The 109303-nt window shown below is 58.4% G+C and overlaps 2 protein-coding genes and 1 long non-coding RNA gene across 5 annotated transcripts in view; 2 read left to right on the top strand and 1 right to left on the bottom strand.

Moving 5' to 3' along the window:
- HDAC11 (histone deacetylase 11) overlaps positions 1-4272 on the top strand; it is an 18700-nt gene extending 14428 nt beyond the window's left edge. Inside the window, exon 11 of the transcript XR_014064398.1 lies at positions 3162-4272. The gene's annotated coding sequence lies outside the window, so the exon portion shown is untranslated. The remainder of the gene's footprint in view (positions 1-3161) is intronic.
- A 23821-nt stretch (positions 4273-28093) lies between these two features.
- On the top strand, positions 28094-94607 carry FBLN2 (fibulin 2). Of its 2 annotated transcripts, XM_081526478.1 has the most exons (18): positions 28094-28205; positions 48216-49519; positions 72156-72267; positions 73644-73773; positions 75074-75254; positions 75967-76176; positions 76753-76866; positions 77570-77671; positions 79749-79889; positions 84151-84285; positions 86494-86631; positions 87096-87239; positions 87349-87477; positions 87807-87932; positions 89723-89839; positions 90510-90638; positions 91436-91559; positions 93772-94607. In XM_081526478.1, the coding sequence occupies exons 2-18, from the start codon at positions 48271-48273 to the stop codon at positions 94127-94129; spliced, it is 3639 nt and encodes a 1212-aa protein (XP_081382604.1). In that variant the 5' UTR covers positions 28094-28205; positions 48216-48270; the 3' UTR covers positions 94130-94607. The 2 variants fall into 2 exon arrangements, with proteins under 2 accessions (XP_081382604.1, XP_081382606.1); XM_081526480.1 differs by lacking the exon at positions 79749-79889.
- LOC145520300 (uncharacterized) lies at positions 88697-93767 on the bottom strand. 2 transcript variants are annotated; one of them, XR_014064395.1, is made up of 9 exons: positions 93558-93767; positions 92581-92737; positions 91438-92116; positions 90260-91016; positions 89880-90033; positions 89569-89716; positions 89148-89251; positions 88845-88920; positions 88697-88774 (listed from the first exon to the last, which is right to left on the bottom strand). It is a non-coding gene; the product is annotated as an uncharacterized LOC145520300 (long non-coding RNA). The 2 variants fall into 2 exon arrangements; XR_014064394.1 differs by lacking the exons at positions 88697-88774; positions 88845-88920; positions 89148-89251; ... (1 more) ...; positions 89880-90033; positions 90260-91016 and having other exon boundaries at positions 91830-92116; positions 92581-92798.
- Positions 94608-109303: the final 14696 nt, after the last annotated feature.

Below are 109303 nucleotides of genomic sequence, written 5' to 3'. Positions count from 1 at the left end.
GGAGTGGGACCTTGTCCTTAGCCTGGCAGAGCGGACAGGGCACCCCCAGCATTAGGGGCACAGCCTGGGCGGGGAGTGGGTGGTCCCTGGAGGGTCAGTGCCGGGGCAAGGACAAGAGATAAAGACATCGGGGTGGTGGCTGGGGTCCAGGTCTGCCCTGTGCTAGATGTGAGGTGGGTGAAGGCTGGCAAGGCCGTCATCTCTGTTGACAGATGTAGATGCTGAGGCATGGCATTGGCAGGGGAGGGGTTACTTGCTCAGAGCGCACACTGGGAGCTGGAGGAGCAGGATTCTCACCAGGGCCTTGGCTCCGGAATCTGCAACTCTTTCCTCATCTGTGAGACGGGCCTCGAAGGACACGCTACTCACCTGGAGGGTAGGCCCAGGGCTAAACCCCTGGGGGAGGTTCGGGACCGTTCACGACCATGGTGATGACTCTGCTGAAGGAGGAGAGTCCAGGCTGTTTCCCGTGAGGTGTTCAGGGTCTGTTCTCAGGATGTGTGCTCTTTGCAAATGATCCCCCAAGTTATGAAACCCCAAGGGGAACGTGCTAAGCCCTGGCCAACCGGGTGGGCCAGAATGGGGCCAGGCTGGGAGGTCTGGGGTCAGACACGTGCTTGGGGGAGAACCTGGGGGACTGGCAAGCTTGGCCAAGCTCCTACAAAAAGGAGCCCACGTGGGCCAGCGTGATGCCCGGCAGTGGTGGGAATTTCTGCAGCGGGCAGCTCCGGAGCGTCCTGAAGATCTGACCTAGGAGGACCCCCCCCCCCCCGCCCCTACCACGCCCAGCGCTGGGGAGTGGGCAGACCCCTGGGCCCCATGCCCACCAGGTAGGGAGCGCCCTGGGGCCTCTCCGAGCCTCCGTCCTCAGCCCTCCTGGAGGCTCATGTCCTGAACTTGTGAGGCTGGGCGGGGTGTCTGGGGTGACACTGCAGCCAGCTCAGAGCCTGGCCCCACGTAGCTGCTGCGTGATCGCATCCCCCAGTCGTCCCCGAGACCCCAGCGCCAGGCCCGGCTAGAGGCCCGCAAGTCCCGGGAGATCCTCTTGAGAGAGTTCAGAGCCCCAATCTCGGCTAGCGGCCAGTGCGGGTTCTCAGGCAGCACTGCCCGCCCAGGGGACCACGCCTGAGGCTGGAGGGGGCAGAGGCAGGAAGGGACGTGCCCAGCCTGCTGCCTGGGGCATAAACACAGGCGGGGGCACTGGCGGGGCCCCCCAGCTTCGCAGGACTCCCGGGCAGATCTGAAGGAGACATGATGCCACCCCGGCTCCTCCAGGGCCGCCTACCCTCGAGCTGGTTTCATTTAGCCCAGCCAGCCCCGGCTGGGGACGCCCTGCCCCGAGCCCAGGGCCACTGCGGGGAGGCTTGGTGCCACCTCGGGAGTGGTGCCTTCCCGGGGCTGTCAGCCAGGCTTCGGGGGGCAGCGGTTAAGCCGTGAGTGCCCGCCCCTCACTGGCCGGGCCTCGAGTCCCAACCCTCCACCCCTGGCTAGCTGGGTGCTTTACCTCTCTGCTTCAGTATACTCATCTGCCAAGTGGGAATGATACTCCACATGGGGGCGGTTGTCACGAGAGAACTCAAGGAGCCAATGTTTGTCGAGTGCTTATAGCGGTGTCAAGCCTGGAGCAGGCACTCCGTACTAGTTACCCATCAGCAGCTGCGTCACTGCCTTAGGGTCGAGGAGGTGGAGACTCAGAGAGGTCAAGTGACTTGTCCAAGGTCACACAGGCAACAGAAAAGCCAGGGAATGGACCCGAGGCTGCCTGACTCTAGAATGAGCGCCCTTGTCCCCACCCCCTGACAAGCAGACCATCTGGCAAAGGTTTGGAATGACCAGGGCACAGGAGAGGTGGAGCTGTCCTTTGTGGAGAGCCCGCTGGGACACCAGCTTGAGCCCGGGGGTGCTGTTAAGGAGCCTGGTGGCCAGCTGGGGACCAGAGCCTGGCCGCCTGGCTTCCTCCCACAGCAGCTTTCTGATGGGGAGTCGGGGGGTCCCAAGCGTCACCCCTGCCACCCCCCTGGGCATTCTCCTCTGCACACCTTGTTGCCACCAGGCTCAAGGCACAGTTGTCAGGGCAAGAGGGAGCCCTGAGCTCTGCTGGCAGGGGCACGGTCTCTGGAAGAAGGGCATGGGCTCTGCAGTTCGCCAGCCTCAGTCTGAACCTGCTTCGCCACTGGCCTGAGAGGGACCCTGGGTGGGTGGGTCCCCGCAGGCTGGCCCTCCCTCCACAGAGGCCTGTGTGAGGGGACAGAAGTGGCCTGGCCTGCATGCTCGGGTCACTTAAGGGCGGACTTAGGGTCCAGCGGGAGAGTGTGGGCTGCCCTCCTGGCCTGCTCCCCTGTCTCTTGCTGCACAGACGGGGCCTCACTGCACATGGGAGCTGACTCATCGGGAAGTGGTGGACACGTTGGTTGGAGCTGGACTTTTTTGCCAGCTATGTGGCCTTGAGTAAGGCCGTCAGCATCCTGAGCCCCAATCTCCTCCCCCCGTAAGACGCCCTGGTGTCGGCACGTTCTCAGTTAACATTGGCATCGTTCAGGAGGGCACCTGGTGGGATGTTCTCGGGGCCGGAGCATCCGAGATCATCGCATGGCCTCAGTGCAGCTTCTGGGTTCACGATGCGGGTCCTGCACAGGCGTGTGTTCACTGGCTTCATTCTCAGCACAGCTGTGTCCACAGAGGAGGACAGGGTGCAGAGAGGGTGGGTCTCCGGACATGCCCCCCATCCCCCAGAGCCTGCACCCCGTGTGCTGGAAGTGCCCACCTTTGGGTGCCCCATGCCCATGGCCTCCCCTCCCAGGTGGTGTGCTAACGAGGGGGCCTCAGGCATCCAGCTCTGTGGCTGAGGGACATCCCACCCCTTTTTGAGATTCCCGTTGGGTGCCCTGGCCTTGGATCTCTGAGGAGGGGTCACACATGAGGGGTGCCTCCGAGAGGCCAGGAGGAGGGGGCGGTGGCCCAACCAGAGACCCCCTTCCCTGCTGGGACCCCCAAGCCGGCGCTCACAACCCGCCGGTCGTTGCGGTAACCGATACCCGGGCGGCCAGACGGAGTTATGGTGTGCGGCTGGGAGGCTATTTTGTCTAATACGCTGAGAGGCCTTTGGAAATTCCTGGAGCCCATCTGGTCCTAGTTACACCACAATATTGCTGTCTCTTCAGCTCGCAGACAAGGGAACACTTTTATTTCTCCTCTCGGAGCTCAGGAATGTGCCGAAAACACAGGCCGGCGGACGCCCATCTGGTTCCTGAGGTCTTCAGTCACGTGAGGACCCGTCGTCGTTTTAAAGGCTGTGGCTCCGTCCCCAGGAATCCTGAGATGCCGCGGGGGGCTGAGGCCTGGGACAGGGTGCCAGCTGTGTGATGTGTTCCCAGACCCCAGGCTCTCGTCCACGTGGCTGGGATGGGAGCGCCTGGTGGTGGGGCTGGGGGGCATACTAGCCTGGCACGTGGGGGCATCTAGCAGTGCCAGCTTCCCCAAGAGCTCCTCGAACCTGAGACAGTTCCTTGACCAATCCGAGCGCCAGTAGCCTCCATCCAGCGGAACCGTCAGCTCTAACGGATGAGTCATTCCTGACACCCCGGCCTGCCCATAGCCAACCCCAGAACCAGAGGGGAAGCAAATGAAGAGGGTCCCTGTCTAACCCATCCCGGTGGAGTCCAGGCCAGACCACTCCTGCTCTCTCATCTGGGCGAGAGCCTGACTCTTTATTCCCAGAGAGATGGTCCCTGGGGGTCCCTTGGGGTGTCCGCTGCGGCAGCACCCGGAGCCTGGTGCTGCTGCTCCGTGCCCCTGCCTACACACCCTTGCCTGGTCCAGCTCCCTCTTGGCTGTGGCCCTGGATGAGTGTTTAGAACTGCTAGCACCCTCTTCCCCTTCCTGGAGGAGCTCCCACCCCTCCAGCCCAGGCTGTAATAGTCACGGTCCCCTGCCCGCTCCCCAGCCTAGACCCCCCTGCCCCAAGAGTACAGCATGATCCAAGGTCAGATCCTCCTAGAGGGCACACCTCTCCACCCCTGAACTTGGACATGCCCGCGGACGTGCTTCATGAACCGTGAGCTCAGTGCCTTGCGTGTCTCCCCGGGGACGCTTTCCCAGCCAGTGGGTGATGCTCCAAGTGCCTCCCCCTCGCTGCAGCGATGGCAGGAACACATTTTGAGCTGTGGCATCTGTCAGTCTGGGTCCTTGAAAGCCCCAGGTGAGCAGAGCCCCTGGGGCAGACAGGAGTGGATGTTCAGAGTGAGGAAGAAATAAACCACCGCTGAGGTTCTACATGGCCCGTTGCATGGCACGACCTTGCCCATCCTGACACCCATCCCCTGCCTCTGACCACGGAGAAGGTTCAGTGATGCAATGTGACTCAGGCTAGACCAGAGTCCTCACCTAGACTTTTATATTTGGGGGCGGGAGGGGAAGGGGCTTAGTCTCGTGAGTCACAGGGCAGCCTGACTTCAACCACAGAGATAAAGCCTGTCTGAGGTACTAGAGAATGAAGTGAGGGAGAAAAGGATAAAACATGGTGGAGAAACAAGGAAGCCTGGCGGCAGCGAGATGGGGTTACCATGGACAGCTGCACAAGTTGCGCACTGCACAACCCTGATGTGTGCTGTTCACAGGGGCATCAGGGTAGATGTATTTGCTAGGATACTTTTCCAGCAGGTGGCAGGAAAGCATCTCAAGGAAGTGGAGCCTTGCTGCACTTGGCACAAAACTTCATCCAGGCTGGCAGCCTTGCGGTATCAGATCCCTGAGTTCCATCCTGGGGCCCCCAGAGCGTCCAGAGCTCGAGTAGGACTCGATGGCACTTGTTCTCGCCATGAATTCCCCTTGTTGTTAAGCTCTGCTCACAGCAGAGTCATCGATGGTCCATTCACTGGCAGGAGGCATCAAGCTTGTTAGCCGCTTTCCAAGCAGAGCCTGGGTGCTTCTAGAAGTGACTGACCAACGACAGGAGAGGAGACAGAATAACCACTAAAAGCAAACATAAGAACAGAGACAACCAAGTGCCAGTTTGGGGCCGTTTGTGTAGACGTGAGTAACCCTCGCTCTCTCCAAAGGCACCAGATGCTCTGTTGTGTTGTAGCCTGAACTCGGCTGGCTGGCCTGGTCGGTTTTCTTTAGGATCACAGAGGCGACATTGTGTGGGCTTCACTTCCTCTTGAATGGTTAAGTATAACTGTGTTGTTGCTTAAAAAGGACACACCAAAATTATCCGCAGAGGGCACATGTGTGTGTGGCTTGAGCTAGGTAAATAATGTATCATTGTAAAAGGATGCTGTTGGCCGAGGCCCAGACCCCAGCTGTCCCCAGCACAGGAGGGGGCTGCCCGCTGGCCGGGGCCCTAACCCCACTCTGCCTGGCTCATGAGGACTCCCTCCTATGACTCGAAATGCGGGGAGTTTCAGGGAAAGGTTTGGGAGAGACAGTGGGTCTTTTCCTGATGGCTCAGCGGGTGAGGAATCCATCTGCCATGCCGGGGACGCAGGAGACATGGGTTCCATCCCTGGGTCGGGAAGATCCCCTAGAGGAGGAAATGGCAACCCACTCCAGTATTCTGGCCTGAAAAATCCCATGAACAGAGGAGCCTGGCGGGCTACCGTCCAACAGTTCGCAGAGTCGGACATGACTGAGCGACTGAGCACGCAAGCTTGTGGGCTCTGATGTCGGAACGTCAGGGCGCCGGGGGTGGGCGGTCTTGATGTTGCCTTTCGCGGCGAGATGACTCCAGACAAGCCCCTGCCCCTGCCCATTCGGAGCTGTGGCGGCCAAGAGTGGGAAAGCTGACACCCACCTGCGGGGTCCTCGGGAGGGTCCGGTGGGTGTGCTCAGCGCACCAAGGGGCACAGGGCGTGGCTGGCGGGTGCAAGGCCCAGGGCCCCTGACCTGGGTCCCCGAGGGCCCGCGGCAAGTCGCTTCGCCTCTGGGAGCCTGGGTTTCCTCGTCCGTCAAGTGGTGACTTCCCAGGGTGTGAGGAACAACCAGGCTCTTTCTGCTTCCCTGCTGGGCAGCAAGGGGGCAGGGGTGGGGGTCTGCGCCCCCAGCATCAGCCCCAGAACAGGGCCTGCGAGCAGGCAGTAGGTCCTCCGGAAGCACCCTGTTTGTGTTCTGGTCTACGCCTGCAGGCTGCAGGAGACAGGCTGGGAGCGGTCTTTGCTGGGCCAGCCTAGAGACCCCTTCCCCACCCCACATCCGGGAGGGGGCCCCCCGGCCCCCCTGAATCCTGAGCAAGTGCCCCATCCCCCAGCCCCGGCCAGGCCCTCCCCAGGGCTCCCCGGCAGGCTGCTTGGCACCTCTGGAGCAGGGAGGGGGAGCCCCGAGCCCCGCCAGCAGCCCTGGGCCAACACCACAATTGTTTTTCCACCTGGAGCTTCCAAGGGGCGGCTGGCAGCCAAGCTGGGGGGCTCGGGTGAGCCGCCGGCGGGGGAGGGAGGAGCCCGAGCTTCACCCACTCCGTCCACGGCGGCGCGGGTCGGCGCCCACTGTCGTTTGACCCCGGGTGCGTGACCGAACCACCCTCGGCCCTTCGTTTTGTTCATGAAATGGGGACGACATCTCAGCCTGGCTGGGGGGCCCCGTGCAAAGGCCTTAGAACGGCGCCTGGCCCTGGACGAAGGCTCCAGAAATGCGTTGCTGTGATCCTTAGGATTATCAGGCATCGTTCCTGCAGGTTGCCGTCTTGACGCTGACACCGCGTCCGCGGTGAAGCTGGTCGGTCCCGTCCCCGAGCCGCTGTGTGTGTGTAGGGAAGCCGTGAGCCCACAGACACCCCCGCCCTCCCACCGGTCCCTGTGCCCTCTTCCTGCCTTTAGCCTGGCGGCTGCCCCCAAAGGTATAAGGGACAGGCCACCTGCCGGCCCCCTCCGCTGCAGACGCGGTGGACCTATGGACATCGCCACGTCCCAGCAGCCTCTGCGTGGATTTCGACATCCAGGCCGGGGCTGGGGGCAGGGCGGCCCCGCAGCTGTGAGGTCCAGCGGGGCTGAGGGGCGGCCACTCAGGTCCCCGCGGCCCGGCTGTGAGAACAAGCTGTCCCCACCCGCCTGGCCACCGTCCCTCACTGTTGTTTGGAGGAGACACAGGTCATCACAAGCCGGCGGCCCCCCCGGCCTGCCCCTTGGCTCCCCTAGCTCCTTGGCCTGGGACAGCCCCTGGCTGACCGAGTAGGACCCTGGTGGCCAGTGTTGCAGGCCCTCCACCCCTGGCCTCCGCGTGAAAACCAAGGGGGTGGAGCTGCCGGTCTCCACGTGCCCTCCCCGCTCCAGGCCTGGGAGACGAGGATGGGGTGTGGGGGTGGGGGACAGGGCTGGCGGGTGGGCTACTCAGGACATTATACTCCCGGTGGCATTTGAGAGGCCCTTTGAGGGAAGAAGGTGCCCAGGTGGGTGTGCACATCCGTCAGTGGGATGTGCCCCACCCCTCATCCCTCCTGACCCGGCTGGGCCTAGGCAGCTGCTGGGCTGTGGAAGGACCACGCACCCCAGAATGAGACGAGGCCTCAGGAAGGGGAGGGGAGAGTCATAACGCTGGCCGAGGGAGTTTGTCCCTGGCCAGTTGGATCCCGGGGAGGACCCTGCCGGGGGAGGCAGGGGGATCTACAGGAGCCCAGCTGCAGGGCTTGATGATGGACACGACCAGCAGGGAGATGGTAGCTGCGTGGGCACTGGTGCCCCAGGGTCACTGGCACTGCAGGGCCTGCCTGCCTATGGGAGGAGGTGCAGGGCCCAGGCAGGGAGAGGCTGACTTGAGGGGCATTGCAGAGACCAGGCCCTGGTTCCATTGCTGCCTGGACCTCGTCCCTGCTGTGTGACCATGAGCAGGGCCCTTCTCCTCTCTGATCCCCAGCTCCTCGTCCACAAAGCCAAGGAGGAATGCCCTCAGCGTGCAACTGGGCCCTGGCGTACCCCAGCGGCCGGCAGGCAGGCAGGCAGGTGGGCGGGGCTCTATGCATCTGGCCGCCTCGGTCCTTGTCCAGGGGGCCGGAAGATGCGGCTGTGGGCAGTGAGCGCACTGGCTCCAGCTCCCAAGGCCCTGGAAGCCGCCAGATCGGTCCCAGAACGGGTGCTCTGCCCATGGGAACTTGGGTCCATCCCAGGAACGGAAGGGCAGCGCTCTGCCAAGCTCTCTCTGACCCGGGACAGACAGTGGGCACTGCCCGCCAGTCCAGCGCCAGCGGCTGCCAGCCAGGGTCTACAGCAAACAGCGGTCCTCCTGCCGAGGGTAGGAAAGGGGAGCCCGGGGCAGCCTGCAGGCTGTGAGCAAATGTCTCCCCAAAAGACACCTGGAACTGAGCTGAATCGGGAGCTCCCCGTGGTGGCTGTACGTGTGCACCGGGAGGGAGGGGGGCACCAGCTGGGAGTGAGGAGAGGGCATCCAGCCAGGCTTGGCATTCAGGTGCAGAGCCAGGGGGCCAGGGCAAGGGGGCCAGGGCTGGGGCCATGGCTCCAGGGGCCAGCCTGTGGCCCCTCAGAGCCGTCTGAGACACCCACTGGAAAAGGGGGCCCCCCCCACAGACACAGCAGGCAGACTCAGGATTGGTGGGGGACATGGCCTCCCGCACCCTTGTAGATGCAGCAACCCTGGCCGTCCTCAGAGCTGGTGCCTCCTGGGGGTCCGGGCGGGCAGCCCCCTTGGGGGGAGGCTGGCTCCCAGGACGGCCCTTGAACTTGACCTTGAGTCCCTCCCCCCTCACCGATGATTCCAGCCTTTCTCCGACACCCTGGCTCCAGAGTGCCGGGCTCTGCAGCCCCAGGGCTGGATGGTTTAGGACATTGTGTGTACACGAAAGTGCCACCCGAGGGGAGTGTCCCCCGGAGTGAGATCGGGCGGGGTCCCGTGGGCAACCAAGGGGACCGCTGGCTGCCCCCACACACAACCGCGGGCTCAGGCCAGGAGGCCTGCCTCCTGCAGCCTCCTTCCCCTCCCCGGGGTGCTGGGGAAGCCCGGCCCCCTGACACTCCAGCTCCCCTCCTCCACCCGGGCAGTGCCAGGCTGAGACGGGCTGGCCCTCCCTCCATGGCCACTGAAGAGCCCCCCCCTTCGCAGCCCAAGCATCAGAGATGTGGGGGAGCCCTCCACTCTCCTGCGCCTCTGTTTCCCCAACGCGAGCTCCGGCCAGGCCATCCCGGCCGGATGGAGGGGGGTCCAAGGTCGCCAGCTGGAGGAAAGGTGGCCAGCTGCCCAGGTAGGGACAGGGCTGTGCCCCCCTCGGGGAGGCACCTCCCCGCCCCCGAGGATAGCTTCCTGCGCAGCTGGCTCCACAGGGAGGGCACCATCCGGAAGATGACACCATGGAACCCAGGTCAAAATCTCTAACGGGGAAGCTGGCAGTGCAGCCAGGGGCACCCAAGCAGCTGTCCAACGGGGTGATCCCCCAGCGGTCCTGGTGCCAGCGCCTCTTGCTGATGTGGGATCCTGGGCTCGGGGGTCTCAGGCGAGGACAGACTCTTCCTGGGGTTGGGAACGCAGGGAACCTCGCAGTGGGCACGTGTGCGCAGTCATTGTGCGCTGCTTTCCACTGATACTAAACTTGGCGACCCTCGTTAAGGGTCCTGAGAGGAAACTGAGGCCCGCTGGGTGATACACCTGTCAGTGTCACACCAGGTAAGGACGCAGAGAGCCAGGGAGGACGCTGCTGGCTCCGTGTGCCCAGGGACGTGGTGACATGGGGCTCAGACAGAGATTCTGCAAGCACCAGGGCACGGGGTCCAGGCTAGGGGGTTGGAGACACAGCAGGAGGCACATGGGGACAAGGGGGGCCCCCATTGCCCCAGATCTGTCCTGGGGGTTAGAACGTCTCTTTGTCCAGGAAGTGGGGTTCAGAGAGTGTTAGTCACTCCATCGTGTCGGACTCTTTGCAACCCCATGGACTGTATCCCGCCAGGCTCCTCTGTCCATGGGATTCTCCAGGCAAGAATACTGGAGTGGGTAGCCATGTCCTCCTCCAGGGGATCTTCCCGGCCCAGGGATGGAACCTGGGTCTCCCGCATTGCGAGTAGATTCTTTACCGTCTGAGCCACCAGCAGGGCTCAGAGTGGTCAGGAACAAACCCAGACTTGTGTGGCTGGTGTGCGGTCGTGAGGAGCAGCCCCCCTTGGGTGTGACACCAAAGCCCACGTTCGTGACCTCTCCAGCATTTTCCATAGCTTAGCACGAGGGCCGGCCGGCACAGGGCCTGGCAGGGGTTGACAGACGCTGGGCAGCAGCCTGCTTCCTCCCCGGTCGTGGGGAAGGCCGAGACGGGGGGCTGAGATGAAGGCAGCCCAACAAAGGCCTTTTATGTGCAGGAGGGTTTCTGGCCGGCCTGTCTGCTTGCAGGATTGGGGTCATCAGTCTGGCAGAGCAGGCACAGGTTGGTCCAGGCTTCCTGCTGGGTACAGCATCCCGGCTGGCGCGGGGGCTTGTCTGCCGGGTCATGTCTTCTCAGCGGTGTGCTCGAGGCCATAGGGGCTGGGGAAGTCAGAGAGAAACGGAGAGAGCCTGACAAGCATCTTTCTGGGGTACGGGGCAGAGCCAGAAAAGGCTCCCCCTCCGAGGGTCCCCCTCGATCCAGCCCTGCTATGCCACAACTCGGAGCGGGGGCCCGGCGGTTGCCCCAGGTAGGACACAAGGTGAAGATCCTGCTGATCCATGACCTACCAGGGTCACCGAGCAAACAAGAGAAAGCCTACAGCCACAGGGCCTGAGCGGTGGTCCCGGGGCTAGGCCTGGCAAGCAGGACTCTTTTTCCAGAGCTAGTGGCTTGCCAGAGCCAGGCAGAACCCGGCGGGATGGTAGGAACAGCAGCCCCCACCCCCACCCTGGCACAGCCAACACGGGGGCCTTGCCTGTGCATGAGTTGAATCAGTCATAAAGGCAGTTTGCTTTTTATGATCACCATGCTCCGGAAATTTTGCAGAGAGTTCAGGCTAAAGTTCTTGTCTGTGTTAAACCATCGCCGTGGATACGGTCGCTTTCATAACGTAGACAGGTGCTTCGGATGTGCGTATTTTCACGACGCACCTTTTCGTCATCCGTGGAATTGAACTGAACTCCCTGCAATCCGGCTGCCCCAGCACCTGAGGACTCAACTCCAAGCACGTGTTTGGAGGGTTAAGTCGGTGACGGCTCAGCACCCTCAGGCCACATAAGCTGCATTTGGGGTCTCTGCTGTCCGCCATGCCACCTACTCCTGTGTTTGGTTGGTGGATTGGAAATAATCAGTTCCTGCACCGTGATTATAGAGCTGGGAAAGATAGAAGCTGACTCACTTCCATTCTGCATGACCGCATGCAGCTTTTATCTGGATTTAAGATCTCAAACCGTGGGATGAAAAACGCAAATTTTGAGAGAAATGTTTGCACTTGGTGGGTGCACATTTTTGTTCAGACATAAAATATATCCATTTTATGATTAAAAGTGAGGTGTTCAATGGATATCTACACACCCATGTCTACAGTGGTATTCTTCACAGCGTGTTGTTTTCAGTCGCTCAGGCGTGTCCAACTCTTTGCGACCCCTGGACTGCAGCACCCCTGGCTTCCCTGTCCATCACCATCTCCCAGAATTTGCTCAAAATCATGTCCATTGAGTCAGGGAGGCCATCCCACCATCTCATCCTCTGTCATCCGCTACTCATGACTCCACATATATGAGGTCCCTAGGAGAGTCGAATCCATAGACACAGGAAGTAGGACTATGAGGGGAGGTGTTGCCAAGGGCTGGGGAAAGGGGCTGGGGAGTTAGAGTTTAACGGGCACAGGGCTTCAGTTTGGGAAGATGAGAAAGTTCTGGAGATGATGGTGGGGGTGTTTGCACAACAGTGTAAATGGACTTTATGCCACCGCACTGTGCACATAACAACAGTCCAGACGGTAAATTCTGTGTTATGTGTCAGTTCAGTTCAGTCGCTCAGTTGTGTCCGACTCTGCGAGCCCATGGACTGCAGCACGCCGGGCCTCCTTGTCCATCACCAACTCCTGGAGCCTACCCAAACTCATGTCCATTGAGTCAGTGATGCCATCCAACCATCTCATCCTCTGTCATCCCCTTCTCCTCCCACATTCAATTTTTCCCAGCATCAGGGTCTTTTCCAATGAGTCAGTTCTTCACGTCAGGTGGCCAAAGAGTATTGGAGTTTCAGCTTCAACATCAGTCCTTCCAGTGAACACCCAGGACTGATCTCCTTTAGGATGGACTGGTTGGATCTCCTTGCAGTCCAAGGGACTCTCAGGAGTCTTCTCCACCACCACAGTTCAAAAGCATCAATTCTCTGGTGCTCAGCTTTCTTTATAGTCCAACTCTCATATTCATACATGACTACTGGGAAAACCATAGCCTTGACTAGACGGATCTTTTTTAATGTGTATTTTACTACAATTATATGTTATGTGTAAAATGACTACCATTTAAAGGCAGTGGCCATGAAGTTCCCATGGGAAGGGGAGAGGCGGGCTGGGGAGGCTGGCGTGGAAGTGCCGGGGCCAGTGCTGCCCACTCCCAAAGCCCCAGGGTGCCCAGCGAGCACTGCAGTGGGACACAGGCTCTGCACTCACGGCCCACCGGCCGGGGACTCAGCGCTGCTCTGGGAGGTCAGTACAGTGATGGACCTGGCCAGGAGGTGCCCAGTGACCTGCTGTCTGGGAGGGCGGTCGGTGATGGGGTGACACTGGATGCTGGCGTGGGCTTGTCCAGCCAGCTCTGCCTCCAACCTCCGGCAGTGGAATTGACACATTCCCGCAGTTTGTCAGGTTACTCTCCACGCCAGTCTGCGCGAGGACATTGACTGCATTAAGCACTGTTCTCCGCACCCACTGAGACGACCGCGTGGCCTTCCACGTCTCTTTCTCCGCGGTGACCAGTCCTCCTGCCCTCCAGGCTCGCCGTCCATGCTCACATGTGATGCTTCTCTCTGCGGAGGCGGCTGGACTTGCTTTGTTCGCCTTTGTTCGGGACTTTCGCGTCTGTGTCTCTGGATGAGACTGGCCTGTGCTTGTCCTTCCTCCTAATTGGGGGGGTCTTCCATTTCTCAGCCCCCCTCCCCTGCCCCGTCCCCGACCATGCTCTCACAGCTCAGCCGTCTAAGCTCGTCAGGGCTCCAGGACCAAGGTGCAGGCCACTGCTGGAGGTGCCGCTCCCGGGGTCTGGGGGGGCCTGAGCCCATCTGTGTAGCCTGGGGGTCTACAGGGGTGGTGGTCCTGTTGTCTGAGGATGGTGCCCACTGGCAAAGTCACCAAGCGGGCAGAGGCCTCCTCAGTTTGCCTGGCATGTGGGGGTTTAATGGGGGGGCTCCTGCAGCTGAGCCGCAGCCTGGTGCCCCACGAAGCCCCGGTCTCTTCCTTCTCGAGGCCCAGCTTCCTAATTCACCGCCACTGGCTCAACGAGCAGCCTGCACTCCTGGGCAGACAAGGCAGAAAGTTCTTTTCCTTCCATCCTAGCTCGCTGGTCACTGTTCCCTGATCCCCACCTCCGGCAGAACCCAGAGGGGTCAGCTGGGGAAGGCGGGTTCAGGACTCTGCGAATCTCCTCCACCGTGTCCCCTCTCGGGTGGGACGTGGCTTGTGGCCTGGGATAGGGTGGGGCGGGCGTGGCGGCCTCCCCCCGCCCCCACCCTCCTCTGTGTCCAGCCCATGGAGGCCAGAGGTTGCAGAGAGGAGGCCGGCGCCCGCCTCTGCTGCCTGCTCACTGCCGGTCTCCGCAGCCCCCTGGGCTGCCCTGAGCGGCCGTCAGGGTCCCTGGGGTGGCCTCTGTCCCCACCATCGCATTCGTGGGCACATGAGAACCTTCCAGAAGCACTGTTAGGGAGAGGCCCCATCTGCGGAGAGCGCTGGCCCCAGGACACCTTCCCCATCTGCTCAGGTCCTGCCCCAGCAGGGTCCCCCAGGCCAGGCGTCCCTCCGGGGTGGGGAGCTGAGCATCGGTGCGCACCAGTGACTGCCCTCTGCCCTCCCCTCCCTGGACACAGGGCTGCCGGACCCAGCCCAGAGTGACAGGCCTGCCTCCTTGCAGGCGCACACGGTCTAGAGATCCGGCTTTGAGGGGCAGGCTTGGGGATTACCTTGGCTTCTTGGGGAGGGGAAGCGTGGCTTATGTCCCAATAGTGCAGAGCCCTCCCTGGTTGTTGAGCCCCCACCCTCGCACCCCAGCCCCCCAGCCCCCCATCCTCCCTCTCCACTACAGATTCAGATGCGTGGTGGGTGCTCCTGTGCGGATGATGGAGCTGCGGCTTTCTGGCTCTCTTTAGAAGGTGGGGTTTGGAACTTCCCTGGGGGTCCAGTGGCTAGGATTCTGCACTCTCTCAGCCAAGGGCTTGAGTTCAATCCCCGGTCGGGGAACGAAGACCCCACATGCCAAGGAGCACGGCCAGTATAAAAAGAAAGAAAAATATGTAAGAAATTCACAATCTGAATTTATCGTAGAACGTGGGCTTCAGCGGGCTTCTTTGACCTTCGCTCTGGGTCCTGGTCACTATTTTCTGCAATAGCAAAAGCCGCTGTCAAGACACTGGGCTGCTGAGCGGCTCAGATAAGGCGGTGACTCAGCCCCGGGCACACGCGGTCTCCTGATTAGATCTGAGGCGCCGCCTGCCTCCAGATTCCCAGATAGGGGTAATCCCTCCAGCCGCCCTTTTGTTCCTTCCATATCTAAGGACACAAAAGATGACTTGGAGCAAGGATTCAGGCACCAAGGGTGACCCAGAAAGCTCAGTGAGGGAGGGAGGGGAGGGGGAAAGTCACCAGCAGGGGGGTGAGTCACCACTGGGGTAACTGGGGCACAGCCAGCCAGGGCCCCCAAAGTAACTGTGCAGGACACTACTGAGAACTGCCCCGGTGGGGGCTGAGGAAGCTGGGTGTTTGCCCAGCCATCCTGCCCCTTGCTGGCTGAGGTTAGCTCCACAGCACTGGGCTGGCCCTGCACACACGAGCCAGGTGCACCCCTGAAGCCAGAAGCCACACACGTGTGCAAGGCTGACCACGGGGCTGCAGTGACCTCCTGCTCAGGGCGGCAGGCAGGGTGTTGTCTGCCATTGGGCCACTCTGCTACCTCTGGAGACCTCATCAAAACTCACATAAACAGAGCTGGGCGGACATCCCAGCTCCCACGCGATCCTGTCTTCGGGTAACTTCCTGTGCCCCCAGCATCAGGGTGTGCATGCTGGATTTTCATGAATCACACAGACTCATGAAACTGCCCCCCAGTTTAAGATTCAGAACCCAGGGACTTCCCTGGCGGTCCAGTGGTTATGACTCTGCACCTCCAACACAGGGGACACGGGTTCGATTCCTGGTCGGGGAACTAAGATCCCACGTGCCAGGCACGTGACAAAAAAAAAAAAAAATCCAGAACCCAAGACCCCTTCAAAAGTCCCCTCTGCGCCACCTCCCAGTCCTAACTAACCTGAGGGTCCCTGCTCCCAACTTCTAGTTGTACAGATTAGTTTTGCCTGTTCCCGAACTTCATAAAAAGGGGCCTCCTCTGCGTGGTGTTTGCGCCTGACTTCTTGGGCTGTGTTACTGAGCGATGTCCATGTTGTCCCACATGGCTGGGAACTGTTTGTTTTCACCGTGATACCATCTGCAGCTGTGTGGACGCACCCTGACCCCCGTATCCATCCCTCTGCGGTGGGCATGCGAGTGACTTCCAGTTTGGGGAACAAAGGGCGGCGCTGGTGGGGACTGTCTTGTCCGGCCGCTGGCGGACACACGCTCACCTCCTCTGCAGGGGAGTTTCGGGTCTTCCAAGTTCAAGTGCTCAGCTGTAGTCAATTGTACCAAATGGCTTTCTGAGATGACCGTACCGTGTGAAGCTCCCACCCGCGGTGGACAAGGATTCCAGCTGTGGCTCCTCCTGCCCACACTGCACACTTGCATCCTCTTCCTTCTACCAGCCTAGCGGGCGTGGGGCTCGTCCGCAGGCACCAAGTCCTTCTGACCCCCCGCTGGCCTCCTCCATGTTTCAGAGACAGAACAGAGGCCCAGAGAGGGAGTCCCTGGCCCCACGTCACACAGCGTGCGGGCGGCTGGCCAGGGCTTGAGCCAGGCTCTCTGCGGGAGGCCTTCTGCCAGCTGGCAGGAGGCGGGTGGAGGGGACGTGGGTGGAGTGGACGTGGGTGGATGGCGCGGCAGATTTCTGGACGCGAGGTGGTGATTGGGACTGAGGCCCGCTCCTCCCCTGGAAGCCGTGCAGCTGGCTGGGTGATAACAGCTGCCCCTGCCGATCCTCTGATCAGCCGACAGGAGGGCATCGTGCCCCATCTTTCCAGGGTAGGATCGGGGGAGGTTGAGTGGATGACACCCCTGCCCTGGCTGCTGAGACCTCGGCAGGGAGGCTCCGGGCAGTGCAGCGGAGTGTGGTCCAGCCTCTGCCCCTCCTAGCAGTGTCCCAGGAACCCTGACCATGACCTCCAAGCCTCTCTAGTTCCCCATCTGCTCAACAGGCCATGGGCATGAGCCCTGCATGGGCCAAGGTGGAGAGCACGTTCCCTCCAGCGCCCCCGGGCCCACGGGAAACTCGGACAGCGGCGTCTGGAGGCTGAGGAGGGGTTGGTGCGCTGCCTGCCACCAGCCCCTCCTACCACGTATTGGCACGTGGCTTTGTTCAGCTGCAGCCAAGCTGTTGAAAGAGCCCAGAACACGGCCTCTTTGTCTGACCCCAGGTCTGTGTGCTCCCAGAGACTGACTGGGCCCAACCTCAGGCTGGTCACCCACGGCATGACCTGTGATGAGACGAGAGCCAGGACACCCCCCTGTGAGACGGGGAGACACAGAAGATAGGAGAGGTGCCTGGAGAGCTCAGTCTGGCAGGACTGGAACCCGCTCCAGGACTCCCAGTCCAGTGCCCGCTCCTCTTCCACCCTGGTGGTCCCTGGGTCTCTCCCAGGGTCTCTGTCAGTGCAGCCGCCTTTCTTAAACGTCCCCAAGCTGCCCCTGTCCATCTGTGTCTTCATGGAGTTTTGCTGATCTGCTTCTGTGTAGCTACCTTCCCACTTACGAGGCATAAACTTCTGAGCAAAAACGGTCATGCTCTTGACCCTCAGGGAGTGTGCTGTTCAGTGGCAAAGGCTCATGAGCCTGTTGACAGTTATGGCACAAGAACAGTGCCTGGAGACGGAGTGCACAGGCCCTGTGGCCACACTGTCTGGGTAGGGGTGGACGGAAGCCAGGAGGGCTCCCTGGAGGAAGTGATGTTTCAGCTGAGAGGCGAAGGCTGAGAAAGGAGCAAGCAGACAATGATATGGGGCCGGTGGGGAGAGGGAGGGTATTTCTGGCAGGTGTCAGAGCACAGGCAAGAGCTGGGAGGTTGCAGAGAGCAGGGTGTGGACAAGTAAGTGGATACAGCCCTGCAGGCGCAGAGAGGAGGGGAGACTGTGAGAGGAGAGTGACAAACACTAGGCTCCTACCGAGGGTAGATGCTGATCAGAGCCCAACCACTCGAGGGCCTTGCCGGCCTGGCCTCGGGGCGTGGGCTTTGCTCCAGGGCCCCCAGGGAGCCACATGGCCAGACTGCGCTTTACAAATCAGTGATTGCTGAGAAGAAAACAATATTTTCGGGGGCGAAAGGCCTGAGCGGAAACTTCACTAAAGAGAAGATGCAGATGCCTGGCAAACACGTCAGAATCCTCATCCTCATTAGTGATCAGGGACATGTAAATTAGAACCATGCTGAGACACCATTTCACACCTACTACATGGGCCAACGTTAACAGGGGTTGGCGAGGAGGTGCAGCCCCCCGTTGCCGGCAGCAGTTGGCGGGAGCCTGTGTTGGTGCAAACACTTGGAAACAGCAGTTTGGCTTGAGCTGGTGGACTTGAAAACGTGCACACCCGTGACCCAGGCTGGACGCCAGCCCTGGAGGACTAGTACAGATGTCACTGGAGCAGCCAGAGCTGTGTCACGTGTAACAGGGAAACCAGACCACAGCCTGGAACATCCAGACAGGAGATTCACCCGGTGCTCACCCAGGGGCAGTGGAATATTACACAGCACCGAAAGGAAATGAAGACTGGCTGCGGACTGATGCGCGCGCGCTAATTGATGCAAATAGGAAGGTGTTTGTTTGGGTCCAGTTCAAAAACAACCCAAACAACATAACGATTTAGGGATGTACCCAGAGCTGGCCACTGCTTTTAAGGAAACCTGGGGAGATGCTGCCCCTGGGGAGGGGCCTGGGAGAGGCTTTCTGGATCTGGTAGACCCCGTCGTCCACAATCCCCCACTTCTGGTATTTTCACAAAGTGGGAATCAGCCACTGGGCTCATGTCACATTCTCTCCTGCCGGCTTCACATTTTTGCAATGGGTGTAACCTGCTTGTTTTATTATTAGTCACCAGCCGCAGGCGATGGCATTCCTATCAGGCCCACGTTGTTTCCACGGTGCTGCCGGGGTTCCTGGTACCCAGTCCAGCAGCAGTCAGCGACCATGTGAGATGCAGGAATCTCTGGGCTCTCATTGGTTGGTGGCTCAGGGCTTCGTTGGCTGAGAGCCAATCACTGATGAGCTTGATGAAGTCCCCAAAGTGTCTGTTGGGGATTTTACAGAGAACACACTTCAGAAATGTGTGCTATTGGGGATTTTACAGAGAACACACTTCGGAAATGTGTGCTATTATCTGACAGCATCTGAATTGAATGCAGAAGAAATCAAGTTCAAATCCAAGAACGCAAATGCAGTCACCCTGTCAGGGTCATTCACGGATTCCTCTCCAGGATCTGGCAACGGCCCCCAGTTTCCATTGAGAGGTTCACTCCCACACCCAGGCTTTTGGGAGAGCGTATGATCCGGGCTGAGCCAATCAACACAGCCTGCTCCTCTGGCTGCAGTGATTGGTCCAGGGCTGAGCATCTGACTTAAGCCCCTCCATTGGGAGAAAACCTTAAGGCCAGTGGAGTATTGCTACATTTCGTCTAGACGTAGAGGGTTGTGGGCTGGAACTTCTGGGAATTTTGGTCACCAGGAGAGATGCTTTGGGTGGAAAGTGGAGGAGAGGAGAGGAGAACTGAGAGACAAGGGGGGAAAACTTGTTCCTGGAGACATTTGGGCACCTGGATCCAGCTATGCCTGAAGTCCTCCTCTCTATATTGTTCCATTATGGAATTCGTTACCTCCCTTTTTTTTTGGCTTTAGGCCCCTGTGAGTCAAGTGTTCTGTGACTTGCAGCAGAAAGTGCAGACCAGTACCCTTCCCAGCTCATCAGTGACACCTCTGGAGCCAGAAACCCAGGAGTTGCCCCACCCCTCCCTCTCCCCGGCTCCCAGCATCACACTAGCCTGGGTGGTGTCTCTCCTCAGTGTCTCTCCAGTCCTACCACGTCCTCACACCACAACCCTTATCCGAGCTGTATCATCTCCCACCTGAACTCCAGCACCCAGCTTCTCAGTGTGTGCGTGTCGCTGCAGTCGTGTCTGACTCTGTGCGACCCCATGGCTTGTAGCCTCCCAGGCACCTCTGTCCATGGGATTCTCCTGGCAAGGATACTGGAATGGGCTGCCATGCCCTCCTCCAGGGGATCTTCCCAACCCAGGGATCAAACCGACATCTCCTGCATCCCCTGAATTGGAAGAGGATTCTTTTAACTGCTGAGCCACCAGGGAAGCCCCAGCCTTCTCAGTATTTCCCACTAAAATCCTCTAGCAGTTCCTCATAGCTCTCCGAATAAACACCAAATTCTTCTGACAGCCCACTGGGCCTGGCCAAGTCCTCTCCTCTCACCACCCTTCCTTCAAAGGACTCCTCAGCTTTGTGTGGTCAGCTGGGCAGCTAATGGACACTGTGGTCAGTGTGTTGGCGCTTCAATATGGCTACTCTAAATAACTACCTCCAGCGTGGGTCACATCACATGAGGTCTAAAGGTTGGAATGTGGAAGGTGAAAATTCTCTGTGGACCATGTAGACAACCTCTGGCCCAGCCCTGGGAGAGGGCCAGGCTGACTTGGTCACAGGGTATTGGAGGAGCTGCGGTCTGTTGGCTTGGAAAACAGGCACTGTGGAGCTCTGACTGAGGAGTACAGAGAGGTCTGCAGGGCTGGAACCCAAGAAGGAGTCGCCTTCCTGTGTGAGGAAGACTTTTTTCTCCACACTTAACAGCCCAGTTTCTGGCTCTTTCTTTCGGATTCAGCTGGGAGAGGAGGATCTGGGCTCCTCTACTCAAGGAAGGGCATTCTGCGCCCTTTCCCTCGGCATCGCTATAACCAGCTGGAGTCCAGGGGTCTCAGAGCTGGAAGAGGAAACCCGGAGCCCGCTGGGTTGTGTCTCTGGACTGGGAGACTTAGACTCAAGGGGTTGGGACTCCGGGGTGTGGGTTGGGTGGGCACAGGGCTCACGCGAGCTTCCTGGTGGGAAAGAGAGAGGCTGGGTTTGCATCCAAGCTCAGGTCTGAGTCTCGGCCATGTGGTAGAGAAGGATGCAAGAGAGATGGTTGTATCCGAGGTTCATAAGCTATATGGAGCTGTGGACTATGTTTCTTGTTGTTGTTTAGTCACTAAGTTATGTCCGACTCTTTGCAACACCATAGACTGTAGTCCACCAGGCTCCTCTGTCCATGAGGTTTCCCAGGCAGGAACATCGTTTCCTTCTCCAGGGAATCATCCCGACCCAGGGATTGAATCCACGTCTCCTGCTTTGTAGGTGGATTCTTTATCACTGAGCCACCAGGGAAGCCCGTGACTATCTTAATTACTATCTTTACCAGTATTCCCAAAAGCTTCAGCTAGGATGAGGGAGCCCTCAGCCACTTTCTGCTGGGGGATTCCTGGGTCTTGCTGGAGTGATCCTGCATTAGTAGCCACTGTGATCAGTTGCTGGCTGGGGGGCAGCTCACATGGAGGGGTGGGGGTCACCCACACTCCTTGGAACAGGAGGTGAGGCATTCCCAGGGCTACTGAGAGCATCACTACCCTAAACTCCTCGGTACCCACGGACTGGTTGGCACCCTCCTCCATAGCAGGAATGAAAACCTCGGGAGGTACAGGGACGGGGCTGGGGGCTGAGTCCACCCCCAAGTCCTGCCTGCCACCCACAGGGCCGGTCCTCAATCAATCAGTCAGCAAACTTCCAGGAGGCCACCCATCACAGGCACACTAGGCTTGCATGGGTTCGGCCGCATCCATGCGGCAGAAAGAGAGCAGAGAGGCTCAGCAACCAGGCCTTGACGCGGCCACTGCCCCGCCCCACGCCACCCAGGGAGAGGGTAACTGCCTGTCAGGCAACTGGAGGTTATTTGGAGCCTCAGAGGCCAAACTTCATGATTTAAATAGAGATGTGTTTTCCCTCCCACGTTCCCAGAAGGGGAGGCTTCAAGGAATTACTGGAAATTCCTGTCCCTCAACGAGTCATAGTGCTGAGGGCCCAGCCACCAGGGGTGTGGGCTAGGGTAGCCAGAGACCTAGGGGTTAGATACGAGAGTGACAATGGATGAAGGTTGGATGAATGAAAAAAGAGCTGGAAGAAAGCACAGGTTGCTTGCTAGTCCATCTTAGAATGGAGAAAGCCTAAGCACTAGGAAAGTACTGGACAGTTTTTCTACATCAAACTTTACAAGTTAAAAAAAAAACTTTACAAGTTCTACATGTTAAAAAAAAAAAGAAACCAACAAACAAACTTAAAACAAAGGTGTCTGCAGCAGGTACTTGGCAGACAAAGGGTCAGCACTCCCACTATACAGAGAACTCTCAAAAATTATTAAGATGAACACCTCAATGGCGAACGCGAATGAAGAACAGGTTCATGGAGTTCTCAGAAGACACACAATCATTTACATGGGCCATCAACTTGGGCTAAAACCTCAGAAGACAAGGGGTCCCCAGACACGGTGACTGGTTGTGGAGCAAGCACCCTCACACGACTGTGGGGACGAAACCTGTGTGACTTTCCGGGGATCCTTTGTCAGGCTATATCGCGAGCATTTACACATGCGCACACCCTTGCAACTTCTGGAAGGTGGACAAGTGCCCCAAAATATAGGTTTGAGGATATTCTTCAAATCATTTTTCATGATGAAAAAATTGAAAATGATGAATGGAGGATCAGATCAACTGGGGTTACAGCAGACAGTGGAATATTGGGCAGCTCTTGACTGTAATTATGTAGATACATGTTTTGATGTAGAAAATGGCCACAGTGTATCACGTAAAAACGGAGCAGAAAGTGTGTGTTAGAATTTGATTGTGGGCATACATACAGACAGGTTTCCCAGGTGGCGCTAGTGGTAAAGAACCTGCCTGCCAATGCAGGAGACACAGGAAACTTGAGTTCGATCCCTTGGGTTGGGAAGATCCCCTGGAGGAGGAAATGGCAACCCACTCCAGTATTCTTGCCTGGAGAATCCCGGGGACAGAGGAGCCTGGGGGGGCTACAGTCTACAGGGTCACAGAGTCGGACGTGACTGAAGCGACTTAGCACGCATGTATGTGTACATACGTACATTCATTCATGCAACTACTCGTATATATAAAACAAAAGAGGTTGGAAGAGTTTCTCTTGCGAAGGTAGATTTGCTAGTACTGAGTGTTTTATTATGCATTTCCTAACTTACTTAGTAAAATCAGAACCAGCCTCTTCCATTTCATAGATGGGAAAACTGAGGCTCAGAGCAGACAAGAGACTTGCTGGGAGTGGGCCTCCCATCTCTGGGCTGCCCCAGAAGGGAAGGGGCGCTGAGACCTAGTTTTCCAGCCCTCCAGGGAGGTCCTAGCCCCCTGAGCAGAGCACCCCAGCCCCCTCCCTCCCTTTCCCCCTCCCAGGAAGGCTGGCCTGATGGTGAGACTGGGCCAAGTCTTGTCTAGGGTGACCAGAACTTTTCAGAAGTGCCAGAAATTTCATCACACCAGGCAGAGGGATGGGCGGGGGTGAGTCAGAATGAGCTAGGCCACAGGAGGTAGGGTCTGGCCATTCCCAGATGGGAGGCGTCAGACCGGGCTGCTTTCCTGGAATCAGCAGACAGCTTGGGAAAGTGGAGAGAACTCCTAGAGTGAGAAGATTGTGAAGTCTTCCTCCAGCTCCTCTCTCCACACAGCCCACTCCACACACTCCAGCCCCTCCAACCACTCTGCCAAGGGGTCCCCCAGTCCCTGCTCATGCCCCGTGGATGGGGAATCTACTGCCTGACTACAGTGCGCTCCCCTTCTGCCTCTGGAAGGGCAGGGAGAGTGTGCGGACTCTGTACTCAGACTGCTCTGGGCTGGAGCCTTAGCTTTGCCATTAAGCCTCAGTTTCTTTGTCTGTGAAATGGGGGTGATAACACCTAGTCCCTCAAAGACTACTTTGAAGATCAAATGAATTAATCAGTGTAGGGTTCCTATTAAACTACTGTCGTTGTTTAGTCACTAAATTGCGTCTGACTCCTTGTGACCCCATGGAATGGAGCACACCAGGCTTCCCTGTCCATCACCATCTCCTGGAGTCCACCCAAACTCATGTCCATTGAGTCAGTGATACCATCCAACCATCTCATCCTCTGTCATCTCCTTCTCCTCCTGCCCTCAATCTTTCCCAGCATCAGAGTCTTTTCCAATGAGTCAGCTCTTCGCATCAGGTAGCCAAAGTATTGGAACTTCAGTTTCAGCATCAGTCCTTCCAATGAATATTCAGGGTTGATTTCCTTTAGGATGGACTGGTTGGATCTCCTTGCAGTCCAAGGGATTCTCAAGAGTCTTCTCCAGCACCACGGTTTGAACTGTTAAAGTATATGATTAACAGATACGAGTTTATTTTTCATTTCAATCAGTGTCATCTTTATTTAAAGCAGAACATCCTTGGAGATCATGAAAAACAGATTCCTGATGGCTCACTAATCCTGTGTCCTAAGTGGGCCTGGGAACTCCCAGGAGGGAATGTCGCCACAGTGAAACTCGTGCTATCAGCTGAGGCTCTTGGGTGCAAGTAATAAAGCCGCAGTTCAGATTGGCTGAAGCCCCAAAGGGTATTTAGTACGCCCTGGAACAGGGGGTGAGCTGGCTTCAGGCCTACAGACCCAGGGCTCAGCGCACCCGAGAGCTCATTTTTCTTGCAGGTGAAGGGCCAGGCCAGGTACGGTGACTCCATGAAGCTCAGGGATGCTTCCACCCAAGCGTGACTTCCCCCTGGTAGACAAGGGAGCGCTCCAGCTCCGTGCCCACCCCAGGCCCTCACTTCATCCAGCAGGAAGGGGAAAGGGTTCTTGACCTCCTGCAGCCAGAGAGTGGGGCCACACAGAGACCAGGCTGGTGGGAGCCTGGGAATGCCGTCTTTAGCCAGGCGGCCGTGGGTCTGTGTCGAGTTTCTGTGGTTCCGTTTCTTACACGAAGAGCCGGGGGTGGCTGGTCCTGTCTGTCGCAGGTGGCCCAGCATTCACGGGCGTGGGAAAGCAGGGAAGTGGGGATGGCATGATCAGCTTTCATTGGGTTGATGAGTAGGATGCTGGGGATACAGAAAGGAGTGTAGACGGGCAAAGGGGCTGGAGGGACGGGTGGAATCCAGAAAAGAGAGGGCTTGAGTGGGGCTCCAGGCCTAACTTTGTCCCTGGATCTGAGCTCCATCCATATTACCTGCCAGCAGCTGCCCTCGGCCAACCCTTGGGCCTGGGGTGTGTCCACTGCAGCCACTGCTCGGGGAAAGGCCAGCGCAGACTGTGGGACTTGGGGGCCGTTTGAGCAGGGCCTGGCGTGAGGCATGGTAGGCTCCAGGTGGCAGAGACACAGTTCTGCCAGGAGGCTACAGGGAGCTTGGGTTTTCCCCACTTGGCAGCACCTCCAGGCAACTGGGACTTAAAAAAAACCTCCTAACACCTGGCTGCACCCTCTGGAGACTCAGACTTAATCATTTCGGAGTGGGGTGATTCTCGAGAGCAGCTTTGTCCTAGAGCTGAGTTCCCAGGGGCGGTGCAACCCTGGGTCTGTCAGACAGAAGTCTGGCAGGCAGCGCCACTCTGGGGAGGAGGGCCTCTGTCTGAAAATCACTGTCCATCCACTTTGAATATCTTTCCCATGTGTATGGAATATTCTGGCTGGGCCCAGACTCTTCCCTTTCTGTGCTGCCCAGTTACTGTGTTTGCACTGGACGCTGAACTTGAGGCAAGAGCGATGGGAAAGCCGGTCCAGTGCAGAGCTCAGTCTTGGAAAAAGGAGGGGGTTCCCTGTGACCCCCAAAGGCAGCAGCAGGTGGATCCTGGGGGCAGTGAGCAGTCCCCACACTGCTGGCACACAGGGGTGCAGGGAGATGGCGGCCGGTTCAAGCTGGTGCAGGCTGCGTGCAGCTAGTAACAACGAACATTTAATTGAAGGCTCATCACGTGCCAGACTCGCCATAAGCATCTTCGAAACAATCCCACAGGGTAGGAACTATTTTCCAGATGGCAGTCCACTGAGGGCAGAGGGCTAAAGCCACCCACAAACGTCACGCAAGCAGACGTGGCTTTAAACCAACCCTTTGGCTGCAGAGCCCGTACATCCAAACCTACGTGATTGTTGTCTGGGGTTATCACTGTTGTCACTCTCATCTCTCATGCACCAAGAGAGGCACGGGACCTCTTCCTGCCTACACAGCAAGGATATAGACCCAGCAACCTCAGTAGGCCTTCTCCGCCCCACTGAGGCTGGCAGAGGGGCTCAGGTGAGCCCCCACACCCGCCAGCCCTGGCGCCTTGATGCCCGGGAGATCGTCACCGATGTAACTAACCCCTCTGCCCACTCTGAGTGTTCTGTCTCAGCCTTATCAGCCCGGAACTTCCTCCAATCCTGTCTTGGCCGGGCCCCGGGCCCCAAATTCCTGGTGGGTGATGTGCACTCTGTTTGCGATAACAGCCCTGGCAGGGCTCTGAGGGGCCGGCTGCCTTGGCTCATCTCCAGCTCAGATAACAGGGAGGTATCTCTGCTTTATCTTCTGGAAAGCTGGCCAGGCCTTGGGGGTGGGTTGGAAGGTGAGGCCCAACCTCACTGCCTCCCCTCCCGGCCTGGACACCTGGGGCGGAAAGGGAGTGCATCTGAGAGCAGAGAGCAGTCCAGTGTCTTCCATGGCTGCCGACAGAAGGAAGGATTCAATTCACCACTCACCCGATCACCAGATATTTACTGAGCTTGCCCCCAGGACCAAGCCCTGTTCAAAGTGCTCTTGGATTTCAACTCATTCAATCCTCCCCAGAAATCCCAGGAGATTGGCCCTGATGTCATGGCTCCTTTGACAGTTGAGACAATCAAGGCCCAGGGAGGTCAAGCAACTTGCCCAAGGTCACACAGCCGGTGGGTGGTGGAGTCCTTACCAGGCTAGCTTACCTAGAGTTACTTAGAAACGAATTTTTAAAAGGCATCTAGGGACAAGAAATCTGAGGAATAGAGCGGGCAGAGAGGGACCGAGGGAGGGGCAGTTGCTATCTCTGCTGGGGTCTCAGGGAGGACTCCCTGGGGGTGGGGGGTGGGTGACATCCCATTGTTTGGGGATCTGGGGGAAGGGCATTCCAGGCAGAGGGAACAGCATGTGCAGAGGCCCCGAGTGAGAACAAGCTCCAGGGGAAAAGGGCCTGCAGAGAAAGGGCCTGGCAGGGTTATGGGCAAGTCGGCCGGCCTGGCCCCAGACTCTCAGTACAGCACTGGCCCCTCCATCCGGTCCTGGCTCGTCTGCAGCCAGTCCTGTCTGAGCCCCTCGGCACTCTCTGGCTTCACCTCCTCCCAGCTGGGTGACCCTGGACAGGCAGCTTCCCTTCTCTCTGCCTTTGCCCTTGGCTGCCTCACCCCAGTCTGGGCTCTGCAGGCCCCTGGGGTGGGGGCAGGGCCCACGATGGGTCCACGGCTGCTGCTCAGATGTGAGGCGGCCACCGCTGGACCATGTGTCTCCTGGCAGGGACGGAAGGTGCTCCCAGAGGTCACTGGGCTGAGAGAGACACAGAGACGAAGGACAGAGTCAGACAGAGATGCAGAGACGGAGAAGGACAGAGGAAGACAGACACAGACGGAGACGCAGAGAGGGAGAGGCAGGGCGGGTGGGGAGGGGGAGACGCCCCCAGAGAGCCCGGGAGACACGGGCCATCTGAAGGAGACACCACCCCGAGACACACGGAGACGTTGACCCATAGCAGCAAAGAGAGACGGAGACCGATGCGCTAGCAGAGAAAGCTGTGACTGTCCGGACGCCACTGAATGGTACTTGCCATGGTGAATTTCACGCTCTGTAAATTTTACAGTGAAAAGAGAGACAGCGATGGAAGGACAGAGTTCTGGGATCCTGACTCTCGCTGGGGCCCTAAGTTGGTGGTGGGGAAGGGACTGGGGAGTGGGTCCCTGTGCCCGAGTCTAGGCCTCCAGGGCCCAGAGGTTTGGGGGCCAGTTCCCCCTTTCACCCGGCTGCCCTGGTCTGGCAGTGGCCGGTTTTGCTTACATGGGCTTTGGGACGGGGTTCTGAGCCCTTGGCCAGGAGACAGGGCCTGGGAGGTCTCGGGAAGGCAGCCTGTCCCTGTAGGTCCTCTCACCAGGCTCCAAGGCTGCCAAACCCAGTGAGTGCGGGCCGGACGATGCCCCCCGCCTCGGCTGTGGGGGTCGGAGTCAGGGCACTTAACCTTCTGAGCTGACAGCTTGGAGTATTCACTGCCTGTCACACCCAGCCAGAAGGGCATAATATTGGATTCTCCGTGGCTCCCCACCAGCAGCCCAGAATATGACTGCTCAAGAGATGAGGAGCCTGGCTCAGAGAGGCCAAGGGTCTTGGCTGAGGTCACACAGTGGCCACAGGCAGCCGTGTGGGCTGGGGAAAAGGACAAACCTGGGTTGGGGGCTGGGACCCGGTGCCAGCAGGCCAGGGGTGGTGTGGGAGCCCTCCCCGGACTGGTAGCGAGTGTTCGGAGAGGCCGGCCCATCTTCCCGGCGGGGACACTGAGGCCCAGCTGGCCGAGGCGGCCAGGCCAAAGTACCCTGAGCGCAGCAGGGCCAGGGCGGGGACTCCGCGCCAAGACGGGTTGGCGAGGGGGCGCGCCCAGGGCGCTCGGGGCTCGAGGCGCACGCGCGGCGCGGCCACGTCCGGCCCCGGGAGCGCGGCGGGGCGGGGAGCGGCGGCGCGCGCTCGGCCCCCTCCCCGGCCGCGGCCGAGACCCCGCCCCGGAGGCGGAGGGGGCAGGGCGGCCCCGGGGCCAGGCGCCCGCTCGGCCCGCCCCCCGCCCCGCCCCCCGGCCCGCCCCGCGCCACCGTCGGGCTCCCCGAGCTCTCGACGCGCCGACGGCTGGACAGACGGACGGGCGGACGCGCCGGCGGCCGGGCGAGCGGAGCGGAGCGCGGTGAGTGCACGCGGACCCCGGCCCGCGCCCCCGGATCCCCCGGCTGCCCCTCAGCCGCGCGGCCCGCCTAGTCCCGCCCCCGGTCCCGGTCCCCAGAGGGAACCGGGCCCTGGTCGGTCGGCACCGCTTTCCTCCCCCGTGCGTCCCCCCACCGCGGGCGGCCCCAGTCCCCTGCTCCCGCGCACGCCCACCCCGGACCCCCTGCTCCTGCGCACGCCCGGCCCCTCACACTCGGCTCTCTCACGTCTCTTGTGCGCACGCAGGCTTCACCCACACGTGCCTTGCGCACGGGCGGCCCGGACACGCAAGCCCGCCTCCACCCCGCTGTCTGTGAAGCTCGCGTGCCTCGCCGCCGTGCACGCGGGCGTGCCACACACGTGTGTCTGTCCCACATGCCTCTCCCGTGTGTCACACGCATACCTGTGGTGGTGAGCAGACCCCCCTCCCACACATACAACATGAATGCCTGCACAGGCCAACAGCTTCCTTGTCGGCGGACCCGGCCCCACCCACCCTCGTGGGCACCCCGCTTCATGCCCTCCTGACCCCGGTGGGGGCCCAGACAGGCCCCCGGAGGCTTTGTCCCTTGTGGGGGAGCCTGGGTGGCTCTCGGGAGCACAGGCTGGGGTGGCTGACCCTGCCAACCTCCCCCTCCTCTTCACCGCCCCACGCCCCCTCCCTGTATCCTCTCCTCCTGCCCACTCTCCAGGCAGGGGTGCCCTCTCGCTCTTTGCGGTCACAGCCTCTCATTCCCACCTCAGTGTGTGCCCACCACTCGGGCTGGTCCAGAGCTGGCCTGAGCCAGCAGGTGTCGCCGTGACCGGCCAGAAATGGAAAAACAGAAAGAACGTTTGGGTGCTGGCCGTCACCCCGAGCCCTTTGGACCAAGGTGCCACTGCAGGGTCCTCCTGGAGCCAGTTGGTGCCTGGGCCTGGCCCTAGTCTGTGGCTGAGTGATTGGGACTCTGAGTGTCTCCGTCCCCACATGCAAACAGGGGTGAAGATCCCCGTCCTCCCTGCCCCCCCAGGAGGAAGGGAGGGCCTGGGAACTACTGCTGGATCGACTGCCGCCCACCGCCCCCCGCTACCGGGTCCAGAGCCTTGGGAAGGGCAGTGGGCAGGGCGTGGATGGAGTCAGAGGCTCTTACTCGGGAGGCACGGACTTGCCAGCCCCCACCGAGGCTGGCCCTGCCTGTTTGGTTTGGCTCTCACCACGTTAGTATTATTTTTAAAAATTTAATTAGCTGTCAGCATTTACAGATTGGTGAGCTTCACAGACAAGTCCGAATTTCCGTCTTCTGAGAAATCACAGGATTCGAGAGGCTCAGGACCCACGTCGCCGCGTGGTTGGTGCCCTTGGGTAGTTCGACTTGCCTGCTGCCCTGGGGTGGGGGCCAGGGCCCACTTGGCCGTAGTCCCCAGCTGGCTGCTTTCACATTTGCAGCTTCCCCAGACCTGCTGTATAAACTGGGGTGTTCTTGCAGCAGCAGAGCCCACCCCAAGTGGGCCTGGGCCGGTGGACACTCTTCCTGCTGTGGCCTTGCAGTCGCTGTGGCCTTGCAGTCACTGTGACCCCGGGACTGCCAGGCTGAAGACCCCGAGTTCCCCAAGGCTGCAGAGCCTCCGAAGGACCTCGGTGTGTCCTGTTGGGCATCAAAATTCTGTGTCTGCCCTGCACTGGGGGGCTGTGGTGGGGAACACTTTTTTTCCTTCCCCACCCCTGGCCGGCCTTGGAGGAGGAGGACACGCTCTGCAGGGTGGGGCTCAGGCCCGGGGACAGGCTCCCAGCTCCCGCTCCTTGGCGGCCTCTCCCTGGGTGGCGTGGGGCGGGGCAGTGGCCGCGTCAAGGCCTGGTTACTGAGCCTCTCTGCTCTCTTTCTGCCGCATGGATGCGGCCGAACCCATGCTAGTCTAGTGTGCCTGTGATGGGTGGCCTCCTGCAAGTTTGCTGACTGACTGACTGAGGACCGGCCCTGTGGGCGGCACGCAGGACTTGGGGGTGGACTCAGCCCCCGGCCCCGGCCCTGCACCTTCCGAGGTTTTCATTTCTGCTACGGAGGAGGGTGCCAAGGGCCTGTTCCACCCTTCCGTGACCCTGTGGCTTCTCTTCTGTAAAGCGGGTTCTGTCTGATGGCTTTCCAGGGCTCACGGTCCTGAAATGGGGTGTTGGGGAGGAGAGCCTGGGGCCCGCTGCTCAGGAGGTGGGTGGATGTATCCCCTCTCTGGCTTCTTGAACCCTCATGTCCCACCTCTCACCACCTGCCCCCCACCCCCACCCCAACTGAAGGGCTGTCCCTGGGATGTAGTTCCAGACTACCAGGTGGGGTGAACTTAGACAACAAAGAATTGAATTAGGTTGACTTCAGACGGGTGTAGTTGCTATAAAGGCGCTGAGGCCAACAGGGCAGCCCAACCCCAGTGGGAGGACAGGGTCCTCTGAGAAGCGGATCTCTGAACTGAGATGGGAGCGTGCAGGCTGAGGGCGCAGCTGGTGCAAATGGCCTTTGGTGGGGCCCCAGCATGGTGTGTTCAAGGGATGAGGGACTGACAAGGAGGAGGCTGGAGCTGGTAGGGGAGGGAGGAGGGGCAGGGAGTTGGGAAGCTGCGGGGAAGTGTTTATCCAGGGAGCCACGAGCTCTAATTGCCATTCTAAGGCAGCCTCCCTGGCGGTGCCATCTGGAGGCTGTGTGCCCCCACCATGAGGGTGCTGGCAGGAGCGGGGAGGCCCTGTCAGGGCCTGTGCCTGAGGGCAGGTCTCCCCCTTGAGAAGCTACAGGGTAGGTGAGGAGACAGGGCCATCGACAGACCTTTGAGATCCAGGGTGACACATGCTAGTGAAATAGGTGTTGGTGCAACCTTCCAACGGAATACTATGCAACTGTGAAAAGGAGGCTCTGATCTTCGAGATCCGTTGACAGAAGAGAAGAAGGTGCTGAACAGTGTGTAAAATACAGTGTGTCTTGTGTCAAGTAGGCTTCCATGGTGGCCCAGGGTATAAAGCATCTGCCTGCAATGCGGGAGACTCCGGTTTGATCCCTGGGTTGGGAAGATCCCTTGAAGAAAGAAATGGCAACCCACTCCAGTATTCTTGCCTGGAGAATCCCATGGACAGAGAAGCCTGGTAGGCTAGAGTCCATGGTGTCGCAAAGAGTCGGACACGACTGAGCGACTTCACTTTGTGTCAAGTAAGAGCTGTAAATCCGCATTTGCTTATATGCTCGTAGGCAAACGCTGGGAGGAAGCCCTGGGGTGAGTTGCAGTGGTTACCTGTGGTGTACCTGGTGGGTGTGTGCAGGTGGGGGACAGGATGTAAGATCAGGTGACACTCCCACTGCGTGCCTTATAGTTTCTGGATTTTGAGCTATACCACTGAATTCCCTGTTTAAGCATTACATTAGAGTCAGACGCAGCTGAGCAGTTGGTGGGTGAGTGTTCATTCGTGAGTTTTAAGTGCAGTGTTTAGGGATGGTTTCTAAGTTCCTTGCTTTACTGAACAGACTGACTTCTTCCTGGCATGGGGTACAAAGGTTTCCACTGTGATTAAAATTAGATGTGAGCAAAGTCACGTTTTGCAAAGTTTGGCAATTGGACAAAAGAAAAAATGCCCCCCTTTTCTCTTCCTCTTTTCCTGTGGGTGTTTCCTTCTCCAGATTTGACTGCTGACTCTTCCTGGGGTGGGCACCATGGCGCTTAGCGCCCCATCCTCAGCCTGCTTCCGCAGTCCGCCTGCCAGCCGGGCCGGAGCTTAGTGACAGGTCCAGACCACAGGGGCCTGCTGGACGCAGGGAAGTCCTCACCTTGGCGACCTGCGAGGCTCAGATCCCACCTCTGCTGCTCGCAGGCCATGCTTCCTTCGTGACAGGACCCCCTCTGTCAAAGGGTGTCATAACCCATCTCTTAGGGTTGTTGGAAGGAGGAAGGAAGTGATACCCAGTGGGTGCTGGTCGCTGTCCTTGGAGAAAGCAGTGCCAGGACCAGCTCCTCTGCCCCGCAGAGAGCTCGCTATCTCGGGGAGACAGACGGATGCTCACTGTGAAGTCCCAAGCCGGCCGGGTGCACCTGGGCTGCAAAGCAGGTGAAGCTGGCCGGGGACTGCAGTGGGGGTGGGGCTGCTGTAGGTGGGATGTCAGAGGAGGCCAGTGGTGTTCAGAACGGGGGCACAGCAGGTACAAATAACCTGGAGCAGCTAGAGGAAGGACCCCCGTGAGCACGGGGGTGGTCAGATCTGGGGATGCAGGAGGGCTTTCAGTTTTACCCTGGGTGTGATGAGAAATCAGATGAGAGTGGGCCGATCTGATTGGGATTTTCAGGGACCCCTGGCTGCTGGGAGTGGGGTTGCAGACTGCCTCCGGGAAGGTTGGGAACTCAGGGTGGGGACTGTGTGGGAGCAGCCGGGAGAAGCTGGCTGGACTCGGGGTTCCTTTATATGAGGGACCTTGAGTCCCCTCCTCATGCATAGCACTCATGATAGCCTCTGGTGTGGGCCGGCCTGTGGTCCCTCCTGTAGCCATCCTGAGAGCCCCAGGGACCCATGTAGGTAGTTCTGAAATGCTTCAGTCAGGGCGGTCCTAGGGGAGAGCAGGGAGCCTCTCCCTGGGAGCAGGGAGTTTGGGAGTGGTCAGGGAGGGCTTCCTGGAGGGGGTGATACTTTCTCTGTAATGTGAAGGTTGAGGGGTGGGCAGGAGAACACTGGTTCTTCTTGGATGAATTGAAGGGGAGGCGGGACGTGAGGCTGGCCTCACGCCCTGGACCAGACAGGGAGGACCTTAAGTCCTGCTCTGAGGGTGATGGGTGAGCAGCCTCGGGTGTTTCTGAGCAGAGGGGCGGGGCCCTCTGGGAGCCCAGGGGTGGAATTGGGGGCGGGGGTCTGCCAGCCAGCAGGAGGCCTGGGCAGGTGACAGGGCAGGGAACCAGGCTCAGCGTAGGTGGGAGGCTGGCTGCAATCATGTAGCAAGTGAGAACCAGGGCTGGGCGGGGGCCAGGTCTGTCCACCTCGGGTCCTGCCCCGGGCAGGCTGGCCCTGGATTATGGGGTACCATGGCACGCACGAACCACTAATTCCTTTCCTTCGGGCTGGTCTCTTCCTGGGGCCCCTGTGGGGTCAAGTCATGCGTCATTTTGCACCATTGTACTCAGGGTTGTTGGAATCTGGAAGCATTGCAAAAATACCCGTCTTCTCATATATGGAGATTATTGCAAAGAAAGTGCTGGTTTGGGGAAAGGTTATTTCCTTCCTCCAGGGTGGGGAGCCTGGCTTTTCGATGGGAGGGGGTGTGCGCTGTAATGTGGGCGGCCAGGGCACCCCCTCCTGGGTCAGCGTCAGTGAGGAAGTGGTGTGCCTGCCTGCCGGGGGTGGGGGGGTAGTTGGCGGGGAGTGTCAAGAGCCTCTGTGTGGCCAAGAGGGTGGGGGCCACCAGCCCCCGTGTGCCCAGGAGTGGATGCCCGCCTGTGGCCGTGGAAGCTTTTTCCTTCGAGTAGACCCTGCTGGCCTCAGGCCATCTCACCTCCTAGGGCCTCAGTTTCCTCATCTGCAAATTGGGGATAGCCCTCCTGACTCTGCTGTCACTGGGTGCCCAGGAATGGCCCAAAGTGTGAGAAGAGGGGTCTGAGGTGCTGGGTGATTGTGGGGTGAGGACCCCGCCAGGCCAGGGTGCCAGTGCACCTGCCTGGGCCTGGAAAATGGGGAGTTGGAGACTGGGGGTGAGGCTGCAGGGTCCTGATCTCCAGCCTTCCTTACTCCAAGTGGTTAGGACTCCATGCACAGGGCACAGGGAGGGCAAAAAAGGCAGCTGTGAATGCCCAGGAAAGATTTCCTGGCAGAGGGCATACTGAGCTGGGTCTTTAGGGATGAATAGGAGTTTTCTCAGGCCAGAAGGGTGTGCCTGACAGAGGGCCCAGAGCAATGGGCAGACCTGAGGAGCTGTGAGATTGAGAGGAGCTGAGGCAGGTCCTTTATTGAACGCCTGTTGTTTGCCTGGCGCCATGCTACGGTCTTTATATCTCCTCTGGAGTCCACCCGTGTTGCTGGGAGGCTGTTGTAATTGGGCTCATGAGTAGACAGGGGCAGGTCTGCTCTGGGATCACATGCTCTGAGCCGCCCACAGCCTGGGGGGAGCTGGGCTCACATTTGAACCCTGACCTCCAGGGTACAGGGCTTGATGCCACTTGCTGCCCATCTCTGCTCCAGCAGAGTTGGCTGATGGCCTTGGGGGCCTTTGGGGACAGCCATAAGAAGTTTCTCAATTTCAGGACCGTGCAAATAAATGGGGCTGCTGGCCTGGCAGAGGCCCGAGATGGTCACAGAACCTCCCTGGCTGCGCCGCCTTCTGGACACTGATGCTTCGGAGTGTGGTCCAGGAGCCCGGGTCTGCTGGGCCGGCCCCCTGCCCATCCGCTTCATCTTACCTCCTGCACATCCATGTCTGTCTGTCTGTCTGTCTCCTTGTCTGTCTTCCTGCTGCTGCTTCCCTCTGTGTCTCTGTCTGTCTGCCTGTCCCCCACCCCCCGACCCCAGAGTCCCTCCCTGGCCTCCGTGAGGCTCAGAGGAGGACCCAGGAGATGGGGCTTCTGTATGAAGGGTGGACACACACCGGTGGTGGTTATGGTGTGACCTCCAGCTTAGCCAGTGACTTGCCAGGTGATGTCAGGTGAGTTTTTCTCCGTTGCTGAAGGCCCTTCTGGAATGAGTGTAGGTGACACTCACGTTGAGGACGCATCTCATATCCTGTGCCGGTCCTGTGATGGGGCTGGGCAAATGAATCCGGCTACCCATCCCCACTCTCCCGCCCACCAGAAAAATCAAGGCTGAGCAGGCGAGCGGGGTCCCCGCCTCCGGCCCATCCGTGGGAGATGTCAGCTCCCAGCACGGGGAGGCAACCTACCTGCCTTGGCCCCGTGAGCATCTGGCCCGTCTGGGTAGAGGGAAGGTGGTAGCAGACCCAGCCTGACCAGGGCACCGTGGGAGCCCAGAGCGCGGGGATGTGGGCAGAGCTGAGGTCGAACGGGATGCGGGGTCGGTAGGTGTTGACACCCCTGTTCACACCAGTGCAGCTGGGAACCCAGTGGGGCAGGGGTGCACAGGCTCACACTCACACACACGTACTCCTACATGCTTAAACGTGCCTCGGGGCACACACCTGCCCACACGCATACTCACTTAGATTTCACATGCACACAGATGCACTTGTCATCCCCCCCTGCCCCAACACTCCTGCTCACACGGACCCGCAGGTAATGTACATGCGTCTCTCATGGAGGGACCCTGGGTCTTTCAGCTTCCCTTGAAAACACATGTTGCTTCCGAAGGAGAAGGAAAACAGGAAGCCGGAGACGGTCTGCGTGAGCCCAGAGGTAGGCGGAGAACCGGGTCCCGGCCTCGCTTGGGGACTCCCCTCTCCACCTCCAGCAGTTTCTCAGTGTGCATGGACCCCTGGAGTCCAGGGGCTGGAGGAGGGCTGAGAAGGGCATGTGCCTGGTTTGGGAGGCTCTGCAGAAACGGTGGACCCCAGAGTCGATCTCCTACCTTTGTGTCCCTTTCAGGGGAGAGAAATTGGGCTTCCCAGGTGGCTCAGTTGCTAAAGAGTCCACCTGCAATGCAAGAGACACAGGAGATGTGGGTTAGATCCCTGGGTCAGGAAGATCCCCTGGAGGAGGGCATGGTAACCCCACTCCAGTATTCTTGCCTGGAGAATCCCATGGATGGAGGAGCCTGGAGGGCTGTAGTCCATGGGGTCACGTAGAGTTGTATATAACAGCATAGATGCACGCAGGGGAGGAATTAATTGCCTGTAAAGGCCAGTTTATTCTGTGTGTATGTGTGTGGGGGGTGCTGATGGGTGAACCCATTCTCCATGCTTGGCAGGGAGGGACCCCTCCAGTAGGGACCGAGTAGATGATCCGCTGTACCAGGAGCAACTGACTTCTCTCAGGGATTTTAATCATGAAATGTTGAAGTTTATTGAGTAGCATCTATTGAAAGGATCACATAGCATTTGTCTTTTAGGGAACTGCCTTGAATTTTCAGTGTTGTACGACGCTTGCATTCCTGAGGTAAACCCTGTTTGGACACGATGTATTATTACCCCTGTAATATGCTGCTGGATTCAATTTTCTGATATTTTACTTAGGGCTTGGCAGCTCGATTCATAAGTGAGGCTGGCTGGTACCTCACTCTTGTTGTATCCATGTCTGCTTTTGGTATCAGGACTTTTCCTAGTCTCATAAAACGGGAGGAGGAGGCCCCGTTCTTACTCTAGGCACTGGAACAATTTGTAATAGAGTGGGAATTATCGTCAGCTCTGACTGGACCAGCTCTTGGGCTGGCCTCTGCAGCTACGTTTAAATTTCATCCCACAGCGGCCTGCGAGGGTAGCGTGTTCTCCTCACTGGATGGATGGGGAAAAGGAAACTCAGAGAGTTGGAGCCTCTGGTCTGTGGTCAGACGGCAGGAGGTGGCTCCGCTGGGCTGTGAACATGAGCCAGTCTGACACCCGCCCCGCGCTTTTCACGCTGTTCACCGCGGTGCAGGACTCCCCTGAGATGCTGGCCTGCAGCGGGGCCGCGGGCCTTGTTCTGGGTTTTCCAGGGAGGCTGGGGGGAGCACTGATGGGGCGAGACCTCCCCTCATGTGCTCACGGTCTGGCGGCCCAGCCGCCATCTGCGCATCTGCTTGTCTGCTGACCTGTTCCCTCCCCACTCAACCTGTTGTCTTTCAGCCCTTCGTGTCCCTGCTGATGCCCCCACTGTTAACCCACCCTCCCGTCCACACTGCCTGCATCTCCTCACCCATCTTTCCACCCACCCGTCTGCCCATCCACCAGACATTTATCCACAGGATGTTTACTCCTCCATCCACGGATCCATCTTCACATCCATCTGTCTTCCATCTGCCATTCATTCACCCAGCATCCCTGATCAGACCACCATCTGTCAGACACCCGTCCATCTCTTCATCAGCTGTCCATCCACCTGCCAGTTCCATGACCCATCTGCTAGGCCACCTTCTCATCCACCTTCCGTCTGGTACCCACCCACTTGTCCGTCCAATGATACACGCATTCATCTGTGCCTTCATCCACGCATCCATTCATCCATCCACCCGCCCTTGGTCTTGGCCTTAAGGTTAGATTTGGGTGTGCAGAGATTCAGGAGGGAGGGCACCCTTGTTTGGGATAATGATATGAACCAAAACGAGTGATTGGGAAGCAGAGTCTTAGAAATTAGCGGGAATTACATATGTAGAGGGCAACTGAGACAAATGGAGTAGGAAAGATAGGTGGGAGTTGGATGTTGAAGGACTTTGAAAGCTAACCTTAGGAGTTTTCACTTTATTCTTGGGCCAGGTGTATTCAACCCTGGTTCCATGAGTCCCAGATAGTCTCCGAGACCCCTAAAATAATAGGCATCAGTTTTTTTATATAAGCCCATATATCTGTTAAGACTCTTGATTGCAGGTGACGGAAAGCTTAAGCAAGATGGGTTCATGACATTGCGGAGTTCAGCTTTTCAGGTAGCTTCAGGTATGGCTGGATCCAGGTGCTCAGCAGTTGTCACTGTGGCTCTGTTTCTCTTTTTTCTATATCTTGGCTTTTCTTTTTTTTTTTTTTTGAGTTGACTCCAGCCTCAGACAGTCTCCACCTGACGATAGGATGGCTCCAGGGACCCTCAGTGTTTAATCAGTTCATATCTAATACGGTAGGAACAAGAGAGGCCGTTTGCCCAGTGTCTCACCTGAATCGGGCCTCATGGGCTCAGGTCGGCCTGGTGTCCATCCCTGGGTTAGGCATGGTTGCGAGAGGAATGAGAAGCACTGATGACATGACAGTTGAGTGGTGTGGACCCTGGAATGAAATCCAGGGGCCCTTCTTGGACGGAGGGTGAGTGTACAATGAGTAATGAGAAACCGTCCCATGTCCAGTGCTCAGCTCTGCTCACATTTTCCTTTTGTGGTGGAGATGGGTGGATTAACCAAGAGATTGGGGGTGATAGAGAACCATCAGAATTTCTAGCAACTGGGAGGCAGTCGGGCGAGAAGTCCCCGGCGGTAGGACCACGGACAAGCTGGATGCTGGTCTGTCCGCCTGGGGCCGGGTGGAGGGCGTGGGGACGCAGGTGGGGAGGGTGATGAGCTCAGCCTTGGCCGCGGGCAGGGCCATTTCTCACTGCTCCGCCCAGTGTGTCTTTCCTCTCTCCAGAGTCATGACTCCTGAGGAAGGAAAATATCAGCTCCATCCTCTGCCAAAAGCAGCATTTTCTTTTCTCGAAGGTTGATTGTAAGTCACGGGTGTTCATCTTTGTAATTTTTCACCTGCTTATGTTGATAATGAGATTAGCGATTATATATGAAGGCTCAACTCTCACTCCGGATTTAAGGAGATTTTAATCATTTTACTTCCTTTTTTTTTCTTTGTAAGCAAAGAGAGGGAAGGGCGGGGGAGAAGTCTGGCTGTTAAACTGGGAGGATGATCTTCCCCGTGTTTTCACAAGCTCACCCGTGGAGGGTTTCCAGGGGCCAGGAGTGTGAGCACACGGGTCCCAGCACCCTCTGGGCCTTCCACCTGGGCCCCACTGCTGTCAGCTCTTTGCACCCCGGGTTGGCCCAAGACCCGGGGTCCCCTGGACTCTTCCTCTAGTCCCCCTCCTCTTTGGGGGTCTCAGGCTAGTCCCCTGTGCCCTCAGCCTTGCCCACTCTCCGCTGGCCAGACTTGTCTTTTTGCAGATGAGATGTCTTTCCATGAGAAAGTGAAGGAATACCGGCCTTTAAAGATGAAAGCCAGGCCTAATCACTTTTCTCTGGGTGATTTGTGACTATTTTTCATATCTGTCCACTCCTATCCATTTCTTCTGCCAACAGCTCTCTGTTTCCTATTTCTGGACTATCATGATAGGCTCTTTTCTTTTAAAAGTCTCTTCCCTTGTGAAAAAACACACATACCAAAACGTACCAAAAAGTCCGTGAACGTCAGCATACAAGTGAATAAACGCTCCTGTGACCACCGCCACCTCTGACCCCAGAGAACACCCTTCCTTTCGTGGCCCTTCGCCCATCCCACCCGCCCCCACAGCACCCAGGTACCCGCCAGCCTCACTGGGCATGGCTGTCTAGCCCTGCCCTCTATGCTTGCTCTCCCTCCTTGATGATGGCAAAGTTTGACCCGGCTCCCTGCTTCCTGTGGCTGGAATCTTCCTCTGGCTTCCTGACGACTTGCTAACGTGTTGGGACCTGGTGATGCCTCCTGCCACCCTGTTGGAACAGTGTCCACCAAGACACTTTGCCATGTTCCCTGGGGCCCTGGGCATGGGTGACTGACTGGTCTCCTCTTCTGACCCTCTCTCCTTCCTTAATTTTCACACCCCCACCTCTTTTCCGTCTTGCTGTTCCCGTCACCTCCTCTCCCTCCCTTCTTTGTTTCCCTGCATGCCGGCCACACAGGTTGGAGCTGGTTCATGCCACAGGGCCTTTGCACGCGCTGCTACCACCTCCTGGCTTGCTTCTCCCACATCTTAGCACGGCCACCGCACTTGTGCCAGGGGGCTCTCAGCCCAAGTGTCGCCTTCTTGGTGAGGCCCGTGCGGCCCTGTCTTGCCAGGGTCATCCCTCACAACCTCCTTGTTCCCTTCTAACATGTTATTTGTCTCTTCCATCCTCTAGGATGCTGGCCACATGAGAGGAGGGCCGCCGGGGGTCTTGTTTGTGGCCACGTCCCGGTACCTGTCGTGGGGGCTGGCAGGTAGCAGGTGGGCAGTGAATGCAAAGTGGAGGACCCAGGCTGTGCTCCCTGGCCAGGCGGATCTGCCTTCCGATATCTGAACCACCTTTTACTGTTGGTGTCACTGAGGGTCTATGTGAGCCCGCGTTTCCTTATCTGTCGAGCATGGTTAAACAAAATCAACACGCTGGAAGTTCTCAGGCCAGTGCTGGGCATTCTGTCGGTGCTGAGGAAGTAAAAGTTAATACGAACCTGATCAACAGCTAAAATACCTCCTGACTTTTTGTACCAAGAGCACGTTTATTTTTCCTGGAGAATTAGATGACTTCCTCTTATCAGACAAGCAGCACCGGGTCATCCTCTGGTTTCCCTTTTAGCCTTGGCTGCCAGGAAGCTTACTACAACGGGGAGGTCTCGGGGGGCGGCCCCAGCTTCCTGTTGGGCCTTCAGCGCAGCACTTCTTTTCCTCTGCTCTCTCTGCTCCTTGACTGTTCACTTTAGGCTCCATAGTGCACATGTTTTATTACGTTTGACTGTAGAAGATACATATAAAACTGACCCTCTGAGCCATTTTTGAGACACCTCCATGGCAGTAAGTCCATTCGCACTGTTGTGTGACCGTCCCCACCAGCATCTCCAAAACCTTTCATCCTCCCAAGCCAACCCTCTTCCCCATTAGACACTCGCGCCTCCCACCCCTGCACCCACCATCTTGCTTTCCGTCTCTGTGAAGCTGACTTCTCTAAGGACTGCACATAAGTGGGTCGCACAGTCCTCATTCCTTGTGTCTGACTTGTTTCTCTGAGCAGTGTCCTGCAGGTTCATCCGTGTTGTCCACAAGTGTCAGAACTTCCCTTTTACGGCTGGATAATATTCCGTTGTGTGTAGGGAACCATATAATGTTGATCCATCTGTCTGTTGATGGACGCCTGGGTTATTTTTCCCTTTTGGCTACTGTGAATAATGCTGCTGTGAACATTGGTGTGCAAACACTATTTTCAGGACAGGTGTTGTGGTTGTTCAGTCGCTCAGTTGTGTCCAACTCTTGGCAACCCCATGGACTGCAGCACGCCAGGCTTCCCTGTCCTTTACCATCTCCCGGAGTTTGCTCAAACTCATGTCCATTGAGTTGACATTTTAGGACATTACTTTCTTACCTTTCTGAGCCTGGGGTGATCCCAGCCCAAATTATATAGAAATTAAAGCTAGGTTTCAGGGTAGTTTCTTGGATTAGGCTTCCTGACCTGCTCTTGTGTGCACGCATGCGTGTGTGTGTGTGCGTGTGTGTGTGTGTGTGTGTGGCAGAGCCTGTGGTTCCCGCTGGTGCACAGACTGCTTCTCCTCCTGGCTCACACCTGCACCCTCTCCAGACGCCCGCCCTTGGCCGACAGGTGTTGCCACCCACCCCCACCGTGGGCCCAGGAGGTGATCTCTCGCTGTATTCCCTCTGCCATCCTCAGCAGGTGACCCTCCGATGTCCCTGACAAGGGTGAGCCCTGGGTGTTCCCTGTGGGGCCAGGCAGGTGTCAGACTTTGGCCGAGACAACACCATTGCCGTCATGTCTCCTTTTCCCTTCTCCCAAGGGTTCTTCCAATGAACCACGTGCTCAGAACCCCATCTCAGGCTCTGCTTCTGGGAGGCGCCAGCATGTCACTCATGCTTTCCCTCCCAAGCTTGTGTGTCTCGTGTGACTGCAGATGATGTCGGATTCTCACACCATTGACCTTCCAGGCCGCCCGGGTAGGAGCGGGCTCCTTGGTTGTTGTTCAGTTGCTCAGTCATGTCCGGCTCTGCAACCCCATGGACTGCAGCACGCGAGGCCTCCCTGTCCATCACTGTCTCCTGGAGCTTGCTCAAACTCATGTCCACTGAGTTGGTGATGCCACATCCAACCATCTCATCCTCTGTTGCCCCTTCTCCTCCTGCCTTCAATCTTTCCCAGCATCAGGGTCTTTTCCAGTGAGTTGGCTCTTTGCATCATGTCACCAAAGTATTGGAGCTTCAGCATCAGCCCTTCCAATGAATATTCAGGACTGATTTCCTTTAGGATGGACTGGTTGGATCTCCTTGCAGTCCAAGGGACTCTCAAGAGTCTTCCCCAACACCACAGTTTGAAAGCATCATTTCTTCAACACTCAGCCTTCTTTGTGGTTCCACCTCTCACATCTGTACTTGACTGCTGGAAAAACCATAGCTTTGACTATACAGACCTTTGTCGACAAAGTGACGTCTCTGGTTTTTAATATGCTGTCTAGGTTTGGAGGCTCCTTGGAGTGGACTCCTTGGAGTGAGCATGATTCCCCAGCTTCCACTTAGAGAAGAAACTGTTCCTATCCCAGGACACTAGACGGTTCAGGTAGAGAAGAAGCAGGGACCCCTGTCTCCCCTGGGACTCTCTTGCCTGTGTGTAGACAGGAGAGGCCCGGGAGGGTTCCAGAGGATAGAAATGGGGTACTGGGGGGAGCCCTGTGATGTCGATGGACAGTGAGCGTGGACCCACCATGGACCACTGAGGCCCTGCCGTCCGGCCCAGCTTCTGATTTTCCTAGAGAAATTGGAAATCCAGGTTGACTGTAAAATGTTCTGATTTTATGTGTCATAACATTAAATCAATTATATAAATTAGTAACACTGCAGTGTTAATAACAGCAACTAATTTCAGAAGCACCATGTGGGTTCTAAACACACTCTGTGGACAGATGGTGGGGTGGCTGGTTGGCGATCACCCTCTGCTTGGACTTGGGGGCAGTGGGCAGCAGTCTGGACAGGCTTCTGGGAGATGCTGGGGCCAGTGCTGCTCTGTGAGGTGGAGGCCAGCAGGCCAGGTGGTCCTGATTACTCGTGTGCTTGTAACTGGTGTGTCTACAAGGGTCCTGAGTGTTTATTTCCCTTCTGTCATCCCCAGCTGCTTGAGAGCCTCAGTGTTTGGCTGTGTCTGCCTCTGGTTTAAAAGAAAGATGCCCCACAGATATTTTTAAAGTTTTGAAGCCACACCAGTGTCAACCTGGGACTTTGTTCTCATCTGGGGTTGCCCGGTAAAGACATAGGACGCCCAGTTACGTTGGAATTTCAGAGAAACGATGGAATAAGTATCTCCCAGATATCGCACAGGACTGACTTAGTACCAAACAATGATGCCTTGTTTATCTGAAATTCCTCTCTAACTGCATGTCTTGTATTTTTATTGGCTAGCTCTGACAAGCCTATTCTTGTCAGAATCAGAAGGCTCAGCGAACTGGAGAAAGGAAGAATTCCCTTATCTTGTGATTCACTCTCTGTCACGTGAGGCCAGCCCCTGCACTCGGCAGTGGTGATGAGTCGGTGCCCCGTGTGGGGGGCATCGGGGTGGCCTTGCCAGCTGAGAGAGTGTGAATCCGGGGCTTCTGTGGACAGGTGGGGGTCATCTGAATGGAGGAACGTGTGTCTGTATTTAGGGGGGGCAGGAAGCAGTGAGGGTGGCAGGGACAGGAGCTTGCAGCCGGGCAGTGAGGGCAGCAGAGGTGTGGCCAGCGTCACCAGCCCCCCATTCCCCGGGTGCCCTGTGGATGCGGGGCTGTGGGATGGTAGGCATGTCTCCCTGGACACTTGGGAAGACAGCCTTGCTGAGCAAGCCCCCGCCCCGCCTGCCCACACCCCGCTTGTGAGACCCTGACCCCAGGCTGCATCAGAACCCCTCCCTGGCAGAGCTGTGGTCAGCCTGGGCCACCCCACCACCCCGCTGCTGCCCCGAGCCTTCCCTGGGCCCACAGAGTGGGATGCCCCCAGCCAAAGGCATCTCCCATCTTCCTTCCTATCTAAAGGTCTGTTGTTTCTGTCTCTTGGTGGTGGAGCGTGAGCCCCCGAGAGGATGCCCAGATGCCCTTCACCGGCCATCGCTGCCGACTGCAGATCCCTCGGGGGGAACCCCATGGGTCAGGAGAGCCTGGCGCCCGCCCCGCACACACGAGTGCCCCTTTCACAGTGTCCGCGCCAGAGCTCACGTAGGCCGGCTGGCACTGTGACAGTCGTGGTCTTATTATCATCAATGTGTGTGCATTGCCTAGCTTTGCTCATCTGCGGGTGTCGAGAGAGCCTCGGGGAGTCTCACTCTGTGTCTCCCTGGTCCCCAGTGAGCCCCTACCTCGGGCCTAGCGCCCCCCAACCCCGGCCCAGCTACAGGCACTGGGCAGTCCGCCGCAGGGCCTCTGTGTGTCCCCCAACTCTGGCTGCAGGAGGTCAAGAACCCTTTCTCAGCCCCTCCCCTCATGATTCCTCTTTTTAGGTTGGAATAGGGGGCCCTTTGCAGAACCCAGACATTTGGGGGGCTCTGTTCAGCAGGGGCCATGGGAGAACAGCAGCGGGCACCCCCCTGGAACGGCGTGTTTGGATCCGAGAACCAGCAGTGTAGAGATTGTGCCCTCCCAGTTCTCTCTTGCATGTGGGTTCCCAGTCGGCTTGCTTATCTCTGGGGACGGGGAGCTCCCTCTGCTCCCTGCAGGCCGGTCTGTCTCTGACTCTGCCTTTGTGCCCCCATCCCTGTGGTTTGTCAAGGGGATCTCGGGCCTCCTTGCTGTGGGGTCTTCCACCCTCCTGAGGTGGGATGTGTGGGTCAGCCCTTGCCCAGGGACTCCCTGGCTTCTGGCCCCACCCAGCACACATGCCTGTCCTTGGCTGCATCCTTACTGTCCTCACCTGGACCATCTCTGGGCTTCTCAAACTCAGCCTGGCCCACACCGAGCTGCCAGTCTCCCCTGCACGTCCATGGCCCTCCTCCATGATCTTCCCTGCCTGAGGAAGCCCCAGCTCCATCCAGACACTCGGGCCCAGACCTCTGCTTCTCCTGGACTCCTTACCCCCCATCCAGGTTGTCATCCGGTCCCACCATGTCCTCTCCCGCCACCCATCATTTGCCCAGCTTCCTGCTCTTAGCGCAGCAGCAGACGAACCCTTTAAGTCGAGCATCCCGTCGGATCATTCCAGGCAGCGGGGCTCATTGGCCATTACCACCCTGGCCCTTGCTCACTGGGCTCCACCGTGGTGGGTGGACCCTGTGGGGGCTGGGGGCAACCCCCTCCTCCGCCCCCGTACCAGGCCTGCCTCAGGCCCTTTGCACTCACTGTCTCTGCATCTGCTGTGCTTTGCCTCCGGAGAGGGACGGGACTCAGGCCTCTGCTCAAATGTCACTTCCTCAGAGAAGCCTTGCTCGGCTCCCCTGGCTGACACAGCCTCTCCCCCACCCTAGCCTCTTCCTGTCCCATTTCCTGGCTTTCATTCATTTATGTCTCCATTGTCCTCACCACCGCCTGGCGTTCAGTAATCTCCGGAGTTCCTATGGGCTGGCATCTGCCTCCCCATGCTGGGGCCACAGCGCTGGCAGAACAAGCCCCATTCTGGAGGGCACCGGCTTGGGGGGGGGGCTGTGCCCTCAGTCCTGGCCAACTGGCCACGGATGCAGGCTGCTTCTCCTGCAGTGTGGCCGCCAAGCTGCTCTGTCACTGCCCCGCTGGACGGGCCCTTGTGCCACTGTCGTGTTCTCCCCTGTTCTCTCACGGCGTTCTCCCCTGTTCTCTCACGGCGTTCTCCCCTGTTCTCTCACGGCGTTCTCCCGTGTTCTCATGGCGTTCTCCTGTGTTCTCTCACGGCGTTCTCCCCTGTTCTGTCACGGCGTTCTCCCCTGTTCTCTCACGGCGTTCTCCCCTGTTCTCTCACGCGTTCTCCCGTGTTCTCTCACGGCGTTCTCCCCTGTTCTCTCACGGCGTTCTCCCCTGTTCTCTCACGGCGTTCTCCCCTGTTCTCTCACGGCGTTCTCCCGTGTTCTCTCATGGCGTTCTCCCCTGTTCTGTCACGGCGTTCTCCCGTGTTCTCTCACGGCGTTCTCCCCTGTTCTGTCACGGCGTTCTCCCCTGTTCTCTCACGGCGTTCTCCCCTGTTCTCTCACGGCGTTCTCCCGTGTTCTCTCACGGCGTTCTCCCCTGTTCTCTCACGGCGTTCTCCCGTGTTCTCTCACGGCGTTCTCCCCTGTTCTGTCACGGCGTTCTCCCCTGTTCTCTCACGGCGTTCTCCCCTGTTCTGTCACGGCGTTCTCCCGTGTTCTCTCACGGCGTTCTCCCCTGTTCTCTCACGGCGTTCTCCCCTGTTCTGTCACGGCGTTCTCCCGTGTTCTCTCACGGCGTTCTCCCGTGTTCTCTCACAGCGTTCTCCCCTCTTCTGTCATGGCGTTCTCCCCTGTTCTCTCATGGCGTTCTCCCCTGTTCTCTCATGGCTTTCTCTCATGCCTTTCTCTCATCATGTTCTCCCTTGTTCTCCTGTGGTGTTCTCCCATATTCTCTGGTGGTGTTCTCCATTCTCCCGTGTCCTCTCATTGTGTTCTCTCATCGTTTCTCCCGTGTTCTCTCATTGTGTTCTCTCATGGTGTTCTCCTGTGTTTTCTCATGGTCTTCTCCTGTGTTCTTTCATGTTCTCCCTCATTCTTTCATTGTGTTCTCTCGTCATGTTCTCCCGTGTTCTCTCATGGTGTTCTCCCCTGTTCTCTCATGGTTTTCTCTCATCGTGTTCTCCCTTGTTCTCCCGTGGTATTCTCCCATATTCTCTGGTGGTGTTCTCCCGTGTTCTCTCATTGTGTTCCCGTGTTCTCTCATGGTCTTCTCCTGTGTTCTTTCATGTTCTCCTGCATTCTTTCGTCGTGTTCTCTCATCGTGTTCTCCCATGTTCTCTCGTCATGTTCTCCCGTGTTCTCTCATGGCGTTCTCCCGTGCTCTCTAGTCGTGTTCTCTCACGGTGTTCTCCCGCATTCTTTCGTCATGTTATCCCCAGCTCAGCCGGGAGGCAGGCGGCATGAAGGCTGATTCCTCTCTCTGTCTCTTAAAAACTTAATAAAGTGAAGTCCCTGTCATTATATTTCTTAGGGGTGAAATTTACAAACTTAAAATACCAGCGATGTCACTTCATTGGGTTTGTTTCTAAATCGGAGAACTTTAGCAGTGACTGACAGCACAGCTTCGGGGCGGGGAGTGGGTGGAGAGGGACCCTTTGTCTCTGAGCAGGAGCCCGCAGCCCGGGGTGGGGTGCAGGCCTGCGCCCGAGTCATGGCAGGTCCCAGGGCCTTTATGGGACCAGTGACCTTTGTGAGGGTGGAGGTGAGGGGAGGAGAGAGGACCCATGAGAAGGTAACATTCGGGTAGCTTGTAGAGGAGGCTGAGGAGGGGCTGTGGGGGTCACGTGAGGGCCCTGGAGGGCAGGTTGATCCAGGCCGCTCCTTGCTGGCCAAGAACCATGGGGTCAGCTGCTCTCAGAGCACACTGGCTTTGCAGAGAAAGAGATGGGGGAGGGAGGTGGCAGGCGGGTTCCAAGGTAGCTGGGGGGAGGGGAGTGTGCGGCTAGAGTGGGGCAGAGCTGTGGTGGTAGAGGGGGGCGGGCAGGGGTGGGTGGAGAGGGGCAGGTGGAGGGGGGAGGTGGGTGGGGGCGGGTGGAGAAGGGCGGGCAGGGGCGGGGAGGTGTTCACAGGGCCCCGTGAATGGACGGCATTGGCGTGTGTGTGTGTGTGTGTGTGCGGGTCAGTGTACGTGCAAGGCTAATTCTGCAAACGGCAGTAACGTCTGCTGAGGAGGTTGGCAGAAGGCTGCCCTGGAGCTAAGCTTGCAGTCTCAGGGGGTCTGTTGGGGGTTGTTCCTGAGTGCTGGGGTCCGAGGGCCGCAGTGGTGGGGGGCTTGGCTGCTGTGCGAGACCAGGAGGGCCTGGTTCCTGTCCCGCGTCCACCTGGCCGTGTCCTCTGGCTGGCTGCCCCGGGCCTGTGGGCGCATGGCTGGGGATCAACCTAGATTTCGGGGGGAGATAAACTCGGTGCTGCCATCTGCACATGCCTGGGACCATGTGTGCAAGACCACCCGTGGTGTCCTGGCACACAGGCCAGGCTTGGTGAGATGATGCACATAACTGCCTGGAGGACTGTGGTGGGGCCTCTGCCTGCCTGTCACCCGCGTGCCTGCGGCCGTGTGCCCGGTGAACATGTGTGACGTGTGTGTGTGTGTGCACGCGGGACTGGGGGCAGAGGGTCCCACTCGGGCACGTGTTAGGAGGGGGGTGAGGGCAGGGGGCCGCGGCCCTGAGCTGGGTGCTGGCGACCTTGTATATCACCGCGTGAGAACCGCAGCGTCCGAGCAGGTGGGAGTGTGTGTGTGGGACATGGGGTGAGCTCCACGTGTGAACAGAGGCAGTGAGGCTGCCCAGCTGTGCCCCCGTGCTGGCGTGTGTGCTGGGCGTGCACACGAGTGCCACCCCCCCGCCACGGCGTGATGCTGACCCCTGTCCTTTCCAATTCCCCCAGGGCCTTGTGGGAGCGGACAGTCCGTCTGGAGGCTACACGTGGCCGGCTGCGGGGTATGGCACGGCTCGGGGAGCCCGTGGGAGGCTGGCTGGCCCTGGCCCTGGCCCTGGCCCTGAGTCCCGGCGGCGCGGCAGCCCCGGGGCAGGACTGCACGGGGGTCGAGTGCCCGCCACTGGAGAACTGCATCGAGGACACGCTGGAGCCGGGGGCCTGCTGTGCCACGTGCGTGCAGCGGGGCTGCGCCTGCGAGGGCTACCAGTACTACGACTGCCTGCAGGGCGGCTTTGTGCGCGGCCGCGTGCCCGCCGGCCAGTCCTACTTTGTGGACTTCGGCAGCACCGAGTGCTCCTGCCCGCCGGGCGGTGGCAAGATCAGCTGCCAGTTCATGCCCTGCCCGGAGCTGCCGCCCAACTGCATCGAGGCCATGGTGGCGGCCGACAGCTGCCCGCAGTGCGGCCAGGTGGGCTGCATCCACTCCGGCCACAAGTACGCTGCTGGCCACACCGTCCGCCTGGCACCCTGCCGGGCCTGTCACTGCCCCGACGCGGGCGGCGAGCTCATCTGCTACCCGCTGCCCGACTGCCATGGAGATGCCGCCCCCGGAAACTCCTCGGACGCCGAGGAGGGGGACCCTGAGCGGCACTACGAGGACCCCTACAGCTACGACCAGGAGGCGGCCGAGGCGGAGGCCCTGGCGGGCGAGCTCCAGGCGGGCGCTGGGGGCCCAGCCGCTCTGGGGGGCGGGGGTCAGCCGCCTTCAGCCCTCCAGGCCACCCGCTGGCCGGCCGCCCTCCCCAGGCCCACGGCAGCTGCCGCCCTGGGTCCCCCGGCCCCCGTGCAGGCCAAAGCCAGGAGAGTGACGGAGGATGGTCAGGAGGACAGGGAGGTGCTGACCATCCAGGAGCAGCTGGCTGCAGGCGGCCCCCAGGGGCTGGATGGACGGCCCACGGCAGGCCCGATCCCGGGTCACCCTGTCCTGGAGGAGGGGGCCGAGGCCAGGGCCGGGGTGGAAGAGAACCTCATCCCCGACGTGCAGGCCACGCACCGCAGCGCCGGGCAGGAGGGCGCCGGGCCCCCTCCCACGTTAAGCATGCCCGCCATCCTCCTGACCCAGACCACGCAGAGCCCCCCCGAGGGCCCCACGGAGCCCAGTGCCCATGCCACCCTGACCACACCTCACCAGGAGACAGCCCGCTCCCCACCCACCCAGGAAGTGCCCAAGCAGCCGACTGGGCCCCGGTCTCGGCTGGAGGAGGACTCGGACCCCAACTCCGTGCATTCTGTCCCAAGAGGCAGCCTGGAAGGTAAGACTCTTCCCTGGTTCCTCCAGGGATGCTCGGCCAGCGGAGGGCATCCTCGGGGCCTGGTGCTGGCCCAGGTCTGTGCTCAGCTCCTGGGATGGAGGCGGGGGTTGGGGTGGGGGGGAGGTCTGTGGCCGAGCCCACCCCTCTGAGGGAGCCCTGGGAACCTGTTGTCTGGAGACCTCTCTCCACGGCAGGGAGTCCACGTCCTGTCCTGTCCTGGGTCATTCGCTCTGAAGACCTTCACTGGGCATCAACCCTGGACAGGCCCTGCGGGATGCTGGGGAGGCAGGGATGGGCCCGGATGGCCCTGGTCCACGGTCTGTGAGCGGGCCACCCCTGGGCGGTGTCCAGGAAGGATTCCTGGGATGGGGGGCCTGTTTGTCCAGAGCTGTGGCCCTTGCCAGGCATCCACGGTGTGCTGAGGCCGAGATTGCAGGCCCCCCTGGCCCGACGGCTCCTTCTCTCCATCCTGCTCCCAATGGACGGGCACAGAACTCGCCCTCACTGAGGACCCACTAGGTGCCAGGCCCCTGTCTGTGGCTCGATCCCCCCACATCCTGGGCACTGGACTGCTTCTGATTTTCAGCTGACTGTTTCGAGGGCCGGTTGGAGGGTGGAAAGGTGTGGTTCGTGGAAGCGGGTCGCACGGCGGGAGGTGGCGGGCTGCCACCAGGGCAGCGGGCTTCCAGGGGCTCCTCCTCACCCAGGCCCCTGGCCTGCAGGAGGCAGGGAGTGTAATGAAGTCCACGTGTGCCCGAGCGGGCGGGCTCGCAGGCCTGGCTCCCGAGTCTGTGCCTGCAGCCTCCGGGGTTTCCAAAATAGACCCGGCCCCCCGCCCCCTCTGCTTGCTGCCAGAGGCCTCTCTGTGGCTGTGGGCCTTGGAATCCTGGAGGCTTGCTTTGTTCTCGGGAGCCCCAGGTTTTTTCCTCTGCCTGGGCTTTCTCAGATGGGCTTTGGGGTGTGGCTGCTGCTGCAGTCGGCCGGGGGTAGGGGCCCCTGACTCAGTGCCCCTCGTCCCATCCGAGGGTTGTCCTGGCAGGGCCCGGCGGAGGACACAGACAGGGCACAGGCTGGGTTTCTCGGTGCTCCTCCGGGGAGGGAGGTGTGGACAGTGGGGGGCGGGCGGGGTGAGTTTCAGTGGGACCCAGGAGTTTGGCCCTGGCCGCATGAACAAGGACTGCCCGCCGCCCATCACCGCATCCATCTCATCTCCTCCTCCTCCTCACCCAGGGTCTCCCTGACCCCTACCAGTTCTCCCGCCCTGTAATTCAGGCAGGCACCACTTTGTGCCTGGCTTTCTCCAGCTGTAAGCGCGGGGAAGGCCCTTCGTCGGGGGCGGGGGAGGGTTCTAAGAGCTAAATGAACTAACTCGTTCAAGCTCGGAGAGGGGCTCAGCACTGCTGAGTAATGAGAAACGCTCGCCGTGATTATTCACCATGTGTTTCTCGATCCGTCCCCTCCGTTTCTACAACAGACCAGCACCGGACAGCCGCTCTGCACCAGGGGTCGTGCTGGTGAAATGGACGGGCACAGCCTCTGCCCTTTGTGGTCTGGTGGGGGCAGAGGGCATGCGTGGACGGGCACACGGATTTGTTTGTGGTCACCCACCATGCACACGGCATGGGGAGCGGGGTGGGGGAGGCCTGGTGGGTGGGGGTCGGGGGTCCGATGGCGCGTCGCTGGGGCAGCCAGGGCCTCAGTGCCTTCTGGCTGCTGTTGTAGGGGGTGGCTGGGGGGTCCCGAGGGAAGGAAGGGCCCTTTGGTGAAACTGGGGAGCTGGTAGCTTGGTCCTGCTTGCCCCTGGGACCTGCTGAGAGGTGGGTCACGGGGCAGAAATGCCCCTCGGCCATGTTGCAGTGGCAGCCCGGGCCTGGAGAAGGTGGTTTCAACCATCGCCCGAGGCCCGGCTCGAGCAGGGTTCTGAGCCTTGCCAGGGTTCCTGGTCACCTCTGGGCATGTCCAGATGGAACCTGATGGAAGCCACACGCCTGACTCCCCGGCAGGGAGGGGGCTCTGACATCTCCTGTCACTTGGGGGCTTCTACCGCTGGGCAGGCACGATGGAGGGACCGGGGGAACAGCCCAACCCCGCCCCCCTGAGCACAGAGGAGGGAACCTGGGGTCAGGGTGGCCCAGTTAGAGGCAGTCTCCCTCCTGGAAAAGGACCCCAGCAAAACCTGCGGGCCCCGGGACCCTGTGGGAGGAAAGGAGCCCCCCATTAGGGCTTCACACCCCCAGATTCTGCCAGGCAGGGGTGTTGGAATGGCTCGATGTCTGGTTAATAGGGAAGCTTTAGCATTGAGATAGCTGTATGCTAACTGCAGACACCGTGTCATGCTCATGGCCTGTGCCTGAACTGTCGTAAGCCCTCTGAGATCAGAGGCCCCTCCTCGGCACACGGCGGAGGAATCGGGGCCGCTTGCCCACTGACACATGTGCAGGAAGTGGCGGGCCCACCCCACCCCCCGTTTCTCCACGTGTTCACCCCGACAGTCACTTCCTGGACCTGGCCTGCCCGGGGTCTGTGACGCATGCCAGACATACAGTGTTCAGCAAAACTCAGCATGGCCCTGCTCCCGGGACCGTTCGGTTTAGCAGAGAAGAAAACCCGGGCGTCGTGGGAGTGAAGCGGATGTGCTCTGTGAGCCGGTCCGGGGGAATCTGACATCCCTGGAGATCAGGGAGGGCTTCCTGGAGGAAGGGCTGTTTGAGCAGGAGGAGCTGTGGTGGGGAGCAGAGAGTGCATCCGGCAGAGGCCACAGCAGGTGCAGAGGCCCTGCAGGTGGAGGGGAAGTTGGGTTAGGAAAGGCCCGGGAGGGGCAGGGACCGGGCCCAGGGCAGCAGTGTTACCCTCAGCATGAAGATTGGGGCCTTTCCCCAGGGGCAGGGGGCGCCCCTGCCAGTGTGAGGCAGGAGCTGGTACAGTCTTACTTGGGTCGTGGAACGCTTCTTCCGGGTGCAGGGGGCAGAACGTGGGGCCTTCAGCGTCTAGGGTTCTCCGGGGTCACTGGGTTGTGGCCCCAGGCAGCAGAGAGACCCGCCCAACCTCTGCCTGGTCCCTGGACGATCGCCACAGACCGTCCCCGCCCCTGTCCTCTCCAGGCTGGGCGTGTGGGAGATTCAAACTTGCGCCAGGTCTGAGAGGTGCCTGAGCACGGCCGGGGGATCTGAGGGGGCCAGGCTGGAAACCTGGACACCTGAGCCCATGTACTGCGCGAGAGCACCTGGCGCCCGGGGCAGCCTGGAGAAGGGTGTCCCCCCCACCCAGGCTGAGCTCACAGGCAGGCCAGGTGGCCTTTCCCTTCCCTAGCCCCAGCCCACGGCCGTTGAGAGCCGCGCGAGGGGCAGACCAGGAACCCGGGCCGCCCCCAGCCCCTGCTCGTCCACGGTGAGTGCCTGGGTGAAGCTCCCCCTCACTCTGGTGTGACCTGAGGCCTGGAATGTGCAGGAGCCCCAGGTTCCTCAGGGACCCCAGGCAGCTGGGGCCAGCCACGCCTCTGTCTTGTTCAGTTGCTCAGTCGTGTCCGACCCTTTGTGATCCCTTGGACCGCAGCACATCAGGCTTCCCTGTCCTTCACCACCTCCCGGAGTTTGCTCAAACTCCTATCTGTTGAGTCGATGATGCCAGCTGTCTCATCCTCGGTCACCCCCTTCTCCTCTGTCTGCTGTTCTGCTAATGGTGCACGCCAGTATCACGTGTTAGCTTCTTTCTGCAAAGCATCTTCATGAGCCCACAAGTTTTGTCGCACACACATTTAGAAGCTCGAAGATGTCACGTGAACTCGAGCTTCCCGGCTTTTGTTGGAAATCGGCAGCTGTGGGCCTGCTAGGCCCCTGTGTCCTGGGGCAGCCGCCTGGGGTCTAAAAGGGGGCTGCGTGCCCGTCGGGGTGCAGGGGGAGAGCTGGACTGTCTGGGCCAGTTCCCCTTGGTTTCGTCACCGGCCCGGCCCCGGTTGGCAGCTGGGGGATGGATTGGTCCTCTGCAGGGGGTGCCTGTCAAGGCACTGAGATGTCCTGTGTGGTGACCTTGGGAGGGTCTGTGTGGTCCTTCCATCCCATGGAAGAGGAACTGGGATTCTGAGAGTAGAGGGGATGGGAGGTGCTTTTGTAGAGGTCGTAGAAGAGCTGAGCAGGGGGCCCTAGTCTCCCAGGCGAGGGGTGGGCTCACAGCTCCCATGGGGCACTGGGGCAGGAGGTGGTCCCCGGCTTTGGCTGCCCCAGAGCCTATGGCACTTGGAGGAAAAGGGCGCATTTCACAGCCACTCCCCAGAGTGAGGGTCTGGCCTGAGGGGGTTTCTTGGCTTTAGAAAAACGGTTTCCTTCCTGCCTCCCTCCCTCCCTTCCTTCCTAGACAGCTTTATGAGACATTGTTCGTGCACCATCAAGTCCTCCCATTTAAAGTGTACAGTTCAGTAGGTTTTGTCAGGGTTGTGAAAACATCATCAGAATCTAATTCTAGAACATTCTCATCACCCCAGAAAGAAACCCCACACCAGCAGCAGCCACCTCCTGCTTCCTCTTCCCAGCCTCCAGCAGACTCCGGTCTAGTCCCCATCTCTTATGGATTGCGTGTGCTGGACATTCCTGGACGTGGAATCCTAGAGTATGTGGCCTTTGGGGACTGTCCCCGGTTAGTTACTTGGCGTGATACTTTGGAGTTTCCTCTGTGTTGCAGCGTGAATCAGGGCTTCATTCCTTCTCATGGCAGACATTCCAGTGTGTGGATGGGCCACATCTTTGCTTATTCATTCACCAGGTGATGAACACCGTTGGCACCTTTTAGCTACTATACCACTGCTCTTGGTATTCATTAGATATCTTTGAGTGGACGTATGTTTTCATATCTTTGGGGAATGTACCCAGGAATGTAGCATTGCTGGGTCTTCTGGTAACTCTGTATAACTGTCAGATGAAACACCGAACTGTTAACCCACAGTGGCTGCCCCACTATCTTCGCCAGCACTTGTTGTTATCTGTATTTCTTTTTAAAATATTTAGTTTTTTTTTTTTGGCTGTGCTGAGTTTTAGTTGTAGCATATGGGACCTGGTTCCCCAACCAGGAATTGAACCCCAGCCCCATGCGTTGGGAGCTCAGACTCTTAACCACTGGACCACCAGGCCGAGAGTCCCTGTCTATCTTTCTGAATGTGATGTGTTGAAGTGTTAAGTGATATCTCACTGCAGGTTTCACTGGCATTTCCCTGAAGGCTAGTGATGCTGAGCACCTTTTCTCAAATTTAGACAGCCCTGAATACGCAAGTCTGCATTCCATTAGCCATCAAAGCGATGCCATCATCACTGTGTCACATGGTTTCTGGAAGATTCCACCACCTACTTGTAGGAGAAGGGGCATGAAGGAGGCCACCAGTGTTGTTCTGAGAGTAACCTTGACCCCGTGGGTCCTTGGCTCGGTCTCAGGGACCCCAGGGCTTAGGAGCACGCCTGGGAACCACAGGTCTACAATGCCACGTGTGTTAGGTGTGTGCACCAGTCTTCACAGATATAGCGTCATGTGTGCACCTTTCTGTCCTCTGCTCTTCTCCGTGGACAGCCCACCTTGGGGCTCTCGCTGGCAGTGCGTGGGGAGGAGCTCTGCTCTCTGTGCGTCCCCGCAATCACTCACCGTCCCTGCTGGCGGATGCTCAGTTGCCTCCATCGCCGCAGTGAACGTCTTCCTATCCTGGCGGGAAGTTGCCGGGTCCGTGTCCATGTGGGCTTCTCTCTTTTCTCTTAGTGAGCCATTTATCCAATATAATCAGGAGACCCTCTCAGAAGAGTGCACGCGTGCGTGCTCCCAGCCACTCAGTCGTGTCCGACTCTGCCATTTGCAACTCCAGGGCATCTTCCCGACCCAGGGATTGAACCTGTGTCCCTTGTGTCCCGGTGTCCCCTGCCTTGGCAGGCGGGTTCTTCCCACTGCACCCCCTGGGAAGCATCAGAAGCTTGCAGTGCAGTGATTCGTCTCAGAACGCTCATGTGCCCAGCATCCGGGTTATGAAGCATCATCCTGAGATGAGCAGGGTCCCCTCGTCTGTGCCTGTCCCCAGGACCGCTGCCCTGACCACAAACAGCTCTAGGAGTTTTGTAAATGGGGCCGTGTGGTCTGCTCTCTGGGGTGTGGACTCTCTGGGCGTCTTGCGCTCAGCACAGCACTTTCAGGTCCACATGTGGTGGGCACCACGGTTGGTCCTTTTTGTGGTTGAGAGCACATGGTGTGGGCAGACCCCAGTTTGGTGGTTCCTTCTCCTGCCAAGGGCTGTGGGCTTGTTTCCAGTCTGGACCCTTAGGAGGAGGGTTGCTGCGCACATCCCACACCTGTGTTTTGTTGACCGCCTGCACGCTTTTCTCCAGGGAGGCACCGGCCGGCTGCCATGGGCTCTACTGGAGAGACCATGGGGTGTGTCCTTCTAATTGGTACCTGCCAGCTCCCCTCCACCGATGGTACCAGATGGTACTCACACCTGCTGTGTACAAGAATGCCTGTTTCCCTAGGTTACTGAGTCAGCAAATATTTATTGAGCGCCTCCTGCACAGTTCTAAGTGCCAGAGAGATGGCTGAGATCAAAAGTGAATGAAGTTGGCACCCCTCACGGGCCTTCCACCATGTGGGAGGAGGTGCCCACAGCCAGCCGTGAGAACACATCAGATCTGTGTCAGATGCTGAAGAGTGCCACGGAGAACGCTGAGCAAGGCTGTGAGGTGCTCGCCCCTCGGCCAGAGGGACGTGTTCCCCCAGGACCCTTGGTCGTGCGCGTGAGCTCCTCTCTCCCCTGCTTCGGCTGAGGGCCCCCGGGGAGGTCTGCCCACACGTCTGCCAGCCCTGCGTGGGGTGCGGGGTGATCTCTCTGCCTTCTCACCAAACCGGTGACGGTCCTTCCTGAGGGGGAAACACCTTGGTCACGGCATGAATGAATGCAGGGTCTGTTGCCACGGCAGTGCAAGTCGCGGGTGACCGCGGAAGCTCTGTGGCGCACCGCAGGCATTTCTCGCCGATCCCAAGACCACGGGTCGGCCAGGCTCGCTGCCCTAGGCTGGGAGTGGCCACTGGGAGTGGGTGCTTTGGGAGCGGTTGTTTCAGGACAGCCCCCACCAGAGCGGCTGCCTCCGCCCCACATGCTCGTTCCCATCGTGGAAACAGGGCTTCCAGGGAAACATGAGACACACATGGGGACTCTAGGACTGGGCTCAGAACTGGCTCAGCCACTGCTTTCTCCACGTTTGCTGCCCGCCGGGCAGGACGCCGGCCCGGGGTCAAGGGTCCCTCTTGATGGACATTACAGGGGGTTTGGGAAAGAAAGGAGGCACATTGGGTGGTCACTGCAGTGAATCTACCCCAGGCCAGTGCTCTGGGAACCTCATCTCAGCCCCCAAACAGCCTTCCAGTGAGTCCCTTCCCACCAGGGGACACAGCCCGGCAGCGAGCAGGTGGTGGGCCAGCTCCGAATCCAGGTCCTTCTGGCCCTCGGGCGTCCCTGGCCTGCTCCCCAAGGCTGAAGCTGCCCTGCCCTGCACTGGCTGTGTGACTTCAGGCAAATCGCTTCACTGCCCCAGGCCTCGGTTTTCTCGTCTGCACAGTGGGCTTCTTTAGGGCTCCCTGCTAGAGTGTGTTCTCAGTTGGGAGGAAGCTGGCGCCGCGTGCTGGGGTCTGCCACGTAGCAGGGCTCCGTTCACGCCGGCGTCCTCGGCGCTCCACTGGAGGGGGGCCCCTCTGAGCTCCAGGCTGCTTCCCGTTCACCCACCGACTGGCTCTCCTGAAGCCGAGCCAAGCCCTCTGGGCCTCTTGCACCCTGAACCTTCCAGAGCCCTGGTGCCCCCCTTGACCTGCAGCTCAGAGGTGGAGGTGGTGGGCTTCCCCAGGGGAGTGTCAGCCCCGTCGTCCTCCAGCGCCTCCTGCAGGCGGGGTCGGGGTTGTGCAGCCTCGGGCCCCGGGTCCTCCAGAATTTGGGGCCTCCAGGAGGAGCTTCCGTCCGGCCGAGGTCAGCTGTGCGCGGACCTGGGGTCTGTCGGGTGCTCCCTGCCTGCTCCGGGGTCTCCACGCAGGGAAGTAGGGCGTGGGGCTGAGTTGTGCTGGCCATGAGCCAGCTTGGTCCTCCGAGGGCAAGTCCCTGGGTGAGAGCCCTGCCTCTGAGGCCCTGGCTGTGTGACCTCAGGCGATGGACGCACCCTCTCTGAGCCTCAGTGTCGGCATTGGTAAAACGGAAGGGTAATCTCTCCCCGCCAAGGATTACTGACTGGAGGAGAGAGGGGACGACCGCCTGCTCAGAGCAGCTGCTGTGGCCTGAGCCCCTTTCTTTCCCTGCCCCAGGGCCCGGCACTCTGGGCGGTGGGCTACAGGTTTGCTTCTGCTTAAGTGAACAGATGCGGCCTTTCCTGGGGCCAAGAGTTGCCCCTCTGGTGAAGAGGCAGAGGGGCCAGGCCTCGTAAGGTTGGCTGGGGGCATTCAGCGGCTTACTGCTTGCTCCCGCCCCCGCCTGTCCCTCCAGCCCCCCCAAATGTGTAGAGGACCCCCCTCATGCCCCGCCGGGCTGGCCCCTGGGCTGCACCTTCGTTCCGGCACCTGCCCACCGACTCAGCCCCCGTCCTGGGGTCCTGCCTTCAGCAGCACAGCCTGGCCATGGGCTGACACCCCAGAAACAGGGAGCATCCCCTACTGCAGCCTCAGTTGGGCCGCGTATGCATCCCCTGGCAGGCGCTGTGGTCCTCCCTGGACACGAATCAATCGGGGTGTTACCCCCTGGGACATGCGTGGCATGGGGGGCCGTCGTCCCCATCTCACAGCCGAGGCGCCTGAGGCACAGGGAGGCGAGGTCCACGTCCAGGGTCACTGAGGGCGGTGAAGCGGATGTTTGCCGACCGACCACCGATGGTGCCTCCTGGGGTTTGTCCAGCTGCCTGGCCCGGCGGGGGGTGGTTCTCCCTGTGGTCAGATGATCGAGGCTCCAGATCCCCAGCTCCAGAATTGCTGTAGAACGAGGGGGGACGAGGCGGCATGACTTGTCATTTTAGATTTTCCAAAAGATGCCTCGGATCTGGAATTTTGAATAAAGTCTGCAGATCTGTAAATGTATATCAAGGCCCCAGCAAAGCGTGCAGTGGGCACCAGCTTGCTGCCGTGGTTTAGACTCACAGAGCGCCAACTGCCCCTAATTATACGTCTGGGACACACAGGTTGGCTGGGGGGCTGGCAGACTTCACAGCGAGCTCAGAGGGTGGGGTCGCCAAAGCTCTGACTCCCGGCCCAGCGGAATCAAAGTCCAGAAAACAGGCTCTAGGCTCCTGGAGAGGGTCACCAAGGAGACTGCAGAGTGAGGGCGCTGCAGTGGGAGCAGTCACCCCCAGCCTGGAGGGGGGCTGTGACCTTAGGCGGAGGTGGCTGTGCCCAAACGGGGGCCAGGCTCCGTCTGCAGTGAGCAGGCTGGGCAGTGGATCTGGGACAGATGGTGCTAGGTGGCAGGTGGCAGGCTTGGTGGCATCAGGGTCAGCTGGACGCCACCTCCCCGCCCGGGAGCGGCGTGTGATTCCCAAGACAGGCGTCCCCAGCTCTAGGGGCCAGGGCGGCTCGCGGGCCCATCCTGGAGGGAGGCGTGGGGGGCGGATACCAACCCCCAGGTGGAGATGCTGCGGGAGTCGGAGCGGAGGCCTGGGCCAGAGATGAAGACCTGCTCAGAGAGGGGAGCGGCCGGCCTGTTTCTTTCCCGCCAAGTTGGCCCCACCTGGTAAGGCGGGTGGCCTCGAGGGAGGTGGGTGGTCACTCAGGGAAGGTCTCGTGATTCTTTGTCCTCACCGCCTGCCCCGAAGCCTGGATCCCAGAACAGAGGCCAAGGGTGTTGTCTGCAGTGGCTCAGCCCACGGGAGGCAGAGCTGGGCTCTGGCTTCCCAGCTCCGCTCCCAGTGATGCCCAGTTTAGGGTCCTCAGTGGGTGTTGCCCATCTCTCCCGGGCCCCTTCACTTTGACTATTCGCCAGGCACTGCAGGCTGCAGGGGAAGGGGACAAAGGATGGAGATATTTGCGGGTGGGGTGGGGAAGAGATCTGGCCAAGATCTAGGTTGGCTAGGCCATGTGTGTGGGTCACAAGAAACGGGAAGTCGCTGGGCGGGGTCACTGGGAATTTGGTTCCCGAAGGACCCCAGCCTGGCCCAGTGGCATCCCACTTGGGAACACTGGAAACCTTGCGGCCCCATACCCTTGCCCAGTATGCCCCCACCCACCCACCCTGCTGTCTCATCTGATGATGGACCCCAGGGTGCCTGCTGCCCCTTCCCCAGGCAGGATTTTTCATGTCCCCTCTACTGATGCCCTGCCTCCTGTTTGCGTCTCATCTCAGAACAGAAAAAAGACTTGTCCAGTTTTTTATGTGATTTTTTTAAAATGTTTTTGATAAGTCAGTTTTATTAAGATGGGAATTGAAGTTATATTTACATTTCTCTTAGAGTAAATACTGGCTCAGGAAAACACAAATTGCCTTATAGATAAACATCTTCTCATTAAACTGTGTGCATGTACAATGAACTGGTGATTAAACTATCTGGAAAGAACAGGAAAATAGAATGATGTTGTTTACAAGATTCGTCTATAAAACGAAAAGCTATCCCAAGAAGCAGAATGCCATCAGACTCTAGTTTGAGCCAAAGCATCATCTGGGGTAGCGGCCGTTTCTGAAGCTCATATTCGTTATGAGTTCACAAGAGCGAGTTCACAGTTCTTTCTAGGGAGGAACAGAATCTGTGTCAGATGTCTTGGTTTTTCTGTAGTGTGAGTTACACCGCAAGCCTGTGCTGGGGTACGGGGGTCTGCAGAAGCCTCTAGGAGCACAGCAAGGGGGTACCCCCACATCTGGGGCCACCAGGAGCCTCGGCAGGGGGTGGGCTGGCTGGTGGCCGAGGTGAGCCTGGGTGGAGGGAGGGACAGGTCTCCTTCCAGACGAAGGCCGCCCTTGTGGGCATCCAGCCTCGGTCACGTGCCCTGCGTCAGAAAGATGCTTGCAGTGATCTGCTCCTAGACTCATCTCCCGGTGACTCGTTCATTCTTACGGCGTGAGCTGTCCACTCCCACGTCCAAGTGCTTGGGTCTCTTTATTCCTTCTTTGTTTCTGGGAAAGTTATCTTCTCAGAAAATGAGGCTGGTCCCTTTCAGTTTGTCAGCATTTGGCTGCAGGTTCCGTGTGCCCAGTGACCTTTTCTTGGGTGGCATCCACTAACAGTGGTGCCGGGGCCGCACGCCCCTTTTGAACAGAGCAGAGCTTGTCAGGAGTCTCTGCACGGCCCCCGGTCAGGGCAGCCTGCTTTTGTACAGGCAGCTTTTCTTTTTTTCCATGGCGTTGGCTTCTCATTGATAGTGAGGGTACCAACAGCCCTAGCCCTTTAAAATGCCCACGACAGACCCACACCCCTACTCCCTGGGAGGCTGGGATGACTTGTGCTGGTCATCCGACCACCCCCTACCACCTTCCAGAGCTTCCCAGGACTGGCCGGAAGCCAGACATGGCCCGTCCACATCGACAAAGCCCCCCGTAGAGCCTGCAAGTAACTGCGGCTCTGCCAGCCCCAGCAACCAGCTTCTTAAGTACCACCTGCGACCGCAGCCCCCACCAGGCAGCTGGGACAGACCCTCTACGTGGCCTGGGCTCGGGAAAGAAGTCTCAGTCCCGTAATTGTCCAGGGCTTGTTCTTCTTTCTCTCTGGTTTCAGTTACAGTGTGCACATGCCTGTGTGATGTATCCAGTTCAGCCTGACACAGTATGTTGCAACTGAGAAATAAAGACATCTCTTGATACATTGCTACATGCTGTCGTCCTCCACCTAACACGGTTACCAGTGCCCTCCTGCTGTATCCCTGCTTCTCTAGGAGTCCCCAAAGTCACTTCCAGTCCGTTTTGTAAAGTAGTAACTAATCAGGGGCGATGAGATCTTTTCCGGTTCATGTTGTTTTATATCTTGAATTTCCTTCTTTCTGAAAGCTTTTATTAAAGAATACTGTAGAGGCTCTGGAGCATCTTTTCATCTAGATTAATTTACAACTTTTTTATGTCTTACTATATAGTTTTATAAAGTATTATGTCTGTAAAGCACACGGATCTTCATAAAGCAGCTCAGTGGGTTCCAGGCAGCTCCACCCAGATCAAGACGCAAAACATCTCGAGTGCTCCAGAATCTTCCTGGTGCCCCTTCTTGGCCAATTCTGCTCTCCTTCCCCCTGCCCCACCCCCACCATGGAAGCCACAAGGCTGACTTATCACCATCAATGACTCCTGCCTATTCTTGAATTTATTGTGTGTAATGGGAACCATATGATACGATTTCGCTTGCGTTTAACTTCTTGAGCTCAGGACCGTGTGTTTGAGAGTCATCCAGACTGCTGCATGTAGCAGTAATTCATTTTAAAATGCTGCTCTTTATTACTCTGTCGTAGGGATAAATCATAGTTTATTGATCTGTCCCGGTGTGGACGGAGGCTCAGGCTGTCTCCCGTGAGCAACTGTGGTGAGTACCATGACTGTGGACATTCTACGTGAGTCTCCGAAGGGTCTTCACCCAGCAGTGGGGTTGCTGCGTTGGAGCTGTGGCCGACCCTGCCAGTTTTCCAGAGGGTCCCCGATTTCTGCCCCCACCAGCCATGAGCAAGACTCCAGCTGCCCCCCATCTCTGCCGACCCTGGATGTGGTCTGTTTCATCATCGCCAACCTGGTGGCCTTGTAGCGGGATCTCATGGTGGTTTTAATTTGCGTTCCCTTACATCTGATGACGTGGAGCACATTTTCATGTTACTGTTGACCAGTTTGTTGTTCTTTGCCTGTTTCTAAATTAGGTTTCTTTGTCTTGCCAGTGTCTAGGAATTCTTCAGATGTTCCGAGGAGACGTCTTCAGCTGGGCCACAAATGCCTCATCCCATTCTCTGACTTTCCTTTCCACTGTCATGATGACATTTTCTGATAGGCAGATTGCAGACACTGTCTTCTGAGGCATGAAGACTTCTCAGATTAGTGAAATACACTTTATTGATCTTTACTTTTATGGTAACGTATTTTTTGCCCTTTTCAAGAAATCTTTGTCTACTCTGGAGTCATGAAGATATTTTCCTTTGTTACATTCTGGATCTTTTAACTTATTTCACCTTCCACATTAGATCTCGTTTGTTTCTCTGGGTGGCGTGAGTAGGAGTCAAAATTCCTTCCTTTTTCTGTACAAAAGCTTTTACGTTTAATCAGGTCCCACTTGTTTATTTTTGTTTTTATTTCCATTAGTCTAGGAGGTGGGTCAGAGAGGATCTTGCTGTGATTTACGTCATAGAGTGTTCTGCCTATGTTTTCCTCTAAGAGTTTTATAGTTTCTGGTCTTACATTTAGGTCTTTAATCCATTTTGAGTGTATCTTTGTGTGTGGTGTTAGGAAGTATTCTCATTTCGTTCTTTTACACATAGCTGTCCAGTTTTCCCAGCACCAACTTACTGAAGAGACTATTTGCCCCATTGTCTATTCTTGCCTCCTTTGTCAGAGATAAGGTGCCCATAGACGTATGGGTTTATCTCTGGGCTTTCTATCTTGTGTATATTTCTGGTTTTGTGCCAGTACCATACTGTCTTGATTCAAGTGGGTATCAGTTGCCCCCAGTCTGGGTGTTGAAAAGCCCGTCTCCCTGCCCACTCACTGGTTCCTTAGGATCAGGTGCATGTGAGTAGGTTTTTTCTGGTCTCTCTTTTCTGTTCCATGGTCAAGCTGTCTTTGCACACTGCCCTGAGTTACTGGGGTCCCTTGGGAACTTTGCTATCTGGCCGCCTGGCTGCCCCTAGCTGGACGTGTGATCGGACTGCTGTCTGCTCACCTGTAAAACAGGGCTGGGGAGAGAACCCTCTTCCTAGAGCTGGAGGGAGGGTGCTGTGCCTGCAGGCTGGCGCCCACGAGGCCAGAGATCTAGGCGGTCAGCCAGGGTGGCCGGGCACCTCCCAGGTCAGGCTGGAGTGGTCAGCAGGTGGGCGGTGCTGACCCAGATCGAGGGAGGGAGTCAGTGGGCACCCCCACAGGGAAGCTAGGCAGTGAGAGGTGCTGTGGGGGTGGCGGTGCTGGGGGCCATCCTGCCCTGGGTGAGGGATGGAGGCATCTCTGAGGGGCTGGATGGCCTGGGCCTGGCAGCTGGGCTCAGCCCAACCACTCCTGCTGGTTCTCAGCCTTCATGTCCGGGATCCTGGGGTGGGAAGACAGTGCTGAGTCCTGCTTGTCTGTCCATCTTCCAGTCATTGTGAAAGGCCTCCAGGCACAGCCAGGGCCTGCAGGTGACCCCTCCCCCCAAGAATGCGGAGCATCGGAGCCGCAGCATTCCCTGTTTGCTCAGGCCCCACAAACATCCTGTCCAAACAGGGCGCTGGTGGAGGTGGCCACCCCTCACCCTGCAGGTGGACATTTTTCTGCAGCATTTCCAAAGGCACCATTCTCTAGGGCTCTGATGTCTGGGAGAGGGAACCCTCTGGAGGGGTCACGACCTCTGGGCTGGATTGTTCTGGGCAGCCCCTGCCCCGTTTCCTGTGATCAAAGGAGGTTAGAGCCCCCAGAAGCTCAGGGTCTTTTTTATAACAGCACTTTTCTTCAATAGGCAATACCTGCCTGCGATAACGAAAGACATAAAAAGCACAAAAGAGGCAAACAGTGAATGACAGGGTGCTTCCTCCCCGCCAGGGCCAGGCCCCTCCCTGGGGCACGCACTCTTAGCGCTTCCTGAAACCGTGTGTGTGTGTGTGTGTGTGTGTGTGCGTGTGTGTGCGTGTGTGTGTGTGTGCGTGTGTGTGTGTGTGCGTGTGTGTGCGTGTGCGTGTGTGTGCGCGTGTGTGTGTGTGCGCGTGTGTGCGCGTGCGCGTGCGCGCGCGTGCGCGTGCGTGTGTGTGTGTGTGTGTGTCCCTTTGAAAAGGTCGTGCTAAGTCGTACCTGGCTCTCTGCGACCCCGTGGACTGTAGCCCAGCAGGCTCCTCTGTCCGTGGGATTTTTACAGGCAGGAGTGTTGGAGTGGGGTGCTGTTTCCTCCTCCAGGTTTGAAGAGGTCGGCAGTGGCTTACTTACACTGTTCAGCATGAAGCCTGCCTTCTTGGCTCTTTGGAATCTATTGGGAAATTGTTGCACAGAGTTGCATGAAGATCTAACACCGAACATGTCCTTTTTGACACTCGTGTGCGATGCAGCGGTCATGACACCAGCTGTTTCCATCGCTGCCCTGTTGGTGGGGTTGGCTGGGTCTGCATCTTCGCTGTCACACATTTCGGGGCAGCTGGTATCCGAGACTTGCATGTCACTGCCCACTGTTAGATTTCTCAGAGGGGAGGCGCTGCGTCACCGTTTTTACATTACTGTGCGTTATTTTCTTCCTATTGTGGAAAATGACACATCGCATAGCATCCGGCATGGTGCTGCTGCTGCTGCTGCTGCTAAGTCGCTTCAGTCGTGTCCGACTCTGTGCGACCCCATAGACGGCAGCCCACCAGGCTCTGCCGTCCCTGGGATTCTCCAGGCAAGAATACTGGAGTGGATTGCCATTTCCTTCTCCAGTGCATGAAAGGGAAAAGGGAAAGTGAAGTCGCTCAGTCGTGTCCGACTCTTAGCGACCCCATGGACTGTAGCCTACCAGGCTCCTCCGTCCATGGAATTTTCCAGGCAAGAGTACTGGAGTGGGGTGCCATTGCCTTCTCCGATTGGGCATTGTAACTGTTTTTAAATGTACACATCAGTGGCGTTGGGTATGTCCATCCTGTTGCGTAACCATCACCACCCTCCCCACCGTCTAGCTCCAGAGCGCATTCTCTTCTTCGAAAACTGAAGCTCTGTCCCCGTGAAACACTAAGCCCCCATCCCCACCCCCTGCCCTCAGTAACCTCTCTTCTTTCTGTCTCTGTCAGTAGAATCCTCTGTGTAAGTAGAATCCTATTACACTTGGCCTTTTGTGTCTCGCTTGTGGCACTTTTGGGGACAAAGTTTTTCAAGACTCTTTGCATCTTTAGTCTGAGAATTTTCTAGCCAGACGATCTTTTCCAGTAATGCCTTTGTTATGGGGTGTTTGTGAGTGGAGGAGCATAGGACACCTTCTGGACGGTGAAGGAAGGGCTCGAGGTGGGTACCACCCACCAAAGCACCAGCTGTGGGGGCAGAGGCTGCGGCCGCCTGCCTGCCTCCTCGGTCACCGCCATCCTGGCTTCTGTGGGCCCGAGGGCCTCGTGTTCATGACAGCATCGCCGCCTCAGCAGGTGCTTTGCCCTGCCTCCCGCTTCCCCTGAGAGGAAGCTCACAGTGTCTGGCCGTGACGGCTGCTCCCTCAAGGCTGTGTCTCTGTGATGCGCCAGGTCTTCACGTGTGGGTGCCGTGCACCCCTTTGCACCACATGGACCTGCCCACGTGTCCGCCTTCTCCTGGCCACAAATTCAGAGGCAGAGAGCAGAACAGAGGTCACTGAGGGCAGGGGGCAGGGGGTGGGGAGTCCAGGAGGGTCCTGAGGTTGGCACAGGGCTGACCCGGGGAGAGATGGTCTGAGGAAAGTCAGTTATTGGACAGATCCTGGCTGTGGGAGTGCCAGGGGGTGCCCCGGGGTGGTCGCTCAGCCGCGTGTGCAGGAACGAGCCCGGATGAGCTCAGCCAATCAGGGTGTGGACGGACGGAAGAGCCCCGCGGCCGGAACTCTGTGGCCCTGGTGCCCGGGAGCTTAAAAAGACCCCGGGAGAGATGAAGCCGGCGGCCTCAGAGTGGGTGATCGGTGGGGTGGGGTGGCCTGGGGGTGCTGGGCTCTGGACGAGGAGCCAGGGTCCACACCTGGTGGGCTTTGCTGGCCCTGCCTCCCGCTGACGGTGCCCAGCAGCACCAGGCTTGGCCCCCAAGCTGATCCCCCACCAGCTCCAAGTGGGTGGTCCTCCCGGCCTCAGGGGTCACGCCCCTGAGTTCCTTTGTCTGAGAAAGGGGGGAAGCCAGAGGGGGAAGGCTAGGAGAGAATGGTGGGAAGGCTGCCAAGTGCGGGCTGAGACCTGGCGTCTGCTGGGGGAAGGGGCGCGGGGTGGCGGGGGCAGGAAGGGAGCCTGCTCCATCCACCGGGCAGAGAGCCTCCTCCCGGGCTGGCGCTGAGATTCGCAGACAGGGCCTCTAGGATCGGCTGCATCAAGCCGCCTGGGTGCCCAAGTGGAGAAGCTGAGGCCGGAGAGGGGAAATTGAGGCTTGGGATGTCCAGCTCCCCACCTGATCTCGAGTGGGCCTGACAGTGGTTCCCACCCGTAATAAATGCCTGTGGAGATCAAAGTGCCTGACTCCCGCTTGGCTTGTGGCCGGCTCTCAATGCATTCCAGCCATTAGTGTTACCCTGATACGGCACCCATCTCCTGCCATCTGGCTGAGCCCCAGGGGCCTGCTGCAATCTGCTAATCTTTAAGGCCGTCTTGGAGAAGGCTTAGGAAGAAAGAATTCAGTTCAGTGAAAGAAAGGACATTGTGTGCTGAGCTGGGCGGAAAGGGACATGCTGCCTGGGTGGAGTGAGCTCCCCACCACCAGAGGTATTCAAGCAAGGCAAGACTCCCATGTGCTTGGAGTGTGATGGGAGAGGATTAAGTGTGGATGGTGGCGTCACGCTCAGGGGCCACAGAGACTCAGGTCCCTACTCTGAGGGGATGAAACAGACAAGTGAAAAAGGAAGCTCATAAGTAAAAAGAGGGTTTCCATAGTGATGAGGGCTGTGAGGAGGTTGGAAAGTGAGTGATGTGGTAAGATTGGGGCTGTGTTTTACCGTCAAGTGTTTTCAACTTTTATCCAGTTGCTTGGACTAAGGTTTTCCTTTTTGCTTGTGGATTGTATTTTCTCTTTTTTCCCTAGCTTTAATAAGATGTTTTACTGTTGTTCAGTCTGTGAGTCATGTCCAACTCTTTGTGACCCCGTGGACTGCAGCACACCAGGATTCCCTGTCCTTCACTATCTCCTGGAGCTTGTTTAAACTCATGTCCATTGAGTCGGTGATGCCATCCAACCATCTCATCCTCTGTCATCCCCTTCTTCTCCTGCCCTCAATCTTTCCCAGCATCAGGGTCTTTTCTAATGAGCTGGCTCTTTGCATCAGATGGCCAAAGTATTGGAGTTTCAGCTTTAGTGTCAGTCCTTCCAATGAATATTCAGGATTGATTTCCTTTAAAGTTGACTGGTTTGATTATTGAGATATAATTGCTGTATAGTATTGTGTAGATTTTAGGTGTACAATATGATGCTTTGATATACACATAAATAGTCAAATGATTATTACAGTAAGGTTAGTTAACACATCCGTCAGCTCATATAGTTCTCATTTTTTGTTCCTGTTTGTGCTGAGAACATGTAATAACTACCCTCACAGGAGCTTTCAAGTGTAGAACACAGGCTGGTAACTATAGGCACCGCACTCTGCATCAGATCCTGGAACTGATGCATCTTATAACTGGAAGCTTGTGTCCTTTGACCAACATCTGTCTATTCCTCTAACTGCTCACCTCACCACCCACCCCAGTTCTTGGCAACCATTCTACTCTTGTTTCTGTGAGCTTGGCATTTTTGGATTCCATATATAGTATTTATCTTTCTCCATCGGACTTATTTCACTTAGCATAATGCTCTCAAGGTCCACCCCTGTTGTTGCAAATGGTAGGCTTTCCTTCTTGTTCATGACTGAGTAATATTCCTCTGTGTGTGTGTGTGTGTGTGTGTGTGTGTGTGTGTGTGTGTGTGTGTGTGTGTGTGTGTGTGTGATGTTTTCTTTATTCACCTGTTGATGGACATGCAGGTTGCTTCTGTGTCGTGGCTTTTGTAAATAGTGCTGCTGTAAACATAGGGATGCATGAATCTTTTTGAGTTTGTGCTTTTGTTTCCTTCAGATAACTACCCAGAAGTGGGGTGGATGAGAGCTCTATTCTTAGTTTTTGAGGAGCCTCCACACTGTGTCCACAGTGGCTGCACCAGCTTGCATTCCCACCAGCTGTGTAGGAGGGTTTTCCCTTTTCTTGGCATCTTCACCAACACCTACTGTCTCTTGTCGTTTTGATAATGTAACAGCCATCCTGTCGAGTGTGAGGTGATAGCTTGTTGTGGTTCTGATTTACATTTCTCTGATGACGGGTGATGTTAGCGCATTGTCACGTACCTCTTGGCCACTTACATGTTTTTAGAAAAATGTCTCTTTTGGTTCTTTGCCTACTATTAAAATAATTTTTGGTTTGCTATTGACTTGTACGAGTTCCTTATATATTTCTTGTTAACCCTCTTATCACATGTCTGGTTTTCAAATATCTTCTCCCATTTCAAAGATTGTCTTTTCATTTTATTGATTGCTTCTTTTGCTGTAAAGAGTCTTTTTAGTTTGACGTAGTCCCGTCTGTTGATTTTTGCTTCTGTTGCTTGTGTTCTGGTGTCATTACCAAAAATTTGTTGTGAAGACCAGTGTTAAGGATTTTTTTCCCCTATGGTTTCTTCTAGGAGTTGTATGGTTTGAGTAAATTGTTTTGAGTTGATTTTGGTATATGGTGTGAAGTAAGAGTCCAATTTAATTTGGAGGATTTTATTTCTGAAGAAGCCTCTCTTTATCCTAAAGTTATTTCCTTAGGTTTTCTTGCCCTTATAGATGTGGAATTTATCTTTGTGTGTGATGTAGGGTAGGTACCAACACCACATATTCAATCCTTTCCCCACTGGGTGTGAATGCCACGTTTATCGTATGCTAAATTCCCACATACACATAGTTCTGTTTCTGAATTTTATTTTGTTGCATTCATCTCATTGTCTTTTTCATTATTAAAACTTTAAGGTATGCTCCTCTTTATTTCTCTTCATAAATTTTCTTGGGTATTCTTAAGACATATCCTCTTTGGGATGAATTTTAAAATCAACTTGATAAATTTCATGATGAACTATTTTGGACCTCTGGGATTCCACTGAAGTTGTAGATTAAGTAAAGGAAAATGGACATCTTTAAGGTATTTAATCTTCTCATCTAAATACATAGTGTATATTTCTAACAAAGTATATGGTTATATCTATGGTTGTTGTTCAGTCACTAAGTCATGTCCGACTCTTTGCGACCCCCTGGACTGTAGCACGCCAGGCTCCTCTGTCCTCCACTGTCTCCTGGAATTTTCTCAAATTCATGCCCATTGAGTCGGTGATGCCATCTAGCCATCTCATCCTCTGATGCCCCCCTTCTCTTTTGGCCTTCAGTCAGGGTCTTCCAATGAGTTGGCTCTTAACCTATTAGGCGATTTTTTTTCTTCACATAGATTTAGTGTGTTTACTATAGATTTATTTCCAGGTTTCTTTCTTTTTAGTGTGAGGACACTTTTTCTTTTACCTTTTCTATTTAATTGTTGCTGGCGTATGGTAAAGCCACTAATTTGTATGTGTTGAATGTTTTCCACCAAATAATAACAGTAATTAGTATTCATTTTAGTAGTGTGTTAACACTGATTCCTTTGGATTTTCTAGAGAAATGAAACCATAACATCTGCAGAGAGTGACGGTCATGTCTTCTTTTCTGATATTTCTGCTGCCTCTTTTTTTTTTTCTTGCTTTATTGTGTCTGCTAGCATCTCTCAGACAGTGTTAAGCAGGAGTGTCAGTAGATACTTTGGTTGTATGTCTGCCTGCAGTGGGGCACGTGTCTAGTGTTTCACCACTGGGTGTGATGTTTGTTACTGGTTTTGGTAGACACTGATTTTCAAGAATGTTTTGCATTCCTCCTGGTGCCTCAGAACAGCCTTCAGGTTGATGTCAAAGCTTATTCCCCCTGCTTTCAGAGGGGAAATTGAAACTGAGGAAAGCTCAGTGACTTGAAATGCATGCTAAGCCAATGATGCAGATGGTTCTTAGTGAGCTCTCTGTTCCCAGAACCTTGCAGGCTGCTGACGTGTCTTGGTGCCTTTCTTCCTCAGCCGTACTGGGTTCTGTGAACTGCTCAAGGACATTTAGAGGTTCTCGTAGGCTTTGACAGCTGTGCAGCTGTGGGTCTGCATAACGGAGCAGGAAAGTGAGTCTTTAGGGAAGAGAGATGACTGTACAGGGCAGCCCTGAGTTGTGGACCCAGTTACAAAGTTATTCTGTGAAGCTGTGCTGCTCCTCAGCACATACATAGGTGCCCCAAGTTGGGCTTTATCTTTGAATTTCATTTGTTTTCAGACCTCTGAGGCAAATGGTTGCATTAATTACCTTACTCGTTTCATGGTTCCTTATCATCTTAGCAAGACTCTCTTGTTTTTTTTATTTATTTATTCCTGTTTATCACCGACTCGATGAAGATGAGTTTGAGCGATCTCCGGGAGTTGGTGATGGACAGGGAGGCCTGGCGTGCTGCAGTCCATGGGGTTGCAAAGAGTCGGACACGACTGAGCGCCTGAACTGAACAGATCCCCTTTCCCCATGGCCATCTCGCCTTCCCTCTCACCCTAGGCAACTGTTCTCTTCAGTCTGGGTTTTACTCTTTTGTTGTTTTGTGCTCTGATGTGCTCACGCAGAGTGTACGTTGGTGATTTGCACGCAGTCTTCTCAGTTCCTGTTCCCTCTCGGGGCTCTGTTGCACGCTGCTCCCTGTTGCCGTGTGTATGTGTGTCCAGGTTCACGCTGTCGTGTAAACATCTCGCCTGACGTTTCTGCCAGCCATGGGGTCCTCCGTGGAGGACGCCCACACCTTCTGTTCCCGACTCCTGCAGTGATGAGGCTGCCTCTCACCACTTCCACAGCCTCACTGAAGTGCGCGTCCTTGAGCTGGTGGAATGTGGGTCGGGCGATGATGTCTGTCCTGCCATTGACACCGGGAGCAGGACCGCTGAGCCCGCCGATGTGTCTAACTGTGTCCGCGGGGCCAGGTCTCCATCTGGACTGGCTGCCGCGGTCACCTCTCCCACCCCCAGGGGACCAGGGCTCCCGCCTGTGCCTGGCATTCATCACTCTCTCTCATTTTCCTGGATTCACAGATACTCTACTTTGGGGGTTGGTTTTCTTCATGTTTATTTCCAGGAGGTTACTGTATTTCTCAGTAGCAATTCTTTGTCAGTGTAGACACTCCAGAAACACCTCCTAACCTGTCAGCAGTCTGTCCACGGAATTCTTGGTTATTCGGGGAATGTTAATTCTGAAGTAGGAAAAGGCATCCATGCTGTAACCTGTGGTCTGTGCCTTTAAGACCTTCCCCTAAGCCCCAGTCACACAGGTCCTCCCCTAGAACTTTCCTCAAAGACACTGCCGCTCCTTTCTCATGCGTTGGTGTCTTATCTGGTCCCTCAGAGGCAGAGTCTGGGTTGGAGGTTCTTGGGCGCATTGTGGTTCATTTGGCGAAACTGCCCAGGGAGGGGGCCGGGGAAGGAGCTGATGCTACTCCTGGTCCCACTGGGCTGTCCCCTTGGAGATGGAGTGGGTGCGTGAACCCTGACTAGCCGGTGGCCGGCCGTCCTCCCAGTCCCCTCCCCCTGGGTGGACTTACTCGCCCAGGGGCTCTGCAGAGAAGGTTGTGCTTGCGAGCTGTGGGCTGGTGGTGGGCGGCAGCAAGTGGGCGAGGCCCCCGCCCAGCGATGGACTGGGATCCGGCCTGGCACCGGCAGCCTCCTGTACCTGCCGGGCCTGCACACCTGGGCACCGTGAGCCCCCTCCGGGTGCTGACTCTGCCCGCATCGCCTCCCACAGTGTCCACGAAGGACCTGATCGAGACGTGCTGCGCAGCCGGGCAGCAGTGGGCCATCGACAACGACGAGTGCCTGGACATCCCCGAGGGCGGCGCCGAGGGCGACGTGTGCAGGTAGGCAGGAGCCGGCTCCGCGTCCCCACGTCCTCAGCCCCGGACCCCGCACTGCCCGGGGAGCCCGCTGCACCCACGTCAGGTGGCTGCGGGCGCCTTCAGGTGGCTGGCCGGGTGCTCTCCAGGTGTGGGGAGCTCCAGACTGGCCCTGAGAGCCAGCCCATGGTGCAGACTAGCGGCTGAGAAGTCAGAAGTGGGCAGCTGGGAGCAGGTGACAGGGGCCCGCTGTCACCGGGGAACAGCTGGCTGCTTCTCTCACCAGATGCTGCTTCTGGGCCCTGCTCAGCCTTGGGCCTTGATCCCTTCTTGTGATGGTTGTTCTCAGCGAAGGAAGCCTTTTTACCCACGCCCTCCCTGTGCCAGGCCCAGGGGACGTCCTCTCAGACGTTCACCCCCTCTTTATTCCTGGGACGCGCCATCTCGGCCAGCCTGCTCCTCTTTCTACATAAGGTTCAGAGAGGGCATATGATTCACCCCAAACCACACAGCTCATTGGAGATTGGCCTGGATTAGGTCCTGTGTTTCCTACTGTCCTGGTGGCTCAGATGGTAAAGAATCTGCCTGGTCATCTGACTAACACACACATTTTCCTGCTGTCCACCCACCATGCCTCTGCTGGGTGGTAAGTTGCTCAGTCGTGTCCGACTGTGTGTGACCCCATGGACTGTAGCCCACCAGCTTCCTCCATCCTTGGGATTCTCCAGGCAAGAATACTGGAGTGGGTTGCATGCCCTCCTCCCTGACCTAGGGATCAAACCCAAGTCTCTTACCTCTTTTGCATTGGCAGGAGGATTCTGTAACCCCTGAGCCACCAGGAAAGCCCTCTGTTAGAAATATTCAAATTCTAGCCTCGTCCCTTTCCTTTTGGGCTGTCTAGGAGTTAGGGCGTGCAGTATTCACGAGTCTTGAACTAAGTGATCTAGTGCTTGTTCGTATTCCTCCTGTGATGGGAAACTCACTACTTCATAGGCAGCCATTTCTGTCACCGGGTGGCCCGTGCTGGGACGTGGCCTTCCTCAAGCGAGGCTGAAGCCTGTGTTTTCATCCCCCCTGTCTTGGGTGCTGGTCCATCGGCTCTCTCAGCCCTACTGTCACTGGAGGCAGGACCAGGGACCCTGACCCCCGCCACTGGTCAAGGACACCGAGCCCAGAGCCCCGTGGGGCCCAGGCCTGAGTCATCCTGGTTAAGCTGAGACCAGAGCTCGAGTCACTTGGTGGGCATGTGCCCTCTGGCTGCTGCCCTGGCGCCAGCAGGGACCCCGCCCGCTGTGGACCTCGGCGGGGCTTCCCTTCTCTGAGCCGAGCATCCTCTGGTGGAAAGTGGGGTCCCTGGAGGACGGGGTGCTCGGTGGGGCTGAGGCGCGGCTCTGTTGCAGGACAGCCCAGAAGCACTGCTGCGTGTCCTACCTGAAGGAGAAGAGCTGCATGGCCGGCGTGTTGGGCGCCAAAGAGGGCGAGGCCTGTGGGGACGAGGACCACGACACCTGCGGCGTCTCCCTGTACAAGGCAAGCTGCCCTGGGGCTCGCGGCCTGAGCCCGCAGGCCCTTGAGGGCAGAGGGCGTGGGCAGGCCGTGGGGCTCACTCCTAGGGGCGGTGGGGAGGGGGGCGCCCTGCACCTACATAGGAAACATCGCCAGTTACCGATGGACCAATTCATTCGGGAAGTATTGATGGAACACCAGTGTGTAATGGGCCCTGTGTCACGCGTTAACAACACAGAAATGGATCACACAAATTTCCCTGCCCTCACAGGGATTTCTTTTTCTTTTCTGGTCCATTTGTGGCTGCTATCAGCCGGTGGCTCTGCTGACTAGATCTAGGATGGCCGTCACTTGGGACAAGGTTTCTCTGCTCCATGTGGTCCCAGGGTCCAGCAGGCTAGCTTGGGCTTGTTCAGGTCGTGGCTGGGCAGGTCTCCAGCACAGCGAGGTAGAGGTGTGCAAGGCCTTTTGCGGCCAGGGCTCAGAAGGGCACTCAGTCATTTCTGTCTGTTCTTGTTGACTGAAGCAAGTCATGAGACACAATCAAGAGACTGGGAAGTGAACCCTCTCTTTCAATAGGAGAATCTGCACTATCACACTGCAAAGACAGAGGGCACAGTGAAGAGTGAACAACTGGGGCTGTTACTGCAATCAGTCTGCCACAGTAGTTTAAACAAATTAAAGGCTTTGATTTTGGAGGCAGGCAGTCCGGCACAGTGAATCTAAAAATATCTTTGAGCACCCAAGCTTCTGTATTTCTGCTTGATCCTTTGTAGCTTGTAGTTTCCATTTTTAAGGTCACCTCATGACACAAGATAGCTGCTAGAGCTCCAGCCATCACATCTGTCCCAAAAAGGAGGAAGCAGGAATGCAAAAAGACGTATTTTCAAGTTGAGTTAACCCCAGTTAAGAGCTCTCCTGAAATCTTCACCCAGTGACTCCTATCTCTAACTTCAAGAGACCTGGGGAAGTGCTGTCTTTCAGGTAGCCTGAATAGAATTGGAGTCTGCTGGTAAATATGGAGGCAGTTAATGGATGTGGCCAGGGGTTAACTTGTCGTTCTTTTCATAAGAGGTCATTTATGAATTATTAAAGAACACTTGCACTAGCTGAGCCAGAAACAGGACATGGGGACAGATGACACTTCTGTCGCTGGAGAACATGTCCTGGGCAGAAGAAACAAGATGAGGGTGAATTTGCTCCTATTTTTCAGCCCCTCCTCTGAGCCTGGGGGCCCGGAGTGAGTCCCATGGGCTCTCAGGCCATGGGGAAGGCAGGTGGGGAAGCCCTGTAGGCTGGGCAGTGAGCATACGTTTCCCTGCAGCAATGCTGTGACTGCTGCGGCCTGGGGCTCCGCGTGCGGGCTGAGGGTCAGTCGTGCGAGTCCAACCCCAACCTCGGCTACCCCTGCAACCACGTCATGCTCTCCTGCTGTGAGGGCGAAGACCCCCTCATTGTGCCCGAGGTCCGCCGGCCTCCAGAGCCTGAGGCCGCACCACGGAGAGGTGGGTGCTGCCCCCCAGGCCAGGTGTGGGGGCCAGAGGGCGATGGGGGAGAGCTGCTGGGGCTTCCAGACAAGGCTGGTGCCCTCTGGCCTTCTGCGGGGACTTTGGTCACCTTCCCAAGGTCTGCTCTGGACCGAGTTCTTCTGTGGCTTCCGATGATAGACTCCTATTATTTTCAAGATGGTGGTCTCATTCACTTTGCTATTCAACCATCCATTCTGCACAACTGTGTACCACCCATCTCCCTCTGCTCTCCATCCACCCACCCTCCAATTTGCTTTTTCACCTACACGTCCATACTTCTTCCTCCCCATCCACCCATCCATTTCACCCAGCCCCCACCAATCCTCTGGTCCATCTTTCACTCATTCCCTCATCCTCTCATCCACCCACCCCTCCATCCATCCATCCATCCACCCACCCCTCCATCCATCCATCCACCCACCCTTCCATCCACCCCCCCATCCATCCATCCACCCACCCACCCCTCCATCCACCCACCCACCCCTCCATCCATTCGTCCATCCATTCACCCCTCCATCCACCCACCCTTCCATCCACCACCCCTCCATCCTATATCATACTGTCTCAGCTGAGCACATGGAAGGTTCTGGAGAGGACCTGATCAGATTTCCTGAGGGCCTGTGGTGTGGTCTCAGCCACTCACTGGGGCCAGCCTGGCTCTCATCATGAGCACGGACACCCGCCCCAGTTTCAGAGGCAGAGTTGGTGAGCCGGGAGGCCCTGTCGCTGGGCACGGAGACCGAGCTGCCCAACAGCCTGCCGGGCGATGACCAGGACGAGTGCCTGCTCCTCCCGGGGGAGCTGTGCCAGCACCTGTGCATCAACACCGTGGGCTCCTACCGCTGCGCCTGCTTCCCTGGCTTCTCACTGCAGGATGACGGCCGCACCTGCCGCCCAGGTGAGGGTCCGCGTGGTGGGGACGGGGCCAGCCCTGCCAGCAGGGCGTGGTGTTCCTGGGACGGGAGTTATAGGGTCCTTCCCCTCCTGCCACGCACATGTAGGAACCCACAGTTGCCAGGGGTCCTGAGTGATCGATTTGTGAGCCCAGGCAGACGGCTCCCTCCTGGAGCTCCATCTCCAGGGGAGCCCCAGCACCCTGCACTGGATTCAAGCTCAGGGCCAGGATCCGGGCCACAGAGGATGCCCCCATGTCCCCAGACTGTGTCCCCAGCACTGGGCCTGCGGAGATCAGGCCCCAGCACCCGGACGAGGAGGACTTTCTCCCTGCCAGCTTCCAGAGTAGAGTCATCTGAGTCTAGAGACCCTTTCCCCTCCCTGCCCCCCACTCTGATTAGCTGTGAGATGGATCTTGCCTGAGATGTGTTCCTTCCTGAGCCTTAGTTTCCTCTGTCTTGGGATTGGGGGTGTGTGAAACGACCCCAGCCCTGGTCAGGTGCCCGGAGCGACACCTGTAAGGGCCTGAGGTTGACTGCAGACACGAGACCCCCTCACTTGTCTGCTCTGCCCATGACAGATGGCGGCCCCCCCAAGCCGGAGGCCGCCGAGGAGTCTGCACAGAGGCCCGAGTCCTCCCAGGTGGTCCCCAACACCATCGCGTTGCCCGTGCCGCAGCCCAACACCTGTGAAGGTAAACCCGGCCGCGGGCAGGCGGGGAGCCCTCCGGGGCTGGGCGTGAGCAAGGTGGCCCTGCCAAGGGGTGCTTCTGCTCGGGGGGTTGGCTGACCTCGCTGTCTGCGCTGTGAGAGGTGGGATGGGGGACACACCTGGGACACGCGTGTGTGGCCCCCAGACGGCCCATCAGCTGCCTTCAGTCTCAAGTTCTGTAAAACCGAGAGCGTAGAATCCTCGCTTGCTCAGGCACCGCGCAGCCTGCATTCAGCGATGCGTGGGCAGTTCTCTGCATCCGCCCCTCCTCCCTCCCCATCTCGTCCCCGGCATCCCTGGTACTTGAGGGAGGGGTGGGTGATGGTGGCAGAGCCCAGACACCAGCAAGGTGTGAGCAGGAAGGGGAGACCTTGTGGAAAGGGTCAGGAGTGGGGTTCCCTGGCTCCCAGCCCCTCCATGTGTAGGCTGGAGCCGGGGGTGATGAGCCGGGTGGTCTCTGACTTCCATGTGGTTTCCTAGCAGACAGTAAGGAGTCTGCCTGCAACACAGGAGACCCGGGTTCAATCCCTGGGTTGGGAAGATCCCCTGGAGGAGGGCATGGAAACCCACTCCGGTAGTCTTGCCTGGAGAATCCCATGGACAGAGGAGCCTGGTGGGGCTGCAGTCCATGGGGTCACAGAGAGTCAGACACGACTGAGCAACTAACACGTCCACTTTCCTGGCAGACAACGGGCCCTGCAAGCAGATATGCAGGGTCGTCGGGGACACCGCCATGTGCTCCTGCTTGCCCGGCTACGCCATCATGGCGGACGGCGTGTCCTGTGAAGGTGAGTCCCCGCCATGCCCCCCCCACACACCTGAGCGGGCCCGGCTGGGGGGAGGTGGTCCAGGGCTGAGCCCCGCTGTGCTGAGAGCGGGGAGTAGGCGTGGCTGCCGTGACCGCCGGTGGCACAGGGAGCGGCTGAAACCGCTGCCACACCACGTGCCAGGTGAGCCCTGGTGGGCACGCAGGGTGACTGCAGCCTCGCCGCCTCCTGGAGCGGGCCTCCCTAAACTTCAGTGTGCAGCCAATCCCCTGGGGGCCTGGGACCACGCCGATCCTGAGAATGCCACCTGGCTTCAGAGAGCCGACCCAGGAGGTCTGGGGAGGGGCCCGAGGCCCCCTGGGCCGCCCTCCAACTGGCTCTGTCCTTGGGAGTCTCCCCCTGTGAGTGGCCTGTCTTGGTTTGTGATCGCCTGGCCCTGTGATGGTGAGCACTCCGAACTCCGAATCCAGCAATCTGAGTTCGTATCTCGGTGGGACCTTTCTGTTAGCCCCACTGGTGGCTCAGATGGTAAAGAATCTGCCTGTAACGCAAGAGACCTGGGTTCGATCCCTGGGTCAGGAAGATCCCATGGAGAAGGGCATGGCAACCCACTCCAGGATTCTTGCCTGGAGAATCCCATGGACAGAAGAGCCTGGTGGGCTACAGTCCATGGGGTTACAAAGAGTTGGACACGACTGAGTGGCTAACACGCCGCCTCTCGCTCACAGCCCCCATTCCAGCCATGGGTGAAGCCAGGACAGCGGGCAGTGCCTCCCGCTGGCCGCCGTGGGGAGCAAGGCTGGGGCAGGGCAGCCCCAGCTGGGGGGCCTGCTCTCAGAAACCATGGAGGGGTGTGGCTGTCGGTGACGCTGCCTTCACAGAGGAGCTGGAAAGGGTCTGGAAGCGCGTCCCTTTCTCACCTGTGAACCTGCCCAGTCTGGGTCTAGTCCCGGGGCGAGGGATCTGCCGTGCAGGGCTGGGCCCTCCCTCTGTGAGACGGGGTCATCAGCGCATGGTTCCCAGTGAGCCCCACCTGGAGCCCCTCCATGTCTGGAGGCAGGGCGGGCCCAGAGCGAGCCAATGGTGTCGGAGACGCTTTAGTTCATGTTCAGGAGACATGACGCTGGTGGGAGTCCTGGGGGGTTAAGTCTGTCTGGGAAAGACCCCCATCCCTGTCAGCAGCCACAACCCACCTGCAGCCGCTTGCCCAAGACCATTCTGGTGCGGACGGAAACCATCCTCATGCCCAGAAAGGGCAGGAGACCTGTCCAGGATGCACAGCACGGCGGTGCCTGGCAAGCCTTTCTCTCAGATGGTGGGGGCCAACCTGGCTCTGCTCCCCATCTCCCGGGACCTGTATCTCTCCTGGGTCCATGTCCCTGCCCCTCCAGGCCCCCGCTTCTCTCTGCAGGGCCCCCAGCAGTGAAGGCTGTGGTGTCCAGGTCAGGGGGTGCAGAGGGTGTTCCGTGGGTGCATCCTGCCCTGCAGGGGAGTCCTGCTGGGCTCTGCCCTGTTTATAATCACCCACCAAGTGACCAACAGTGGCAGCTCAAGAATTGTTTTTAAGTGTCCAAATTTCAGGTTTTTCTCAGATCTTTGTAATATCTGCCCACAAGGAGCCCGCAGCCCCGATATCCCTTTGGACAGAGCACAGGCTCAGCAGTACCCACGGAGCCCCCTTGGCCCCTGCTCCTGTTGATGTCCCCTGCTCCTGTTGATGTCCCCAGCCTGGCCCCCTAAGCACTCAAGTTTGCAGCCCCCAGCATCTGTGACTCCCCTGGCCACCCGTGGAGGTGGAGTGTCTCTGGAGCATGGGTGGGGAACAGCCTCTGGTCCTGCCTGCTGTGTGACCCCAGACAGGCTGTCTGCTGTCTCTGAGCTTCAGCTGGCCACCTGTCCTTACCAGGGCTCCTGGTCCCTCATCTTTGAACCGCACAAACTCAGACTTGGGCCCAAAGCCCAGAGGGACCGCTGATGGATGGGCTGAGAGGCCCCGGGCAGCTCCCTGCCCCTGTCTGGGCCTCAGTTTCCCTATCTGTCACCGGCAGCCACACCTCTCTAACGGCCCTCTGTTTCTCCTCCTGCGACTTATCACTAGACCAAGACGAGTGCCTGCTGGGCGCTCATGATTGTAACCGGCGCCAGTTGTGTGTGAACACCCTGGGATCCTTCTACTGTGTCAACCACACAGTGCTCTGTGCCAAGGGCTTTATCCTCAACGCACACAGGAAGTGCGTGGGTAAGCCGGAGCCCCGCCCGCCGCGGCCCCCCGCTCTGCTCCACACCGACTGCCACGCCTGCGGCCACATGCTAAAGGGCCCGACCTTTGCATGTGAGCTCTCAGCACGCCCCCATGCTCCGTGTCCTGCCCTGCGTGCCCTGGTGTCCTGTCCTGCTTCTCCACTGACCCCCTGGGAAGCCGCTCTCCCCAGGGATGGGCCTGAGTCAGAACTGGAACCGAGGTGTGACCTGGCAGCTCACTGAAGACAGGGCATTGAGACACGTGGGCAGCAGGCAGGGCAGGATGTGGGGGACTGGGGGCAGGGAGGCCGGGGTTCAGAGCAGGACCGCCCGGTATCTCTGTGGTCTCGAGCTTCCTCTCGAGCCTCTGTTTCATCATCTGTGAGAAGTGGGTGCTCAGGGCACTGCTCCGCCTTTGGAGATTATGTGACATGTGCGTGGCGTAGCCAGAATGCAGGGCACAGTGAGCACGTGACGTCAGCTGCTGAGATTGTACTCCGATGCGGCCAAAGCCCCTTCCGAGGCAAATGGATGGAACTGGGGTCTGGACGATCCGGGTCTATATACACCAGCTGGGTGTTCATTTGCTGTGTGATCCTGAGCCGTGGAGCCCTCCTGTCTGGGCAGCTAGTCTCCCAGGACTGGGGGGTCTGAGGTTTTCTCGGAGGAAATGTCACGGACCTGCCCAGAGAGGGACCCGGGGTAGCGGAGCACGGGGCAGACTGGGAAATGCTGTGGCAGGGGCCCAGGCTGAGGGGGAGGCCGTTCCAGCCGGCAGCATGTGGACACACTCCCTGGAGAAGGCGGCATGGGCACGGGTTGCCCGGGACGGCAGGGATGCGGGAGATGAGAAGGGCATGCAGGGAGGAGAAGCAGCTGCAGGAAGCACGTGGAGGTGGGAACGGCTCATGCCCAGACCCCCCCCGCCTGTCGTCTCTGTGCTTGGGGGCCATGCCCAGCCTGGGCATGTCCTCTTCCTCACCCGCCGCTGCTGGGCAGCTGCGTGGCTGCTGCAGACATGTTTGCCCCGGCCCCCGGCCCCCGGCCAGGGGCACAACATGAGCGCTGCAGAGCCTGCTTGTTGGCGGCTTCTCCTGTCTGGGTCATGTCTGTGTGTGTCTGGGAGGATGGTCCACGGGGCCCGCGAGCAGCCTCCCAGGATGCGGTGTGCAGGTTTTCCTGGCGGCCTGGAGTGACAACTGTGTCCTCAAAGGGGTTGCTGGGTGGCTGGAAAAGGTGTTTGGGGTTAAAGAGCAGAGGTGCCTCCATTCAGCAAGGTTTATGGTTGTTCACTCAGCCTTTCCCTCCTTGTCATCCTGCTCAGACCCCGGTCTCCTCTTCATCCTTGTTCCACGCACGTGTTCATCTCGTCTGTGAGCACTCATCCTTTGCGTCACTTGTCTGTCCACAAACGTGTCTTCTGTGGTGCGTTTGTACGCTCCAGGCTTGTTCTGTTAACCTTGGCTGGTGAGACGGGAGATGGGTGCCCAGGTGAAGAGTGTGGCCTCTGTGGCCAGACCGCCTGGGTTCAAGCCCTGGCTCTGCCACTTTCCACTTGGAGGACCCAAGACCAGTTGTATAATCTCTCTGAGACTCAAGTTTCTTCACCTGTGGAAAGGGAAATAGCATCCACGTCCAAGGGTCACTGTGCTGGTTAGATGAGTCCGTGTAAAGAGCTTGCTAGAATTTGATGTCATAATAATGATTCAACAAATGTGTTATACTGAGGCAGCCTGCATAGGTAGTGAGCTCCCCATCACTGGAGGTATGTAAGCCAAAGTGGGACAGGCCTGAGTGGTGCCAAGTCCAGAGGACTTCTGACAGGCTGGTGACCTCTGTGGGGGAACCCCTGTGCTTTTCTGTTGGCCTGTTGTGCCCTGTCCTTTGAGGACTGTCGTGGACCCTGGGAAGAGTGTTCCAGGTGGGCCGGGCTTTGGGAAGATGGGCGCCCCGGCTCTGCAGCCCACTCTGCGGGGGTGAGGAAAGGGCTGGGCACTCCGGGCTCTGTTCTTGCTGTTGCCACGTGCAGGCCGCGAAACTTTGGTCCAGTCACATCCCCTCTGTGAGACCTAGTTGCTTAGCTGGGAAGGAGTGTTCAGGGCCATGGAAGGGCTTTCCTCTAAGCTAGCGATCTGCACCCTTTTTGGCACCAGGGACTGGTTTTGTGGAAGACAGGTTTTCCACGGGGAGGAGGGGGATGGCTCAGACGGTAACACGAGCAATGGGGAACAGCAGCGGAGCGGTGCTCGCTTGCCCACCGCTCACCTTCTGCTGTGCAGCCCGGTTTCTCACAGCCCGCAGACCGGTAGGGTTGGGGGCCCCTGCTCTAAATCACCGGATCCCTAGTGAGCCATGCAGTCAGTGGTGTCTGCTGTCATCTCTCAACATGCTTCCTCCCAGGCTCCGGAGCAGGGTGGGGACTGGGGAGGCTCCTGACCCATGACGTTTCTGGGGTCCTGAGAAAGTGTCAATCCAGCCTGTAAATCAGAAGTCTCTATCTCGCTGAGCCAAGCCTTTCTTGGAAACTATGAGCCCAGAACCCCCTTTTCTTCTCCCTCATCCCCACCCAGCCAGGCTTGGCTCGGCTTATACACCAGTTGGCTCACCTGGGAGTTTGGGAGCATTTCTTTCCTGGTAGCTCAGAAAATAAAGAATCCACCTGCAGTGTGGGAGACCTGGGTTCGATCCCTGAGTCGGGAAGATCCCCTGGAGAAGGGAAAGGCTGCCTGCTCCAGTATTCTGGCCTGGAGAATCCCATGGACAGAGGAGCCTGGTGGGCTACAGTCCATGGGGTCGCAGAGTCAGAGACGGCTGAGTGACTAACACACACTTGCCCCACAGCCCGGTGCCCCTCCTCTCCACCTTGTCCCCGTCATGCTTGTAGATCAGCTCTGACCTCAGTGTCCCAGCGAGCAACCCTGACAGTGCAGGCCCCCGAGCAGGCGGTGCTCCCGAGACCGTGCAGCCTTCCTCCCCCGTGTCTCCACCCGCCTGCCCTCTCTCCCCTGCCAGCCTGGGGGCCGAGGCTGTGGCCCCCACGCGGCTAGGCCACCTGGGCTTAGCACAGAATAGGTGCTCCTTAAGGTGTGTCTGGGGAGTGAATGAATCAGCCAGGGCTACTGCACCTCCACGACCTGGTGGGGTCGGCACGCGGTGTCCTCCGCGCATGCTTAGCGCCCGCCTGCGGGGCGTCTGCGTTGATCACCTCTCTGGGTCCCCTGTGCCCTCCCCGGGGCTACTTCTCTCTCCTTTACTGGCGTCTCCCCACCACCTGCTCAGCCCAGGAGTCAGTCCTAGGCCTCTTCTGTGACTGTCCTGTCCCCCGGGTGACCTCAGCACCCACCACTCCCAAGTTCCTGGCTTCACTAAGACCCCTTCTGTGAACTCCGAGGCAGGACTCCGGCTGGCCCTTGACCCTCATACTCAGTGTCACCTCCAGGGCTCCCAGCCTTCCTCTGTGAGCCTGCTCCCCTCCACTGTCCCCATCCTCACCTGCCCAGCTGCTTGGCCAGGAAGCTTTGGCAAGACCTCTTGGCTTCTTTTTTTCCTCTCTGTGTCATCTCATCCATCATAGATCTGTCCATTTGACCTTCACACAGTTTTTGGAACCTGACTGCGTCTCCTCGCCTCCGTGGATGGCAGCCTCAGCCCCTTAATCTCCTATTCTATGAACCCCTCATCCCTGGAGTGTTCACTCTCAGCCAGGGGCCCCTGTTACAAACAAGTCAGTCTGCTGCCCTCTGCTGGAACCCTTGATGGCTCCCCGCCTCCCCCAGCGTCTCCTGATCCTCTCCTCTCCCCACACCGCACCCCTCCCTCTGGACTCTACCCTGAACCTGTCCCCTCTGCCTGGGATGTGTGTTTGGCTCGTCCTGGCATCTCCTCAGATGATTGCTCAAGTGCCCTCTGCCCTGATGACCCTTCGTGCCCCCCACCCCCACACCCCACACTCCTGGTCTCCTCCACCCCACTGTTTCTTCCGTAAGACTCCGGACCCCACTCCCTTACGTTTATCTGTTGGGCTTCCTCCTCTGAGTGTCCCCCGTGGCAGGGTTCCTGTCTGTCTTGTTCACCAGGTACCCTGGGGCCAAGCACAGTGCTGCTGGCACCAGGCACGTGCTCCATAAATCTTTGTTGAATGGGTGGTGGCACAGAGCCTGCTGCTCTCTGGCAGGCGAGCATCTTGAGGGCAGGGCTGGTCGGCTGGTGCTGTCCCCGGGATCACCCCGCAGCCCCTGACGGCCTGTCCCTCTCCGCAGACATCAATGAGTGCGTGACAGACCTGCACACGTGCAGCCGCCGCGAGCACTGCGTGAACACGGTGGGCTCCTTCCACTGCTACAAGGCGCTGACCTGCGAGCCGGGCTACAGCCTCCAGGATGGCGAGTGTACAGGTGAGGAGGTCTGGCTGCAGGCACCGCCCCTCGCCCTGCTCCGCCACGCCCCTCACCCCGCTGCGCCCTTCGCGCTGCCCCTCCCCACCCCCTTACCTTGTCCGCCCCGCCCCTCGCCCTGCTCCGCCCCGCCCCTCGCCCTGCTCCGCCCCGTCAACTCGCCCTGCCCCGCCCCGCCCCTCGCCCTGCCCCGCCCCGCCCCTCGCCCTGCCCCGCCCCGCCCCTCGCCCTGCCCCGCCCCGCCCCTCGCCCTGCCCCGCCCCGCCCCTCGCCCTGCTCCGCCCCTCCCCCTGCCCCGCCCCGCCCCTCCCCTGCCCCGCCCCTCGCCCTGCTCCACCTCTTACCGTGCTCCGCCCGGCCCCTCGCCCTGCCCCGCCCCGCCCCCTCGCCCTGCTCCGCCCCGCCCCTCGCCCTGCTCTGCCCCGCCCCCTCGCCCTGTTCCGCCGCCCTCACCCCCCACCCGGGCCGCCCAGAGCTAGCTCCCTTCGGAAAGTTCTAAGCTCCAGGGTTTCTGGCCAGTTAAGAGACCCCGCAGATGATGATGTTGGGGGCAGAGGTGGGCCTCCAAACTGGTGGCTGGGGGGAGGGGCGAGGTAAGCGCGTCTGGGTCATGTTACTCTCCTCTCCATGCCTCAGTTCTCACAGAAGGGTCATTTCTGTCCTTTTTAACCAGAGGATTCTAATCTCAGAAGAGAGAGAAGTTCCGCTGAGCCATTTCAACAGCTGCTTCCCCAGCTTCGTTTGTGGGCCCGGCCGTGTTCAGGGTGGTGGGAGCTGTGGGGGCGTGTTTCTGTGTCTGGTCTCTTGACGAGGGGGGCGGGGCCTCACAGGCACAGAGGGATGGCAGGGCAAAGGCTGGGTTTTGCTTTACGTGGGGGGTCCAAAGAGGCCCGCCCCCTGTGGGGGTGATGTCTAGGCCCCTACTGTAGGGGACCTACAGAATGCAGAGCCCCTGGGAAGGGTGCCAGGAACACAGGTGCCAGCCCTTAGGGGAGAGGGGAGGAGGGCGCCTTGGTGCAAGGAGCAGAAGAGAAGTCTTGGCTGGGGGCACACTGCCAGTGGAAGGAGGGTGCCGTGTTGGCAGGCCCAGGTAGGCAAGGACTTGGGAGTCTATTTCACACATGATGGTTGGCACTTTATTTTTAACTAAAAACGTCCAGAAGGATGTCACCCAGGAGGTGAGACCCAGAGCAGTGCTCCATTGTTGCAAGCCCAGAAAATTCCGTGGGAAGCAACTCTGAGGTTGGGCGTGAGCTCAGGAAAGCGGCTGAACACACTCTGTGCCAGGCCCTGAGCTGGGCTCAGAGCAGGGGTGGAATGAGCTGAGAGGAGTGGAGTCCAGACCCCTTGTTGCACACCTGTGCACACCCGCGCATGCCCAGGGCACACACAGACCAATGGTGAGCCCCCTTTAGAGAACCCTGACCCCTGGGGAGTGGTCCTGCCTCCCTGGACGCCCTGGCACCCCTGGCCCTCTCCTCTCAGGGCCTTCTTAGACCAGAGTGGCCTTCTTAGACCAGAGTGGCTGGGCAGAGGCTTCATCCTCAGGCTTCCGGGGATCCTTGGAGGGGGTCCTCGAACCCAGCATGGGACCCCTAGAGACTGGGCTGCTGTGGAAACCACAGGGAGTGGATGGATGGACAACAGACAGACAGACGCACGAGGTGGGCCTGGCCGTCAGGAGGCCGATGGAGTCTTGGCCGTGCCACGAGCCCTGCCTGTCGCCTTGCTGCTCCATCCTTGGCTTCCTCATCTGGGGAAACAGCCCGACGTGCCTGCTGCTGGCGGGGGGGCGGGGCACAGGCTGGTGCTTTGTAAACTGTGGGTGCTGGGCAGCGGCGGGGGGGTGGACCGTGACCTGCTGGGGCCGCATGGCAGGTGGGGACAGTGGAGACACACAGGTCTGGTGGCTCCATCCTTGGAAGCTCCAAGCCCGGCGGCCCAGGAGCAGCGCTGAACTGTGCCCGTGTCTCAGTTTCCCCTGTGTGGTAGGGGGCTTGTCTTGGCCCTGGCCCTGGGTTCCCGTGAGCACGGAGTAAAGATGTTCGTCTCGCAGTGCCCGGCAGTGAGAGGGGTTACGTCGTCACTGCTGCATGGGCCACGGCAGTCCCCTGCGATGCGGGAGACCTTTGTAATGTCAAGGTCGTGGCGGGGATGTGCGGGCGGGTGCCTGCCAGCCCCTGACGCGTGGCCCGGTCTCTGTGGCAGACGTGGACGAGTGTGAGCTGGGCACGCACAACTGCCAGGCGGGCGCCGTGTGCCACAACACCAAGGGCTCCTTTTACTGCCAGGCTCGGCAGCGCTGCCTGGAGGGCTTCCTGCAGGACCCCGAGGGCAACTGCGTGGGTGAGCGGGGCCTGCCCGGTTGTGTTTGCCGGCCCCAGGGCGGGGGTGGGGGGTGGTCTTCGGGAGGGGTGGTTGGGGGGATGGGCTCTGAGGGCTTTAGGGATCTGGGAGGCCTGGGTGGCTGCCTTTCCCTCCCCCAGCCTCCGTGTCCCCTGTGAATGTCACTGCCTGGGCGCCGGAGGCCTTTGCAGATCGGAAGGCTCCTATAACCCTGAGCTGTCTGCCCATGGCTGAGTTGCTTCTCCCCTGGCCTCAGTTTCCCCCATCTGTGGGACTGGGCTGGATGAAGGTGTATCACATCTGTTTTGACCTGGTCAACAGCTCCCGGGTTCTGGGAGGGAAAGTCCTGGGTCCTGGGACACAGGCACTGGGGGGAGGTCTGACCTTCTGGCCCCGACCTGGGCTGGTCTGGGGCTCCAGGAGGGGCTGCACCCGGCTCCCCGTCACCCGCACCCCGTCTGCAGACATCAACGAGTGCACATCTCTGTCCGAGCCGTGTCGGCCTGGCTTCAGCTGCATCAACACGGTGGGCTCCTACACGTGCCAGCGGAACCCAGTGATCTGTGGACGTGGCTACCATGCCAGCCAGGACGGGACCAAGTGTGTGGGTGAGGCCCGCCCCCCCCAGCCTCCACCCTCTTGGGGGCCCTGGGTGTGGCGGCTCCTGCAGTGGGGAGAGCTCGGGCCTCAGCGTGCCCCGCTGGCCTCCCCCTGCAGACGTGAATGAGTGTGAGACGGGTGTGCACCGCTGTGGCGAGGGCCAGGTGTGCCACAACCTCCCCGGCTCCTACCGCTGCGACTGCAAGCCTGGCTTCCAGCGGGACGCCTTCGGCCGCGCCTGCATCGGTAGGTGGGGCTGGTGGTCGGGATGCCCCCCGGTGCCCACCTGCCCCAGACCCCAGCCAGCCTTGCTCTGACCGCCCACCCAGCCCTCTCTGGGCGTCTGCCCAGCTGAGGCTCCCCTCACGGATCCTGTCGCCCTCGTTTCTTGCCCTTTGGCTGTGTCTGTCCGTGAGTCCCTCTGTCTCCTTCCAGCACCCCCGCTGCCTTCCTGCTGTTTCCTCCTCCCCATCACTCCTTTGGGTTCCTGGGTCCCTCCCCTGCCCTGGGTGGTGGTGGGGGCCGACGTCCGGGCCCTCTGCCCTCCTGAGCTCCCCCGCACCTGCCGCCCGCAGACGTGAACGAATGCTGGACGTCGCCTGCGCGTCTCTGCCAGCACACCTGTGAGAACACGCTGGGCTCCTACCGCTGCTCCTGCGCCTCCGGCTTCCTGCTGGCAGCCGACGGCAAGCACTGTGAAGGTACGGCGGCCCCCAGCCTCAGCTGCCCACTGCTTCCTGCAGGAACCCCTGTCTCAGAGCCGGGGGCTGGCTGGCTGTGCTGCCCGCATACCCAAGGGTGGGAGTTTCCCTGCACACAGGGCTGGCAGCCCAGCTTCTGCCCCTTGGTAGGCTCCGGTGTCGGTCACCACTGCGGTGCCCTGGGATCTGGGCAGGGAGTGAGACAGGAGACAGGCCCGCGGCCGCAGAGCACCCAAGGGATGCCACCCGGCGGTGTGCTGCCCAGGGTGACCAGTCACGGTTTCCCAGATCCCAGAAACCCAGATATTTATCATGCATAAGTCCTGCTGGATTTTACATGTTGCTGGTGGGTGTACACTTAACACGCTGTGGGGTGCCCCGGGGCTGACGGAGGGGACCTGTGAGGAGCTGTCCCCACTTGTGTTCGCGTGTGGTTGGACCAGGTCTGCTGACTGGGGTGGGGGAGGCAGAGGTCCCAGGCTGCTCAGCGCAGGGAGGAGGGGTCGAGTGGGTGAGGGGTTGTAGGGTCTCCAGCACCCCCTAGCTGGCGCCGGCTCTCCCAGCACCTCCTCCCCGGTGTTCTCCTTCCTTCCCTCCTGGGGAGGTGAGTTTGCTGATATCCCCAGGAAGGCCAGGCCCCTCTCTCTGATTGCCTGGCCTGGCTAAAGAGCCGGCCTCCCTGGGACAAGTCCAGCCCAGGGGCAGCAGAGCGTCGCCAGGCCTGGCTCCGTCGCACGGCACTTGTATGGGCTCCCAAAACAGACCCTGTCGCTGCCGTTCAGTCACTGGTGTTACTGTCACCTTTGAGCCCCTCCTCTGCCTGGCTGGGTGGGCCATGAGAGCTGTGGGGGGCAGACCATCGAGTCCACCCTCGTGGTGGTCCGTTCTGCCTTCACCCACCCCCATCCCTACCTCAGCCCACTGTTCTCCAGCCGCAGCCAGACCGCACAGTAGAGACTCGGGGATGGAACCAGCGTGGCCTCAGAGCCTGGTAGAGGAGATCGGGCACTTATGCATTCACTCATGCCGTCCGTCATTCCGTGTGAAAGCGGTGAATGCGGAGAGGCCGTGAGGATCACGGGTCAGGCGATGGCCTCAAGGCCATGTGCGATGTCACCCCCCCACCCCGACCGCGGCTCATCCTGCTCTGACCCCAGCGCCCCCCTGCTTGTGCACAGGGCCACCCCCAGCCCAGGGCCTCTGCTCTGTCCGTACACCTCATCAGCTCCACGGCGTGGAGGTGTTTGTCCATCTTGTTCGTGGCCGTGTCTCCAAGCTCGGCACAGACCCGGCGCTTGTCAGAGCTCTGCAGGTCTCGGCTGGGTGAATGAGAGACATGTCCCTTCCTGCAAGGAGCTTGGGGTCCAGCCAGTGCTCCCCTCACTGTCCTTCACTCACTCCCTCCCTGTCCCCCCCTGCCTCTCTCCCAGCCCCATGAAGGGGATCAAGGACAAGTCCCTGTTAGCACCTAGGTGACACCTCTCAGAGCCACCTGTCCAAGCTGCTGTGGACCCTCAATAGGGTAGTGTCTGGTTCCCCGCTGGGGGATCTATGCCCCGCTGTGGCTGCCTCCTCCAGGCAGCAGGCCAGGACTCCACCATTCCCGCCCCTGCCTTGGTGCATGTCCCTGGCTGACCTCTTGCCTTTTTCTGGACCTCGGGTTCCCCATCAGCCCCAGGGGGAGGCTGGAACTGATGGTCTCTCCAGAGAACGCTCCGCGTGAGTGAGACCTCGGTCCTGTCTCTGGTCCGGGCGGGCTCCTCCGTGACTTCTGGCTGGTCTGTCTGCAGACGTGAATGAGTGTGAGGCCCAGCGCTGCAGCCAGGAGTGCGCCAACATCTACGGCTCCTACCAGTGCTACTGCCGGCAGGGCTACCAGCTAGCAGAGGATGGGCACACCTGCTCAGGTACCTCTCCTCCTCCGCCCAGGGCCCCTCCTGAAGGCACCTCCCCCGTGAGCCAGGCTCGAGAGTCCCCACCGGGGTGGGGGGACACCGCGGGCACGCAGAGGCCTCAGCGTCAGAGCGGCGGTCCCATCCCAGCCGTGCGGTTTCCTGGCACCTGGCCAAGTGCTTCCCAAGTCTGACTTCAGGCACCTTCCCTGCAAAGCAGAGGTGGTGGTTGTGACCTCAGTGGGGTGAAGGGTTAAGTTACAGAGTTGACCTTGAACCATGCAGGGTTCAGGGCCTCCCCTCCCCTGGAGTCACATATAACTTTACAGCTCGCCCTCTCTATCCGCGGTTCCACATGGATGACTGGCCCAAGGGTGGATCGCACAGTAATTACTGAAATAGGTCCCTGTGTAAGTAGATCCACGCAGTCCAAACCTGCATCGTTCAGGGGTCACTGTGCCTCGTCCAGGCCACGTCGGGTACCCGGTGGGCCCTCCGCCGGCCGCAGCAAGCCCGGAGCAGCCCCGGGGGGCAGTCCCCGGCATGTGGGTCCGGTGTGGCCACAGGCAGCTCTGTCCTCTCTCAGCCCCCTTGTCCTCATCTGTGAGAAGGGCCCCCAGGCTCCCCGGCCAGGGCAGGGACGGGGTGACCGGGGGTTCCTGAGGGCTGACCCTCTCTCTGGCAGACATTGACGAGTGTGCCCAGGGTGCCGGCATCCTCTGCACCTTCCGCTGCATCAACGTGCCGGGGAGCTACCAGTGTGCATGCCCGGAGCGCGGCTACACCATGACGGCCAACGGCAGGTCCTGCAAGGGTGAGCGTGGGGTCCGCCCCAGCGGGGCCTCGGGAAGCCCCCGAGCAGGTGCAGGAAGCATTTCACAGTTTCCCATGCATCCAGAGCCATGACACCGAGCGCGTGAGCACGGAACGGCCGATGCCGCTGGTGGCTATGTTCACCGAGGCCCACGCCTGGGATGAGGAACGTGGCAGTCTTTCTGCTGCTTGACCCAGCTTAGAGTCTTGGAGGCTTGGACTCTGCTTCGGGCCCTGCCCTGCGAGCAGGGCGGGGATCTTGAAGGCGGGAGACCTACCCAGGGAGGAGCCGGCAGAAGAGGACTCCAGGGCTGGCCGGGGCTTCCAGGCTGCAGAGTTCTTCTTCTTCTTACTATTTCATTTATAACCAGTCTGGATTCTGTAAAAGACGAGGATCTCACCTGCCGTAAACAGCCAGGCAGGAATAATGACTTCACATGCCTAGAGCATGGTTTCACTCTGGAGTCCGAGGCCGTGTCTGCCTGATGGCGGAACCCAGAGGGGCATCTCTAAGCTCAGACGCTGCAGTGCCTTTGGCTCTTGAAGGCGCTTCAGGCTGGACACCTGTGTCCTTTCGGACTGTCTCCCCCTGAGCCCTCCTCCCTGGTGCCAACCCCACAAAGGCTCTGGGCCCTTGACTGCTGTCCAGAGTGGATGAGATGGGGGCGTGAGCTGTGTGCCCACAGGACCAGCTGCTCCAAGACCCAGGCCCCCAGGGCGGGCCAGGGGGGCTCGGACGAGGGTCTCCAGACCCGGGCCCCCGTAAACCCACCCATTGCCCTCCTCTGTTCCCCACAGACCTGGACGAGTGCGCGCTGGGCACCCACAACTGCTCCGAGGCTGAGACCTGCCATAACATCCAGGGTGGCTTCCGCTGCCTGCGCTTCGACTGTCCTCCGAACTACGTCCGAGTCTCTGAAACGTGAGTTCCCCACCCCCACCCCCCGCCCCCTGATCCAGCCTTGGGCCTGGGGACCCTGCACCAGTCCCGCACTGTCCAGGGCAGAGGCCAGGTGACCAGTGCGCCTGCCTTCACCACCTCCTGGTCTTCACAGGCCCCTCTGTCTGGCGTGTGGTCTGACTGACCATAAATGGTGCAAAAAAAAAAGCACCTTGCAGGAAGTTTGGAGCAGAGAGAATGAAAGAAAGAAGACTCGCACATACACATAAAAACAACCTCCAGCTCTCTCTCTCTCAAACACATACACACGTTTATATTCTGCTGTGTGATGAGTTTTTCCCAACACGTAGCCTCTTAACAAGTACGACAAGTAGTTATCATCCTCCATGGTGTTTGGAGGGTCATGAGCGAGGGGCAGCTGAGCTGGGTGGTTCTGCTCCGGGCCTTGTGAGGCCATGTCCACTGGAGGCTTGCCGGGGCTTCAGGATTCCGCTGCCCACTCGTGGCTCTGGGTGGGAGGCCCTGGCGCCTCACTACCTCGGCCTCTCCTTGGGGCTGGAGCTCCCCAGCCCGGGTCACTGAGAAGGCAAGTGATGGTCCTTTGTGACCCAACCTACTCTTAAAACCGATATATCATCACTTCCGCCACTGGCCACACAGTCCAGCACTGTGGATGGGTGGGGAGGTGTCACCTGGGAGGTGACCCACACGGTGTGACTGCGGGAGGGGGACATGGGGGCCGTCTCAAAGGCTGGTGACCACATTCCCTCGTGACGCTTCTTGGCATTTTGCTGTATTTCCTGTCTTCTTACTAAAGAAGACAGGGCTTCCCTGGTGGCTCAGATGGTAAAGAATCTGCCTGCAATGCAGGAGACCCGGGTTCGATCCCTGGGTCGGGAAGATCCCCTGGAGAAGGAAAGGGCAACCCACTCCGGCATTCTTGCCTGGAGAATCCCATGGTCGGAGGAGCCTGATAGGTTACAATCCATGGGGTCACAAAGAGTTGGACAGGACTAAGCGACTTCACTTTCACTTTTCTTACTAAAAACACGTTTCCATAAAGTGCTTGCCGGAGTGTCCACCATCTCTCCTCTGCGCGGAGCTGCTGCACGGACGTGCTTGGTTGTTCCGAGCTTGCTTTCTCTGCTCTGCCGGCCTCTTTTGCGTCTGCACGCACAGCCTGCCTCCGGCGGCCCTTCCTGGCACATACGCGCCCGTGGTTTACTCCTCGGCTGCCCTGCTGACTCTGTGCCACGCTCACTAATACACAGGGCCGGGGTGGGTCAGTGTGGAGGTGTGGTGGGGTGTTGTTGAGATGAGTGTGTCTGGGGGGCTGGTGCCCTCCCTTCTCTGGGTCTCAGCGGCTCCGCCTGCAACACAGGTGATGGTAGTGCCAACCCCGGGGAGCGTGGGAGCGTGTGATGAGCGGGAACACATCTCGAGTTTACACAGGGTGTGATGTGGCCTGCTTCTGCGTGCTGGGGTTCCCCCCCCCGTTCAGGAACTCTGCCCAGAGCATCCTCTAGACCCACGGAGCCCTGGGGCCCCTGTTGGAAGCAATGAGCTTCAAGATGGGGGGTTAGGTTAGTGATGGAAGAGACGGGGTCTCATTGCGCCAAGAAGAGACTAGATTATTGCTGAGCTTAGAAATCGAGTCGTGGGCCCCATGGGGTTGGGTCGTCACCCTGTAGTGTGGTCGGGTTCCCCGGCTTCCTCTGGAGCAGGTGTGACTCAGAGCTCTCTGATACTTGGGAGAGGGACAAGGGCAGGCCATCCCAAGTCAGTGGAGGAAACGACTCAGAAGGAGAGTCAATTATGAGAGAAAAGGGAATCTGAAAAACGATTAGAGTAATAGAAACACCGTAGCCAGGGAATCCATGCAAATAGTGTAGGAAGGAAAAAACTAGAGGTAGGAAGAGAAGAATGAAGGCAGACAGGGAGGAGCAGGAGACCAGGGAGAGCTGCTACCAGTCGCTGTCGGCACTCACTGTGCTGCGCGCCGCCTGCTTTATAACGCACCTCTTTCCGCCAATGACACCGCGCGGCTATTAACCCATCCTGCAGACGGGAAAGCTGAGGTCCGAGGTGGGTCAGGTGACCCAGCTTAGGCTGCTGGGGGCTGCCGAGGGCGGAGCTGTGGGTGGAGGCTCGGGGCGGGGGGCGTCGGGTAGGAGCTGCGAGCAGGAGCCCTACCCCCGCCCAACCGCTGACGCCCCCGCCGTGCGCCCTGCAGGAAATGCGAGCGCGCGCTGTGCCACGACTTCCTGGAGTGCCAGAACGCGCCCGCGCGCATCACGCACTACCGGCTCAACTTCCAGACCGGGCTGCTGGTGCCCGCTCACATCTTCCGCATCAGCCCGGTGCCCGCCTTCGCCGGCGACACCATCGCGCTGACCATCACCAAGGGCAACGAGGAGGGCTACTTCGGCACGCGCCGCCTCAACGCCTACACGGGCGTGGTCTTCCTGCAGCGCACGGTGCGCGAGCCGCGCGACTTCGCACTCGACGTGGAGATGAAGCTCTGGCGCCAGGGCTCCGTCACCACCTTCCTGGCCAAGATGCACATCTTCTTCACCGCCTTTGCCCTGTGAGGCACCGCCCGCCGTGGACAGCGCGCGGAGCCCGGGTTCCCCCGCTGGTCTGGCGCCCCGGCCGCGCGCCCACCGGCCGCGTGGGGGACCAGCGCTCTGGCCGGTTTCCTCCGACCCCGTATATTAATTTTGCTGACGTCGTTCCTTGCGTTCTGGCCTCTCCTGGGCCCCGGATGGAGCTTTGAGGGCAGTTCCAGGTCTTGGCTGTTACCCCGTGGAAGGGGTTGGAGGATCGGAGGCTGGACATGGCGACCAAGACTGGAAACAGCGACCACGTTGGAGCTCTGGATTCAGCTGGGTGACCTGTCCCCAACGATGATATTCTGATTCATGTTACACTGTGATTAGCTCTTTACTTCTTTTTTTTAAGATCATTTTTGTGTTTTTGTTTAATTATAAAAGTAGCACATGTATATTGCAAATATGTATATTCAAATAGTTCCAAAGTGTTATAAAGTAAAAAAGTGAAAAAAGAAAACCTGCTTCCTTTTGTGAAGTGTTTGGGATAATGCTCCTGAGTGTCCGCTGTCCCCAGCCTGGCCCTCGGCCCTTGCCTGTCGTCGTTGGAAGGGTGGCAGTGGGAACACGCTCACTTCTGACTCGCCTTCTCCTCCTGCCCCGTTTCCCGCTACCCCCCTCTCCTTCTCCAAATGTGGATCTCACCTGGCTTGTCCCCTTGGTCATCACCCAGGAACTGGACGTCTGTGTATAGTGTTGGGACTTCCCAGGTGGCGCTAGTGGTAAAGAACCCGCCTGCCTATGCAGGGGATGTAAGAGATGTGGGTTTGATCCCTGGTTCAGGAAGATCCCCTGGAGGAGGGCGTGGCAGCCCACTCCAGTGTTTATGCCTGGAGAATGCCCTAGACAGAGGAGCCTGGCCGACTACAGTCCATGGGGTTGCACAGAGTCGGACATGACTTCGCATACACGCACACGTGGGCAGCATTAACTGTTTCACCTCTTAACCTACCACTTTTCGCACCTTAAAATCAACATGTGTGGGACGATTGAGCAGAGAAATAAGCTAATGATCAGGCAAGTCCAGTTTCTCTCTCGTGCCAACCATTTTCCACTGGGGTCTGCCGTCCTTCAGAAGCTGTAGCTCAGTGTCCGCGCGTAGCTGACCATTGGCATTGGCATTACAGCCTCACCAGCGGTCCCAGGGCTACGTGGACATGTGGCGTAGGTGGGAGTCCCCTGCAGAATGAAGCTGAGGCTGGGGTCCAAGCTGCCATTAGCGATGCATCCACTGTATCGTCTCTCGTGTGACTGTGTCCGCCCGGGTCCCCAGCCTCCGTTCCACCTGCAGGCTCCAGAGGCAGGCTTGAGCGTGGCTCCCTGTTTTCAGACGTCTGATGTGATGGAGCTGTTTCTCCAAGCCCCCTGAGATAGTCGTGCGGTGCTAGACAAACCTAATACTGCGTTTCCCTCGTTGCCTAACCATTCTTCCTTTCCCCTTGGGTGCCCATATGGCTGTCCTATAGTAGATGGCATTCCTTTGCAGACAAAGGTTTGTCTGGTCAATGCTATGGTTTTTCCAGTAGTCATGTATGGATGTGAGAATTGAACCGTAAAGAAAGCTGAGCACCAAAGAATTTATGCTTTTGAACTGTGGTGTTGGAGAAGACTCTTGAGAGTCCCTTGGACTGCAAGGAGATCCAACCAGTCCATCCTAAAGGAAATCAACCCTGAATATTTGTTGGAAGGACTGATGCTGAAGCTGAAGCTCCAATCCTTTGGCCACCTGATGTGAAGAACTGCCTCACTGGAAAAGACTGTGATGCTGGGAAAGATTGAAGGTGGGAGGAGGAGGGGACAACAGAGGATGAGATGGTGGGATGGCATCACCAACTCGATGGACATGAGTTTGAGTGAACTCTGAGAGATGGTGTAGGACAGGGAGCCTGGTGTGCTGCAGTCCATGGGGTCGCAAAGAGTCGGACAGGACTGAGGACTGAAGAGCATTGTAGACCAGGTGTTCATTGCCCTCCGCCTGAGTGTACGGGAGGCCATTGGCCACCACCTGTGAGTCAGTGAAAAAAACCCAACATGGGGCCAACAGAGAGGGCTCAAGGTCTCCAGCCAGTAATTGTCTCCGATGGAAAGCTTCTGGCCCCAAATCCAAGTTTGGCACATGGCACAGTTTGAGGAAGCGGTCCCCCACGACTGCCCTTGTGTGTCAGTCAGAGTAGTCTAGAGAAGCAGAATCTATAGTATATATGTGTGCATGTGTGTGTATAGATAAAGAATTGCTTGCACAGTTACGGAAGCCAGCAAGTCCCACGACCTGCCGCCTGCACGCTAGCGGCCCAGGAAAGCTGGTGGGGTGGTGTGTGAGTCTGAAGGCCTGAGGACCGGGCACACAAGGGGCAGAAGGTCAGTGTCTCAGCTCAGACAGTCCGGCAGGAAACGCTGACTTCTCCCTTCCTCTGCTGTGGTGTTCTACTCAGACCCTCAACAGACTGCACAAAGCCCATCCACAGTGAGGAGGGCAAGCGACTTTCCTGCACCTTCCTGTTCAAATGATGATTCTTCCAGAAACACCCTCCCATGTACACTCAGGAAAAAGATATTTAACCAGATATCCAGTCAAGTTGGTGCATAAAGTCAGCCATCACGTCCTCAGACACCAGCTACGATATCCAAGGACCACGCTCACTTCAGATCAGCTGCCAGCTCAATCTGTGTTCCCTTCCGGTTCAGTAATTGGCTAGAATGACCCACAGAACTCAGAAAACTGCTATACTTTTACAGCTTTGTTACAGCAAAAGGATGTGGCCGATGGCTCACTGGCTAAAACATCTGCCTGCAGTGCAGGAGACTCAAGAGACGTGAGTTCGATCCCTGGGTCGGTAAGATCCCCTGGAGAAGGAAATGGCAACCCACTCCGGTATGCTTGCCTGAAAAATCCCATAGACAGAGGAGCCTGGCAGGCTACAGTCTAGAGGGTCACAGAGTTGCACACGGAGTGACCAAGCGTGCACACATGCGTGCTGGTAGAATCCACAGAACAGATTACAGCGAAAGGACACAAGCAAAAATCAGCTGAGGAAGGAGACACACAGGGCAGCGTTCAGGGGCGTCTACACACAGTTTCTGGTCATGCCCTCCCCGTGGAGTCCTAGGTGCATAACAACCTCCTCCCAGCCCCGATGTGGGAGCGTCGCCCAGCGGGGAAGCCCTCCCCCAGGCCTTGAGTGTCCAGTGTCCAGTGCCGTCGGCCTGTGCAGGCGGTGTGTCTGAGTGCCCCACGTAGGTGCCCCAGGCTTGCTTCGTCTCAGTCACTCAGCTCCCCCCACACTGAGCCCCTCCCAGCGAGCCAAGGGCCCACGTGCTCTGTGGCATGACTGACACCATCTTTAGAAAAGCTTTGCAGCAACGTGTAAACATTGAGAGTTTTCACCCAAACTTGTAGGTTTTCAGCTTTTCTGGAAACCCCAGGCTTCCTCCTCCCTGTAATTTCCCAAGGTAAAGCTGTTCTTTTAAAATGTTGATTTGGTAGCCCCCGTGGCCCCTTATGACCTCATTCAGTTCAGTTCAGTCGCTCAGTCATGTCCAACTCTGCAACCCCATGGACTGCAGCACGCCAGGCTTCCCTGTCCATCACCAACTCGCGGAGTTTACCCAAACTCATGTCCATCGAGTTGGTGATGCCATCCAACCATCTCATCCTCTGTTGTCCCCTTCTCCTCCCACCTTCGATCTTTCCTAGCATCAAGGTCTTTTCAAAAGAGTCAGTTCTTTGCATCAGGTGGCCAAAGTATTGGAGTTTCAGCTTCAGCATCAGTCCTTCCAATGAACACTCAGGACTGATTTCCTTTAGGATGGACTGGTTGGGTCTCCTTGCAGTCCAACGGACTCTCAAGAGTCTTTTCCAACACCACCGTTCAAAAGCATCAATTCTTCAGCGTTCAGCTTTCTTTATACTCCAACTCTCACATCCATACATGACTACTGGAAAGACCATAGCTTTGACTAGATGGACCTTTGTTGGCAAAGTAATGTCTCTGCTTTTTAATATGCTGTCTAGGTTGGTCATAGCTTTTCCTCTAAGGAGCAAGCATCTTTCTTGGCTGCAGTCACCATCTGCACTGATTTTGGAGCCCAAGAAAATAGTCTGTCACTGTTTGCATTGTTTCTCCATCTGTTTGCCATGAAGTGATGGCTCCTCATCTAACCTCATATAACCTCGTGGCTCCTGCAGAACAGGCCACAGCAAAGCCGTGACAGCCTGCTTGGAGGTGGCGAGCGCCCCGTCACAGGAGGTGTGCAGGTTGGGCCCAGAAGGTCTGCTGGGCATGGAATGGGGCCCTCGAGTTTCCAGGATTTTGTAAGGCAAGTGTTCTCCCTTCCCGCTGCTCTGCAAGCCGGTGGGATGGAGGCGGCTCCTTCCAGCAGGCCAGACATCCCAGGCACGTGAGCAGGGCACTGGTGCCCCCTCGTGGTTGCAGCCCAGCCCGGCAGCTCTGCCCACAACCTGTGGAGGGAGATGGATTTGGACAGGTGGGGTGGGGGAAGGTGTTTCTGGGGGTAGGGTGGGCCATGCTGGCTCATGGGGACACATGAGAGGCCCTGACCACGGCCCCATGTGGCTGGAGGGGAGTGTGTAGTGCTGGTGGAGGCTGGAGCTCTCAGGAAGGTCAGATGGGGAGGCACCGGATGTGGAGGGAGGGGTAGTCCTCGAGGGATGTGGGCCTGGGTGGCTCCAGGCAAAGTGATCACCCGTCGCTTCACAGCAGTTGTGTCCCTGGGCCCAACGCTGAGGTCTCCCGGGGTCTGCTCCTCTACTGTATCTCTGGGATCAAGAATTCCCACCCACAGGAACCTTCCTGGCAGATGGATTTGCTGCCCTGCCCTGCCCTGCCATGGATGGGACCACCGTTGACAGCCAGGTGCTTTAATGGTGGAGCTGGGGGCAAAGGGCGCCCCCCAGAGAACCGACATTCCCGGGCTCCACCAGCATCTACCTGGAGGCACCGCAGTGGTTCAGCCTCTGAGCTCGGGGCTCTGCGTGGCTAAGATCGCTTTTCCCCCTCTGTGACCTGAGGGAGCGCTGCTGTTCCCATTCCACAGAAGCAGAGACTGAGGCTCAGAGAGAGCGTGGGGCTGGCCGGAGGTCATACAGAAATTCCGACCCAGGTGTGCCTGACTGCAAAAGCTCATGGCTCAAGAGAATGAGAGGACAAGGGACAAGACACTGGCAGAAGACATACGCAATAAAGGACAGTTCTCTAAAAATACAGAGAACTCAGAAATCAACAGTAAGAAAATGAATAACCTAACTTAAAAATGGGCGAAAGATTTGAACACACACTTCTCTAAAGAAGACCTACAGATGGCAAGGAGGCAGGTGCAAAGATGCCCCACATTGTATGTCGTCAGGGAATTATAGATTAAAACGAGGAAGCATCATCACACACCTGTTAGAATGGCTAAGATCTTGAGTGCTGGTGACGCCCCATTCTGGTGAGTTTGTGGATGAGCAGGCTTTCTCATTCACTGCTTGTGAGAACACAAAATTGTACAGCTACTCCTCAAGATACCTGGCAATTTCTTACAAAATTAAAAATACTCTTTAGCATACAAGTCAGCTGTCACCATCCTTGGTATTTACTCAGCTGAGCTGAAAACTTATGTGCACACAAAAAATGCAGAGATGGGTATTTATAGCAGCTTTATTCATACCGCCCAAAACTATGAAGCAACCTGGGCGGCCTTCCACAGTTGAGTGGATAAGTAAACTGTGGTGCCTCCAGCCAATGGGATATTATGCAGCGCTGTAAAGAAATGAGCTATCGAGTCATGAAAAGACAGGCCGGGGGGAAAATTCAATGTTTGATGACTCACTGAAAGAAGCCAATCTGAAAAGGCTACAGACTGTGTGATTCCCACTCGGAGACATTCTGGAAAAAGCAAAACTGTGAAGACAGTAGTTGCTAAGAGTTAGCAGGGAGGGAAGGGTGAAGCGGTGCATCCTGGAGGATGTTTAAGGGAGTGAAACTATTCTTTATGGTATTGTAACAGTGGACACGTGTCATTATACATTTTTCTAATCCCATAGGATGTGCACCACCAAGAGTATAAACTGTGGACTTTAGTTACTAACAGTGCAGCAAAACGGGCTCATCAATTGTTACAAACACATGTGGTGGGGGATGCTGATGGTTGGGGAGACTGCACCTTTGTGGAGGGAGGGCAGATGTGGGCACTCTGCAGTTCCCAGATAGTATTGCCGTGAACTTAAAACTGTTCTGCAAAAGTAGTCTAGTAAAAAAAAAAAAATCACCGCATTGCCCTAACCAGCTCCTGAAAGCTCCCAGTCTGGTGGGAATTGGACACAGAAACAGGAACAACCGTTCAGACAGTCACTGCAATGATGAGGAAGCCGCGGGGGGCGAGGGGGCTGTGACCACTCAGAGGAGCTGTAACACTGGCATCAGAGAAGGCTTCCTGGAGGAAGTGTTGGCTTCCTGGAGGAAGCGTCTAGTGGGCTTTGACAGGCTAGCTGGAGTAGCAGGGCCGGCCTTAGGGACGGAGGAACCAGCCCGCAGTAAGGCAGGGGGGTGTGAGGTGTTGGGGGCACAGCAGAAGTTTGGGGGTGCGTGTGCATAGGAGAGTAGCAGGAGGCGCCCCCAGCCTGGAGGTGAGGTCTGGGTTCGCTCGGGCTTCTCTGGGCCAAGACGTGTGCGCGGCGACACCTGGCGGTGGCGCAGGGGACTGCGGGCGGCCGCGCAGGGGCAGGCGCAGGCGCAGGCCGCGGACCGTCTGTGCCGACCTGGGCGGGCAGGCCTGTGCAGAGCGCCCGGCGGGGTCATGGAGCAGAAATCAGGGGCATCTGCGAATACAGACGTGCAAAGATGATATGCTATGTTTGTCACTAACCTCGAGTGGAAGTGGAGCGTTTGCTTTTGGTGTGAGCGCGGGCAGGAAACCTCAGTAGCATTAGCTGTGTTCCCATCTCAGGTATCTCAGAATAGCACCCGGGCTCATCAGTACTTTGACAAATCACCACCTGCCGCCCGATCGTATTATTCACGGTGCTAGGAAGCAGGCCCACGTTGTGCCGTACTACAGACTTCTTTTTAGTGTTTTGAGAGCTATAAGTTCAATCTAAATTGGCGTTTTAAAAACCGACAGGCTCCTCCAGACTGCCAGAGGCGCCTCTGGGACACGTGCACACACAAACATGCATGCACAAACACACGTGCACACGCAGACACGCACACACGATGTTTGAGACCCACTTGCCAGGAGGAAGGACAACACCAGTGAGGCACTGGCTGTGTAATCGATCGTCTGGATCTGCACTCTTGAGTGAAATAGGAGCAGTGGGTGGATGCACGGACGCCCCCTCGCATGGAGGGCTTAAGGGGCGTCAGTGGCTGTGTCTCTAGGTGAGTGAGCCTGAGTGTGGAAGAACCAGCAGAGAGCATCTGAGGTGGGGGTGCCGTGTGTGTGTGTGTGTGTGTGTGTGTAGGGGGTCTGATCTGGTGCCTGGCCTCCGGCAGCCACCTGACCTACAGCCCCGTGTTCAGCCAGTCTATTTCAGATACCTTGCCCAGCTGTCTCCAGGGGTGGCATGTGGAGTTGGGAGGGGGGTTCTGTCCTGCCTCCTCTGAGAGAGACGGATGGACTATGTGTGTCGCCTTCTTGCATCATCAAACTCATCCTTCCTTCCGCGAAAGTGAAAGTCGCTCAGTCGTGTCCGACTCTCTGTGACCCCATGGATTATACAGTCCATGGAATTCTCCAGGCTAGAATACTGGAGTGGGTAGCTGTTCCCTTCTCCAGGGGATCTGGAGATCAACCCAGGGATCAAACCCAGGTCTCCCGCATTGCAGGTGGAGTCTTTACCAGCTGAGCCACGAGGGAAGCCCAAAATGTAGAGATGTGCTTTCTGGCATAAATTTATGCTTGGTGGTGGTTTAGTCGCTCAGTCGTGTCTGACCCTTGCAACCCCATGGACTGTAGCCTGCCAGGCTCCTCTGTCCATGGGATTTTCCAGGCAAGAGTAACTGGAATGGGTTGCCATTTCCTTCCCCAGGGGATCTTCCTGACCCAGGGATCGAGCCCAGGTGTCCCGCTTTGCAGGCGGATTCTTTACCAGCTGAGCTATGAGGGAAGCCCTTCCTGTGATCATCCCCATTTTACAGATGCAGAAACTGAGGTCCAGAGAGGATGAGTATTTTTTGCGCAGGCCACACAGTAAGTGCAGCCACGGATGACGAGGGCGGGTCTTTCTGAGCCTCTGCATCCCTGCCTGTCACTTCGGGAGAGGGGCATGTGAGGCTGGGCTGGAAGGGGGCACTCTGCACCGACCCCTGTCCCATGCACACCCCCGCCCGATTCCTCGTCCTCCCTGGCTTGTGCAAGCTCCACGCCCGCCGTCACTCTCAGCCCACCCTGGTGCTCCCGCCACCCCAGCCCCAGCCCCTCTGTCCCCTGTGCCAGGAGTGCCCAGCGGACCCACTCGGCCTGCAGGCTCCGCCCCGCCCACCACACACAGAGGGGCACGTCCTGCTCTGCACCCCACAGCCTCTGCACAGCCCCTCTCAGGAGAAACCCACACAGACACCATCTCCGTTTTCCCAGCTCTCAGCAGCAAGCATTCACAAAGCGGGCTCTAAATAATGTTTGTTGAGTGAATAAACATCTTTGTACGCGCCACCACCCACCCACCCACCCAGGAGAGAAAGGCAGGGTCCTTTCCGTCTCTTCGGGTGGTGATCAGTTTGCCCAACTGTCCAGGCTGAGTCAGAGCTGCAGGAGGAGCAGGGACCGTTGGGACGGGGTCCCAGGCTGGGGTCCATCTGTGAGCTTCATGGCCCCCCTAGAACCTGAAACATCTGCTCCAGGTTCTCATCAACCTGAACTTGAGAGGGGGGTTCCCCCCGAGGGTCCCCCAAGGTCTTGGCCCTCAGCGGCTCTCTCACTCTCAGCCCTAAAAGGTCAGCGCCGGGCCCCGCCTCATCCTCTGCTCAGTCCATTTATCAGATCGGAAGCTCAAGGCTGGTCCGGTCCAGCTGCGCCCAAGGTTACGTGCTTATCCTCCGCACCCAGCCACCCTGACCCCGGGGAACTCGCCAGAAAGGGTGGGGACAGGAAGGGGACAGTGGGTCTCTGCGCCTGCCCCGGGACGCTGTCAGCCACATCAGGATTTATGCCTGAGAGCTGGGCAGCGGGCTGACACCGCTGGGCTGACCCTGAGCCGTCCCTGCGCACCGGGAGTTGGCGCGGAGGACGCAGCAGCAGCAGAGGGGTTCTGAGACCCCAGGCGCCAGGCATTCTGGGCCCTGAGTGGACGCAGTGTCCCCGTCCCTGCAGTGGGCCAGGGGCCCCCATGGTGAAGGGGGGCCTCTGAGTGAGGACATGGCCCAGAGCCGGCCCAGCCTGGGCCAGCTGAGACCTTGGCCAGGACATCCCGCCTCCCTGGGCCTCAGTTTCCTCAACTGTGACTGGGTGTAAGTCTCAGTAGGATAGTACGTGTCCCCTGGACATCACAGTGTCGCCGGCTGTTTGTGTCTGCTTGGGGGAGCCCCTTCTTGTACCAGCCCCCCCACCCCATATTCCTTCGTGGGTCTTAACTGACCACCTTCCTGTCCATCCCTCCAGACAAGGGGAGCTGATGCGGAAACCTTGTCAGCGGGGGTCCTCAGACACTGGCGGTGGGTCAGGTGTTCAACAAGTAACGGGGTGGGGTTATTTGGGGGGGGAGCTACTGAGTGCAGAAGTCACAGCGGACGGGAAGAAGGGCCCGGTGAGCCGGGGTGGATCACGGGGTGCATGGGGTGGTGCCCCAGGTCCCCCGGGTGTCTAGTTAGGAATCCGGAGTAGCTGGGCCCCTCTGTGAGCCCCGGCATCCACGCTGTCAGAGCGTCCTGCCTGTGGACCCTCGGAACATTCCAGAACCCCACCTCTTCCGCAGCGGCCCCTCTCGCCTGCCTCCTCCTGAGCCCTGCCTGACCCGTCTGCCCAGCACCTTCTCCTCACTCTAAATAACATGCCGGTTCTCTGTTCCTTCTGTCCCTTCCCCCCCACACCCCATGGGTTTGCCATCACTCCCAGGAGGAACGTCAGTTCCTTAACTGTGGCCTCTAAGACCCTCGGAGTCCTGGCCCCCGACGCCCTACCTGGCATTGCTTCTCTTCTCAGCCTTTTATATTTTCCATCAAACCACATGCACTCATACTATTTTACACATTCAGTTGTGTGATCACCGTCTGGGGTCCATACCAGCAGACCCTGTGGTGTGATGAGTGCTGCGCGGGGAGCCACGCGAGGGTGAGCTGGGGGGACGCAGACCCTCTTCAGGGTGCGGGCCCTCTCCAGGCCTCAGTTTCCCCTCTGCACCTGACGGCCTGGGCCCTCCCTCTGGCGGCACAGGCTGCCCAGGCGTGGCTATGGGTAATTCTGAGTCTCCGCTTTGTCCTGGAAGAGGGGTTGCCATGGAAACAGAGGCTGAGGTTCCAGCAGGAGGGAGCCTCCATCTCCCTTTGTTAGACCCGGAGCGGGCTGCCTCCTGGGGAGGGCCCCCACTGCCTGGTTTCGGGGAAGAATGCCGCCTGAGGTCTGTGCTTGTTGAGGGCCAGGCCAGCCACTCTCCTGACCAACCCTCCAGCCCGTTACTCACTCCAGCAGGTGGTGACACCCGATGAAAGGACGGACGTCCCCGGGTGGGCGGAGGATGGGGACACGGGGGCCCAAGGCATCTGGACCCACCCGTGTGTTCAGGCGAGTCTCCCGCCCTTCCCTGCACCCCCGGCTTGGGCATTTCCATCAGCTGGCTGCACTTACGTTGAAGATGCACCCTGAGCCCTCAGGAAACCCGGCCCTGCCTCCTGGCCGAGCTCGCGTGGCTGGAAGGTCCCCAACCCTCCCGGGCTGGTCTGGGGTGTGACTGCTGGTCTTCCCGTTCCACCGCTGCCCAGCCTGGGGGGCGGGAAGCCTGGGCCCCCGGGAAGGGGCCCCCCTTCCCCCCTCAGGTGGCGGGGCCGGCACTCGGAGTCATCCCCTCCAACTGTTGCCTGGCACCCCATCCCTGCTCTGCGCTTGAGGCTCCCTGCTGCCTGGCACCCCGGTCCCCCCCGGGCTCCCCTCCTTGTAACGAAGGAAGGTCGGAGCCGATTCGCCAGACGCCGCCAGGGGACGCTCTCACCCCAGGGTCATCGCTGCCCGTGGGAACCGGCCGGCGGCTCAGAACCCAGCACCGCCTTGGCTCTGGGCGCCTTTTAGGGGAAGCAGCCCCAGGGCTAGGGAGGGACCTCAAGGCGTCATGGGCCGCTTCTCTGAAGGGCACGTGTGGTCTCTGGACGCCGACGTTGTCCCGGAGAGCTGAAGGCTGAGGTGTGGAGAATGCCCCACGAAGGAAATCACTGTCTCTTAAAGGGTTTCCTGGTGGCTCAGCTGGTAAAGAACCTGCCTGCAATGCAGGAGACCCTAGTTCCATTCCTGGGTCGGGAAGATCCCCTGGAGGAGGGAAGGGCTACCCACTCCAATATTCTGGCCTGGAGAATTCCATGGACTGTAGAGTCCATGGGGTTGCAAATAGTCGGACACGACTGAGCGACTTTTTCACTTTCACTTTTAAGAGCCTGGAGACAGGTGTCCTGGGTTCAAACCCCAGCCCTGCCACTAAGCAGCTGTTCGTATCTGAGTCACGGCGACGTGAGAACAACGACACGTCAGGGGCGTCTTTTTGGCTTCCCTGCTGGCTCAGCTGGTAGAAAATCTGCCTTCAGTGCAGGAGACCCGGGTTTGAGCCCTTGATCAGGAAGATCCCCTGGAGGAGGGCATGGCAACCCACTCCAGTATTCTTGCCTGGAGAAGCCCATGGACAGAGGAGCCCATGGGTCGCCTTAAAGAGCTGGACACGACTGAGCGACTAACACATACCCAATGATGATGGGCAAGCCCTTAACTTCTCTGTGCCTCAGTTTCCCCACCTGGGAGATGGGTGCACACCCACCTCTGTCAAGCAGGGCTTACTGTCATTCATCACAGCGTGCTTGACTCATGGGCTCAGAAACCTGGAGATACAACTGGAGGTGCAGAGAATCGGGGGGTTGAGACAGAGATGTGTGAACGCTGACAGCAGGGGCCGACCACGAGACGTTTGGCCCAGACTTTTCCCTTTCTGGGAAGAAAAGGGCAGGGAGAGGCCCCAGCAGGTGGAGGCAGAGAGGGTGAAGTCTGCGTGGGGCCAGACCGTGGCCTGGGAGACGCCAGTCAACTGGGTGCTGTGGGCACCTTTGAGGAACCCCGAGACTGTCTCCCCGTCAGTAAATGGGGTACAGACAGCTCTTGCGTAGGGCGGAAGAGGTGCATCCAGGGTGCGGTGTGGCCCGCAGGAGGGCATCAGTAAATGTGGGTGGCTGCCTGCCCTACCTTTGCCGCACCCTTGGGCTGTGGCCCTTGGGAAGATAGGACCCAAGGCGGTCAGGGAGTGCCCCGATGTTAGTCACAGCTGCCCCATAATCGGGGTGAGCATGTTGAGGCGGCCGTCTGGAAGGATCGCTCATGCAGCTGTTGGTTCAAAAGCCATTATTGAGCACCTACTGTATGCCAGGCACTGGTGCTGACGTGATTTTGCTGGAGAAACGCACAGTCGGCAGATAACCAGGACGTGATGGCGGGTGGTGACAGGAATGAAGATGAACTGCAGAGTGGAGTCGGGGCAGAGAGAACACGGGGGCCTGGGTTACAGGGTGGAGATGTCACAGGGCAAGATGCTTAGAGGCCGTGTGAAAGGCCAGAAGGGTCTCGGGCAGAGGCCCCCACGAGGGCGAAAGCCAGGGAGTACAAACGTGCTGGTGTGGCTGGGCTGGGGTGGGTGAGGCTCGAGAGAATGGCTGTGCCCGACGCCCCTGGGTCCGCTTGTTGTCTGCCCAGCCCCACCCCTTCCACACCCCAGCGGGCTCCGGGACCCCAAAACTGTCTCCAAGAGGCTGCGTTGACTCATTCGGCCACACGAGGGCAGCAGAGAACACCACTAGGAAAGACTCCGGCGCCTGGGCTGCTGCTGAGCGCCCTGCAGGCTCTCGGAACCCGCTTTGGGAACCAGGGCCGGATCCTAGACCCTCCCCTCCTCCCTCTCCGCTTCTGTGCTCCCATCCTGCTAATCTCTTCCCACTCTCCTTCCTTCTGACCTGCAGGACACATGCTACAGCCAGGCTTCACTTCCGGTACGGGACAGGGGGTCCCCCTAGAGCCGGGAACCCGCATCTCTGAGCCGGGAACAGAGCCCCAGCTCCAGGGGCACGTCGGTGGCAGTGACAGTGTGTTTGCCATCACACATCCGTGGCCAGTGAGCTGGGTGGCTTTGGGCAACCCACTTACCCTCTTTGAGCCTCAGTTTCCCTGTCTGTGAAATGGGGATGATGGGCTCTGGCATAGGAATCTTGTGCAGGGAAACTGACAAAATGTGTCACGCTCCCTGAGGAGTCTTCACGGAGCCTGGCTCTCAGTAAATATGCTCCATGGTGACAGTCAGCCATGAACAGGGCATTCGTGACTGGGGCATGGTGGGGAAGAGCCCAGAGATGCTCAGTTCAGATCAGAAGCTGGGGCTTGTGACGAGAATGGGTTTACCCAGTGATACTCGCCAGGAACGAGGCCGAGAGCCCCCCAGGACTGCCTGTCGGCCTGTCCACACCATCCTTTGCCGACCCAGGACTAGAACCCGGGCTGCCTGCTTTGTGGCCTCAGCTTGTCCCGCTTGGTCCTGGAGCCTCTGCCCACCAGGTCCCGATCCCCAGCCTCTCGCTCAGCCCCGGACACTCCTTCCCACGGTGACCATCTGACCCTGCTTGCACACCCCTGGGAGCTCACCTCCCGCCCTGGCAGCCAGTGCGAGGGTCTCTGTAGAACTCCAGGGAGAAGCTGGTGGGGGAGGGGGCGCTTTTTAGGCTGTGACCCCTGGATTCCTGGTCTTCCCAGCCTCCCCTGGGGGCCTAGAGACCAGGAAATCTTGGAATGCCACGTTCTTGGAAACCCTGTCTCTTCCAGCCTGGGAATTCTTCGAGCTTCCTCTTAGGGGTGGGGCCCTTCATTTCCCATGGAGCTTGTGGGGGGCCGCCCCTTGATTTTGATGTCATTTGGGGTGAAGGAGGTGTTTCTGGAGGCTGGGCTGTCAGTGGAGGGGGCAGCTGGAGGTAGGGGTGGGAGTTGGGGCAAGCGGAAGAGGGGGTGTGGGGAGCACTGCATGGACCCCCACTGGGTCCCTCCTCCCGGTGGGCACACCTCTTCTTGTGGCGCAAAGGTGGGGAGCGGTCTTCCAAGCCCCCTTCTCTCCACCTCCTCGTGAACCACTGCAGCCCTCTCGGAGTAATTCCTCTGAAACCTCGAATACCTGCAGCGTCTCCCAGGGTATTTTTCTTGTGGTTAAGGTGGTATTTACAGTGAAAACAGCTATTGAAGCAAATCGGGAAAATAATGTCAGTGTTTCCACTTTTGACAAAAATGGGAAGGCAGGTGGTTTCTTGTCTGTGATAAGCGCATCTGCTCCTGCAATAATTACTATTTGAGATAATTATGAAAAAGAATTTAAACACTTAAGGCATGCACAGGGGCCAGGACAACTTTCTTTCGCCTTATTCATAATTTCTCCTGCAAGTCGGAGTCTTGTCCCGACGCAGGCCGAGGGACGGGCCTTGGGAGGCCGTGGGCCAGCACTCAGACCCTCGCCCCCTGCCCCCCGCTGGGGCCTGCTCCAGAGCAAGGGGCAGCCTTGGAGCAGGACCCCTGGGTTGCAGCTGGATTTGTCAGGGGCGTGACTGTGGACAGGTTCCTCCAAGCCTCAGTTTCCCTATCTGCATTAAGTCGCTTCAGTTGTGTCTGACTCTTTGCAACCGCCTGGACTGTAGCCCTTCAGGCTCCTCTGTCCATGGGATTCTCCAGGCAAGAATACTGGAGTGGGTTGCCATGCCCTCCTCCAGGGAATCTTCCCGACCCAGAGATCGAACCCACATCCCTTACGTCTCCTGCATTGGCAGGCGGGTTCTTTACCACTAGTGCCACCTGGGAAGCCCTTCCTTACCTGTGACGTGGGGTTAGTACTTCGGTGTGCCTTCGAGGAGAGTGACAAAGCAGCCCTCTGCATGGTGCACAGCAGGATCCGCGTGGGCCGGGTCCCTCCTTGTGTTGTGGGAGGCCTGGGGCCGCTCCTGTGGCTCCTTT

The sequence above is a fragment of the Giraffa tippelskirchi genome, chromosome 9, assembly GCF_054371585.1.
Source record: "Giraffa tippelskirchi isolate mGirTip1 chromosome 9, T2T-mGirTip1v1.2.pri, whole genome shotgun sequence".
In the NCBI taxonomy this organism is placed as follows: domain Eukaryota; kingdom Metazoa; phylum Chordata; class Mammalia; order Artiodactyla; family Giraffidae; genus Giraffa; species Giraffa tippelskirchi.
Note: the sequence above shows the minus strand (reverse complement) of the source record. Positions and strands in the feature narration are given on the sequence as shown.

Excerpts from the sequence above, each read along its gene's own strand:
- FBLN2 (XM_081526478.1), top strand. The coding sequence starts at position 48,271 with ATGGCACGGCTCGGGGAGCCCGTGGGAGGCTGGCTGGCCCTGGCCCTG. Across the intron at positions 76,177-76,752 it reads CGGCCGCACCTGCCGCCCAG|ATGGCGGCCCCCCCAAGCCG; the intron begins GTGAGGGTCCGC and ends TGCCCATGACAG. Across the intron at positions 87,933-89,722 it reads CGACGGCAAGCACTGTGAAG|ACGTGAATGAGTGTGAGGCC; the intron begins GTACGGCGGCCC and ends GTCTGTCTGCAG.